The sequence below is a fragment of the Mobula hypostoma genome, chromosome 15, assembly GCF_963921235.1.
Source record: "Mobula hypostoma chromosome 15, sMobHyp1.1, whole genome shotgun sequence".
Lineage (NCBI taxonomy): Eukaryota > Metazoa > Chordata > Chondrichthyes > Myliobatiformes > Myliobatidae > Mobula > Mobula hypostoma.
This window is the reverse complement of record NC_086111.1, coordinates 30,720,501-30,864,679: the sequence shown is the minus strand read 5'-3', so window position 1 is coordinate 30,864,679 and position 144,179 is coordinate 30,720,501. Positions and strand designations below refer to the sequence as shown.

General features: G+C 40.6%; 1 long non-coding RNA gene across 1 annotated transcript; it reads right to left on the bottom strand.

Moving 5' to 3' along the window:
• Positions 1-60,840: 60,840 nt before the first annotated feature.
• On the bottom strand, positions 60,841-138,443 carry LOC134357073 (uncharacterized). The gene is made up of 6 exons (XR_010020490.1): positions 138,327-138,443; positions 137,934-138,206; positions 90,829-90,920; positions 80,751-80,847; positions 65,251-65,512; positions 60,841-64,892 (listed from the first exon to the last, which is right to left on the bottom strand). It is a non-coding gene; the product is annotated as an uncharacterized LOC134357073 (long non-coding RNA).
• Positions 138,444-144,179: the final 5,736 nt, after the last annotated feature.

Genomic DNA, 144,179 nt, shown 5'->3' with positions numbered 1-144,179 from the left:
TGCTTCCCACTAGTTGACAGCCTAGAGTGGGGTCCAGATAGTAATCATTGCTTTATAGCTGCTTTAATTTTAACAGGTAGCTTCTGTCCTCGGTCATTTCAGGACACTAACACTGTCTTGTTCTCTTTATTCATTATCTGCCACTGCCAAGATAAAGAATCAGAGATCTATACGGCATAGAAAAGAAGCCTTTCGGCCCAGCTCATTAACGCTGATGTAGCTGACTAAGCAAACTAGTCCCATCCGAAAGTCTGCAAAATTGAAGATGCAGTCTGTGGGCGACTGCAAATGCTCTCACTGCAGGAATGAAGTTCAAGTTTAATAATTTTGTGAGCATCGCGGTGTGATTGCTTGACATGTGTTAATTTTCAAAGTTCATACACAGTGACAGATAAGGAAGCTCGGAGTTACAATGTAGAGGATACGTGGTAACTAAGAGAACAAGTTTCTGCCTTGACTGAGATGCAGTTCCTTTCTTTCTTTCTTTTCTATCACGGGACAATTTACAATGAAGGATTAACCTATTAACTGACATGTTTTTGGATTGTGGGACGAAGCTGGAGCACCCAAAGGAAACCAATGTGGTTCGTGGGGAAAATGTACAAACTCCTTACGGATTGCACTGGAATTGAACTCCTAACCTGGAACACCAGAGCTGTAATTAGTGTCATGCTAACCACAATGCCACCATGGTGCTCTAAAGCTCTGTTAGCCCTGAATCAGTCACAAGCACACTAGTACACAGGAACACCAGACAGGTGCTCTGCTGAGCGTCAGTACAGCCACCAGGAATCAGACTGCCAGGAAGAAATAAAGGATCAATTATTTTCCAATTCAGCCTCGCAATCAAATGCTTGCATTCAATGTTCTGAGAACAGCTCTAGTGAGGTGGATTCCACTCTACGTGGCTACAGGAATAAACATAGGGACAACTGGGCTCACTCTGAAACTTTTGCTGCTTTTACACTCTTGGCCTATTTGCCCAAAGCAGAGCTTGCTGTTGGGGCTTGCAATCAGCTGCCCAGTGATTTATTCCCTAAACCTGACTTCATTAAAGTAGTAGAAGGGGACATGTATACAACAATTATGTCAGCTCAGCAATCTTGTCTACTAAATGAATCCTTCTTATAGACACTTTAGAATCCTGGATGCCTCATAGAGTTATAAGGTCAGCCTTGCCCCTTTTTATTTTCTAGAAAGGCTAATATTTTAAGAACAAACGACTTTACCTTCTTTTAGTGGTCATTAATAACTCCTTCCTGCAAAAGGTCTCATGAAAGCTCATGTTATTGTGGCCATCTGCCCTCCACAATAGGCCTTAGCAGACGGCACAGCATCTAGTGTTATACTCAATTACCTTCACCCTGCTAGGAGCTTCCATGGTTTAAGCTGCCTGCAGATGGCCCGAAGCTGTTGTGCCTTTTACTGAGCATCAAAGCACATCTGCACCACCTACTGGACACACATGAAAAAGAGAGGTCCGTGTTCTTATCGCATTTTTCACTAGCTCAGATCTTCTAGGACACTCTAAAGACATTGGAAACGTAGTGATGCAGGAACTGCATTTGACAATATGCGTGGAGCAAGGTCACATAAACAGCTATGTGATAATAGCCAGAGAATCTAGTTTTAATGATTGAGGGTTGAATATCAGGGACATTACTTCTATTGGTAAAATCTGTCTTGCTGCTATATGCAGCACAATACACAGCTAAATGAACTCATGTATTAATATTTGATCTCACCTTGTCAAAGTTATGTTCTATTCAATCCTTCCCTACCTTCTCTGCTGCCAAAAACAAGCTTGTTCCCTCTCAATAATTTCAATAGTTCTAGTTAATATCAGAGAAATGTATGCAATAAACATCCTGAAATTCTTATTCTTCACAGATTTCCATGAAAGCAGAAGGGTACCCCAAAGAAAGAGTGACAGTAAAAATGTAAGAACCCCAAAGCCCCCTACCCTACCCATTCCTCCCACGCATAAGCAACAAAGCAATGACTCCCCTACCTCCACATACTTCCACAAAAAAAGCATCAGCACCTAGCAAACAATAGCAGAGCCCCCAGTAAAGACCATCATTTCCAGTACAACAAAAACTAATTGTTCACCTGACAATTCGACATTCCACAGGCTCTCTCTCTCCCTTTCACAGTAACAAAACAACTCGCAGATTTGCAATGATAAAGTCTGTCACATCGCTTTTTTCCCCCGAGTTCTCCGACTTGAGACGTGGCAACAAACTCTCCCCCACCAATAAGAGAGAGATAGAGAAACAGAAAGATAGCGAGAGAGTATAGTATAGTGCCTCTAACAGCTGATCCGCTGTTCCCGATGTTCTGTTTTCACCTGTGCTGCTTCAGTCGGTGGCACTGGCATAGAATAAACTCATCCACAGAGTTGCAAAGGCTCAGAACCCCAAAGACATGCTCATCTTCTAGGCCGTGTCCTTCAGATACTGGAAAGTGGTCGGTCGTGATCCCCCAGGAGTGGGTCCCAGCTCTCTTTCCCAGTTCTGATGAATGGTCTCTCATTTGACACATTCACTGTTTCTTTTTTTCATAGATGTAACCTAACTGCTGAGTGTTTCCAGCAATATTACACTGGGACTTGTATAGAACCAATAGGAGGTACTGGTGGCGGTGCAAGTGGTGACAGGAAGTCCAACATTGTTGAACTCAACAATAAAGACTGAAGTATATGAAAAGCTTGATATGAAGATGAGGTGATGTCCCTTGGATTGGTTTGATGTTTGGAAAAAAGTTCAAAGTTCAAAGTTCAAAGTAAAATTTATTACCAGAGTACGTACTTGTCACCACACACAGCCCTGAGATTCTTCTTCCTGTGGGAATACTTAGCAAATCTATAGAAACGTAACTGTAAACAGGATCAATGAACAACAAACTGTGCAAATGCAGATATAAATAAATAGCAATAAATAACAAGAGCATGAAATACCAAGGTAAAGATTCCTTAAAGTGTGACGATCGGTTGTGGGAACATCAGAAATAGAATGAGTGTAGTTATCCCCTTTTGTTCCAGAGACTGATGGTTGAGGTTAGTAACTGTTCTTGAGTCCTAAGGCTCTTGTACGTTCTACCTGATGGCAGCAGCGAGAAATAAGATGGTCTGGGTGTTGAGGATCTTTGATAATGGATACTGCTTTTCCATGCCAATGTTTCCTGCAGATATGCTCAATGGTCGGGAGCGTTTTACCCATGATGTATGGGGCCAAATCCATTACCTTTTATAGGATATTCTGCTCAAGGGCATTGGTGTTCCCATAACATGCTGTAATGCATCACACATCTATAGAAGATTGCCAAGATTTTTGATGACATGCCAAATCTCACCGACTCCTGAGGAAGCAGAGCCTCAACGTTCAATTGAGTTCAAGTTGATGCTCAACTGAGGAACTCAATGTTCATCTGTAATACAAGGTTGAAATGGCAAGCAACTGGAAGCCCAGATAACAGGTATAAAATGTGAAGAGCTCAGTGTGCATTCATCCAGGAAATGGACATGACAAAGGTATAGCTAAATTCACACTAACATCTTGGAGATGCAAGCACTAGGATTGCTGTCTTGGGGACTAATCTTTGATGTTGTTATGCTCACAAAGTCATTAGTGTCAGCCAATGTCATAGAAACCTTTGTCACCATCCCTGCACACCACTAGCAGGACAGCCGTACAAGATAAGCAGCAGTCCTCAACTTTTACTTTAAACTCAGGAGCTCTCTCCACCATGGGTAGTCAAGCTATCTCCTCATCCCACCATTGCTACCAAACAGCTAGTCAACTTTCTCTTAAAGAGAAGTAAAGGAGAGCGTGTCAGGAGTTGCACCAGGCAGACATGTAACAGAAGTACAAACCTAGCAAATTATAGATCAGGACTGCAAGACTGCTAAACCTTGGGCACTATGAAAGATCCCAAAAGCAATGGGGATCTGAGGGGTAAGGTTATTTATCTAAGAAGACTGGTTGATGTTTGGAATGCATGAACAGAAGAGGTGGTAGCATCTGACACAACTACTAAGCTGAAGATGTACTTAGTCAGACACTAGAAGGGTATGGATCTAATGCAGGCAAATGGGATTAGTGCAGTGGGTCAAAAGATCAGATGGTCATGGTGGGCAGAAGGACTTTTGCTGATGGACTCTAATATGGATATGGATCTAATGCAATGAATTACATTAAATTTCTGCAGTCCTGGTGTATTGCTGGTTGTGGAGAACTGAATGAGTTATAGGATTGCAGGCTCTATCAATATCCAAATCCTCAATGCTGTGAAGCCCAGGACAATGACCAAAGCAAAGATGACGTATTTACAATAGGTTTAGGCAGAAATGCCAAGTGAATGAACAATCATTGCTATTTCTTCTCAGTCTTCAGTCAGCCCCCATGATGTCAAAAACAGATTGGAGATGCTGGATGCAGCAAAGCCCTTCTACCCCTAACAATGATGGACAGTGGTGCTGTAGACATGCACTCCAGAGCCAGTCGCACCTCCAACAAAATTGCCCGAGCCACCTCCAGCAAAACTACCTGAGTACATGAAAATTTGCCGATTAATATAATCCAGCCAGTTATCACCATCTTAAATTGTTCTCAAGCATGGATAAAGCAATGGCATGTGTCATAGACTATGCTATCAAGCAACATTTAATTTAAAGTACCTTCATAAGTGCCTTTGTTAATAATACCTTTCAGCAAAGTTCATGTTATTGTGACCGTCTGCCCTTCATAATTGGTCCATAGGTTAATGTAGAATGCAGTGACTCAAGTTATATTTAATCACCACAGATTTAATCATTCTATGGTTGTCAAGGTGGTCTGAAACAATGGTAGTTTCTCCTAACATATCAGCGCCATCTCCTGGTGACATAAAATATTACCAATTAAGTTCATGCACTGATGGAAATTATGGGACTTGACATTCAATAAAGTACTTCTGGAATGTGAAAACATAGCAGCCAATTTGTGAAAACAATCAGTTAATTTATTTTAGATATTGACCAGGACACTTTGGTCAAAACTATAAGGGTAAGTCTGGAAAGAATTTATGTTTTAGGTTGAAGACCCCTCATCAAACAAGTCTTTCAACTGAAACATTAGCTCTCTTTCTCCTTCTGCAGATATAGCTTCTTAGACTGAGTGTTTCCAGAATTTTCTGTTTTGATTTCAGATTTCCAGCACCTATTTATTTTCCTTAATGGTGCCATGAGATCTTATATGTCTGCCTTCGATAACAGAAAATGGTTTAATGTCCTATCCAAAGGCAGGATTTTACAACTTGACCCAACTGTAAGAACAATCCTGGCAACTTGAGCAGTTGTATTTGAGTTCATAAGAACTTGGTGAGGGCCACTTATTAAAACAAAGCCTATAGAGTCATGGTTTCTCAACAAGTGTGGATATGAGTGTGTGTTATTGGAAAATTTGGGTGGGCAATCTTAAATGATGAGACCTCCCATTCCTTATTTCTTCACAGTCTACTGTGCTCCCTCCAAAGTAGTTGTTCCACCACTGAGCTATCCAACAGGAATTACATTAGGTGTACATAAATCCTATTGCAAGTTCCTTTTGACTGCAGAAATGTAGTTGAAAGCACAAAGAAAACTTAAGGTTAAACAATGATAGGAAAATATAATGCTGAAAGGCATTACTCTATTGCTGGCATCAGTGAGAAGAGATTCACATGAGGACTGTGTTTCCAGTTTTAATAAAAACCCCGGACTAAATTTCGCATGCAGTGTTAAGAGCCTGCAAATGAAAGCAATTCTGCCCTAATCCAGGTTATAACAATTTCTCGACTACACAGTACTGTTTTTCTCAGCATTGTGAGAACAGATGCCCCTACTTTATGATTATCACTTAGTCTATTGTTGCAAGTTGCACTTTCAAACTATCAGTGTTGAAAGGTCTGTGATGCCCACATTTCCATTCATTAATTGCAAGATATCTTCCATCCTAAAATCCTCAGTCCCTCCTCTGTGAATAAGATTAGGAAAGCTTTCTATATTAAAATTATTCCAAAGAGGCAAGCTGGTGATATTACAGAAAAGCAATATAATCTAAATCGAATTCTAAATGAGCAATTATTGTAATAGTTTTATGCTTCACATTCTGACTGAATCAATGGCAGCTAATTCCACAGAATTCATTCTCATTAAAATCAAATAAAGATATACTTATGGCAAGACTGCAGTGCAGTCTACTTGCTTTTAAGCCACAAAACCTCATAAGTCAATAGATCAGCATGATAATGTGTCTGAAGGTCAATGTCAGCCTTGCTTTATGCATTTTCCTGTGATCCAATTGAAAAACAGCCAGAATGTTCCAGATACTGCTGTGATACAAATATAGAAGGTGAAGGAAAACCATAACAGGAAAATATCTGCCCAAAACAGTGCAAATGTAGTCCATTTTGTCAAAACCAGGGCTTATAAAATGGAAGTAGCAATGTTTGATTTTATGCTGGATTTATATGTTTTATATTAATAATCCACAATATCTTTCAATGACTTTCTCAGCTGGATGATAAAATCAAAACCTTAAGCAATAAAATCATCCGCAGCTTGTGTAAACCACCATCAGCACCACACTCACGGCAGTCAACTTGACAAGATATTTCTTGTATTAGTAAACTGATATAAACAGAAAAGTTAGCAACAATATGAATGATGGTAGGTCTAAATGAGGGCAAATGATTTAGGAACCTGCTAATAACCTTGACCTGCCTCAGTTCTTCAGCACAGTCAGGCCAGGCCAGGCAAGGACATAAAGAAGACAGACAGGCAGACGGTGCATGGAGCACTTTGAAGAAGTCATCAATCAAAGCTCTCACTTTGAAAAGAGCGTCTTTGACTTCATCCCACAGCAAGTTATTCAACTCAATCCCAGTGCATCACAAGTTCGGCAAGAGAATGAAAAGTCTATCTGACAGCTGGAAACCAGCTCGGGCTTTGGAGCGGAGAAATTTGCTGCTAAAAGTATTAAAGCATGATGAAAACCTGTCTCAAACTCATGACCGTAGCTCTCTCATTCAAGAAGGAAAGAGCGTATAAGGATATCAGAGACTCACTAAATATGACCATCTCCAAGAACGTCCTTCCGCTGTCCGTACCAGGAAAAGTCATCACATAGATCAGTGTCAGCAAGTCACTTTGAGAGCATGTGCCCACAGTATAATAATTTTCTAAAAAATTCTCACACATGCCATGGTAATCTTTAACAGAGATTATGATTGATTAATGAATTAGTAACAATAATTATGGACTTTTTTAAGGAAAAAGGATGAGCTCAGTTGCTTATTTACTGTATTTGTCATTTTGCTATTAATAAAATGTTAACAGAGATGGATTGAAATAAACGAAGCATTTATAGAACCTGTTTAAAACTATTAATATTAATCAAAGATAAGTATTCATGAAGATGCTACACTACCCACTGTTTTTTGAATTGAATTGAATTGATTTTATTTCTTACATCCTTCATACACATGAGGAGTAAAAATCTTTAAAGTACGTCTCTATCTAAATGTGAAATGTGCTATTTATAGTAATTTTTAATAAATAGGACAGTCAATATAACATAGAAATACAATTGTATCAGCATGAATTAATCAGTCTGATGGCCTGGTGGAAGAAGCTGTCCCAGAGCTTATTGGTCCTGGCTTTTATGCTGCGGTACCGTTTCCCGGATGGTAGCACCTGGAACAGTTTATGGTTGGGGTTACTTGAGTCCCCAATGATCCTTTAGGTCTTTTTAACACACCTGTCTCTTTAAATATCCTGAATAGTGGGAAATTCACACCTACAGATGTGCTGGGCTGCCCGCACCACTCTCTGCAGAGTAGTTATTAGCACTGAATATCCACAAATGACAGAAGGAAAGAAATATAAGCAGAGCAAAGCCAATACCAAATGGCTTAATTATCTATTATGCAAATACTGATGTATATAGAAGCCAATACCAAATGGCTTAATTATCTACTATGCAAATATTGATGTATACACAAGGTCTGCAAGGATTTCAAATTATATCTTGAAATGTCATGTGTTCTCATAACCTTCTAGCTGGCACCAAGCCAGTGTGGGACGTTTCCCATGAAAACGTCACTGCTGTCACGTTGTAAAAAAGTTTTGCCATCTTGGGCACAGGCACCATAGGTTCACTGCCCCTGACATAGATCCTCCTCCTCTGCACCTATCACCGGGCAAAGAGCTCTTCTCAATTTCTGCCTGTCAAAATATACAATGGTCTTGACATTCACCACATGGAAAGTCCAGGAAAAAGATAAGGAGTAGCAACAACCACTCTACGTGGCCTTTTATTGCGTTCACAAAGTTCTTTGATTCTGTTAACCAAGAGTTGTAATTATGATTTCTTTCTCAAATTTGGTTGTACTGTGAAATTAATTTCCTTTTCCCATCTGCTACACAATGAAATGCAAACTGTAGTTCCAACCCGAGTGTCTACTACAGACTGAATCTGGTTAAACACAAGGGTCAGATAAGATTGTTATCAAACCAAATTCTTCTTAATCTTCCTCTCTGAAGTATCACCCCTTAATTCCAAGGAGATTCCTAGACTAGGTATGGCATTGGTTTGCAGAAAAGTAGACAGGGCAGGAAATCATGCAACCTCAACATCTCCCTAGACCTGGCAGTGATGCTTCACTTCCAGGCGAGATCTATGCCTTTTATGCTCGCTTTGAAAGGGAGAATAAAACTGCAGCACCCTGCAGCTCTGTGATCTCGGTCTTGGAGGCCAACATCAGGCTGTCTTTCAGAGGGTGAACCTTCACAAGGCAGCAAGTTCCGATGGACTACCTGGTAAGGCTCTGAAAACTTGTGCCAACCAACTGGCTGGAGTGTTCAAAGACATTTTCAATCTCTTACTGTTGGAGTCAGAAGTTCCTACCTGCTTCAAAAGGGCAACAATTATACCAGTACCCAAGAAGAGCCAGGATAAGCTGCCTTAATGACTATCATCCAGGAGCACTCATATCTAATGTGATGAAATGCTTTAAGAGGTTGGTCATAGCTAGAATCAAATCCTGCCTCAGCAGGGACCTGGACCCACTACAATTTGCCTATTGTCACAATAAACCTACAGTGGACGCAATCTCATTGGCTCTCCACGTGGCCTTGGATCACCTGGACAAAACGAATACCTAAGTCAGGAAGCTGTATATTGACAAAGCTCAACATTTAACACCATCATTCCTGTAGTTCTGATTCAAAAGCTACAGAACCTAGGACTCTGTACCTCCCTCTGCACCTGGATCCTCAACTTCCTAAGTGAAAGACCACAATCTGTGTGGATTGGTAATAACATCTCCACCTCTCTGGTACACCTCAGGGATGTGTGTTTAGCCCACTGCTCTACTCTCTCTATACCCATGACTGTGTGGCTAGGCACAACTCAAAAGCCATCTATAAATTTACTAATGATACAACCATTGTTGGCAGAGTCTCAGATGGTGACGAGAGGGTGTACAGGAGCGATATTCCAGCTGGTTGAGTGGTGTCACAGCAACAAACTTGCACTAAACATCAATAAGGCTAAGGTGCTGATTGTGATCTTCAGAACAAGGTAAGACAAGGGAACACACACAGTTCATTATGGAGGGAGCAGAATTGGAAAGAGTGATCAGCTTCAAGTTCCTGGGTGTTTATATCTCTGAAGATCTAAACTGGTTCCAACATATCGATGCAGCTATAAAGAAGGCAAGACAGTGGTTATATTTCATTAGGAGTTTGAGCAGATTTTGAATGTCACCTAAAATACTCTAACATTTCTATAGCTGTACCACAGAGAGCATTCTGACTGACTGCATCACCGTCTGGTATGGGGGTGGGGGGTTGAGGGCTAGTGCACAGGATCAAGGAGTTGTAAAATTAGTCAACTCCATCAGACTTTATACTTTATACTTTATTGTCGCCAAACAATCGGTACTAGAATGTACAATCATCACAGCGATATTTGATTCTGCGCTTCACACTCCCTGGATTACAAATATTAAATATTTAAAATATTAAAAATAGTTAAAATTAGTAAATATTAAAAATTTAAATTATAAATCATAAATAGAAAATAGAAAAATGGGAAGTAAGGTAGTGCAAAAAAACCGAGAGGCAGGTCTGGATATTTGGAGGCATGGGTACTAGCCCCTGTAGTATCGAAGACATCTTCAAGGAGCAGTACCTCAAAAAGGCACATCCATCCAAGACATGCCCTCTTTTCACTGTTACCATCAAGAAGGAGCTACAGAAGCCTGAAGGCGCACACTCAGTAACTCAGGAACAAGTTCTTTCCCTCCGCCATCCAACTTCTGAATGGACATTGAAACCATGAACACTACCTCACTACATTTTTATATTTATGTTTTTACACTACTTATTCAATTTAACAATTTGATATACATATACGTATATACATATGTAGTTCACAGTATTTTTCCCTGAATTGTCATGTATTGCATTGTACCGCTGCCACTAAGTTAACAAATTTCACAATATATACCCGTCATATTAAACTTGATTCTGATTCTGACCAAATCATCCCAACTTCAGTTGTTGATCAGTCTTGGATGATGCTTGTTCATGTGTAACTTGGAGGGCAGCTTCAAGTCATTGTTCATTACTTCACTGAAGCTTAGGTCATAGATATCGAGAAGACATCTCCTATCAACCCACCTGCTGCTCTCAAACACACAACTGTCATAAATGTCCATGGAAAGACTATACAAAATGTGGATTACTATTAAAATCTTATGAACGCTATCTCAAAATAGGCAAACAAAATTCACCAACACTTCCAGTGCAAATCCCAAGCTCAGGGTCCAGTGGGCACCTAAGACCTCTGTCCACCTGTATGCTTGGAAGCCTTAAATTTCTGTGGTAGACGTATCAGAGAACTGGAGAAATAATGTTAATGATGTCTCTGCAAATCCTTTCAAACATAAAGTGGAAAAATATGAACTTTTTCCCTTTGGAAGGAAGAATAGATAGAAGTATTATCATTTAAATAGAGCGAGACTACAGAATGTTGTAGAGCAAAGAACTTTTGGGGTTCACGGCATATGAAAGAACACTGCTGGCATGTAGGTACAGTTGTCAATTAGTGAGGCAGTTGATAAGCTGGGTTTTATTGCAAGGTGCATGGAGTTTAGATTAAGAAATAGTTCATGCTTATTTACAGGACATTGGTGAGATCTTCCTCGGCTTGCAGATTCAAGGAATGACATACTAGCATTGGGGGCAGTACAGAGTGCAAAATTAAACAAATTGAGTTTATAGTCAGTAGAGTTTATAAGAATACGAGGTGGCTTTATTGAAACATATAAGTTTTTGAATCTGGTTGGCAGAGTGGATGTTGAGAGGATATTTTCCCATTTTAAATAACAAGTCATTCAATTCAGATGGAGACGAAGAGGAATTTCTGGCCAGCTTGTTACTCCACAGGTCTGGGGTCTCAATCTCATAGTGGCTTTAAATCTGAAATGAAAAATTCTGGGCCAGTGTGTTACTGACATCATGAGTCGGTACACACTTCACTTGCTGACCTACAGTGGAATGGACACATGCCCTGTCCCTATGAGCACACCCTCGAAGTGGTCAGCACTGCAAAACCATGAATTTGACTGTATCCTTTTATGTCTTTGAAAGTAATTTCTTTTTGAAATCACCCACTCCAATTGGAAAATGACTTCAGATCCTTTGGCCATCTCTCTGTTTCTCCAGCATGCAACACCTGCAAAATTTGTGTCTAATTTCTTCAAATGAAGCTTCCATTTAGCTGCCCTTTCACACCTGGCTTTACATTCCTCCTCAGGTCTGCCTTCAAATTCTATCTGCAATGGTGATAACATACCTAATGCAACTTGCTTAACACATCAGCCATCATGAAGAGGGTGGCCTGTATTTACTGTACACACTCTCTCTCTCTCATGATCCCTGTGATCCCAGACAAATGTACAGTAGATATGGTTTCCTGGACTATTTTTTGGAGCTACGATCTACAATCCTGGCCCACCAGTGATGGACAATTTTTGGTCCCTCTTAAGGCCACTTGATCTGCTTGGAAGAGGTCAGTAGACCCTGGAATTTGAGTACCTGCTGATTCTATTCATGAAGTGGGCCACAAGAACAAATCGGGCCTCTAGACTGAGGCAACACGCTGATGACCACTGACCTATGATACTGAGAGAAAAATTTAAAAAGTATTTTAAATTGATATAAATAATTAAAAGGGAAATTATTTTAAAATAATTTATAACAAAAATAATTACTGTTAAACACTTAAAAACATAAAATGAATTATAGAAAAATGAGCAATCCTTTACCTGATGAAGATCAATGACTCGGTTCACATTAATGGGGTTGTAGCTGGCCTGGATAATCTCTAAGGAGTCTGATATAAAATACTCATAGCCCCTCAGCCCCACAGTGATGAACCCAGTCAAGGAGATGGAGGTGAGATGTGTAACTCGACAAACTAATCAAACAAAAAAAAATGGAGTCCAGAATGCATGTCTACTTACCTTCTCTTCAGTGAGGTCTCACATATGACTTGATGGCTATATAATACAACCACGATAGAGACATCCACAGCATAGTAAATTTTAAATTTTCCCATTCAGACCAAAAGATTTAATTGCTGTGGGGGATTTTTTACTCTTGTGTGATAATGTTCTTTTCTTGATTGGGGGTGGGGTTCATTCTGCTTGGTAGGTGAGGCTTGTGGTTGTGAAATAATCTGAAGTTCTGGGGCCGCCTCCATGGGGGCTGTAGGACACAACTCTGGGACTGCAGGAAGTAGTTCCAACAGCTCTGGACAACTTTCATCTCCAACAATTGTCTCTGCTCTCCTCGACTGCTCGCCTGTTGTCTCCAGATCACATCAGACATAATCTTCACATCGAACCTCCCCTTGTTTGAGGAGCCCTCAATTTGCCTCAGCTGCTTGTCCTGCATACTCCTTCTGAGATTGGGTTTGAGGAGATCAAAGCATGAGTGCAAGGGATGATTCATGAACAGCATAGCTGGTGAGTTGTTGGTTGTGGAGTGTGCTGAACTGCGATATGCAAGGAGGAAATTGGCAAGCTTCTACTTCAGTGTCAGTGTAGTTTGTTTTGCTAACTTTGTTCACAGTGCATTCTTTAGTCTCTGGACAAACATTTCTATCAAGCCCCTAGCTGGGTGGTATAGTGCAGATGTAATATGTCTTGTTCCATTCATTATCAGAAATGACTGAAACTGTTCCACAACAAGCTGTGGACCATTGTCACAGATCAACAGTTGTTGTGAAGAAACTTCTCAACACATCAACAATGAACAAGACTGTCATGGAGGTCATTGCAAACACTTCTGGCCACGTATTAGCTGTATCCGCTACTACCAAGAAATTTGGGCCCATGCATTGCTCGGCAAAATCCCCATGAATCCTCTGCCAAGGCTGTGCAAGCCATTTCAATGGATGAAAAGGTGCTGCTCTTGGCATCTTCTGGACATGTTGGCATCCCGAACAGTTCATGGCAAGCTGCTTGACCTTCTGATCTATCCCAGGTCACCAGGCAAAACTTTGAGCCAATACTTTCATTTTGATCATGCTTAGATGACCGGCAATAGTTCCTCCAACAATTTCAATCTCAGCTTGAATGGTACATCAACTCTCAATCCCCATATGAGGCATATAATCCCCCTGACATCCCAGTGCTGGTAAAAAAGGGGAACTGGTATTTCTGTTGCATATTCCAGCCATTTCGGATGACTATGTAAACATGAGAAAGTGTGGGCTCTTTTCTAGTTTCCTTTAGTTCATCTCTGCTGTAATATGGAGATTTTTGTTTTGCATTAGGGAGAATACATCAAGAGGAGTGTCCTCCTTTGTAAGATTGCACAAACTAAATGATCTCTCAGTGCATCATTAAGCCCTTCAATGAATTGACAATAATCAGACAATTTCTTCAATTCAGCCACATAAGCTGAAATGGATTCCCATTCCTTTTGATTCTGCTTATGAAACCTAAAGTGTCCGGCAATCAACAATGATTTTAGTTCTAAATGTTCCTGCATCACAATATCAGCAAATCTCATTTCAGCTGGGTTGTTTGGAGCAGTTAAACTTCTAAGCAAACTGTATGCCTTTCCTCCTATTGCATCCAGGAACATTGGGACTTGTACTTGCTTTTCATTGACTATTTAATTTGCTTCAAAATACTACTCAATTCATTCAGTTTATGTCATTTACATCTGTTGTGCAATCAAATGCATCTATCTTTCTGATGGGGCAGCCTTTTCTGTTTTTATATATTTATTATTATTATCACCTGGTACTCACTATTTATGAACCAGTGCTTTTTTAACTCGACTGCATCTCTCCTCTTCAAACGTGAAGAAAAATGTATTGTACTTCAACAGGTCGGTAGTCATTTTAATTTTTCATTTTAAAACTTAATCATTACTACTGTTATGCTTTGTAACTCCAGAAACTAATTAAAAGAAAAACAGAGGAGCCCAAAATGCATGTTTCTCTTTAGTGAGGTGCTCACATATAATGTTGTGGCGTAATGACATATGCCATGTATTTCTTACATATAACCCATAATGAATTATGTAAACAACAAAGAATGCTTAATCAATGAATATATTTACAATCCTACTGAAATATTAAATACATACAAGGTGTACCTCTCCCATTGTGGTCACCATCAGCTCTATGACCTGTGTTACTGTGAGCAGAGGCAGAGATGAAGAGAGAGTGTACATTGAAGATTAGGTGGGTGTTGATTGCTTACAGAATCCCAGCCAACATCAGAGATCAAACCAGGCCCAAGGCTGAGAATTTCAGTCATATTCCCTTCTTTACTTCTAACATACTAGAAAGGGTAAATTTGTTCTTCAATTTTGGAAATGGACCAGGTGATAAACTGGTATAACTATCAAATGAGACAGCTCAAAACAACCATCAGTACTTCTCTGAAGACCTAACACCTCCTGGAGAGCTAAATGCCAGAAGAGAGGTGAGAGTGATAGCTCTCGACTTCAAGGCAGTATTTGACCGATTATGGCATCAAGGTGCCCTAGCTAAAGTGGAGACAATGCGAATTAAGGGGAAAACCCTCCACTGGTTGGAATCATACCTGATATGAAGGAAGATGGCTGTGGTGGTTGGAGGTCAATCATCTCATCCTCAGGACATCACTGCAGGAGTTCCTCAGGGAAGTGTCCAGGACCAACCATCTTCAGCTGCTTCATCAATGACCTTCCTTTCCTCATAAGGTCAGAAGTGGGGATGTTCGCAGATAACTGCACAATGTTCTGCACTATTTCTGACTCCTCAGACAGTGAAGCAGTTCATACCCAAATGCATCAGGATCTGGACAATATCCAGGCTCGGGCTGACAAGTGGCAAGTAACATCCGAGCCTCACAAGTGCCAGGTAATGACCATCTCCATCAAGAGAGGCCCTGACCATCGTCCCTTGACATTCAATGGCATCACCATCACTGAACCCCTACTATCAACATCCTGGCGGTTACTATTGACAGGAAGCTGAACTGGTCTAGCCATATCAGAACCATGGCCACCAGAGCAGGTCAAAGGCTAGGGATCCTGCAGCTTATAGCTCACCTCCTGACTCCCCAAAGCCTGTCCACCATCTACAAGGCTCAGGTCAGGAGTGTAATGGAATACTTGCCACTCGTTCGGATGAGTGCAGCTCCATCAACACTTAAGAAGCTTGACAGCATCCAGTATAAGGTGGTCCACACGATTGGTACCCCTTCCACAAGTATACAATCCCTCCACCATCGACAAACATTTGCAGCAGTGTGTGCTATCTACAAGATGCAGAGCAAGAACACACCAAAGTTCCTAATGAAACGCTCAGCTATATTGGCTCATATTTATCTAGGGGAAACCCTGTCTGCTGCCCAACTGAGGCTCCCGGTTGCATTGGTTGCTGTGCAGTGCCACCTAGTACGACCTCAAACATCAAATATCAGACAGCACACAATGTACACTTTACAGATTACACTTTATAAATCTTACTGGGGCTATGAGATTAATAGAGATACAATATAAAAGAAAAAGAAAACGGCGCCAGACTTATCAACGTTCAATTTCTTCGTGCACACAGTTGAAGCTCAAATATCCAGGGTCTTCTCTCTTCACCCTGCGATCCACTCTGACCCCCTCTACTCGCCGCTCAGGACCACGCAAGGTGATTGACCAGAGTGCTTCCAGCACGTCCATCTTCTCCCGGTCTCTCATGAAAAGCTCGCCAAACACACCGGTTCCCAGCCATATGAGACAGAATATCACCCCAAAAAAAGAATAACATGGACATCCATTGGTTCATTGCCTCCTTATCATTAGTGATAAACCAAACAAGCTGCTAGCTGCTAGGAAAAGAATCACTGTCTCAGCAGTTAACATCACAGAGGAACCATTTTAATTATAACATAACAAAGAAGCCATTTTGATTAGCATACACAGTAACATAAAAGAAAAAAACCCCTTACACTAAGGCAGCACCTTCCAGACCCTTGACCACTACCATCTAGAAGGACAAGAATAGCAGATACCTGGGAACACCACCACTTGGAAATCCCCCTCCAAGTCACTCACCATCCTGACTTGGAAACTTATCGCCGTTCCTTCATTGTCGCTGGGTCAAAATCATGAAATTCCCTTCTTAGCAGCACTGTGGGTGTACCTACACCTCAGGGACTGCAGCGGTTTAAGAAGGCAGCTCATCCCCACCTTCTCAAGGGCAATAGGGATGGGCAATAAATGCTGGCTTAGCTGGCGATGCCCACATCCCGTAAATTAATAAATAAAATGAGCCCATTATGATATGACCTCTAAATACCTTTTCCATAATAGTGAATTTGTTTAAAAATGTTTTTCTGCACTGCCACTGCCGTCTGGAATCAACCTAGTTATCACCCACCATCTGTATCTTCACCACATACTTACATCACTAGTTCCTATCCTTCAGCTGATCATAAACACCAAGTAACATGGTGCTACAGGAAGCTACCTACCCCACTGTGCTAAAGACAACCATCTCTTTGCAAGAGTTTTTTTTTTCTCTTCCACAGGACCTGCATCTGAATGACACAACACCCTAAGATCAATGGGCAAGAGAGTTCCGATGCTGAAACCTGGAGCAACAAACAACCTGCTGGAGGAATTCAAAGGGTTGAGCAGCCATCTGTCGGTGGGGAAGACATTATCTACATTTTAGGTCAAGACACAGTATCAGGACGAACACATGTTTATGGCCCTAAGTTTGAACCCCCTTTACCAGTGAACAGGCTGCACGTGCTCAGTTGGAATCGGCAGCTTGTGCAGAACCAGGGCTACTGTCTGGTGGGCCTTGGGCTTACCGCCAGGGTACGGGGTTCAGGTCTTGCTAGCAGGATATCAAAAAACTAATTCCTAATGCAGTTTCTCTCCACTTGCCTTTCCAAATCCTTAATTTTTAAAATGATTCAACACCACGGCACCATTCATCAAGCTGCTTACTCACAGCTCCAGCTGCTCCAGTTCAAATCCGACCTTGAATGCTGTCCATGTACAGTTTGGTATCGGCAGTGGTTTAATATTGTCACGCGTATTTTAGTCAAAAGCTTTTGCTTTGCCTGCAATCCAGACAGATCATGTCTGAGGAGATTTGGTATGTCACCGCCGACACTCGCAAACTTCTACAGATGTACCGTGGACAGCATTCTAACTGGCTGCATCACTACCTGGTATGGGGAGGGGGCGCACACTGCACAGGATCGAATAAGGCTACAGACAGCTGTAAACTCATTCAGCTCCATCATGGGCACTAGCCTCCCCAACATCCAGGACATATTCAAGGAGCGATGCTTCAGAAAGATGGCTTCTGTCATGAAGGACCCCCATCACCCAGAACATGCCCTCTTCTCATCACTACCATCGGGGGTGGGGGTGGGGGTGGGTATAAAATCTCACTGAACAATTCAGGAACAACTTCTTCCCCTCTGCTATCAGATTTCTGATTGGACCTTTGAAACCATGATTATTTAATATAACTTCTGAAAAAAGTATATATATATTTTCTGCAATTCACAGGTTTTATTATTATGTATTGCAATGTACTGCTGCCACATAACAAGAAATTTCTCCATATATGCCAGTGATATTAAACCTGATTCTGATTCCTTTTACAATCTCATTGACGTAGCTAAAGAGAAACAGAATGCAGAATATATTGTTGCAGTTCCAAAGAAAATTCAGTGCAAGTAGAAAAATAAAGTCCAAGGGCCATGAAAAGACAGATTGGAAGATCAAGATTTCAAGAGTTTAGCATCTGAGAACATGCATTCAGGAGTCTGATAGCAGAGGGATGGAAGTTGCCCTCGAGTCTGGTAGCACATACTCTCAAGCTGTTATTCCTCTTCCCAGTGGGACAGAGAAGGGAGGTATATTTGAGCAACACACAATCAAAGTTGCTGGTGAACGCAGCAGGCCAGGCAGCACCTCTAGGAAGAGGTACAGTCGACGTTTCGGGCTGAGACCCTTCGTCAGGACTAACTGAAGGAAGAGCTAGTAAGAGATTTGAAAGTGGGAGGGGGAGGGGGAGATCCAAAATGATAGGAGAAGACAGGAGGGGGAGGGATGGAGCCAAGAGCTGGACAGGTGATTGGCAAAAGGGATATGAGAGGATCATGGGACAGGAGGTCCAGGGAGAAAGAAAAGGGGGAGGGGGGAAAATCCCAGAGGATGGGCAAGGGGTATAGTGAGAGGGACAGAGGGAGAAAAAGGAGAGAGAGAGAGAAAGAATGTGTGTATATAAATAAATAATGGATGGGGTACGGGCGGAGGTGTTGCATTAGCGGAAGTTAGAGAAGTCGATGTTCATGCCATCAGGTTGGAGGCTACCCAGACGGAATATAAGGTGTTGTTCCTCCAACCTGAGTGTGGCTTCATCTTTACAGTAGAGAGGGCCGTGGATAGACATATCAGAATGGGAATAGGACGTGGAATTAAAATGTGTGGCCACTGGGAGATCCTGCTTACAGTAGAGGAGGCCGTGGATAGACATACCAGAATGGGAATGGGACGTATGTTCTACCTATGAAAATATGGGTTTCCTTCCACTTATAAGGGAATGGAAATGCCCTGTGAGATAACATACGAGGATTTGATGGTCAGAACGGCCTCACTTTATGGCGGAAGAAAACATGGAACTTTTGAATTGCGTGAATACTTTCTCGTTATCTGATACCACTGTTGGCCATCGTCATCGTTCTGTTAAAATGGGATGCTTAAGCCAGGCACATGGTTTTAAGTGCACTGCAACGTGTGCCACAGTACTTCTGTTAATAATACAAGCTCACTGAAATGAAATTTTCTGAACAAGCTGTACATTCAGTCAGGAACTGAATTTGTCCTTTAATCTATAAATTACCATCTCAATGCCTTATTGAGGCATTTTAAGACCACTGTGAAGCAAAACCCTTGTTCCAGAGGTACGGAAGTCTGAGAAAGGATCTTCCCAACACAAAAAAAAAACAGAAGCTTGTAATGAATCTGCATTTCTACCATTATGCTAAACCATGAATATATTTTGTGGCTTATAAATATTCATAAGCCCAACCAGATGCTTATTGATTAAATGCAATTGATTTCATCTGTTTGGTGTTAGAAGAAGGAAAAGCAAGTAATAAAACCGAGATCAGTAAGAGCAGAAATTTGAAAGAATTAATATTCATAAATCTCAATCAGACCAAAAAATCTATGAATCTAGATTACATGATATTTTTTAAAATTTAAAAAAAATTTGTGTGCAGAGTAACAAGAATATACTACCTAAAGACTGAGTTTATGTGAAATATAATCCCTGCAAAGTCATAATCCATGTATATTCTCTGTCTTTTTAAGAATACTGTCCCCATCAACCTACATTTTTCTCAGTGCTTTTCATAACTGCGTGAAATCAGGAGTGAATCTCACTACCAGTTCGCTTATTTTGACTTCCATGGATTGGAAAATTTAAAACATGGATAACTAGGTCAGGTACAGCTGGGGTTAAAAAAGGGCAGGATAGGACCGCAAAAACTTATCTCATCCTCCCTCATCACTCGACCACTCAGTGTCAACTCTTGCCATTAGAACTGAAGCAGATGATCTTGCACAGGTGCTTTTGTTCATTTTAATTTATAGTGGACAGGGCACTTTTTGGGAGTAGAATAGAAGTGGGCCATTCAGTCCCCTGACACGGATCTGGGATTTAATGCACTTGCATCCTTTCTGAACATTACATGATTTTTGTGGCCACCATAGCACTAAACAACAAAACTTCTTCTGGCTATTGACTCGGCATAAGAGATTCTGTAGATGCTGAAAATCCAGCGAAGCGCATGGAAAATGCTGGAGGAACTCAGCAGGTCAGGTACCATCTATGGAGAGGAATAAAGAGTCAGCATTTTGGGCTGAGACCCTTCATTGGGACACTCAGTCCTGATGAAAGATCTTGGCCTGGAACTTTGACTCTTCATTCCTCACCATAAATGCTGCCTCACCTGCTGAGTTCCTCCAGCATTTCGTGTGGGCCATTGACTGAAGCTGTATTCCGGTGCCATGTAAAGCTGGATGCTTCTTTCATGCCGTTTTCTATAAGGGAATGTTGATAGTGTGCAGGACCTCAGCAATGAGCTCACTAGGAGCTTAGCAGCGCCATCCTCACGCCACCTGAGACAGACGCAAAATAAATGATTGCCTGCTTATAAAACACACAGTCAGATGCACAACATTTCAGCATGAAAAGAATCACAGAAAATCACTCTCTTCAGAAACAGTTGACAAGGAGTTAACCCGAAAGCTCGGTTGCTGCTGAGCAATGAGAGGAAATTGTGTTATTACATTTAAATGTAGTGTTGACGTGCAAAAGGGATTATGCCATTTTGGTGCATCACAACACATGCTGATTGTAATAAATCATATCCAGTGGCATATTTTGCTTCGGGACAACCAATGCTTTCCAATCTGGCAGCAGCAGGAAGGAGCTGACAGACAGTTATTGCTGACAGGCCGCTGCTGGGCTGAGATTATTCCCGATGATGGCTGCATCAGTTGATAAGTGGGGTTTGAGGATACTGATGCATTTGTTTTTTTTAATGCTAGATCAAGTTGACGTTTGGCTGGCATGCTAGAACAGCAGTGGCCTGCCAAGACCAAAGAACCTGCTGATGTGTGGAATCTGTCTCGCGCTGTGTAATGCTTGTGTTTACTAAAGCAATCATGAAGCTTCATTAAAACCAAGTTTTCAAACAAAATACCTTCTGCAGCCCATTACTGTAAATGGCTTCTTCTGATAATAAAAACAGATGCAATAATGATTGACCCAAAACTGCTACAGCTTTGCTTTTATATTAGTTTCAGGTCTTTATTTTAATTTTGTGATAATGTGCAAAATGACTACCTAAGACATGATTTCAGTATTGAAGTGCTTTCCAGAATTGGCTAACTGGGGATTAAGAACATTCTTCAAATGAGTTTGTGGAATAACATGATATCAAATATCTAAAGCAGAAATTATTCTAAACTCACTCTAACACTCTTTTTTAAACATTAGGTCTTACCTGTCACCTGCCATCTTGTATTCCTCTCCTTCCCCCCCCACTTATTTGGGTTCTGTTCCCTTCCTTTTCAATCCTGATGAATGAGCATGGCCCAAAAATTCGATTGACTTTCTGATTTCCTCCTGTATGTTGTGCACGTTGCTCAAGATTTCCAGCATCTGCAGAATCTTTCTTGCTTATGAACTGCTAATATTCTCCAGCAAGTACTGGTTTACCATCTTCTGTTGTTATCTTTATCCATATTTTCTACGTCCCACTGGCCTGCTCAATTAAAGTTCCAGCTCCTGAGTTTGAACTGTTTAAGTAACTGGTGAAGAATTGTGGTTCCAGCATTACTTCTTCTGAAACACCACTAGAGACTGCTTGCTAGCCCAGAACCTGTTACTTCCTCTTGATTCTCCAGTCTGTATTCAGGATGCTACCTAATCCGTTGCAAGATCTCCGACTTTATATCCTGGCATCAGTCATGAGGTTCTGAGGGCCTATGTAAAATCTCTGTGTTGAGTAGAGGGCAGGCAGCAAGCAAAGAGAACTTGGAAAATTTGAGCCTGGAAGTTGAAAAACACACAAGTGAAGTGGGTCAGGTCAGAAATTGTCCAAGAGATGGGTCAGACAGAGAATTTGCAGGGTGCACTTTGTAGGCTAAACGTAAGCGGTAATACAGAATAGGAATAGGAATGTGTTTACGTGCCAGGCTTGGGATTGTGATCAAATGCCCTGGATGGTTACAGCCATACAGAGTGTGAACAGTGACATTGACCGTTAGGGGTGGGATGGACTTGAATACAATAGACCTTGGAGTGAGGTGGCAAGCAAGTGTTCTATATCTTGAAGCAAGATGGGAGATTGAATAAGAACAATAACTAATGTTTGAGTTACTTGAGGAATCTTTAAACAGTGGTTCACTGAAGGGAACAGCTGTCTATTTTATAGACAGCCCCACAAAATTTCTTAAAACTTCAAGCATTCCATTGAAGTTCAATATTGTGCATCAAATAATGTACACATATATCTTTCAATGCTTGTAAAAAGTAGGTCATATAGTCAATGGAATTGCCAATAGATGTGTGAACAGTTTCACATCATCAAGAATTTCCCGTATCAGAAAGCTTTCTGTTCTGTCTATCCACCAGAGGTTATTGTGTCAGGGACAGCAAACCCCAGAAGAGCAACAGATTTTTTTAAAAAGGAAAGACTGTTGACATTATTATCTAGTTTACGTACACTGGGAGAAGTACTGTGGTAACAGTGTTTGAATTCTGAGGTATGTATTCAACTCTTCTTGCTCAGCACCAGCTCGCAGAGCACATCTAATGCTAGACTTGGGTGCTTAATGTCGATTTAATGCAATAGCAGGACCCTCAGCCCCATCCAGTGACAGGACTGCATTACACACAACAGTGGCACAAGTCCCACGCAGAGCTGGGTTCAATGCTCACCCAATGCCAGGGCACCAGGGGATACTTGGGCTTGGGCATGAGGAAGGAGCCTGAGACTGGGTACCTGAGACCCAATTGAGTACCAGCAACTAGAGCAGGCATGGGCTTTAACCCCCTGTAAAGTTTCTGGTAACATTTTTGGTCCTATTTTTCAATGGCTTCAGTTTAGAGAACTACCTTGCACAACGTGGATTCAGCAGAATGTGAGAGAATTCCTACCAGGGCATGTTACCAAACTGCAAATCTGTCTCATCAAAATGTACAAACAAAGTAACAGCTGGCTAAAGGCCCCCACCATTGTTTGTTGTAATTGACATGGATGATTCAGGCTGTGTGGCTCCTCTGCATCGATGGTTTGCATTGAGCTTTGTTTGAGCAAATTAAACTGGCTGCAGGAAGATAGTCTTCTCCTCCATGTTTAAATATGTGATAAGCATTATCTAGTGAGCACCAGGCACTAAGGTGTGGACTGGAACAGGGCACGAGGCAGCGGACCTGGTCTTTTTAATTACCTTGACATTGAAAATTTACAGATTCAAGTGTGAAATCTCATTCTTTCAGATTTTAATTGTCACTAATTTTAAAGATGTAACATTGAAAATAAAAGTTGATGTATTTCTTTTACTCTCTCCTATTTTCTTCCTTGTTTTTAAATTTCTATTTCTGGTTTGATTGACTGCTTCCAGACTCTAATTTACACTTTTCACTCTGTCTGAGGCAGAGTGGGAGCCTAATTTCACATTCATTCAATGCAGGGGTTCGCAACCTCTTTTATGCCATGGACCCCGATCATTAACCAAGGGGTCCGCGGACCCTAGGTTGGACACCTCTGCTTTAGTGTGATAAAATTGGACAGGTTATAAATTTTAGGCCAGGTCCTAGATGTTCTCTTTCTCTCAAAGAAACATTAGCAGCTTTTATTCCTTGTGGGTAGAGGTTTCCATGCCTAAATGCTGCAAATAGTGAAGGAGTAACTGGGGATGATTTACCAGGATGATTCCTGGAATGCAGGAGCTAACATATGAGGAGCGTTTGTTGGCTCTTCAACTGTATTCATCAGAGTGTAGAAGAATGAGAGGGGATCTCATAGAAACATTTCGAATGTTGAAAGGGTTGGACGGAGTAGATGTGGAAAGGCTGTTTCCCTTGGTGGGTGAGCCCACGACAAGAGGCCACAGTCTTGGAATTAGAGGGTACCCATTTAAAACAGATGAGGAGAAATTTTTTTTAGCCAGAGGGTCGTGGATTTATGGAATTCGTTGCCACATACGGCTGTGGAGGCCCGATCATTGAGGGTGTTTAAGGAGGAGATTGATAGGTATCTAATTAGTCAGAGTATCAAGGGATATGGGGAAAAAGCCGGACATTGGAACTAGTTGGAAGAATAGTTTAGCTCATGGTGGAGTGGCGGAGCAGACTCGATGGGTCGAATGGCCTACTTCTGCTCCTTTGTCTTGTGATCTTGTGATCTTGTGAACCGTGTTCAACTTAAGGGCAAATATGACTAATGGCGGGTGCAAACACGAGGAATTCTGTAGATGCTGGAAATTCAAGCAACACACATCAAATTTAGTCATAGTAGTCACAGTCATAGTCATACTTTATTGATCCCGGGGGAAATTGGTTTTCGTTACAGTTGCACCATAAATAATAAATAATAGTAGAACCATAAATAGTTAAATAGTAATATGTAAATTATGAAATAAGTCTAGGACCAGTCTATCGGCTCAGGGTGTCTGACCCTCCAAGGGAGGAGTTGTAAAGTTTGATGGCCACAGGCAGGAATGACTTCCTACGACGCTCTGTGTTGCATCTCGGAGGAATGAGTCTCTGGCTGAATGTACTCCTATGCCCACCCAGTACATTATGTACTGGATGGGAGACATTGACCAAGATGGCATGCAACTTAGACTGCATCCTCTTTTCAGACACCACCGTCAGAGAGTCCAGTTCCATCCCCACAACATCACTGGCCTTACGAATGAGTTTGTTGATTCTGTTGGTGTCTGCTACCCTCAGCCTGCTGCCCCAGCACACAACAGCAAACATGATAGCACTGGCCACCACAGACTTGCAGAACATCCTCAGCATCGTCCGGCAGATGTTAAAGGACCTCAGTCTCCTCAGGAAATAGAGACGGCTCTGACCCTTCTTGTAGACAGCCTCAGTGTTCTTTGACCAGTCCAGTTTATTGTCGATTCGTATCCCCAGGTATTTGTAATCCTCCACCATGTCCACACTGACCCCCTGCATGGAAACTGGGGTCACCGGTATCTTAGCTCTCCACAGATCTACCACCAGCTCCTTAGTCTTTTTCACATTAAGCTGCAGATAATTCTGCTCACACCATGTGACAAAGTTTCCTACCGTAGCCCTGTACTCAGCCTCATCTCCCTTGCTGATGCATCCAACTATGGCAGAGTCATCCGAAAACTTCTGAAGATAACAAGACTCTGCGCAGTAGTTGAAGTCCGAGGTGTAAATGGTGAAGAGAAAGGGAGACAAGACAGTCCCCTGTGGAGCCCCAGTGCTGCTGATCACTCTGTCGGACACACAGTGTTGCAAGCACACGTACTGTGGTCTGCCAGTCAGGTAATCAAGAATCCATGACACCAGGAAAGCATCCACCTGCATCGCTGTCAGCTTCTCCCCCAGCAGAGCAGGGCGGATGGTGTTGAATGCACTGGAGAAGTCAAAAAACATGACCCTCACCGTGCTCGCTGGCTTGTCCAGGTGGGCGTAGACACGGTTCAGCAGGTAGACAATGGCATCCTCAACTCCTAGTCGGGGCTGGTAGGCGAACTGGAGGGGATCTAAGTGTGGCCTGACCATAGGCCAGAGCAGCTCCAGATCAGGTCTCTCCAGGGTCTTCATGATGTGGGAGGTCAATGCCACCAGTCTGTAGTCATTGAGGCCGCTGGGGCGCGGCGTCTTCGGCACAGGGACGAGGCAGGACGTCTTCCACAGTACAGGAACCCTCCGGAGACTCAGGCTCATATTGAATACATGGCAAAGTACTCCGCATAGCTGAGGGGCACAGGCTTTGAGCACCCTGGTACTGACACCATCTGGTCCTGCAGCCTTGCTTGGGTTGAGACATTTCAGCTGTCTTCTCGCCTGTTCACGGTGGGCTTCACGGCTGAACAGGTGAGAAGACAGCTGAAACGCCTCAACCCAAGCAAGGCTGCAGGACCGGATGGTGTCAGTACCAGGGTGTTCAAAGCCTGTGCCCCTCAGCTATGTGGAGTACTTCACCATGTATTCAACCTGAGCCTGAGGCTCCGGAGGGTTCCTGTACTGTGGAAGACGTCCTGCCTCGTCCCTGTGCCGAAGACACCGCGCCCCAATGGCCTCAATGACTACAGACTGGTGGCATTGACCTCCCACATCATGAAGACCCTGGAGAGACTTGTTCTGGAGCTGCTCCGGCCTATGGTTAGGCCACACTTAGATTCCCTCCAGTTCGCCTACCAGCCCCGACTAAGAGTTGAGGATGCCATCGTCTACCTGCTGAACCGTGTCTACGCCCACCTGGACAAGCCAGCGAGCACTGTGAGGGTCATGTTTTTTTGACTTCTCCAGTGCATTCAACACCATCCGCCCTGCTCTGCTGGGGAAGAAGCTGACAGCGATGCAGGTGGATGCTTCCCTGGTGTCATGGATTCTTGATTACCTGACTGGCAGACCACAGTACGTGTGCTTGCAACACTGTGTGTCCGACAGAGTGATCAGCAGCACTGGGGCTCCACAGGGGACTGTCTTGTCTCCCTTTCTCTTCACCATTTACACCTCGGACTTCAGCTACTGCACAGAGTCTTGTCATCTTCAGAAGTTTTCTGATGACTCTGCCATAGTTGGATGCATCAGCAAGGGAGATGAGGCTGAGTACAGGGCTACTGTAGGAAACTTTGTCACATGGTGTGAGCAGAATTATCTGCAGCTTAATGTGAAAAAGACTAAGGAGCTGGTGGTAGACCTGAGGAGAGCTAAGGTACCGGTGACCCCTGTTTTCATCCAGGGAGTCAGTGTGGACATGGTGGGGGATTACAAATACCTGGGGATATGAATTGACAATAAACTGGACTGGTCAAAGAACACTGAGGCTGTCTACAAGAAGGGTCAGAGCCGTCTCTATTTCCTGAGGAGACTGAGGTCCTTTAACATCTGTCAGACGATACAGAGGATGTTCTACGAGTCTGTGGTGGCCACTGCTATCATGTTTGCTGTTGTGTGCTGGGGCAGCAGGCGGAGGGTAGCAGACACCAACAGAATCAACAAACTCATTCGTAAGGCCAGTGATGTTGTGGGGATGGAACTGGACTCTCTGACGGTGGTGTCTGAAAAGAGGATGCTGTCTAAATTGCATGCCATCTTGGTCAATGTCTCCCATCCACTACATAATGTACTGGCTGGGCACAGGAGTACATTCAGCCAGAGACTCATTCCACCGAGATGCAACACAGAGCGTCATAGGAAGTCATTCCTGCCTGTGGCCATCAAACTTTACAACTCATCCCTTGGAGGGTCAGACACCCTGAGCCAATAGGCTGGTCCTGGACTTATTTCATAATTTACTGGCATAATTTCCATCGTACTATTTAGCTATTTATGGTTCTATCACTATTTATTATTTGTGGTGCAACTGTAACGAAAACCAATTTCCCCCTGGGATCAATAAAGTAAGACTATGACTATTTCAAAATTAAGCACTCGAAGCACGGTTTAGTGTCTAATGGCCATATAAGTTCATGTGACTGACGCAAATTAGAAACTGTTCACCAACAGTTTCCTGTTCTAATTAAGCAGCATAGTGTGCCAACAAACAAAGGAAATCCTGACTATTTTCTTAATTAGTTTTTGTTCTTTAACAGTTGGTCTCAGTTGTTCAGGTGGAGATTTAAGTGCTGGGCCAGATTGAAAAGGTCAGGGTGGTGAGGAGAAAGCCAAGTCAGATCACTGCTCGAAGAAGCAGAACCTGTTGTTCGGATGGAGAGTTAATCGCCGGATCAGACTGAAAAGGTCAAGGTGTCGGAGCCCGATGCGAGGTATGGGCCGATCAAGATCGCTACTCCGCAACATTTTCTCGGCTCCACAGTGAACTATGGGTCTCAGACTCTCTTTGCGAACTTCAGTTCAGAAACGTTATTTGCTTGAGATTACCCTTTGCATGATGGTTTTTCATTGCACACTGGGTGTTCGACGGTCTTCCTTTCATTGGTTATTTTATTCTTTTATTTTCTTATGGGCGTGAAGTGTTTTTTTTATTCTCCACACAATGTTCATTAGACAGTCTTTTTTATATATATGGGTTTTGTTTTTGGGTTCTTTGTTTCCTGGAATCTCAAGGTTGTATAAAGTATACATACTTTGATAATAAATTTACTTTGAACATGAAATAAGCAGCTGCCCTGTTTAACCAATGGACCAATTAACCGTAATCCTCTGTATATAGAACATGACAATAGTTCCATCAGGCCAATTTAGCTGTGGGTTGAATGAAGATGGAAACTTTCTAGAACGTGAAGGAAGTCTGAGAAAAACACTATATGTTCAACAACAGGAAAATATCATGTGAAATGTCAAAGGTAGAAAAGTCAGACTGTTATGTTAGATGAGCCAGTGGGCACAGGCTCAAAATAGAACAGAGATGGGACGGAATTTCTTTAGCCAAAGGGTACTGAATCTTTGGTATTTTGCCAGTCGGGGAGTGTGTGTGTGTGTGTGTGGGGGGGGGGGGGGGCTGTAATTCATTGGTTATATTTAACGTGGAGTTTGATAGGGTCTTGATTAGGAAGGGCATCAAAAGTTATGGAGAGAAGGCAGGAGAATGGGGTCAAGAGGGTTAAAAAATCAGCCATGGTAGAATGACTGACCAGACTAAATGGAATGAATTGCCTAATTTGCTACCATGTCTTATGATTTTATGATCTTGTATGATCAGTAACGAAAGCAAGATAACAGCAGATGGCGCTGGAGACTAAGTAAACCTTAAGTCTCTCCTTGCATCTCACAGGTCATCACCAAAAAGTGATTGAATCGAATGAATTAATCTGATACACAGTTACTTTAACATAAACAGATGTAATGTGCACACCTCACAAGTGTCATGAAATAAACAATCAATTAAATTTGGAGTGATGAAGGCCAGGGAATGGAGATAGAGCACAGAACAAAGAACAGTACAGCACAAGAACAGCCCCTTCAGCCCACAATGTTGTGCCGACATATTTAAATTAGTAATCAAATGGCCATCTAAATTAGCCCTTTCTGCTTACACAATGTTCATATTCTTCCACTCCCCTCACATTCTTGTTCCTATCAAAACATCTGTTCTTTTTTTCCTTGAGCTCATCACCCCTTCTGAAGCATGGGCTGCCAGCAGCTCCCCAGAGTCCTCTGTCCTGAGCTGATAGAAGGTTGATCGACCCCGTGGCTTCAACTTTCACCACATGACTGCATACATCTTCTATGCAAACATCCTTCCTCTCCCAGGAATGAGGTCTTTGGAGCTTCCATTGGCATTTTTGTAGCTCTGAATTTTTATGGGATGGGGCTGCTAGCCCCATGCCCAAACCCTTGCTCCTTTTCCATGGCGGAGTTTAAATTAATGTATTTGCCTCTAACACCACCCCAGGCAGCGAATTCTAGACACCCACCGCTCTCTGGTGTAAAAACCTTGCCCCTCGCATCTCCTTTGAAATTAACCTCGCTCACCTTAAATGCCTACCTTCTGGTATTAGACGTCTCAGACCTAGGAATAAGATACTGTCTGCTCTGTCTATGCTTCTCATAAAACTATAAACCTCTATCAAATCTTCTCAGCCTCCACCACTCCAGAGAAAGCAACTCAAATTTGTCCAACCCCTTGTCATAGCATGGCCTCTAATCTAGGCATTTTGGTAAACCTCTTCTGGGGTGACCAGAACTGTATGCAATAATCCAGATGCGGCCTTTCTAGAACATTATAAATCTGCAAAATAACTTCCTGACTTTTAAACTCAGTCCCTCGTCTAATAAATCCAAGCATGTCATATACCTTCTTAACCACTCTAGCAACCTGTGTAGCCACTTTCAGAGGGCTAAGAACTGGACTCTAAGATCACTTTGGTCATCAACACTTAAGTGTTGTCCTTCACAGAGTACAGTCTCTTCACATTTGACCTACAAAGGTGCAGCACTTCACATTTGCCATCTGCCATCTCTCTGCCCATATCTGGAACTGATATATATTCTGCTCTTTTTGGATTGGCAACATCTCTACCACAATCTCCCTCAGCATTGATGCACCAGAAGGTCATGTACATAGCCCAATGCTCTGTCTGTTTTCTAGTTATGACTGTGAGGCTACGCACTGTTCCCTTGCCATATTTAAATTTGTTGACAACACCACTGCCATTCCTTGAATCAAAGGTGGTGACAAATCAGCATATGGGAGAGATATTGAGAATCTGGCTGAGAGGTGCCATAACCACGACCTCTCACTCGATGTCAGCAAGATAAAGGAGCTGATTATTGACTTCAGGAGGGGGAAACTGGAGCCAGTCCTCATCAAGGGATCAGAGGTGGAGGGGGTCAGCAACTTTAAATTTATTGTTGAAATCATCTCAGAGGATCTGTTCTGGGCCCAGCATGTAAGTGCAATTACGAACAAAGATGGAGGCACTTCCGCTTCCTTAGAAGTTTGCAAAAATTTGGTATGACATCTAAAACTTTGACGAACCTCTATAGATGTGTGATGGAGAGTATATTGACTGGTTGTATCCAAGGTTTCAAAGGAACATTTAATGACAGTGAAATGTAAACAATATACATCCTGAAATTCTATTTCTTCGCAACCATCCACGAAAACAGAGGAGTGCCCCAAAGAATGAATGACAGTTAAATGTTAGAACACCAAAGCCCCCCAGCTCCCCCCTCCCAAGCGTAAGCAGCAGCAAGCAATGATCCCCCCTCGCCAACCAGCAAAAAAAGAAATGGTGCCTCCCACCAAGAACTCAGCGTGCAGCAAAGCATCAGTAAAGACACAGACTTGCAGTACCCAAAAGACTACTCATTCACCCGGTATTCGACATACCACAGACTCTCTCTCTCACTATTAAGGGAAAAAGAGGTGTCACCATTTCATAGTGAGAGGGGAGACATAACAAAACAACTCACTGATTTACGATGTTAAAAATCTGTTGCGTATCTTTTTCCGAGCTCTGTGCCCAAAGAACTCGGGTCTCTGGGCACACAGCCAGCAGCCAGCTTACTGCCTTTAATCTTCCGAGTACTCCCACGACATATCGACTTCCTGCAGAGGAACCGACCTCGAGTCCGCCCACGTCCAGAGACAGGAAATTCTGAAACTCTGAAGGCAAGCTACTCTTCTAGGCTACATCCTTGGTATATCGAATAACAGCCAGTCCTGAGACCCCGAGAGTCGGTCCCATTCCCAGAAAAAACAGTCAGTGTGTAACTCCAGGTCAGGGTCTTCAAAAGAACCCTAAAAGAGAAAAATACAGGTGTTTCTGAAGATGCAAGCAAAGGAGTTGCTGTTAGATGCCATTGTCTCCTAAGCTCCAATGTCTTTGAATGGAAAACAATGCAAAAATTAGTGGATCCAGTTGGGTGCATCATGGGAAAAGCCTGCCTCACCATTGAACACATAAACATGGAGGGCTGTCACAGGAAAGCAGCGTCCATGATCAATGACCCCCACAAACCAGGCCATGATCTCTTCTCGCTGTTGCCATCAGGGAGGAGGTACAGGAGCTTTCGGATCCATACCACCAGATTCAGGAACAGTTAATACCCATCAACCATCAGGCTATTCAACCAGAAGAAATATCTTCACTCAACTTCATTCACTCCCATCAATGACTGTTCCCACAACCTATGTACCTACTTTCAGGGACTCTTCATCATATGTTTTTGGTATTAATTGTTTATTTATTCTTGGTGTTATACATAGAAACGTAAAAACCTACGGCACAATACAGGCCCTTCAGCCCACAATACTGTGCTGAACATGTACTTACTTTAGAAATTACCCAGGGTTACCCATAGCCCTCTATTTCTCTAAGCTCCATGTACCTATCCAGGAATCTCTTAGAAGACCCTATCGCGTCCAACTCCACCACCATCTCTTGCAGCCTATTCCACGCACAACCACTCTGCATAAAAAACTTACCCCTGACATCTCCTTTGTACCTACTTACAAGCATCTTATAACTGTGCCATCTTCTGTTAGCCATTTCAGCCCTGAGAAAAAGCCTCTGACTATCCACATGATCAACACCTCTCATCATCTTATACACCTCTATCAGGTCACCTCTCATCCTCCGCCGCTCCAAGGAGAAAAGGCTGAGTTCACTCAAACTATTTTTACAAGGCATGCTCCCCAGTGCAGGCAACATCCTTGTAAATCTCCTCTGCACCTTTGCTATAGTTTCCATATCCTTCTTGTGGTGAGGTGACCAGAAATGAGCACAGTACTCCAAGCGGGGTCTGACCAGGGTCCTATATAGCTGTAACATTATCTCTCGGCTCTTAAACTCAATCCCATGGTTGATAAGTGCAAATGCACCTTATACCTTCTAACCACAGAGTCAACCTGTGCAGCAGTTTTGAGTGTCCTATGGACTCGGACTCCAAGATCCCTCTGATCCTCCATACTACCAACAGTCTTACCATTAATACTATGTTCTGCCATCATATTTGACCTACCAAAATGAACCACCTCACACATATCTGGGTTGAACTCCATCTGCCACTTCTCAGCCCAGTTTTGAATCCTATCGATGTTCCGCTGTAACCTCTGACGGCCCTCCACACCATCCACAACATCCCCTACCTTTATGTCTCAACAAATTTACTAACTCATCCCTCCACTTCCTCATCCAGGTCATTTATAAAAATCACGAAGAGAAAGGGTCCCAGAACAGATTCCTGAGGCAAACCACTGGTCACCGACCACCATGCGGAATATGACCCGTCTACACCCACTCTTTGCCTTCTGTGGGCAAGCCAATTCTTGATCCACAAAGCAAGGTCCCCATGGATCCCATGCCTCCTTACTTTCTCAGTAATCCTTGCATGGGGTACCCTATCCAATCCCTAGCTGATATCCATATACACTACATCTACTGCTCTACCTTCAACAGCATGTTTAGTCACATCCTCAAAAAGTTCAATCAGGCTCATAAGGCACGACCTGCCTTTGACAAAGCCATGCTGACTATTCCTAATCATATTATGCCTCTCCAAGTGTTCATAAAACCTGCCTCTCAAGATCTTCTCCATCAACTTACCAACCACTGAAGTAAGACTCACTGGTCTATAATTTCCTGGGCTATCTCTACTTCCTTTCTTGAATAAGAGAACAACATCTGCAACCATCCAACCCTCCAGAACCTCTCCTGTCCCCATTGATGATGTAAAGATCATTGCCAGAGATTCAGCAACCTCTTCCGCCTCCCACAGTAGCCTGGGGTACATCTTGTCTGGTCTTGGAGACTTATCCAACTTGATGCTTTCCAAAAGCTCCAGCACATCCTCTTTCTTAATGTCTATATGTTCAAGCTTTTCAATCCACTGTAAGTCATCCCTACAATCACCAAGATCATTTTCCGTAGTGAATACTGAAGCAAAGTATTCATTAAGTGCCTCTGCTTTTCCCTCCAGTTCCATACACACTTTTCCACTGTCACACTTGATTGGTCCTCTTCTCTCACGTCTTATCCTCTTGCCCTTCACATACTTGTAGAATGCCTTGGAGTTTTCATTAATCCTGCTTGCCAAGGCCTTCTCATAGCCCCTTCTGGCTCTCCTAATTTCATTCTTAAACTCCTTCCTGCTAGCCTTATAATCTCTAGCATTACCTAGTTTTTTTGAACCTTTACATAAGCTTTTCTTTTCTTTTTGACAGAGAGCCCTGTTGGCAGCTGATGGAGTTACATCATTTTAGATTGCTCCTACCCCATTTACTTTATTGTCTCCTACCAGTTTTTTTTTTGAAGCCTTATTATATCTTATTACTGCTTTACTATGGCTGGGAAAAGAACAAAACCCTCTGCAAAAGAAAGAGAATCAGAAGATGAATCCCCAGTCACTTTGGGATCAATCAGTGACTTACTTAAACGGCAAAAATCTGAATTCTCCGAGGAGTTTCAACGGCTTCATGGCAAATTGGATACAATCCAAAAAACTTTAAATGAGCATGAGAACCGAATTCAAGAAAATACTGCAAAGCTGGTAATACTTGAAGAGGATCTTGAAGATACATTTAAACTCTGCAAAGATTTATCCTTATCCAATGAAAAAATGATGAAAAGGATTATTAGTTTAGAAAATAGAAACAGGAGAAATAACTTGTGAATTCTGGGTCTTGAAGAATCAATTGAAGGCGCTGACCCTACAAAGTTCTTTGCAAACTTTCTGAAACAGCTATTCCCCATTCTATTCACTTCTGAACCGAAACTTGATCGAGCTTATCACTCGCCGACTTCGAAACCATTGTCGTCGGCTGCGAGACCCAGGTCGGTTATTCTAAATTTTCATGAATTTCATATTAAGGACTTTTTAATTCGCCATACCCGTCGACAAGGAATGATCGATTTCCATGGTTACAAGGTCAGATTTGTTGAAGATTATTTGCCTGAAGTTATGATTGATCGTATGAAATATAAAGAAGTTATGTTGGAATTTTATAATAAAAGATTTAAACCATCCCTTCGGTTTCCTGCCCGTATGAGTATTGTTTTGAAGAATGGATTGCGAAAAAGAATAAAGTCGGTTGAAGACGCAAGGAGTTTCTGAAGGATGAAGCCTAAAATTGTTATATTTCTTATTTGATCAATTTTCTTCTCTGTTAATATGAATTTGAAATAAGGTTTCAATAAGCCTATGTTTTGGCTGTTCATATATTGTCTATTGTTTTTTTTTGATACTTTTTATTACATCTCTTTTTGACGGTTTATTTTAATATAATTTTCTTTGAATTTGTTTAAACTGATCCTTCTATATTTTTGAATACTGAGTTATTTTTCTTTTTATGTTGTGGCTTGGTAGGGACATATTTGACCTTGTAGGATCGGAGTTTCTGTCAACAGGATTTTTTTGGGGGGCGAGCTTAGTTGTTAGCTCGCTGACTGTCTATTGGTCAGCTTTCTTGCTTTGGGTGGGGAAGGGGAGTAGGACCTATTTCTCTCTGGAAGCTGTGTTGGGTTGGTTATATAATTGTTTGTTTGATTACCTTACCTGACGATTTGCTTTCTAGTTTTAATAACTTATGGCCAGATCTTTTAATTACGTGACAATTTGTATTTAAAATGGTTCAAAATATTAACTTATTTAGTTTGAATGTGAAAGGGCTGAATCACCCCACTAAATGGAAATAAGTGTTTGCTTATATTAAAAAATTAAAAGCACCCATTATTTTCTTACAAGAAACACACATACGCAGCTGTGATAGCTTATGTTTTTTTACTCGGTGGAAAAATATGCAATTCCACTCTTCGTTTAATGCAAAATCACATGGAGTTTCGATTTTTGTAGATAATACAGTTTCTTTCGTTCAGCATAAAGTTGTTTCTGATCCTAATGGTTGATTTGTTATTGTATCAGGGATTTTAGACAGTAAATTGGTTGTTTCAGCTGATGTATATGCCCCCAATATAAATGATCCAGGATTTTTTGAATGTCTATTTTCGTTTTTGCCAGATGTGTGTAATTACTCTTTTGTGATGCGATGAGATTTTAACTGCTGGTTAGATCCAGTATTAGATTGCTCATCTGTCAAACCAACCACACTTAATACATCAGCTTTGTTTATCCAATCCTTTCTAACTAAATGCTGTATAATTGATGCTTGGCATTTTCTTCATCCGATGGACAGGGAGTATTCTTTTTTCTCTCATATCCATCATTCTTATACCAGGATTGATTATTTTTTACTGACAATCAAATGATTCCATTGGTTTGATTGATCGAATATAAAGAGATTGCGATTTCTGATCACCCTCCTGTACTTCTATCTTAATTCTCCCTGGTCCTATCCCTATGAGTAGATTTTGGCGATTTAATTCAACACTGTTTTCTGACAAGGACTTTTTAAAATTTATGGAAAATCTAATTACTCTTTTTTTTGAACAAAATACTTTGGAAGAGAAGTCTAGTCTTATTATATGGGATACTTCTAAAGAATACATCCGGGATCAAATTATTTCTTATACTGCAAGCATCATTAAAAAAGCTAACAAAGAGAGAAATGAACTAGCTAATCAGTTAAAACAACTGGACCATAAATATGCTTCGGTACTCGATCCTGAAACGTATAAGAGATGTATTGAAACCAAAATTAGATACGATCTTCTTTTAACGTATCCAATTGAGAGCCAGTTTATAAAAGATAGAAGTCAATTTTATATTCACAGAGATAAAATTGGTAAGCTATTGGCTAATCAATTGAATCCATTTATAGCCAAGCGGCAAATTAAAGAAATATGTAAAATTAATGGAGACATGACAACTGACCACTTTGAAATTAATGACACTTTTCGGGAATTTTATTCCAAATTGTATAGTTCTGACTCTGTTAAGGATAATATTGCAATGAATAATTTTTTAGATCAATTAAATATTCCTAATCTTTACAACTTTACATCTTTAACTATACAATTTGGAATAAAATCGTAGGCAATTGGATCAACCCATTTCCCAGGAGGAAATTGCGCAGGCTATTCAAGAATTGCATTCTGGGAAATCCCCAGGACTCGATGGATTCTCTGGAGAGTTTTATAAGGCTTTTTCCTCCTTGCTTATACCACACTTATGTTCTACCCTTACAGATTCCTTTAAGGTAGGAAGATTACCGCAGTCTTTTTTACGAAGCTTCCATTTTGCTTATTCCCAAAAAGAATAAGAATCCTACTGAATGTTCTTCGTATAGACCTATCTCTTTACTCAATCTTGATACTAAAATATTTTCTAAAGTGTTGGCTCGCACATTTGAAAATATTATATCTTCTATAGTTTCCGATGATCAGACGGGATTTATTAAAAATCGATATTCCCATTTTAATATACGGTGTTTGTTAAAAGTTATGCATTCTCCATCTAAAGAAATACTGGAATGTGTGATATCTTTGGATGCGGAGAAGGCCCTTGACAGAGTTGAATGGAATTATTTATTTACGTCCTTAGAAAGATTTAATTTTGGACCCAATTTTATTCATTGGATTAAATTACTTTACTTATCTCCCTCCATTCGGGTTCTTACTAATCTTCGGAATTCTAAACCCTTTAAACTCCAGTGTGGAACTAGACAAGGTTGTCCATTGAGCCCTCTGCTTTTTGATTTGGTATTAGAACCCTTAGCAATTGCTTTTCGAGAGTCTAAAGAGATTATTGGTATTCTAGGGAGAGGTATTATCCATAAAGTGTCGCTCTATGCTGATGACTTATTGCTTTTTATATCTAATGTTACAACCTTATTACCATTTGTGTTCGGTTTACTAATTTTAGTCAGTTCTCAGGATATAAATGAAATTTACATAAAAGTGAACTGTTTCCTTTAAGCAATTTTATACCAACTGATATTAATCTTCCTTTTAAATTTTTAAGAAAACAATTTACGTGTTTAGGAGTAACAATTACTAAGAATTATAAAGATTTATTTAAGGAAAATGTTTTAACCTTATCGAATTATGTTAAAAAAAACACTTTCTAATTGGTTGCCTCTCTCTTTATCACTGATTGGCCGAATTAATTCTATTAAAATGAATATCTTACCTAAATTTATATACCTTTTTCAAGCTGTACCTGTTTTTATTCCTAAATCTTTTTTTGTCTCTTTGGATTCAATTCTTTCTTCTTATACATGGAAGAATGAAAAACCTCGTATAAATAAAATTCACCTTCAAAAAAACAAACAGAATGGAGGCTTTGCCTTTTTCGGTTATATTATCGGGCAGTTAATATACGAAATATTACGTTCTGGATATATTACATTAACCATGGGAATTACCCTATATGGGTTTCTTTGGAAGTCAACTCTGTTATGAAATTTTCCAATTTTTTTTTACTTGGATCCTCGCTTCCTTTATGTTGCTGTTGGGACTGAAAAAGGCCTCTTTAGACAAAATTAAAGGAGACTGGGAAAAGGATTTACAGATTTTCATATCTGAAGGGAGCTGGAAGAATATTTTAAAATTGATTAATTCATCATTATGTGCTCGTCATTCTTTATTTCAATTCAAAGTGGTACATAGAGTTCATATGTCTAAAGATAAGCTCTCTCGTTTCTACACAGGTATTTCCCCTTACTGTGATAGATGTACTAATGGAATGGCCACACTAATTCATATGTTTTGGACATGTCTGAGCCTTGAAACATTTTGGAAAGATGTATTTCAAACTTTTTCTGTATTCTTCAATGTTAGTTTTAAGCCCAATCCTTTGACTGCCATGTTTGGTGTTGTTGAGGATAGTGCAACAAAATTGAAGCCATCTAATTTGCGGGTATTGGCCTTTACGCCTCTTATAGCCAGGAGGGCGATCTTGCTCAAGTGGAAGGAGGCCGCCCCGCCCACTCATGATCAAAGGCTATCAGAGCCTTGATCTAGAGAAGATTCTAGATTTCTGATTCTAAACATGATTTTCTAATGTGATGGGGACCCTTTCTGAGTTATTTTCATAATCTTTGAACTGTTATTAAAGTATGGATCTGAGACATTATTATTATATTGTATAGTAAGGTATTTCTTTTTTTTTAATTCTTTTTTTTTTACCAACCAGCTCATTTTAGTAGTGGGGTTAGATTTTTTTTTGATGAAGTACAATTATTTTAACTTATTTCATTCCATAATTCATTCTTTTTTTTTCTACATGATTGATTTGGAATATGGGATACTGTGATCATAAATGTAATGCAATTCATATTACTTATTTGTACCCTTATGAATTTTCTATTTGTATTTATGCAATTTATATAATATTAAAAAATATTGAAAGAGAACTTTTTGACTAGATTTTCAAAAGCTTTTGTACACCATGGTTCCTGTACCCTACCATCCTTTCCCGTCTCATTGGAACTTACTGTTTAGAACGCCACTCAAATACCCCCTGAACATTTGGCACATTTCTGTCGTACACTTCCCTGAGAACATCTGTTCCCAAAGGAGATAGAATTGTGATCACCATCGCCAAAATGTTCTTCCACTGAGAGACCTGACACCTGACCAGGTTCATTTCCCAATACCTGATCAAGTACAGCCTCTCCTCTTGTAGGCTTATCTACATATTGTGTCAGAAAACCTTCCTGAACACACCTAACAAACTCTACCCCATCTAAACCCCTTGCTCTAGGGAGATGCCAATCAATATTTGGGAAATTAAAATTTCCCACCACGACAACCCTGTTATTACTACATCATTCCAGAATCTGTCTCCTTATCTGCTCCCCGACGTCACTGTTACTGGGTGGTCTATAAAAATCACCCAGCAGAGTTATTGACCCCATCCTGTTTCTAACTTCCACCCACACAGACTCAGTAGACAATCCCTCCATGACTCCCTCCTTTTCTGCAGCCGTGACACTATCTCTGATCGGCAATGCCACGCCCCCACCTCTTTTGCCTCCCTCCCTGTCCTTTCTGAAACATATAATGCCTGGCACTCTAAGTAACCATTCCTGCCCCTGAGCCATCCAATGGCCACAACCTCATAGCTCCAAATACTGATCCACGCTCTAAGCTCAACCGCTTTGTTCATGATACTTCTTGCATTAAAATAGACACATTTCAAACCATCAGTCTGAGTGTATCCCTTCTCTATCACCTGCCTATCCTCCCTCTTGCACTGTCTCCAAGCTTTCTCTGTTTGTGAGCCAACCGCCCCTTCCTCTGACTCTTCAGATCAGTTCCCACCCCCAGCAATTCTCCCCAATAACCTTAGCAAACCTCCTTGCCAGGACATTGGTCCCTTTCGGATTCAAGTGCAATCCATCCTTTTTGCTCAGGTCGCGCCTGCCCCAAAAGAGGTCCCAGTGATCCAGAAATCTGAATCCCTGCCCCCTGCCCTAATTCCTCAGCCACGCATTGCTCCTCCACTTCACTCTCTTCCTATACTCGCTGTCCTGTGGCACAGGCAGTAATCAATTGCTAGGAGCATTTGGATTATTCTAGAGGTGTTTAGTATTGTGACTTTCTGAAGAATTACATAAGCTTTGCTGTGTAGGCCTAATTATTTAATGCTATTGTGCAGTGACTTTGGGATGATACCAGTTGTAGATATTACTATTGGGACAATGCATACCCTGTTCATATTCCATAGTTTTTCAATGTCTTCTTTTAATTCAGTATATTTCTAGTATTTTTCTGTTATTGATTTCTGTATGTTATGCGTGTTTGGAATGGCTATATCTATTCAGTAAGTTGTTCTTACTTGTTTATCCTGTAATATTCTATCTGGATAGTTATTATGAATTATCTTATACACAATAATGGGTCTGTTGTCATATAATTTGTTGGACCCTGACTCTAAAACTGGATCAGGCTCGTATTTATAGTAAGGTATGTTTTTTTTTGTGTTTCTATTTTAAAACAAGATTTTGGTGAATGAACAGTTAGTCCTGACGAAGGGTCTCGGCCTGAAACGTCGACTGCGCCTCTTCCTATAGATGTTGCTTGGCCTGCTGCGTTCAACCAGCACCTTTGATGTGTGTTGCTTGAATTTCCAGCATCTGCAGAATTCCTGTTGTTTGCGTTTTTTTTGGTGAATGATGTTTGCCACTTTATTGTGCCTGTGTAAGTAATCAGATTGAGTTAAACTGTTGCAGGATCCTGTAATTTTTTATTCTTTCTTTCTACTTCTCCTTATATTCATATCTGTGCACTTGTAAGGCTACTGTGACACTGTAATTTCCTTTGACATCAAAAAAGCATCTATCTAATGTGTTGTATTGTTTATGGTTTCACTTGACACATTCTGCATTTATTGTCTTGAATTTGTTGGTCTTTTATAATGCATTTTTGATCATGTTTTGTGTTAACCACCTGGTCCTATACACCCCTCAGTTTCTAATAAAAAGATGTCTTCAGTACTGAGCCAGGCTTTTGATGCTTCCTTGATAATATCTAGTCCGTCCAGATCATGGGGATGTCTTCCACGCTCTTCCATTGGTTGACTTTTTTCCTCTGTTGTGATAATTTATTCTTTCTTCTGGATTGTGTTTTCATTTAAGTTGAGTGGTGTGTACTTCTCAGAACCACATATGTTCACATGAAGCACGGAATCATGTTTTCATTGATGAAAATATATCCTTAGAGGTTTTATCTGACAGTTGTGTAATTTTTTAATGTCTGTATTCCTCTTCCTCCTTCTGTGCAATGTCGTGTTAATCTAAGTGCATTTGAGTGTACATAGCATTTTCTAAAACTTGTCACTTCAATTCTTACTTCTCTATAAATTTTCCAGATCAGCATTGGACCAAGATATAATGCCAAAAGAATATGATGTTAATGTGGGTATAGTGAAAGTGTTCATTGTTTTTGTTATATGTTTACTATTGAGCTCTGTTTGGCAGATTTTCTTACGGTTTCAAGTAAGTTCTGTTGAAAGTTTACCCTTTATCACACTATGATCTCTTTTCTTGGCTTGCTGATATCCCAGATACATATATGTTTCATATTCATGCATCAATTGTATTGTACCCTGCTGCTCTGGTCTATATTCTACTAGTTCTATTGCACCGTACTTCATGTTTAATTTTCTGCACTCATCTGGTCCAAAGTTTAAGTTTATATCTTTAAAAAATTGTTCTACTCTTTGAATTAATTGCTTTAGCAATTTCATCATTTTTTTTGTACGTCTACAGTTCATTGTCTCTTGCACATTGGTTGTTTGTCTGCGCTATTGGGTGCAGTCTTTTTGTTTCTTGGATTTACTGTGGATGCCTGCAAGAAAACAAATCTCCGAGTTGTATATGGTGACATCCTGTATGTGCACTTTGGTATTAAATTTGCTTTGAACTTTGAACTCTGCTTGAAGTGTCTGTTTGAACCTTTCATCTGGATGGCAGCACCACTGACAGTGCAGCACGGTGCCTGAAATGCACTTGCTCCCAATGAGTGGCCTTAATAGAGCTAGACGTGGACATTTTAGTGGAGGCATTTGGCTTTAACTATTCATTTCCTGGAGTCAGCTTGCCCTCTCCTTTTCAGCTGCTCAACTCTACGTTGAATCAATGCTCATTATGTCAGAGAAACAGAAGTTAGTGTGTCATCAAAAGCATTCCTTCCTCTCCTGTCCAGTGGAAAAATCTCACACTCTGTGAGCTGGGAATGAAACTGAGTGGCTACCTGCCCCTGTGTCAGCTGAGTATCCTGGTGTCTGATTGTAATGAAAGTATTTAAAAAATCAGTTCTATGCTCTTTCTGATTCAGCAAGGGGCGTATGTGTATGTGTTCACAAACAAAGGAGTCACTGTACATGTGGTAAACAAATGGTTAATAAAGTAGCAGTACAGAAAAGAAATTAATAATTATCATCCACTGAATGCTTATCTGCAGAATACCAAAGAGAACTGTAGATGTGAAAGCTTTCATATAGCCTCTCTCTGTCTCATCCTCTTGACATACTTATCCCTATCTTCTCCAACTCCTAGCATTGTCACTGGCCAAGACCAAGCTTAAGAGAAGATTCCCTCACCCCACATACAAAGAAAATGCCTTTTTTATACCCTTCAAGATCCCTTAATCCCTCTGACATAATTCTTTTCCCAGTACTTTCCCACGACAGGGTGCCATTTAGTACCTGCATCTGCACAATAAATTCACCTCCTCTAGATAAACGTGTTCATTGTCATCTGTTCTGAAGGCTGTTGACTGGTACTCCTTTAACTTTCTCAGAACAATCGCACTCTAATCTAACACCATTTTGTCTTAGTCCCCCATTTTGTTTTAGCATATACCAAGAAATAATCACATTTAACTCTTTCCTTACAGTGACTGTAAGGGAACTATTGGCTTAACACACAATGCATTCTTAACTGTTTTGCATTACACAATGCTTTCTGTGTGCTCTGTGAGTGAACTGGTTTTAAACCTGATTGTTATTGCAAAAAAGCTCACTGTGCAAATCCAGCCCATTTCTACCAGTTGTGGGTTGATGTTCTTACCACTGGGTCCTTCTTGGTTTAAATACTGAAGCGTTTGTTCTGTAATGCCCTCATTCACTGCTGGGGGTGGGGTGGTGTGGAGAGGCGGAAGTGGACAGAGTCTACTTGTGTGCTAGGTGCAGAAGGGTGTTAATAAGTCTAACAGTCTGGGGAAAGAAGCTGTTACCCAGTTGACAGTTCTCATTCTTATTCTGTGATATCTTCTGAATGACAGCAGGAGGCCAAAGAGATTTCAGGAAGGATGGAAGGGATCCATCTTCATTTACATATTTCCACCTCCATAATATTACCCAATACTGCCCCTGTCTCCACAGCTGCAACTCTCATCCATGTCTTTGTTGCCTCTTGGCCTCCACCCTAGACAGGCTCCTTTTTATTTTGTAAATTTGAGATTACCGAAAGCCCTGAAGTCAATGTCCTATTCGCAGAATTATGCCCCATCAATCCACCCCTCCAGTGTTTGCTGAACTCCAGGTGCACCAGTGAAATGTTTTGATTTCATGATGCTCATCTTGACTTTCAAATTTCCCATAGTTTCATCTATCCCAGTTCTAATTGGTAATTGGCTTATTATTGTCACATGTATCGAGATATAGCGATTCCTATTGGTGCATGCCATCCAAACAGATATTGCCATACATAAATACATCAGGTAGCACAAAAGGAAACAGAATACTTATTGCAGAGAAAGCACTGCGCACATAGACAAATGAAGTGCAAGGATCTTTTTGATAGAGTGATCAAGAGTGCGTCTTTTGGTGTATAGGGGCCTGTACAAAGAGTCTGAATAGCAGTGGCATAGACCTTCTTCTGAACATAGTGGTATACATTCACAAGGTTTCAATCTTCTGCACATTGCGAGATGGGACGAGAGAGCATGACAGGGATGGGAGGGATTCTTGATTATGTTGACTGCTTTCCTAAAGCATCAGGAAGAGTAGATGGAGTCAATGTAGGTGAGGCTGTTTTTCATGAGTGTGTAGGCTGCATTCACAACTCTAATTAATTGACTGTGATCTTGGACACAGTAGTGCCCGTGCCAAGTTATGGTGGATCCAGATAGGATGCTTTCTATGGTACGTTTGTAAAAATTGGTGAGGGTCTTTGAGGGCATTTCAAATTTCTGTGTAACTCCCTGAGATACATCCTCTGCCCTAAGTATGGCCTCTTGATCATCTTTGAAGTTAACCTATTCACTACTGCCAGCTCCGCCTTCAGCAGACCAGGTTTGGTTGTCCTTTCCTTGCTCTCTCTATGAATCTACTTGTTTTGAAATCCTTGACCTAGCCTTTGCATGAATCCCTGTTCATCCTTTTATGTGTTTTCATGGAAAATTAATGGTTAACGGTGCTCATTGGAAATTTTGACTCAGTTTTACTAAGGCACTATAAAATTGGAGTAAGACATTTCTTCTCCTGTACTCATGTCCTGTTGTAATAAAGACCAATACTCACAGTACATGTGTGTTAGCTTTCATTGGCTTGTAAACGTGGACACCAAACTCCTTCTCAACATTAATATTTCTGAACCTGCTAACATTTAAAAAAACTCAGCTATTCTGCTCCTGTTCCCCCATTTTACTTTCTCTTGCATGTTATTGCCCATTGATGTAGCTTGATTATATCCACTTGAAGCCTCTTTATATCTTCCTCAGTATTCAGACTTGCACTGGCTTCAGCAAATTAGACATCTGACATTTATTTCTCTCTGCTGAACATCTATGCTCTGTCCGCCAGAGAAAGCAGGATCTCCCAGTGGCCACACATTTTAATTCCACATCCCATTCCCATTCTGACATGTCTATCCACGGCCTCCTCTACTGTAAAGATGAAGCCACACTCAGGTTGGAGGAACAACACCTTATATTCCGTCTGGGTAGCCTCCAACCTGATGGCATGAACATTGACTTCTCTAACTTCCGCTAGGCCCCACCTCCCCCTCGTACCCCAGCTGTTACTCATTTTTATGCACACATTCTTTCTCTCACTCTCCTTTTTCTCCCTCTGTCCCTCTGAATATACCCCTTGCCCATCCTCTGGGTCACCCCCCCCTTGTCTTTCTTCCCGGACCTCCTGTCCCATGATCCTCTCGTATCCCCTTTTGCCTATCACCTGTCCAGCTCTCGGCTCTAGCCCTCCCCCTCCTGTCTTCTCCTATCATTTTGCATCTCCCCCTCCCCCTCCAGCTTTTTAATCCCTTACTCACTCTTCCTTCAGTTAGTCCTGACGAAGGGTCTCGGCCTGAAACGTCGACTGCGCCTCTTCCTATAGATGCTGCTTGGCCTGCTGCGTTCACCAGCAACTTTGATGTGTGTTGCTTGAATTTCCAGCATCTGCAGAATTCCTGTTGTTTGCGTTTAAATTCACTACTGCGAAGCCTCTTCCGGTGATGCCTACACCGAAGAAGTTTAGATCCTCTCTTCGACGGGAGTTCAGTGAAACCATCTCTCACTGCTCCCCATCTGTAATTTCTTCGGCTCTTCAACTTTTCGACGAGACTTTGACTCAAACTCGCTATCACAGCCATGTATCCTTTCTTGGAACGTGCCTCCGTCGCCAACTTACTCCAGTTGGCTTTAGGATTCGTTTCCAAGCCTCTCAATTTGGACCTTCTGAGGATCCCAGGTACTCACATTTTATTGACTCTGCCTCTCGCCGCTTCTCCCGTCAACTCTGAAGGCGACGCTCTCCGCCATGAGGAGGTACTTGGTGTCCCTATCCCAGACCCTTCCACACCTTCGGGACACTTTCTTCGCCGTCTGTAATGGTCCTACCCGCTATTTCATCCTCCGTCGGATCCACGCCTGCAATCGCCGTTGTTTTGACTTTGTCATGTTAGGCAAAGATCGCAAGATCTTACATCTACGGACTGCAGAGCCTGCCGGCCCCGACGCTAGCAGGCATGAACTTTCAATTGCGGCCTCTGCCATTGATTTCGGCGGCTCCAACACCTCAGGACATATTCAAAACCCGGACTCCAGCAACGACCATGGTGACATTCAAAGCGATCGCGCAACCACCAACTGCGACTCCAGCCTTGAACTCCAGGCCGGGTCGTTATGTGCTGCTGTTGTGACTCCCGTCTCCCCTTCCCCCACCACCACCTCGCAGCCCCGTCTTCCTCAGATCCCACCGTCAGCTCCTGGGCCCTCAGAGGCTCCATCTTCCTCTCACCCCAACCCTCCCCTCTCCATTGACACCACCAGCCTTCCCACTCCCCCCTCTGATCCCAGCTCTCATCCGTGCGGGGTCTTTACCATCCCCTCCGACCTTCAACTGTCGGAGGCAGAACGCTCTGTTCTCAGTAAGGGCCTCACGTTTGTCCCCCTTCGCCCACACCTCAGCGAGTTCCGTGTTCGCCACGATGCGGAACTTTTCTTCCGCCGTCTCCGTCTCCGAGCCTACTTCTTCGGCAAGGACTCTTCCACCCCCACCGATGACCCCTTCTCCCGTCTTCAACCCTCCTCTTCTTCATGGACACCCCGCTCTGGTCTTCTGCCTGCTCTGGATCTCTTTATTGCCAACTGCCGACGGGACATCAACCGTCTCGACTTCACCGCACCTTGTCCCCATTCCAACCTCACTCCTTCGGAACGCTCTGCTCTCCACTCCCTCCACACTAATCCTAACCTTATTATTAAACCCGCCGATAAGGGGGGTGCTGTTGTAGTCTGGCGTACTGACCTCTACCTTGCCGAGGCACAGCGACAACTCGCGGATACCTCCTCTTATTTACCCCTCGATCGTGACCCCACTAAGGACCACCAGGCCATTGTCTCCCACACTATCAACGACTTTATCCGCTCAGGGGATCTCCCATCCACTGCTACCAACCTTATAGTTCCCACACCCCGCACTTCCCGTTTCTACCTCCTACCCAAGATCCACAAACCTGCCTGTCCTGGCCGACCTATTGTCTCAGCTTGCTCCTGCCCCACCGAACTCGTTTCTGCATACCTCGACACTGTTTTATCACCCCTTGTTCGATCCCTTCCGACCTATGTTCGTGACACTTCTCACGCTCTTAAACTTTTCGATGATTTTAAGTTCCCTGGCCCCCACCGCTTTATTTTCACCATGGATGTCCAGTCCCTATATACTTCCATCCCCCATCAGGAAGGTCTCAAAGCTCTACGCTTCTTTTTGGATTCCAGACCTAATCAGTTCCCCTCTACCACCACTCTGCTCCGTCTAGCAGAATTAGTCCTTACTCTTAATAATTTCTCCTTTTGCTCCTCCCATTTCCTCCAAACTAAAGGTGTAGCTATGGGCACCCGTATGGGTCCTAGCTATGCCTGCCTTTTTGTTGGGTTTGTGGAACAATCTATGTTCCGTGCCTATTCTGGTATCTGTCCCCCACTTTTCCTTCGCTACATCGACGACTGCATTGGCGCTGCTTCCTGCACGCATGCAGAACTCGTTGACTTTATTAACTTTGCCTCCAACTTTCACCCTGCCCTCAAGTTTACCTGGTCCATTTCCGACACCTCCCTCCCCTTTCTAGATCTTTCTGTCTCTGTCTCTGGAGACAGCTTATCCACTGATGTCTACTATAAGCCTACTGACTCTCACAGCTATCGGGACTATTCCTCTTCTCACCCTGTCTCTTGCAAAAATGCCATCCCCTTCTCGCAATTCCTCCGTCTCCGCCGCATCTGCTCTCAGGATGAGGCTTTTCATTCTAGGACGAGGGAGATGTCTTCATTTTTTAAAGAAAGGGGCTTCCCTTCCTCCACTATCAACTCTGCTCTTAAACGCATCTCCCCCATTTCACGTACATCTGCTCTCACTCCATCCTCCCACCACCCCACTAGGAATAGGGTTCCCCTGGTCCTCACCTACCACCCCACCAGCCTCCGGGTCCAACATATTATTCTCCGTAACTTCCGCCACCTCCAACGGGATCCCACCACTAAGCACATCTTTCCCTCCCCCCTCTCTCTGCATTCCACAGGGATCGCTCCCTACACAACTCCCTTGTCCATTCGTACCCCCCATCCCTCCCCACTGATCTCCCTCCTGGCACTTATCCGTGTAAGCGGAACAAGTGCTACACATGCCCTTACACTTCCTCCCTTACCACCATTCAGGGCCCCAAACAGTCCTTCCAGGTGAGGCATCACTTCACCTGTGAGTCGACTGGGGTGATATACTGCGTCCGGTGCTCCCGATGTGGCCTTTTATATATTGGTGAGACCCGACGCAGACTGGGAGACCGCTTTGCTGAACATCTACGCTCTGTCCGCCAGAGAAAGCAGGATCTCCCAGTGGCCACACATTTTAATTCCACATCCCATTCCCATTCTGACATGTCTATCCACGGCCTCCTCTACTTTAAAGATGAAGCCACACTCAGGTTGGAGGAACAACACCTTATATTCCGTCTGGGTAGCCTCCAACCTGATGGCATGAACATTGACTTCTCTAACTTCCGCTAGGCCCCACCTCCCCCTCGTACCCCATCTGTTACTCATTTTTATGCACACATTCTTTCTCTCACTCTCCTTTTTCTCCCTCTGTCCCTCTGAATATACCTCTTGCCCATCCTCTGGGTCACCCCCCCCCCCGTCTTTCTTCCCGGACCTCCTGTCCCATGATCCTCTCGTATCCCCTTTTGCCTATCACCTGTCCAGCTCTTGGCTCCATCCCTCCCCCTCCTGTCTTCTCCTATCATTTTGCATCTCCCCCTCCCCCACCAGCTTTCAAATCCCTTACTCACTCTTCCTTCAGTTAGTCCTGACGAAGGGTCTCGGCCTGAAACGTCGACTGCGCCTCTTCCTATAGATGCTGCTTGGCCTGCTGCGTTCACCAGCAACTTTGATGTGTGTTGCTTTTATTTCTCTCTAATTGTTCACATATATTGTGAAAAGCTAAGGCCCAAGCACTGATCCCTGTAGTATCTGTCTGTTTACAACCAACCAATCTAAGAAAACACTGATTATTCCCACCCTTTGCAACCTTTCTGTTAATCAATTCTCTGTCCTTGCCAGTATAGTACCTCTATGCTCTCTAATCTGTTGACCAACATCCTGTGTGAGCCATTCGAAAGTTTTCTGAATATTTAAATTCACCACATCCATTAGCACCCTCTTACTTGTTTCACTAGTCATATGCCCATAACTCCAATGGATAATGTTATTTTCCTTTAGTAAAGCTACATGATTGCTCAGTCTTATCGTCTTGATTTAGATATTCTGCTATTAAATTCTTTCTGGATCTCAACATTTTCAATATTACCAATAATAGGTGAACAGATCAGTAGTGTCCTGTATTTTCTCTTCCTCCTTTCTTATACGTATACTGGAGTCCCATTTGCAATTCTCATTTCATTTCCTACAAGTGTTGATGCCTTTGAAGATTATTTTAACTGGATATGATATAATACTGCTGGAGTCCATGTGAATAACATGTTCATATGATTTATTTATATTATTTATATATATATGATTTATTATTAATCATGAATTGAATCATTGCTGGGTTGAACAGAATTCATCATCCATAATTTCTCTGTTGTATAGGTACTTCCACACTGCTGCTGGACATTGAATTGCACGATTTAACCCTACTGACAATGTGGCAATATATTTCAAAGTCAAATTGGGAAATGTCCTGGAAGGTAAAGTAAGTTATTGCTTATTGTCTTCCCATGTTCTTAATAATCTTGTCCTTCTGAATAATAGGAAGATGTTGTCCAGAAAAGCTTGGAGTGTAACTGCAAGTGCTTCTTGTAAATTATAATCATTCTCTGTTTGATGCATTAATATTGAAGGAAATTAATGTTTAATAGGAAGAGTGGATGGCAATTAAGATATTTGCTTTTTTCCTGGACACTGTGGATGTTTTTAAGTTTTGCTGGAGCTGCTCTGATCCAGGCATATGGAGGATGTTCATTACACTGCTTGTGTGCTTGTAAATCATAGACTTTGCAAAATTATGAGATGTGCCAGTCACTGCCATGTATCTAAGCCCTGGCTGTCTATCCTGTCCACACCATTTATGAATGAGCTACTTACAGTACATTTCTATTCAACTACAGAACAGAAACAGGCCTGTCAACCCATCTAGTCTGTGCAGAATGATTAATCTGCCTTGTCCCATTGACCTGCACTTGGACCATAGCCCTCCCATCCAGGTCATCATCATCATTATGTGTTGTATCATGTGTGGTAATTGATTATGATCTTCTAATCTGAGTTCCAGTCAGCTTTTCAAAATTTTGCCTGTCCATCCCTTACCGTAACTCATGAATGTCATGCACTGTTGATCACAACTTTTTCTTTCATCAGTTTTCCCATCACTTCAGAGATGTTCGAGCTTCTCTTTCCTCAATACATGTCACAGAAATTCCAGCTGCCATTTCCTGATTGATGGTATCAGCTATCTTCTTATTCTGGCTTTTGCAATGCTTCCTCATTTGTTACTCTTGTCCTTCCATATTTTCATCATTCTTCTCAAAAGCCACATTTCTGCAGCATTAAGTCTTCCTACTGTCTAACATTCACATCCCTATGTTCATGTGGAATGAAAACAGAACTGCAACACTCTGAATTTTGTACCCATAGAAATTATGTTATTCTACCTTGCTCAAATGCTTGAATGTGCCTTTAGTAATCCCAATCCTTCTTCTAATTCCACCATCAGCCCTATCATTGGATGTTATCGTGCTCCCTAAGTAATTGAACTTCATTTTTGTTTAATTGTTTTGTTGCCCACCTTCAGTTCACATTTCTGTGTTTTGTTTTTTGTAACAATAATATGTCCAGTCTTCTTGCAGTTGATGGTCAATCCACTCTTTGCACTTTCTTCGATGACTTCGTCTAATATTTCTTGGAGCTTCTCTTTAGAAGTAGCTATCAGCACATCATCCATCTACCAATCCAAATTTCTCTTCAATATTGAAATTGACCGTGTCTGCCATTTGTGCTGGCAGCTTGTTCCACTCTCTTACCAGTTGGTTCCCTCGCATGTTGTCTTTAAACATTTCACCCTTAACCCATGATCTCTAGTTGTTGTCTCACCCAACTTCAGTGGAAAAAGCCCATTTGTATTTACCCTATCTATCCTCTCTCATAGTTTTGTATATCTCTAACAAACCTCCCCTCAATTTCCTATGTTCCAGGGAATAAAGTCATAATCTATTCAACTACTACTATGTCGACTCGGGCCTAGGGCACCAGCATCGGGCACGATGACGGACTCTCCCGTTCTCCGTCTCCCTCATCAGTGTGTTCAGTTCATTTACATTCGCTGCGCTGCTGTCTTCTAGGAGCATGTTGACCATAGTCTTGGGAGGGCACCCAGGGTTCATCCTCCCATGCTTGGGCTCCCATATGATGACTAGGCTGGTAGGTAGCTCGGGGTGGTGCAGACAGTGCCCTGCTAGTTGCAGTCTTCTTGCCTCGATTTTAGTGGTGAGCATCGGTAGGTCGTTATAGAGCTCAAATCTATTTAACCTTTCCCTATAACTCAGGTCCTCAAAGCTCAGCAACGCCCTTGTAAATTTTCTCTGCACTCTTTCAATCTTATTTACATCTTTCCTGTAGGTAGGTGACCAGAACTGCTCATAATACTCCAAATAATGGCTCACCCATGTCTTATACAATTTCAATATAACAACCCAACTCCTGTATTCAATACATTCAATTATGAAAGGCAATGTGCTAAAAACTTTTTCTACACCCTATTTACCTGTGATGCTACTTTCAAGCATTATGAATCTGTATTCCCAGATCCTTCTGTTCTACTGCATTCCTCGGTCTCCTACCACTCACCAACGAGGCCTACCCTAGTTGGTCCTCCCAAATTGTAACACCTCACACTTAGTTGCATTGAATTCCATCTGCCATTTTCAGTCTATTTTTTCAGTTTGTCCAGATTCCGCAGCAAACTTTGGCAGTCTTCCTCACTGTCCACTACACCCGCAATCTCGGTGTCATCCACAGGTTTTCTGATCCAATTTACCACATTATTATCCAGATCGTTGATGAAGGATCCAGCACCAGTCCCTGTGGCACACCACTAGTCACAGGACTCCAGTCAGAGAGGCAGCTATCTACAACCACTCTCTGGCTTCTTCCACAAAGCCAATGCCTAATCCAAGTTACTATCTCATCTTGAATGCCGAGCAACCGAACCTTTTGGACCCATGTTTTATGCAGGACCTTATCAAAGGCCTTGCTAAAGTCCACGTAGACAACTTCCACTGCCTTGCCTTCATCAAATTTCCTGGCATCATCATCAAAGACTATGATTGGTTAAACATGACTTACCACCCACTAAGTCATATTGACTATCCCTAATCAGTCCCTGTATATCCGAATACTCATATATTCAGTCCCTTAGGACACCTTCCAATAACTTTCCCACCACTGATGTCAGACTCATCGGTCTATAATTTTCTGGCTGAATCTTAGAGCACTTCTTAAACAAAAGAACAAAATTATCTTCCAATCCTCTGGCATCTCACCCATGGCTAAGGATGTTTTAAATATTTCTGCAAGGGCCCCTACAGTTTTTGCATGAGCCAGTCATGGGGCCCAAGAGAACATATTGTCAGGCCCTGGAGACTTATCCACTCTAATTTGCCTCAAAACAGCAAACAGTCCTCCTCTATATCTGTGTAGGGCCCATGAAATGACTGCTGTATTGCCCAACACCTATAAACTCTCTGTCCATCACCCGAGTAAATACAGATGCAAAAAAAAAATCTGTTTAAGATCTTCTCTATCTCTTCCAGTTCCATGCATAGAATACCACTCTGGTCTTCCAGAGGAACAATTTTGTCCCTTGCTATTCTTTTGTTCTTGATATATCTGTAGAAGCCTTAGGATTTATGTTCTCTTAGCCCTCCTGATTTCCTTAAGTATTCTCTTGCATTTCTTATACTCAAATACCTTATTTGTTTCTGCCTGTAAATACCTGCTACACGCCACCTTATTTTTCTTAACCAAGGCTTCAATATTTCTCGAAGGCCAAGGTTCCCCAAACCTACTATCCTTGCCTTTAATTCTGATAGGAACATACAAACTCTGAAAACAAAATTTCACTTTTGAAGGCCTCACACTTTACTAAGTACACATTTGCCAGAAAATTACCTGTCCCAATCTACGCTTGCCGGATCATTTCTGATATCATCAAAATTGACTTTTCTCCAAATTAGAATCTCAGCCCGAGGACTAGATGTATCCTTTTCTAAAACTACTCTGAAACTAATGGCACTATGTTCCCCAGCATGAAATTCTGTTACCAGTCCTGTCTTATTCCCTAACAGGAGATTTAGTCTCATACTCTCTCTAGTTAGGAGTTCAAGAAACTTTCCTGAACACATTTGGCAAACTCTTTCCCATCCAGCCCTTTACCCATATGGGAGCCCCAGTCAATATCTGGAAAGTAAAAAAAGAAATCACCTACTATCACAACCTTATGATTATTGAGAAATCTACAATCTCTTTATAAATTTGCTCCTAAATTCTGCAGACTGGTGGGTGTTTTATAACATGTGGGAAATGATCATTGCCTGCCACTTTTGTGACATGAATACTACTAACTGCATCAAGCCAAACTTGAATCCAGTCCAGGACTTGATATATGGACTTTATCATTTTCTGAAGACTATACGATTCCCAGCAAATGTCCCTACTTCATCACTCAATGACAAAGGATAGAGGATTGATGAAGCGACCAAAAGCAGTTCACAGCCCAGAGGTATCACTGCAGCAACAGTCCCAATCACCTTACTTCTAACTTCTAACACCTTACTCCAACCAGTGGACATTTTTTTTCTCTTTACTTTCATTCAGTACAGTTATTCCAAAGCTCCTTGATGCCTCAAAATGTCAAAAGTCACAGTGAAATTAAAATCTAATCTCATGTCTTCTATTTATCCATTTTGTCCTTGTTAGGACCAAAGTTGGCGATGAAGTTTTGGATCTTGGTAGTCTCATCATTAGTATGATTTGGTTATGTAATAGCACTGTTAATTACACAACTGAATATAGGCTGATGGTATGTAATTGGCTAGATGGGCATTTTTTTTTAATACCCAGAATATATTGGGCAACTTTTCCTACTTTTAGGCAAATCTCAGTACTGATGTAGGAATAGCTTGGCTAGATCCTCATTAAAGACTATAACAAGTTCTCCTTCTACGCCTTGTGGTGACAAATTATGGTCTTTGCAATGAGGACAACCTTTATCAAGCTGTGTGACACTACCACTGGGTGCTAATTGTGATGGATTCCAAACATATCCATCCATTCCAAACTGCACCGATGCTGTTCTGAGCCAATGGCACCAACACAACTACTTTATAACCCAGTACAATATGTAGAGTAATAGATGAATATATCTTCCAAGTTACTATAACCATCAAGCTGGTTCAATGAGGAAGACAAAGTAATGTTAAGCGTACCATTAGGTGGTGTAATAAGTTAGCGAAGCCACAGCTGAAGCTTTAATGAGACTGCATAGTACACAATGGGAAAAGAAGCCAAGAAAAATAGTCAATTTAATATCCAATGGGTCTGATTGAAGTTCTGCAGTACCTCTATATTTATTTCCAAAATTGGCAGAAATAAAAGGAGGCAATTCCAAATAAAAAAATACAACCTCAATCCTAATAACTGTGGATACCATTCCCAACAATGGTTGACAAGTATCAGGTAAATGTCCATCTCTGTCTCTGCTTGAGATCATCTGTATCGGGGAATCCAATTCAATCACTCGATGTGATTTCAAAAAGTAAATGGACAGAGTCATATAAATCAAGATACAATACCCAGCCTTTTTTTGTTGTTGTGAGAATCAATGATTTAGATTTAAATACAGGGAGTATTATAAAGAAGTTTGCAAAGGATACAAAAGTTGGCCATCTTGATTGACAGGAAGGAAGAAAGCTTTTGCCCCCAGGAGAGTGTAGTCAGTTGGGATGAGAAGTTGCAAAAGGAATTTAATCCACAGAAATATGAGTTAATATATTGGGTTGGTAGACTAACTACAATGGCTGCACAGCGGTTAAATTACTAGGACAGTAACACAGAGTGATTGCCCGGTAAACAAAATTGAGGGGCAAGTTCAAACTCAAACAAAGAAATAATTAATTTAAATTTCATGTATAATTTGGTTAAAAAGGAACCAGACTTAGTAATAATGATCATAAGTAGTATTGGATTCTCACAGGAGCCTATTTGGTCCACTGGTCAAAGTCTGGCCTACATGTGGCTCCAGATACACCCAGGTAGTTTGCACTGAAATGCCCTCAGGTCAAGGGCATCTCATGATGGGAATAAATGGCAGCCTTGACAGTAAAGGTCAGATAATAAAAACTGAGTATTAAAAAATTGTAGAATAACCAGAAGATCTCAGAATGTACGTATACTGATTCTTCGAAGTACCTGGGCAGGTAGATGAAGTGGCTTTATATAAAAAAAAGCATGTAGTATGTTTTTCATATCTCGCCAAGCAGTAAGCTATAACAATACAGGGATTATGCCAGAAGTATGTGCAACACTGATTCAATAAAATTAGGGCATTTTGTTTGGAATGGAGGCTCTTGTCAATTTGTAATTGATTATGTAAGAACACAAAAGGTCTGGAAAGAGTGAAGAGGAAGAACTGCTTCCCTTTGCTGACCAGTCAAAAAAAAATACAGACGTATAGATTTAAACTGATAGATAGCAGGATTAGCAGGGAGGGGAATCAAAAATAAAAATCTTCATCAAGTGGTTGAGGTCTGGAATTTATCATCTAAAAGAGTGATAGAAGCAATAATGCTCATCACATTTTAACAGGAGATGGATGTGCCATGAAGAGCCATGATCTGCAGCCCTATGGACAACAAGCTGGAAGGAGGAATTAGGCCAAATAACATTTCCTTGCATGGAAAGGAAATGCTTTTCCCTTGTCATAGATTCACAATATACATTGTCATTGCCATTGTATTCATTAAGTACACACTCTAAATCTAATACTCCAGGACTTAACCATCTCCACCAGGAGGACTGATCCTAGCCACTGTTGGACTTCACCGAGAGTACATTTCTACCCTGGTTTCCTGTTGTCCCTTCAAGTGATGTTCAAAGAGAACAAATTTATGAGGTGACTGGGATCATCAGCAGGCGATTCCTTTACCCATATTTACCTACATTCCTTTACCTGATGACATCAGACTTCATTGAGCTCAGAAACAGTTTGTCATCAAAACAGTGATCTATCCTGGCTGTACAGATGTATAAATGCTATGGATATGAATATATATAGCTTTTATTTAAATATTCCATGGAGGCAGCCACCATGGAAGGGAATAAGCAGTCAACAGTTCTGGCTAAGAAGGGTCTCAGCCTGAAACGATTGTTTATTCCCCTCCAAAGACACCATAAAGGGGACCCGCTGAGTTCCTCCAGCATTCTGTGTGTGTTGGTCACACACACTGACTGAGAAAGGCAAATGAACTCCTTTCCTTAAAGGACAGAGGCATTTTCTTAAAAATTTGATAACTGCATGGTCAAACAGCCATGAACTAAATGGGACTTATTAAATTCCAGATTTACTTAATTGACTTAATTTAAAATATCCAGCTGTTAGGATGGAACTTGAACTCATATCATTCCATTAACAAAACAAGTTTCTAGATTACTAGGCTGGTAGTTTAAACTATTTAATTGAGGCCCTTTAATATTGTCATTTTTAAATCTATATTGCAATTGCTTGCTTGTATTATTATTAGGCTTTATACTGGGCTGCTCAAACAGAAAGGGTTCAATCATCTGTGCTGTTCTGATGATCATCTCATCATCCAAGTTTAAAGCCCATTACAAAAAAAAGCATAGAGCAGAAAGATTGTGAATGTAACCATGAAATGCTTGTCTCTGTAACCTCATTCCTCTTTGGCTGTTATTCTGAGGAAAATTGATTTCCAATTACAAATCTACTCCTCAAACACCCAAGTAACAAACCATATCAACATCTATAACTGATTTAGCATGCGTGTGTGTATTTATACATATATAATTTGTGCTATGATTGTGGCAAGAATATTCATATAAATACGCACTGAGACAATGCATTGAATGGAGATGATGCACTGACTCATCATCAATAACCCATTGTTTATATGCCTGGTCCATCCAGCTCCTCTGCTGTTGTGTTAGAAATCAAACATTTGAATGAACATGCCTTTGGTTTGGCAATAGGGTGTTTTAGGGCCATTTTCAATGCTTGGATCATTCATTCTAGAGAAGCTGAGTCATATGAAAAAAAAATCAAGAAAGTCAGTTCATATTTTTGAAGCTTTACCCAGTTGGAACACATTTTTGGAATGTGGGTGCCCAAGATTTCCTTTAGATGCAAGACGTGTGAAAAAAAGATGAAAATTTTAAAAAAATTGCAGGGGCTTGAAATCTGAATTAAAACTGTTCTGCCAATTGTTGGACTTGAAACCTTAACTGTTTCTTTTTCCAGAGACTTCAGCATGAGCCCACAAATCCTCAAAACCTTCTACACGGGCATCATTGACAGCATCCTGACTGGCTGTATCACCACCTGATATGGGAACTGCACCAACCTTGATCACTGGGCACTGCAGACAGTGGTACAGTCAGCTCAGAGCATCTGTGGCTGTGAACATCCCTCCAGTGAGGGCATTTACAGCAGCAGGTGGGTAAGGAGGACCCGAAGATCACTGGGGACACCAGTCACCCCAACCATAAACTGTTTCAGCTACTTCTGTTTGGCAAACGGTACTGCAGCATTAAAGCCAGGACCAACAGACTACAGGGCAGCTTCTTTCTACAGGCCATTAGACATATAAATTTGCATGTCTGTACATTGCGATGGAGTCATAGTGCAAAGATTTTTATTCATTCATGTTGTGGGACAGATGTAAGATATACAAATGTAAGTAAAGTCAAATATCTGACCTGCTGTGTGTTTCCAACATTTTCTATTTTTATATATGAAATCGGTACCGAGGCGCCAGATAGCCCAGTTCAGATTGCAGCTCCACGACTCTGATCTGCACTGAAGGAATTATGTAGAACTCTGGGATTCTAAGAACCTGGACTTTCACATCAGTGCTCTGGACACTGCATCTAGCAATGGCATTGTCCAATGGTTAGCATTGTGTAACATTCGTTGGTGCTCCCCCAAGCCCCCAACCGAACCACTGATCCAAGTCTCTTTGCTCAAACTACCTGGCACTAATTGGCCCTTTAATCAGTGTGCTCATCAGCCTGGAGACTATTCATGGCATGGGAATGGCTCAGGCCAAGGAAGCGTGTAGAGTTCCATGCAGTGTGCCCCTGCATTTCCTCTAAACCCCAACTCCCCCACCTATTAACCCCTCACCTTCATTTCAGCTGTGATGGCCACAGGAAGAGAGTTCCTTAATTGGTGACCTGTGTCCAAGTGATGAGCAGGACAAATGTGTAGCAGCTGTGATTGTGACAGGCAGCTTATGACCTAAACCACACATGCTCTACCTTTTGAATTAATCTGTATGCATATCATTGATTTTTGCATAATTTCACAAATGTTTTCAAGAGATCTGATTGGCCATTAGCACTATGCATGGTTAATGCACTAAACAGTAAAGCTCAACTTTTAGGCAATCGATTCCATTGATTTCTGAAAATCATATAGTCATTATGAAAATTAAATCCATGAAATGTTGCGTACAGGATTCTTAATGATCAGAACACTGGTGATAAATCCCCTACTTTTCAAAATCATGTCTTGAAAACTTAAAACTCCCATTCAACAGAGAAGACTGGTCTCAGACTCAATGCCTCATCCAAAAGATTAACTCAGAGAGTGCGGTACATCATCATTATAACATTGGAGTGTCAGCTTTGTTAGCTGTGCCCAGCTATTTAACCAAACCATGGCTTCACCCTGTCTATAGCAAATGGCAGTCTTGTACCCCGACCAACGTGAAATCAGTTCTATTTCCCTTATTACTATCTGGACAGATGAGCCATTATCAACTTATTATCTTCAATTTCCAAAATATTTAGTTCTATACAGAGAACAACAATCACCAAAGGAATTTTCAGAAGTGCTTGGACTGGTTGACTTGAGACCTATATTGGGAAGAGAACACATATTTATGCACTCAAGTTGTTTTAAAATATGTTTCAGTGTGTTTGCAGAAACTGAATTAATCTCACAGTGCCCACTTTATACATAATAAAAATAGAATCTTCATATTATTTACATTTTGAAATGCAAAGTATTTGCATAAGCAAAGTCAGATAATTTTTTGGGAATCTTCCCCCTGGAAAACCTATGTACTCCTGGTCTGTCCATTGTCCACAGGAACAGTGTTAACATTTGGTCTGCAGAGTTTACATTTGCTTCAGGAAGTCTTCTCTGAACAGTACTGTAAAACCTGTTTCAGATGTACTTGCTGCAGCTTGTCCACGCTCAGAGTAAGCCATGGTTATGGACCTACCTGTAATTCGAAATGCCCCTAGAATGGACTCCTTTGTTAGCAGGAATAATGATACAGCATCACAGGACTTGAGGAAATCAACAACTCCACGTCACCCTGTAAGGCCTCTGCTGTCAAAGTACATAGGCTACAACTCCTTTTCCCCATTATCTTCCTACTTTATGCTACTGGCAACATGAAACTTCTTGCTTTCTTGCAAGAATTCTTGGTGCAAAAATGTTGGAACTTCAGAACACTTTTTTTGTACTAACATCAACCGAATGTAGCAAAATGGTAACAGACTAAAATTTCTGGATCAAGAAAATGGCCGGCAGCTTGCACATATTGCTGTCATTAGTTTGCTTCAGAGGAATGAGTCACAATCCTTATTTAATACTTCTTTTGCCTCCTCTATTCTTTTCACCTTTCACCTCCTTTCCCTGCCCTCCTGACAGCAGTTGTTCACATGAACATAGACTGTCAGAATTATACCATGTTACTTTATCTCAGCTGCTCAGCAGCATAAATTTAGATCTTCCTGGGGAGTAGGAGCACAAATCCTCATTGGATTTTTCTCCCCTTAGTGCAGAACAAAAACCAGAGATCTCCCTGGTTTGTTAGCTGACTGGGATCATTGATTATGACAAAAAAAATTGTATAGTGTGAGATGTCTGGATACAAGTTTGAGGCTGAAATGATATCAGCTGCTTTGTCATCATCACAGTGCTGGGATGTTAGGCACAAGCTGCTGAGTTGTCAACATCCACAACTCCACAGTTCACATTAGCAGCACGCTTCTTTCTCTGGCAGAACATCATCAAGTATCTCCTAAGTGACACTCCACGCAGGAAGTTGCTGCTTCGTCTGTTGGCTTGCTCACAGTGTATTTCATGGCTTTCATCCCTATATGAAACATGAGTCAAATCACATAGGAATAAAAAGCCATAGAAGACAGTGGAGACATATCTTTTTGCATTCATGATGGTGAGGGATCACTGCCTTGCTGTATCTATTACAGAACATTATAAAGATAGCTTACGATTAGCTTTACACTTTTCACAGCAATGAATCAGGGTGTTTCCTGATTGTTGAATTCTGGTGAATCCAGTATTTTGGCAGGCGAGCCACTTTCTGAGGATCAAAGCATTAAACTTACAAATATCTGATAGAATTATAGCAGCACAATATAGCTATTTATTCAGATGCAAGAAGATATAACTAATGCATTTATATATTTTGGTAAGTTTGTTTCATTTCATACTGGTTCAATAAATGCCCCATGTCACTTTCATTTAAAAGATCTTGTCATGAAATAGCCCCATTTTAACATCATCTATCAGTGATGCCTTTATAATCATTCAAAGAGCGCAACTGAATGAGCAACCTTTTTTTTTTGAAGAATTAGCAAGGATGATTGAAGGTTGGTCACAGTCTTCACTATGGCTTGTGGGATTCACTTGATAAATGGCATGATAGGGTGGGAAAATGAGACTGATAGTGCATTTTTTTTCTTTGATAAGGTTTTGTCAAGACTATACTAAGGGTTTTAAACAGTTAAACACTTGTTAGATATAGTAAGTTAATGAATAGAAAATAAACAAACTGCAAAGAAACTAATTAGTTTTACCACCCATGTTTTTGTATTTTCTTATAAAATAAAAGCTCAGTCAGTCCATCAAGTCTCAAATTCCCATTTCTCCACTTATTTCCCTGTACCCTCACACATGCCCATTAATGTCTCCCAGCTTCTCTTTCCAGACATGTACATTAGGAGTAATTTATAGTGTCCAATCAATCTAATAACTATCAAATCTTTGGGATGTAGGAGGAACCTGGAGCACTCAAGGTGAAACTACAGGGAGAACATGCAAGCACCACATAGACCAAAAGTCAGCAACACAAGTCATGCCAGCATAGTGGCAGTGTGTGTTATGAAAGGCAACATGGAAACTCAATGGGAAGTCAATACTTTAGGCAATTTGCTTGCTTTGTACAAGGGGGCGTTCAATATGAATGATGGGTAGTAATTGGAGTCGGAGCAAAGATGTGCTAAATGGAATGTTGGAAATGTTTGTTAATCTGTGATAAATCTGCAGAACTATCAGTTACTGCAAAACAGTGAAAGACCTGGGTTCAATATCAAAATAATATAAACCATTGCTTTCCTCCACAGGGAATTAGTCAGAACCCAAATAGAATGAGCAAAGACCTGACTGCTTTTGGAAGGAGAGAAACGAACATCCAAGGATTCCAGGTGCCAGGATTTTGAGTTCAAAAAATCAATTGTGTTTGCTTCGTAAGGCAAATTTTAAAGCACACCAGAGTTTCAATTTAACTTAGAATGAATACGAACCATGCATGTGTTGCGGAAGGGATGTACTAAAAATGAGAGGGCAGCACATTCAACTTTGGCATAGAGGGGCTAGAATAAATTGGACACTTAGAATGGAAGATCAAATTGGTGCTCCTGAGTATTGAACAGGCAATCTCTTATCACCTTCTTCAGCTCGAGAGTGAATGTTTCACGAAGTCAGTAACAACATATAAAACAGCTAGAATATCTACACACAAACTGTCATTGAATGTTAGCTGTTACCATGGAAGTACATTGGTTATGTGAGTTCATGAAGCAATTAAAGGTGGCTCCTTGAGAGAACTGGTGAGGAGAGCAATTGCCGGGGTCAATCTATTTCAAACAATTAAGCCTGCCACATCTAATGGCCTCACCTTGCTCTTGTACAAACCACTTTAAGTAGGAATCAAATGAAAATAATTACCCCCATTTAGAAAGCCTGCAAATGAACCACAGATTGTAATTTGGAGCTGGGAGGGGAGGGGAGTAGGCTGATCTTTGTAGTTCTCGGAAACAAAGAAATGTGCTTAAATATTATCCTCTCCTGAAACTATCATATTGCTGCTTAGCTTTTGGATATTTAATTTCCTTATAGGAACTTGAATTCATAGGAAAACATTTATGACAGTAGGAGATCACCTGGTCAGTTGTTATAGTATTCTTCTGAAGATGCTCCATTATGAATAAACAATACATTGGCTGCTGCAGTCTGCTACACCAGACAGAACTTTCAAAAGATTCATGGTTTAAAGTGATGGTTCCTTAAACAATCTTGTAGGAGACACAGAGGCACAATGCTCCTTGTGCTGTCAGTGTGGAGTTTGCATATTCCCTCTTTTTGGTGTAATTTTTCCATAAGACTACAAGACATCGGAGCAGAATTAGGCCATTTGGCCCATCATGTCTGACCTGTCATTCCATCATGGCTGATTTATTTTCCCTGTCAATCTCATTCTCCTAGTAACCGTACTAATCAAGAACCTATCAACCACCATTTTAAATGCACTTAATGTCTTGGCCTCCAGAGCCACCTGTGGCAATAAATTCCACAGTTTCCCCACCTTCTGGCTAAATACATTTCTCATCATCCTTCTATTCTGAGGCTGTGCCCTCTGGTCCTAGACTCTCTCTCTCTATTGGAAACATCTACTCATTTCTAGGCCTTTCAATATTCAGTAGGTTTCAATAAGATCTCCCCTCATTCTTCTAAGCTCTTATGAGTACAGGCTCAGAGCCATCAAACGTTTCTTATACATTAATTCTTTCATTCCTAGCATCATTCATGTAACCTTCTACAGCCCCTCTCCAATGCCAGCCCATCCATTCTTATATAACTAACCCAAAATTGCTCACAAAACTCCAAATATGGTCAGAGTAATGCCTTACAAAACTTCAGTACTAAGATGCATCTTGCTTTTATATTCTACTCTTTTTGCCTTCCTTACTACTGCCTCAATCTGCAAGCTCATCATTAGGGAATCCTATATCCCTGTGCAGCTCTGATTTCCGAATTTGTTTCGCATTTAGAAAATAGTCTACAGCTTTATTCCTTCTACCAAAGTGCATAGCCATACGCTTCCCTACACTGCATTCTATATGCCACTTCTTTGCTCATTCTCCTAAAATGGGATCAGGATAGGATTGGTGCAAATAGGTTCAGCATGTTCAGTGTGGGCTTGGTCGTCAAAAGAGTCTGTTTCTGAATTAGAAGAAACACGTACATTCAAAGTCCTTTGAATTGGAGGACCTCGGATCATAACACTTTTTAATTGGAGGACTTCTTCGTCTGCCTCCGTCATTCTTATGGCACTGTCTCCCAACTCCCACCCCGCTACCTTTCTCGGTATAGCTTGTATGTCATCTTACACACGTCCTCAGTCCCCCAGTCATCTTGACTTCTTTCTAACCACTCACTTTCACCTCTTTATTCTCTCCATTCTTAGAAGTCATACATGGGCAACTCCTTCCCTCCTCAGGTGCGTCTCCACCCTTTGAGTTCCTCCTGCATATTATTTCTCAGATGGTCATTACTATTTCCTACTCTCTATAAGAATTCGAGACATGGAGACACTTTGGAATAATTCAGGGGAAATCACTGCCCAAGCTATTATGCACATGCATCATGGAACAGTGCGGTACTCCACTCTTACAACACTGCTTGGGATAATGGTGGAGCTTTCTCAACAGATGTCTTTCATGTAATATTTTCAATGGTCTTGAGTAGATTACTTTTCAATAGTCTTGAGTAGATAACCCAAACTGAAATAGGAACTGAGATTGATACTGGCAAATGACAAATTCTGACAATATTATGCACAGCTACAATTGTCCTGGACTTGGAGTAAGCCTCAAGAAAAGAATTTGTTTCTTTTACTGGTTACCGTAATCATTGATGAAATAACCTGCCACATTTGGCATTCGCCCAGGCAGTGAAGGATGGCCAATCAATGTAACCTTTCAATATTTTATTTGTAAAATTTAAAGGGTTGCAAAAATATCTGGCCCAGTAACACATCAAGGTCCCAAGTGAAGTTTATGGCAGTGGATTCATCAAGGGAATGTTATGGAGTATTAGAATTAGTAGTGGATTCTACCAGCAAGGCCAGGTCTTAAACCTGACAGCTGGCACTGTGTTTCTACAACATTTCATTTTGCCATTAATTAACTCTGCAAATACAATTCTCTCTGGTACATCTGGGCTGTAGTCAAACTAATGACTTTGCAGGCACCTTGCAAAAATGCCTGCTGTGCTCACAGAGAAGCAATAGCTCTCTGGTCTGTTTTTCTTCCGGCTTTGATGAGCGTTGCAGTAGTTGTATACCAGCTCATCCTTGCCATTGCTAGCGAGCAGCAGATCTTAATTTTATGGTGGATGCAACAGCGGCTGAGAAGAGAAAACAGAAATTAAATGATGAGCAAATAAAACAGACGAGGATGGAGGAGTTCCATGGTAGAGGGTGCATAATTCTGAAGAGTCATTTTTACAGATCATTGCTTACACTTATGCTGCTGTGATCTTTTTCAATAAAAGCCCAAGGCTATTTAAGTTAATGAAAATCTCACCCTTTATAATTTATCCTCTTTTTAATTAGTATTAAATGTCAAAAAAATTTTAGACACTCTTTTACTGTTTGTTCTAACACCAAAATGCCCAGCAGTTCGTGCATTTACAATCAAATGGATGGTCCCTGCTTAAACTCAAGACACTGCATGTATACAGGAATATGATAACAAATTCCTACCTTTTTCTTACTTTGTGCTCAGCATTTATTTCCAGTCATTATTTGCCCTTGAGAAAGCAATGGTGAGCCACCTTCTTGAATCACTACGATCCTTCTCATGAATGGACTCTCTCAGAGTTGTTGGGAAGGCGGTTCATGGAGACAAGATGACGAACGATTTAGAGGGAAATGTATTAACGAAAGCCAAGTTATTTATACATCTACAGTGAGTACGGTATTCAAACCTTGCTTCAGTGCCGTGTGCCTAGGCACCAAATAAAAACTGCAAAAGCAAATTCAGCGTATATAATGCTCCTTTATTGAGACATCCTCCCACCCAGTCCTCAGCTTGTACCCACAGCAGAGGAAAAAAAGTTAATTCCCATCCACCAACCTTGCTCCCACATTTCTTCTACACTTTTTGCTGCATCCACTGACCCAGTCTAAACCAGAACACCCTACTGAAAGATAATTACCACTGACAGTAGGATTCTGATGGACGTGAAGAGTGTTGAGCACTAAATAGAACCTCCTCAGCTTCCCTTCCTCGGCTAAGTATCCAGTACTCATTATAATTCAGAAGAATTTTTCATCAGTAAACTTTTCTGGTCCTAAATTGTGTTTGAATTTTCTAGTGTTTTGGCACTTTGCCTTTCCTGGTCCCAGTTAATGTTGAACTCCAGGCTCAGCAAAGCTATCAGATTTCAAACTGCAAATTCAGACGAGGACCTAGCTGGTTCCAGGCACCTATTCAAAAGAGTAGTTGTAAGATCTGTTGTATTGCATTTCCTAATCAAACCATTTACAGTTTTGTGCTCAGCTTTCCTCTAAGATGGGATAGCATGCAAATGTTACAGGTTTGCTGGATCATCAAGAGCATGAAAACTGAAGGAAGAGTCATACAATTTCTCCTCAGCCTTTGTTACTTACAGAAAAAAAACATTTAATCAAGCCTAGAGTAATGACCACGAGGAAGCCCATTTCATTACTTCCTGAGCAACACACAGAAAATGCTGGAGGATATCAGCAAGTCAGGTAACATCTATGGAGGGGAATTAACAGCAATGTTTTGAGCTGAGGTCCTTCATCAGGACTGGGAAGTGCTATAAGAAGCCAGAATATGGAAGTGTGGGGGAGGAGAATGAGTACAAACTGGCAGGTGAGGGAGGGGGATGAGGTAAGAAGCAGAGAGGGGATGTGGAAGAGGTAAAGGGCTGAGGAAGAAAGAATCTAATAAGAGAGGACAGTGGACCATAGCAGAAAGGGAATGAGAGGAACCAGAGGAAGGTGACAGGTAGGTGAGGAGTAGAGAAGGGGTGAAAGCACAGATCAGAAAGCAGAATGGAAAGAGAGATGAGGGAAGCAGGGATGTTCATTCCATCAGGTTGGAGGCCACCCAGACAGAATATGAGGTGTTGCTCCTACAATTTAAGTTTGGCTTCATTGTGCCAGTAGAGGAGGCCATGGACAAACATGTCAGAAATCATATTGAAAAGTGTAGCCACCAGGAGATCCTGCCTTTTGCACTGGACAGAGCAAAGGTGATTGATAAAGTGATTCCCCTTTGTAAGGTTTATATGGCAGGACAAAACTGAGTCCCAAGGGTTCTAATGAGTCTAGATTTCCCCCTGAGCTTAAGTTGTGCTTGATATATGGATATTAGTGGGAGAGGTAAGTCAATAATTTTAAGAACTGTTAGAAAGATAGTCAAAACGACTATCGGTAGTCCAACACCTAGAGGATGGCAGAAAAATTATACAAATATTCAGATCATGAACACCTGTACAGAAAGAAAGTGAGCTAAAATTTTAGATCAAATGCAAGTCCTCAGGACTCTTGCTTTAAGTTAAAGAGAGTGAAGGAAATGTCTATGATAGGAGGAGAACAAGGTTATTCAAATGAATTCTGGTACCATATGATTAATTGACGGACAAGAGGAAAGCAAAAGAGAAAACAAGAAAATATAACATCTTAGAACTGTGAGATGCAGAAAACAGAAGTTTCTGGAAATTTGAAATGACAGAGGAAGCTGGAAATGTCCTGTAGATCAGGCAGCATCTGAGAACTGAGGAAAATTAAGCTAATTTCACAGGTGGATGACCCTACTTCAGAACCAGAAAACACAATAAGCCGGTTTAGTGGAATAACTGAATTCAAAAGTTTTACGAGGATGTTACTGGAAATGGAAAGCTTATAAGAAGAGACTTGATAGCCCGGGTCTGTTTAATGTAGGCTTCCCTTCCACAGATGCTGCTGAACTTCAAATCTTTACATTATTTTCTGTTTTCTAATTTAGATTTACAGCGCCTGCATTGATTTGATCTTTGAAACTAAGATGGATCTGAGAGAAATCAGGTTGTCTTGCATCATAGTAGAATTACAATTATTGCCGTTTCATTAGTATTTAGATTATATTAGATTATGAGGACACTCAGTCCACATATATTGTCATTTAGAAATGCATGCATTAAAAAATGATACAATGTTCCTCCAGTATGATATCACAGAAACACAAGACAAACCAAGATTAAAACTGACAAAAACCACATAATTATAACATATAGTTACAACAGTGCAAAGCAATACCGTAATTTGATACGAGCAGACCATGGGCATGGTTAAAAAAAAGTCTCCAAGTCCCGATAGCCCATCATCTCACGCAGACAGTAGAAGGAAGAAAACTCTCCCTGCCATGAACCTTCAGCGCCACAAACTTGTCGATGCAGCATCCTGAAAGCACCCGACCACAGTCTGACTCTGAGTCCGTCCGAAAACTTTGAGCGTCCAACCAGCCCTCTGACACCGAGCGCCAAGCAACAGGCAAAGCCGAGGATTCGGGGCCTTGCCCTCTGGAGATTTTGGATCACACAGTAGCAGTGGCAGCAAAGCAGGCATTTCAGAAGTTTCACCAGATGTTCCTCTGTGCTCTCACGTCTGCCTCCATCAAATCAGAATTGTGCACGGTATCCTACTTGACAGATAACAGATGTCATCACCGGAGAGGCCGCGCGCTGCATCGCACCGCCATCTTCTCCTCCCGTCAAGCTGGCATTTGAATAATACGCTTGATCTTGAACCACAGAGATCAGTTACTTAAGTTTAAATAGAATTATTTGCAAGCAGGATGAAATCAAAAAGAAATATCCCAGTGAGTGGGTCCCCTGCTGGTTTTAACTGATAATCTTGAGATTGATGTACAGAGTTATCTTGAGTTCAAGTCCATTGCTCCCCAAAAGTGGCAATGCAAGTAGACAGGACGATAAATAGTCATAGTCATACTTCATTGATCCCGCGGGAAATTAGTTTTCATTACAGTTGCCGATAAATAATAAATAGTAATAGAACCATAAATAGTTAAATAGTAATATGTAAATTACGCCAGTAAATTATGAAATAAGTCCAGGACCAGCCTATTGGCTCAGGATGTCTGACACTCCAAGGGAGGAGTTGTAAAGTTTGATGGCCACAGGCAGGAATGACTTTCTATGACGCTCTGTGCTACATCTCGGTGGAATGAGTCTCTGGCTGAATGTACTCCTGTGCCCACCCAGTACATTATGTAGTGGATGGGAGACATTGACCAAGATGGCATGCAACTTAGACAGCATCCTCTCTTCAGACTTAAAGAAGGCAAATGTCATAACTACCTTTGTTGTTCAGAACTTTGGGTATAAAAGTCAGAAAGCCAGATTGCAACTGTATAAAACTTTGGTTAGGCCACATTTGTAGTACTGTATGCAGTTCTAATCACCACATTACAGAAAGGATGTGGAGTATTTGAATGGGTGCAGAGGAGGTTCATTAGGATGATGCCTAGATTGGAGAGTATTAGCTATAAAGAAAGGTTGGACAAACGTGAATTGTTTCATCTGGTGAAGCAGAGATTGCGGGGAAATACATAAAATTACAAGAGGCATAAAAAGGGTAGAGTCTCAGAGTCTTTTCCCAGGGTGCAAATGTCAAATAGTAGTACTGTATTGCTTTAAGAAGAGAATGGTTGGGTGGGGGTTGAAGGAGATTTACAAGGCAAGTTTCTCCCCCCCTATACAGAGAGTGGGAGGTACCTAGTATATTCTGACAGTGGAGGTGGTGGAAGTAGACAGGTCAGTAGTGTTTAAGCATTTAGAAGACCTAGTGAAATTTAAGGAAAGAAGGTTATCTACCCTGTGCAGACAGATATGTGGTTTCAATTGACATCATGGTTAGCACAAACGTTGTGTGCTGAAGGGCCTGTTCCTGTGTTGTACTGCTCCAGTTCTGTTCTGTTCCATTAATTACTTCAGAGGGGGCAAGATGGCACTTTAGATGTTCATATTTAATTTTTGTTTTTTTTAAGATTTTTTTAAAAATGTGCTTCCAGGGAGGTAAAAAAGCTAACCGTACAAAGCAAGCAACCTTTTGATTCTCGAGCCCTCAGTTCACATTCCTGCTTTCTGTAGTCTGTTGACAACTCTCTAAGACTCCCGAGGCCATTCTCGGTTAAGGCGATTCGAATACAGACATCTTTACTGCCGCAACATCATTAAAAATGTATCATACCAATTCTCTCTCGAATACGCTTCAACGCCTTGCTAAATAGTTTTCCAGTCTTTAATGTCTGAGGATGACAACAGCCTTTGCAATGTTCAAAGCCCTTTTGGCAGGCAACGCTCCCTTGAGCCTTCCAGAATATGCAGTAAACTGCCTTCTCCCTTGAATCACAGTCTGTTTTTGACAGGGATTGAGCGGCTTTTAATGAAAACCTTACACTTTCAACCAAGAGTTCACAAGAACCCCATTTGTTCAAGTTTGTATCTCAGTTTTTGTTTATTCTAATTTTTTCTTACTCTTTGTTGTGATTTTGTGATTATTAAAGAAAGCATCTGAGTGATGGAGATTCACAGGAGATAAAGCTCATCCATTCCCCCAGAATAAGAGCTCTAGGTCCAACACTATCAGCTGATTCCATTCTTGTTAGATCCACTGCTAATTCTCTTCTTCCAAAACAGAAGAGAATCAGCAACACCCACAAAACAGTAGAAGCAAGTCAGAAGATATTGGTGATTAACATTTTAATCCTATCTCAATTTGAGTACTGTAACCAATTATGATTGCTCAGAAATTAAACTTCTTCCACAGGAGCAGAGTAATGAAAGCAATGAGTATTAGCCTTTTGAGGTTCAAAAGAATGCACGAAAATACTTAGGAAAGGAATCTCCACATTCACACAATCAGGAAGTTGCAACAGAATGTATTTGAATTTGGTGAGTAATTCAATTTATGTCCGATCAAAGAATCTATTAGCAACCAATGAAATCATGTTGGACTATATATTTTTTTGCTTTTCCTCTATTAAAAACAATAATCTAAGTAACTCTGGTAGTCAAGTCCATTTAAAAAAAATCTAGCTGAAAATGCGCAACAAAAAAATAAACCATTTCAAAAAAAGTGAAGTTATTGAAAATAATTTAAAACACACAACTGAAGTACTTACTGGGACAATTAAATGATGCCTCATACACCAGGATGCTGTTCATCATCTTCAGCTTAGCGCTTAATCCAACCAACCCTCAGGAGCTGGTAGATAAACTGTCCCTGTTGGGTCTCAACATCTCTCTCTGTAACTGGATCTTGGACTTCTTGACGGAAAGACCACAGTCAGTCCAGGTTGGCAGCAACATCTCTAGCTCTATCATGCTGAGCACTGGTGACCTCCCAGGGCTGTGTGCTTAGCCCTCTGCTGACACATGATTAACCTGCTAGATCCAGTTCAAACTGAATCATCAGGTCTGCTGATGACACAACAGTGTTTGGCCTCATCAACAACAAAGACAAAATGGTGTACTGTACAGATAAAAGGAGGTAGAGCAGCTGATGAAATAGTCTGAGCACAAGAACTTGAGTCTCAATGTGGACAAGACCAAAGAGATGAGTGTGAACTCCAGGAAGGTGCAGGTTGACAACTCCTCACTGCACAGAAGTAGCTTCTCCATGGAGAGAGTAAGAAGCACTGGGTTCTGGGAGTGCACATAATGGATAATCTCACATGGTCCCTCAACAACACCTCTTTAGCCATGAAATCACAGCAGCAGCTCCACTTCCTGAGGAGACTGAGGCAAGTGAGGCCCAAGCCACTTCCCACTCTAACCAATTTTTACTAGAGCACCACCGAAGCTGTCCTGACCAGCTCCATCACATTCTGGTACAAGATTTACAAGGGATCTTATCTCATGACCCTACAAAGGATTGTAAGGACTGCTGAGGGGATCATCAGGGTCTCTCTTCCACCCATCTGAGATACTTATCAGGAGTGCTGAATATGCAGGGCCCTTAATATTTTCAATGACCTTTCCCATCTGTCCAACAATCCTTTGACCCCCTACCATCAGGTACCATAGCAGTAGGTCAAAGGCTGTTATCATGGGGAAGAGCTTCTTCCCCCAGTCGTAAGACCATTGAACTCCCTGCCACCACCAAGGTCTCATCATGTATGAAATGCCAGTCCAAGTGCAAGAGTATACCGTTTACATTTTGACTTGTGCCATACATGCACCTTATTTGTTCAATCATTTGTGGTAATATTACCTTTCGGAGTCATATGTTATATGTACTGTGTTGTGTACCTTTATCTGGAGGAACATTGTTTAATTTGGCAGTATGCAGCTAAATGACAATAAATTTGAATTTGGACTGATGTACAATAACACTGGACAACAAAGATTTTGCTTCCTGAATACCTTTAGGTGTATCTTATGAATTTTGGGCTACTGATCATGAAAATCACAATGAAATTTCCCTATCATGCACCATTTTTAAAATAAACTTGTGTTTATTATTTCAGTTCATAATTAAAGTCAATTAAAATGTTGCCTACAATGTAAGCTGGAAAGTTTTCTATCTTGTCCAGGCATGCAGCTGCTGCATGGCAGGACAGGTTTTAGTAATAATTATTGGGTTCAGGGCAGTAAGGATGGAATTTGCCATCACCAGGCATAAAAATTTCTATGAAGGATTTTGATATTTGAGACAGATGCTTCCCAGAATAACTGATGCCAAGATTAAGGAAAGCATTTTTGTTGGTCCACAAATCAAACAGGTCATCAATGACAGGCAAGTTGAAGAATTTCTAATGGGACTGGAGAAAATCACATGGAAGGCATTCAAGGAAGTTGTTGAAATTTTTCTCGGTATCTACAGAGCACCCAATTACATGCAGTTGGCTGAAAGCATGCTTCAAGCATATAAAACCATGAAGTGCAACATGTCACTAAAGATTCATTTTCTACATTCCCATTTAGACTTCTTCCCTACAAATCTTGGTGATGTTAGTGATGAGCATGGTGAAAGGTTTCACCAGGACATTGCAGTCATGGAGAAAAGATACCAGGGCAACTAGAATCCATCAATGCTGGTGAATTATTGTCGGACACTTAAGTGAGAAGCCTCAGACACTGAGAACAAATGAAAATCATTAACAAAATATTTTTAACTTAGTTGAACTATTGCAAAGCATCAGCACCATTATGCAGTTAAATACATTATATTCAATAAGAGTTAATTTGTTGTTTTTCCAAATTCCTACGCGATACAAGTAGTCTGAAATTATATTTGTGTTCATCTTCAAGCAGTCTATCATAAACAAAAAAAAAATTCTGAGGAAGCAACACTTTTGAAAAAATTTGTTGTCCAGTGTAATCAATCACAGTAAGCTATGTTTTAATGTTAAAGAAAAGCAAAGTTTGTTATTAGATCATGCATGCTGAAATGTTGCTATCAGTAGAATCACACATCCTTGGGCATGATCAGTTTGATAAGACCGTAAGACACAGGAGTAGAGGTAAGCCATTTGGCCATTGAGTCTACTCCACCATTCCATTATGGCTGCTTTATTCCTATCTAAACTACATTCTCCTGCCTTCTCCCCATAATCTTTAGTGTGTTGATTAATCAAGAACCTATCAACCTCGGCCTTAAATATACCCAATGACCTGGCCTGAACAACTGTCGGCAATAATTTCACAGATTCACCACAGTCTGGTTAAAGAAATCTCTTCTTATCTTTTTTTCTAAACTGACATCCCTCAATTTTAAGGCTGTGCCCTCTGGTCCTAGACTCACCCACTGTCGGAAGCATATTCTCCACATCCAGTCTATCTAGGCCTTTCAGTATTCGATAGGTTTCAATGAGATCCCCTCCCCTTTCTTCTAAGCTCCAGCAAATACAGGCTCATTATATGTTAATCCTTTCATTCCTGGGATCATTCTCATGAACTTCCTCTGAACCCTCTCCAATGCCAGCACATCATTTCTTAAATAGGGCCCCCGAACTGCTCATTATACTCCAGGTGCCGTCTGACCAATGCCTTATAAAGTCTCAGCATTATATTCTTGCTTTTATATTCTAGTCCTCTTGAAATGGATGTTAACACTGCACTCGCCTTCCTTACCATTGATTTGAAGAAGAAGAAAGCCCTTAACTGCAAGTGGAGTCATCGGGACGCCATCATGACGATGTTTTATTTAGCAGGCTTTCTTATTTTTACGAGGCCAAGTTGCTAGCTCGCCACTCAACCCAGCATGGATGGCAAATGTGCAAGGGAGCTGGCTGGATTCGGACTTGAGAGCCTTCGCTCCAAAGTCCGGCATTGATGCCACTACGCCACCAGCCGGCTACCATTGATTTGACCTGCAAATTAATCTTTAGGGAATCCTTCATGAGGACTCCAACGTCCCTTTGCACCTCTGATTTTTGAATTTTCTCCCCATTTAGAAAATAGTTCACCCCTTTATTCCTTCTGCTAAAGTGCATAACCATGCACTTCCCAACAGTATATTCCATCTGCCAGTTCTTTGCCCATCTCCCCAATCTGTTGAACTCCTTCTGCAGACACCCTGCTTCCTCAGCACCACTTGCCCCTCCACCTATCTTCGAATCAGTGACATGTTTGGCCACAAAGCCATCAATGCCCACATCTAAATCAATGACATATAATGTGAAAAGAAACGGTCCCAAAACCAACCCCAGCAGCGTAACATTAGTCACCGACGGCCAACCAGAAAAGGCCCTCCCATTATTCCCACTCTTTTCTGCCTTCCCATTAGCCAAGTTTCTACTCATGCTAGTACCTTTCCTAAAATACTACTAGCTCTCATCTTCTTAAGCAGCCACATGTGCGGCACCTTGCCAAAAGCCTCCTGAAAATCTGAATAAACAACATCCACTGACTCTTCTTTATTTATCCTGCCTGTTATTTCCTTAGAGAATTCCAATAGATTTGTCAGGCAACATTTCCCCTTGAGAAAGTCATGCTGGCTTTGGCCTATTTTATCATGCATCTCCAAGTACACAGACAAACTCTTCCTTAATAAAAGGTTCCAATATCTTTCCAACCATTGAAGTCAGACTCACTGGCCCATAATTTCTTTTCTTCAGCCTCTCTCCCTTCTTAAAGAGTGGAGTGACATTTGTAAAATTCCAGGTGTCCAGTACCATTCCAGAATCTAGTGATTTTTGAAAGATCATTACTAATGCGTCCATAATCTCTTCATCTACTTCTTTCAGAAACCTGGGGTGCAGTCCATCTGGTCCACGTGACTCATCTACCTTCAGACTTTTCATCTTCCCAAACACCTTTCTCCTTCATAACAGCAATTGATAGGAGGGGACCCACAGAGTATGGAACACAAAAATGCAAATAAAATCAAATTTTAATTTTCTTTTTTTTTAAAAAAAGAACACTGCTGCTATATAATTCTGAAATAAGAAAGGAAATGCTAGGGGATCCTTGGAGGCCAGACAGCATCTGTGGAAAGAGATGACCTTCTATAAAATCTGAAATGTTATCACTGTTTCCCTATCACAGAGGATGCCTGATTTGCTACGTATTTCCAGTGTTTTCTATATCCATTTCAGATTGCCATAACCTACACTATTTTTTTTTTGCTTTTTCACATAGCAATCAGGGAAGTTTGATATTATCATCTCTTTGTGCAAATGATGCAAGAAGCATGTGTAGTAAGTTAGCTGAAGCGTCTACGTCCTGCAACCATCACTACTAATAGAACCTTAGCAGCATTCCATTGGAATCATTTGGATACATTACCAAGGTGCATCAAAGGGACAAATATTCTGTTTCCGTAAGTAAAACTGGACATGGTATGATACACTTCCATAGCTACCTTTTACTTTTAATATATTTGTACTTCAATCTACTAGCTGTGGTTGCATGGAAAAATAGTGGAACCAGAAAACTAATCAGCAGAACACACAAAACACGGATAATCAATACATGAGAGCCTGATACTAATGTAACACAAGCAAAGGACTGCTGTGCCACAGCTGAAATGAAAGAAATTGTGTTTTTTTTAAGAAAAATGGTTAACAAGTTGATTTTTTTTTAAAATCAAGAATGAGGTTTTAGGAGATCAGTAATTATCAGCTGCAATTTTTAATCATAATTATATCAACTTCGAATGAATTTATAATTTGCACCATTTGTCTTCAAGCAGAAACAAATAATTTAATAAATGTTTTACTCATAAATGAATAGCTTGGATCACCATATGATTTAGTTTACTTTAGCAAAATGCAATTGATGATTTAATTAAAATCTTCAGCTGCTGCTAGTACTGGTCTTTTTGCATTGAGATCAAAAATGACAAGTATTGGCACTCCACATTACTTTTCCCTCTAGAGATGGGAATCATTTCTGTCAGTTTGTGGAATCTCTGTAGCAAAGGGAACAACAGCTGTCAATCTTTGATTCTCTTTGGAAAAAGGAATGGTCCTGCCAATCAATGGGCATCTCTTTGGAATAGAGAATATCAGCTGTGAGTCTATGAGAATATTCCTGGAAAATGGAACAATGACTGTCTACAGAAATCTATACAGAACAAGGAATGTTTGTTATCTGTCTGTGAATTTCTCTGAAGCTGGGATTCTTTGTTTCCTGAAGAAGGGTCTCGGCATGAAATGTCGACTGCTTACTCACTTCCATAGATGCTGCCTGGCCTGCTGAGTTCCTCCAGCAATTTTTTTTGTGTTGTTTTGGATCTCCAGCATCTGCAGATTTTCTTTTATCTGGGAATCTCTATAGCCAATTATAGAGAAAGATTTCTCCTTACGTGGATGAACTAAATAATGGTTGAAGTTTGTTTTAAGGATTGAGCAGCTCCAAGGACTGGAGCCACTAATTAACTCAATAACAGTCCTAATTATGAAAGAAAAGATCCTCTCATTTAAACATTATTTGACCAGAGCATCTATGAGCCAACCATACAAACATTTTATTGGTGATATCTTTGTATATTGGGAGTACTTCATTCTCCTTCACTTTGGGATGATTATCTAAAGCATCTTTTTTTTATGCCATAGAGCCTTACCAAGTGGTCTATAAACCCCAGGTTGGGAACCCTTGATCTAAAGAGGAAGCGAATGATAGAAGGACCGATGTTATACTGCAGCGATTAAATCTGAACCAGTTACTTCAAGCAGTTTAGTACGTTATATAAAAGCCTTCAAGGGAGATTTTGTTCTATATACGAGGGGTGATTGATAAGTTTGTGGCCTAAGGTAGAAGGAGTCAATTTTAGAAAACCTAGCACATTTATTTTTCCTACATTTACATACTTAGTCCAGCGGTCCTGGACCATACAGATCCCTTCTTTGTGGAAGTCGGCATCTTGGACCTCCAGAAAGAGGTCCACAGTAGGGGTGATTGATAAGCTCATGGCCTAAAGTAGAAAGAAATGTGGAGAAACTTCAAACTTTCTGTATTTTCACTCAAGGAGTTGAACTGTACGTGCATGTAATGAGAGTGTCTTGGACCTCCAGGTGGTCCACAACAGGGGTGATTGATAAGTTCGTGGCCTGAGGTAGAAGGAGATAAGTTATACAGCTGTCATTACATGCACATGCAGTTCAACTCTGAGTGAAAATGCAAAAAGTGTGAAGTTAATAATTCATCTCCTTCTACCTTAGCCACGAACTTATCAATCAGCCCTGCTGTGGGCACTTTCTGGAGGTCCGAGATCAGTATGCTCCAAGAGTGAGCTTTCTTAAATGTGGTCAGTGGGTCACAGTCTTGTCTCTGTAAAGGAAGGGGGCTGGCGGTTCTGGTAAATAACAGATGGTGCAATCCTCGGCATATTACAATCAAGGAACGTGTCTGTAGCCCGGATATTGAACTTTTTGCTGTTGGACTCCAGCCATATTATTTGCCAAGGGAAATCTCGCATGCAATTGTGGTTGTTGTGTACATCCCTCCCTCTGCCAACCCGACGTCGGCGTGTAACATCATTTACACCGTCACAGCCAGATTACAAACCCAGCACCCGAGTGCCCTCATTAACATCTCGAGTAATTTCAACCAGGTTACCATGGCTAGAACACTGCCCAACTTCACGCAGTATGTGAGCTGTACAAACAGAGGGGAGAGGACTCTGGATTTGATGTACGCTAATGTTAAGGATGCATACAGCTCCTCTCCCCTCCCCCAACTGGGAAGGTCAGATCACAACCTGGTGCATCTAAAACCCTGCTACGTGCCTCTGGTGAAAAGTAAACCTGCAACCTCGAGGACAGTGAGAAAATGGTCGGAGGAGGCTTATGAGGCGCTCCAGGGTTGTTTTGAGGTGACAGACTGGCAGGCACTCTGTGAGCCACATGGAGAGGATATTGATGGGCTCACAGAGTGCATCACTGATTACATCAACTTCTGTCTGGACTGCAATGTTCCGACAAGAACTGTCCTTTGTTATTCAAATAACAAGCCATGGGTGACAAAGGACATTAAAGGACATCCTGAATGCTAAAAAGAGAGCGCTTAGAGATGGAAATAGGGAGGAGCTGAGGGCAATACAGAGGGGCCTGAAAGCCAGGATCAGGGAGGTTAAAGACAGGTACAGGAGGAAGTTTTAGTGGAAACTCCAGCAGAACAACATGAGAGAGGTCTGGAGGGGGATAACGACCATCACTGGGTTCCGGCAAATTAGCAACAGAGGAGCAGAAGGCAGTCTGGATAGGGCCAATGAACTTAACCTGTTCTTTAACAGATTTGACATTGTGGCCCCTGCCCATCCCACACATGAGCCATCTGTTGTCAGCCCCCAACCATCACATATTCCACTCTCCCCTCCTACCCCTCCTCACAGTCCCCCACCCTGCTCTCATAACTGTACCCCTTCCCCACAGGAAACCACCACGGTGGGCTTCACAACTGAACAGGTGAGAAGACAGCTGAGACGTCTCAACCTAAGCAAGGCTGCAGGACCAGATGGTGTCAGTACCAGGGTGCTCAAAGCCTGTGCCCCTCAGCTATATGGAGTACTTCGCCATGTATTCAACCTGAGCCTCTGGAGGGTTCCTGTACTGTGGAAGACGTCCTGCCTCGTCCCTGTGCCGAAGACGCCGCGCCCCAGCGGCATCAATGACTACAGACCGGTGGCTTTGACCCCCCACATCATGAAGACCCTGGAGAGACTTGTTCTGGAGCTGCTCTGGCTATGGTCAGGCCACACTTAGATCCCCTCCAGTTTGCCTACCAGCCCCGACTAGGAGTTGAGGATGCCACCGTCTACCTGCTGAACCGTGTCTATGCCCACCTGGACAAGCCAGCGAGAACGGTGAGGGTCATGTTTTTTGACTTCTCCAGTGCATTCAACACCATCCACCCTGCTCTGCTGGGGGAGAAGCTGACAGCGATGCAGGTGGATGCTTCCCTGGTATCATGGATTCTTGATTTTCTGACTGGGAGACCACAGTACGTGTGCTTGCAACACTGTGTGTCCGACAGAGTGATCAGTAGCACTGGGGCTCCACAGGGGACTGTCTTGTCTCCCTTTCTCTTCACCATTTACATCTCGGACTTCAACTACTGCACAGAGTCTTGTCATCTTCAGAAGTTTTTGGATGATTCTGCCATAGTTGGATGCATCAGCAAGGGAGATGAGGCTGAGTACAGGGCTACGGTAGGAAATTTTGTCACATGGTGTGAGCAGAATTATCTGCAGTTTAATGTGAAAAAGACTAAGGAGCTGGTGGTAGACCTGAGGAGAGCTGAGGTACCGGTGACCCCTGTTTCCATCCAGGCGATCAGTGTGGACATGGTGGAGGATTACAAATACCTGGGGATACGAATCGACAATAAACTGGACTAGTCAAAGAACACTGAGGCTGTCTACAAGAAGGGTCAGAGCCGTCTCTATTTCCTGAGGAGACTGAGGTCCTTTAACATCTGCCGGACGATGATGAGGATGTTCTACAAGTCTGTGGTGGCCAGTGCTATCATGTTTGCTGTTGTGTGCTGGGGCAGCAGGCTGAGGGTAGCAGACACCAACAGAATCAACAAACTCATTCGTAAGGCCAGTGATGTTGTGGGGATGGAACTGGACTCTCTCACAGTGGTGTCTGAAAAGAGGATACTGTCTAAATTGCATGCCATCTTGGTCAATGTCTCCCATCCACTACATAATGGACTGGTTGGGCACAGGAGTACATTCAGCCAGAGACTCATTTCACCGAGATGCAGCACAGAGCATCATAGGAAGTCATTCCTGCCTGTGGCCATCAAACTTTACAACTCCTCCTTTGAAGGGTCAGACACCCTGAGCCAATAGGCTGGTCCTGGACTTATTTCATAATTTACTGGCATAATTTACATATTACTATTTAACTATTTATGGTTCTATTGCTATTTATTATTTATGGGCAACTGTAACGAAAACCAATTTCCCCCAGGATCAATAAAGTATGACTATGATGACTATGACTATGAACAGACCCACTCCAGAAGCACACACACAAAAGTCCAAAAAGCATCGACATTCCAGCAGAATGTTGTGGCGGTGCTGGAGATGCCCGTGTTTTGATATGATGTTAGATCAAGGCTCCTCTGCCTTTCTGAGATGCAAAAAAAAAAATCTAATGGCAAAATTCTGAAGAAGAGAAGTGCTAGTCTTGGTCTCTTGACCAGTACTTATCCTTCATTTAACATTATATAAAAAAAATACCCGTTTACGAGCACATTGGTGCTGATGACGTCTTGCTTCACCTAAACCAGCTGCCGCATTTTAATGCATGTAGGGTGTTTTAATGCAAGTAGGATGTAAAACTGACCATATAAATGCAAGTCTCTTTAACCATGCAACTTTTGATGAGATCCGTTATCTATTATTTGATTGCATCACGAGTGATTCTCTGGGTGTTCTATGATCAGCACATGTGGACATCTACAGTATTAGTTGATATCTTAGAAAGTGTGTGTCAACAATCTCTCTGACCCTGCCACGCAGTCACGTTCATGTTCATTAGGAGTCACGGACAGAGAGCACTGCTTATTTTCTCTTCTGCAATAAAACTGAGATCAGCTAACTCAGCACAGAGAAGGGATAAAAATCTGACATCGTCTTGTTGTGTATGGTTTACCTGCTCATTCATTCATATAGCTAGGCTATAACAAAGGTTCTGTTTTGTTTAAGCAGGTACCACACATACTTATTGACTCTCAAATCAAGAAAAAATGCAAATAGCTTAAACAGCTCACCTACTCTGGAAGCGTGAAAGTAGTTCTCCTAGGTAATCAGTTCTGTTTCTCTTCCTCTCAGACGGTAGAGCTCTTGTTTCTGGGTGTTGGCCTTTAACTGTAGAAAGGGGATAATTTATCCACATCCAGTTGACGGCAATCTCAGTAATGCCAGAAGTTGCAAAGGCTAAAATATTCTCTTTGCTAAATCCATCTGCTGCTCTTTAAAATGAACATTAAAAAATGAATAAATAAGTGTCCAGAGTTCAATTCAACATTCTTGCTCTTTCAACTGCAAAATGAAGGACAGATGAAAGAAGCACCATGTGTTTTATCTCTGCACCGAGGGACACCTATATAATGTACATGTAATGAAGAGCAGTGATGCCTGCCATGCGCTGCATACTCAGCGGGTCAAAACACAGCAGAATTAATGAAATAAAATAGTTGATGATTCACAATACATGACAGACTTTGTTACTATTTTCCAGTGATAAAGATAGAGGTTGTGCTTTAGTGCAAATACTTTCTAATTATTCTCTACCTAATTGATATGTAAAACACTCAGAAACATCTCCTTTGAAGATGTCACAGTTACTATTAAACCTGCCAATGGAAAAATCCACAACTTTGAGAGATGAGTATGAAGAAGAACATGTTCAAAAAGACTCTTAAATATCTGACTGAGAATTGGGGAAAAGTCTAAGACAGAATACAAAATATCACATGGTTTTGTCACCGAACTTTTTCCTGTAGAAGTTTAAGTGGGTGTGGTGGAGCCACAGTGGAACAAATCAAACATGCTGTGAAACATGAGAGTTTGTTCCATGGGACAAATTTTTGATTTATTTCATACATTTTTGGAATAGACTTTCCTCTTTGATTTCTATAGAAAGCAATTATGAAAGAATAATTTGAAATTTCATAGGTTTATTAATATTTCTTTACACATGTACTTAAAATATTTGCATAGTATAATGGTGTGGGTGGGCTGCAGACTGGTCACTGCTGTTGCTTCACTTTGTTATCTATTTCAGTCAGACTGCCCAGGAAAAGGTTAGTGCTTCACCATGGAAAGTTCATCAAAAGGTGCATTACTCTGGTACTCACAGGCATTCAGAGTGTAGATCTTTTCTCTATTCTAATGAATGGCTAGATGCTACCCCATCCTGGAGGACTATTTCAATAGCCTGAAATACAGTTGAATTCTTCAAGAAAGTATGGAACGCAAGAAAATCTGCATATGTGAATCTGCCTGGAGATTAAGTTCATCAATGATGGGTATAGCTGTGACTACTTTAAGGAAAAATACATTTCTTCCCTCATCATTTCTGGCAAATGTCAAAGAATGACATTAGTACTAGATGACCTACCACTCTTCTCAATAGCTGTTGAAAAATCTCCCTTTAGAACATGTCGACCAACTTTTGATTGATTCTCTTTTCTGTTCTAAAGAGAATTTTTCAAAAAATGTTTCCTAATCTCTTTCCTTGCTCAAGCCTTATTAATGTTGCAACAAATTCCTTCATCCAGTCCTATTGATAAATTTAGTTATCTAATTTGTTTGTGGATTGACATCTTGTGTTATTGTATAAAATGGTGTCTTAGACAGAAATACATGGAGGGCTACATAGAAAGAGTACAGGTAAAGCTACTTATTGTGGAAAAAGCTGCCAAATAGTTGTTCTTGCTCTTGTTCATTTTATTTCTGCAATATGGAATTAAAATTAAATATTGACTGTTGCTGACAATACCAAATTGGAGGGCAAGGCTATGGGTGACAATAGTGAGAGACTGCATACAACTAATAGGCTTATGGTATAGGCGAACAGAACAAAAAAAAAAAATTCCCAGGTAAAATATATTAAACAACACGTTAAAAAGGAAGAAACAAACAATTCATGAAGCAAGATTTTATCTAGAATATACACCTTGCAGGTAAATAGGCTTAAAGGTGGCATTGCAGTAAATGAGGCCTTGGAAAGAAATTCTTATTTTCTCCTGCAGGAACAAAATATAAGCATGGGAAAATAAGGATAAACTTTCAGAAGAGCTTAATTAAGTCATAACTGAAGTACTGGGTATAATACAGCCACCTCATTTTGAAAAAAAATACTATGAATGCAATTTAAAATTTGCCATAGAGATACACTGTGAAAACACAATGGTGAAGAAAGAGAAATTAGACTCTTTCTACCAGAAGGTACAAGGTGAATTTATAACTGTTTAATTCCACTAGCCAAGATGGCTACTAATGGAATGAAAAATAAGATAATCATGGACATATTTAAGGAATTTTAAACTATGTTATTAGAACATGGGAACTCTCTGGCACAATTCAACTTCTTTTTAAACAAAATTATGTATACAATTGAGGACTATTACTGGAAAGAGAACATGATCAGGAGAAATGGAATTTGATGAGGCAACCATTATGGAGATAACACCACTAGAAATCCAATTAATAGAATGGCACATTTTATATCTGCAAACTTCCTTGGTCTTCTCTTGAAAGTACACAAGATTCCTTGGAGATTTTCAATAAGCTGGCTCTTGAACCCTGGAACGATCTCTGATATTGATTTCACATTTTATTTACAGAAATTTGTATATTTCTTTTGCGGTAGGATGAGGGAAAAAAAGAACATTGTGGTAAAACTGACTGGTGCAGGGATTCAGCTCAAAATATCGCCAATTCTTCTCTGCCCCCCCCCCCCCAACCTACAGATGTTCCAGATTTCAGCATCTGCAGTCTCTGGCATCTCTAAAATTGACGTACACTAAAACATGCCTGATTTTAATGTCCTTCACACGAATCCCAAAACTTATTTACTTCTTCGTAACTGATGTATTCTTTTATAGTTTGATCAATAATCACTCTCAAACCCTTTGCCATTCCAAATTCAGTCATATTATAAATGCACGTAAGTTTTGTTCTTCAGATTCCTACTTTGAATTAATACTGTTTAAGAGTCCTTTTGTTTTCTTTACTAGGGTTATTAATTTCAGTGTAGATCTGTTACGGTCTCACCTCCCTCCATTCGAATAGTGCAACTTCGGATTTTACAAGAATCCACTTATTACATTGCTCTATGTCAAATTGCATGAAAATGCACCTGTCATATTTCAATCAATCCTTATAAATGAGCCAAGCCTTTCTCAGACATCCCACCTCTCCCGGAAGGTCCGGGAGTCTCACGCAAATTAATAGTGGCTCCTTGATGCCCGCAAATTATATACAATGTTCCGGAAATTGATTTTTTTTGGGAGCGAGCGTGAGAGAACACGAGAGAGCGAGCGCAAGAGCAAGAAATCAAGCGCGAGAGAGCGAGCGCGAGTGAGAGCAACCACGAGAGAGCGCGCACGCGAGAGTGAGAGCGAGAAAGCAAGCGCGTGAGTGAGAGCGAGAGAGCAAGCGCAAGAGAGCGAGAAAGCAAGCGCAAGAGAGCGAGAAAGCGAGAGAGCGAGAAAGCAAGCGCGAGAGAGAGAGAGTGAGCGAGAGAGCAAGCGCGTGAGAGAGTGAGAGCGAGAAAACAAGCGCGAGAGAGAGCGAGAGAGTTCCAAAAAAAAAGTCAGAGTGGCAGAGTATTCCAAAAAAAAACGTATGTCACCCCAGACTACACTAAAGTGTACCACTGCCTAATAGGGGTCAAAAATAATGACAGTGTCTCTCGCTGCACTGTTTGCAACAGTGACTTTTCTATTGCCCATGGTGGGTTAAAACTGTAAAAGACATGTTGAGATGAGTTTAACAGGTGTCATTCATTCATTAGCATAGCTAACGTTATTCAAACTAGCTGGCTAGCTGCTAAGGAGCTACTCTATTGCAGTCATCCCACCTCTCCCGGAAGTCTCCCGCAAATTGATGGTGCTACCTCCCTGAAATGAGTTTTTGCAGGGTAGGATGTCTGATTTCTGAAACCAGCCAAGCTCCATTTTTTTTTTGCACATTCACACCATTTTGCGAGCATCCATTCTTCTGTGCAGGAGAAAAACATTAAAAAAACATACTCATGAAATACCTCTGGTTATTTCTTCAGAAAATGTTAGAAACATCCATCAAGTCAGGTAAATTCAGCAAAAACAGACCCTTCATCAGAACTGAGAAAACAAATTAGATCTAATTTGTAGAGAAGGTGGGTGTGCAGATGTTATTCCGCTGTTTTGGAAACATTGGGATTATATGTTACAAGAGTTGTTAAAGAAGAACAAAGGGCCATTTAAAAGCCATGAGATGCAGGTCAGAGTTATTACTATAGCAGAGAACCTAAAAGGGTGCATTGAAAATAATTAGCAGAGCAGGTAGTGTCTGTGAAGTGAGAAAATATGAGTCAATATGACAGAGGAATCACCTTACAGTTTTGACACAAGCCAAGTTGTTGAATTTGATATTATATCCTCAAGGCTTTGGTGTGTGCATCAGAAGATTAAGTACTGTTCCTCAAGATAATTTGGCCTTCACTGTACACAGACAGATAGGGCAGAGTGGGAATGGAGTGGTGATTTAAAGTGGCAGAATCCTCATTGAAAGGAACTACTGTGCAAAGTAGTCACCCAAACTGCATTTATTCTCTCCAGCGTTGAGGAGACTACATTGAGAAAGCCAAAAGCAATATTCTAAAATTGGAAATATGGAAGTGAATCAGTCCTTCACATGAACTAAAGGCAAGATGATCAAGCTAGCTGTGGAAGTTTGTGGACTTATAGGGAGATCAAGAAAGAGAAGGGAAAATCAGAGATGGGCAATGTGAAATCAAGAACAGAATTGTCGTAGAAGATAGTGAGTTTGGTAGGAAACTGAGAAGCAGGACCTCCAGGATTGTAATCTCTGGATTTCTGCTAGTGCCATGTACCAGTGAGGATAAGAATAGGATGACTTGGCAGATGAACGTGTGGCTAAGGAATTGGTGCAAGAGGCAGAGTTTCAGATTTTTGGATCAACGGGATCTCTGGGAAAGGTATGACCTGTACAAAAAGGACAGGTTATACTTGAAACTGAGGAAGATCAATATCCTCATGGTCAGGTATACTAGAGCTGTGGAGGTGGGCTTAAACTAATTTGGCAGGGAGATAGAAACCAGTGTGATAGGGCAAAACTGCAGTCATTCAGACGAGTTGAAGTGCAACATGGGGAAAAATGAATAAGGTAATGAATACAAAACTGAAGGTGTTATATTTGAATGCATGGAATAAGGTCGATAAACTTGTAGCATTGTTAGAGATTGGCAGGTATTACGTTCTGGGCATCACTGAGTCATAGCTGAAAGAAGATCAAGGTTGGGAGGAGACACATTGTATTGAAATGTCAGGCAGTTAGGCAGAGGGCATGGGGTGATTCTACTGGTAAAAATTGAAATCATATCCCTACAAAGAGGTGACATAGGATCGGAAGATATAGAATCTTTGTGGGTAGAGTTAAGAAACTGCAAGGGAAAAAAGACACTGATGTGAGTTATATACAGGCCTCTGAACAATAACCAGGAAATTACAATGGGAGATAGGAAAGGCTTGTAAAATTGACAATGTTCTGTTAGTCATGGACAATTTTCAATATGCATGTATTGTAGGTTGGGAAAATCAGGCTGGTGCTGGATTCCCAAAAGAGGGAATTTGTAGAATGTTTTTTAGTGCAGCTTGTGGTTAGCCCAATAGAGAAAAGGCAATTCTGGATTGGGTTTGGGATATGATTAGGGAGCTTAAGGTAAAGGAACCTTCAGGAACCAGTGATCATGATAGAATGAACCCTGTAGTTTAAGAGGGAGAAGATGAAGCCTGATATATCAGTAATACAGTGTAGTAAAGGGAATTACAGAGGGATGAGAGAAGAGCTGGTCAAAGTTGATTGGAAGGGGACTCAAACCAGGATGTCAACAGAACAGCAATGGCTGGAGTTTCTGGGAATAATTTGGAAGGAACAAGATTGATAGATCCCAAAGATGAAGAGGAAAACTGATGGCAGGAAGATACAACTGTGGTTGATAAGGTAAGTCGAAGACAACATAAAAGCAAAACAGAGCATATAACATAACAAAAATTAAGTGGGAAGTTAGAAGATTGGAAGCTTTTAAAAACCAACACAGAATACAACTAAAAAAGCCATAAAGAGAGAAAAGAAGAAATATGAAGGCTAGAATATACAAGAATACCAGATACTTTTTCCAGATATATAAAGAGTAAAAGAGAGACAAGAGTAGATATCAAACCACTGGAGAATGACACTGTATAGGTAGTAACGGGGAACAATGAAATGGTGGACAAACTTAATAAGTATTCTGCATCAGTTTTCATGTGGAAAACACTAGCAGTATGCCATAAATTCAAGAGCATCGGGGGGGGGGGGGGGGCAGGAAATGAGTGTATTTTCTATGACTAAGGTGAAAGTGCCTGTGAAGCTAAAAGGATTGAAGATAGATGAAGTTATCTGGAACAGGTAGACAACACTCCAGGTTTCTGAAAGAGGTAGCTGAAGAGATCGTGACAGCATTGGTAATGATTTTTTCAGAATCATTAGATCCCGGAATGGTTCTAAAAGACTGGAAAATTACAAATGTCACCCTACTCTAAGAAGGGAGGGAGAGCAGAACAAAGGAAATTATAGGCCTGTTAGCTTGACTTCTGTGGTTGGGAAAAAGTTGGAGTCCATTAATAAGGATGATGTTTTAGTGTACTTGGAGGTGTACTATAAAAGAGGCCAAAAGCAGCCTGGTTTATTTGATGGAAAATCTTGCCTGGCAAATCTGTTGGAGTTCTTTAAGAAAATAATAGGCGGGATAAATAAAGAAGAGTCAGTGGATACTGTTTACTTGTATTTTCAGAAGGCCTTTGACAAGGTACCACACATAAGACTGCTTAACAAGATAAGCGCCCATGGCATTACAGGAAAATACTAATATGGATAGAAGATTTGCTGACTGGCAGGAGGCAAAGACACAGAATAAAGTCAGAATTGATGGCTTTGTGTCCAAGTCTGCAAATGCTACAAAAATAGTTGAAGGGGCAGCAAGAATTCTGCAAAAGGGCTAAGATAGATAAGGAGAATGTGCAAATAAGTGATAAATGGTACATACTGTAGGGTAGTGTATGTCCATGTACTTTGATAGAAGGAATTAAGGCATAGTTTATTTTCTAAATGGTGGGGGGGGGGAGAAAAAATAATCAGGGATGCAAAGGGTCTTGGGAGTCCTTGTATAAGATTCCCTGAAGGTTAACATGCAGTTGAGTCAGTGGTACAGAAGCCAAATATAATGTTAGCATTCATTTGGTGAGGAGATTGTTACATTGTTTTCATGTATTTCAGAAAGGATATACAGCCTTTGTACGGGATGTAGTAGAGGTTTACCAGGATGTTGTCTGACTTAAAGGCTATGAGTTATAAGGAGAGATTGGACAAATTTAGGTATATGGATCATGTGCAGGAAGTACAGAATTATTTAATTTGGCATCGTATTTAATACAGATATCATGGACTAAAGAGCCTGGTCCTGTGCCGAATTGTTCTTCTCTGTATATAACTTGTTAAACAGCGAGGGAAAGTACAGCTAACTTATGTTGATCTTGTTAGTCCACCACTGAGATGGTCCTGATTGGGTCAGTTGGTGGTGATGAAAGGTGTAAACTACTTCAGTTACAGTACTTAATGGAAAGTCCAATAAATTCTCTTCATACTTCATCTCCACCAAGAGATGAATCCACCGCAGAGATCTGACAATGCACAATATTGAAATTAAAAACAAAACTTCCTAGTGTTATTCCAGTGTGAAATTTGGGTAAGTATTTCTACAGAAAATGTGAAATTTCATGCATTCACAAAATGGAAGCGGATATCAGAGCGTGGGCATGAAATTTCAATTACTGAAAATTGATTGGACTGCTGCCGTGTCTGTATTTTGCAAATAAAGAATGACCTTACAGATTCATCATTAATATCTGAACATAGCAACTGCTGCAAAACTCTATTTATCTTTGCTCTTCCTTCTCTGCAAAAAAAACAGCAAAATTTAACACAAATCTTCATTAGATGCCTGGGGTTTCTGATGTTTTGAGGTTTATGCAAATAAGGAAGGTGATTCGCAAAGATGAAATGCTAAATCTGGGACAGGTCATTTTATATCTGTTGCTGGGATTTCAGTGAAGCATAATGTTGGATATTTGAATTTGTTTAAGCCTACATTGCCTGGAACTACAAAGAATATTTAGTCACGGATTTGTGTGTGTGCTGAATTTGAGCAGTCTGGAAAAAGAATTTGAGATGCAAAAGTGGTTACAAGTTGCTGTTACTGATGGGAGCATTTGAAGGGGATTTATTGAGTGCATGTTCCTATTAAGTATGGGGCACAGGTGTAACCTTTTCTGGATGTTTTATTGCAATGCATGTGCCACGTTTCACATCAGTACTACATTGTAGATGGAAGGAACAATGAAAGGTTTGGTGTAAAACCCTGGTTGAATTTCCTCTTCCCAAATCCAGGAAGATTGAGTTTAGCTCACTCAGTGAAAACCAGTAATCTTTGGTATATTTACTTCAATTCTGTGTTCTGTATTTGAACCCGACAACTAAAAGAGCTCTGAAATTACAATTAAATAGCTACTGCATGTGGCTAATAGCCATGATATGTTTAACCACCAGCTTTTCATCACTCATGGCATCAACAATGAATGCTGGCAGCATCCATGGAAAGAGAAATTGGGTGCATCTTTCAGGTCAATGACCCTTTGCCAGGGTTTTGTTCAGCTACTCTAATAAAGGGTCTCCTTTGCAGAGAGTTTCCAGCATTTTTTGTTCATAATGCTGATTTCAACTACCCATAGTTTTTTAAAAATATTTTTCCATAAACATTCCTTGGTAAATTCAAAAAAATTCTCCATCCCAGAGGGAAGCTGTATTGGTGAGGTATTGGAAGGGGAGGTCTCTTTAGAAATAGAACTACAGCACATCAATGCATGGGGAAAGGCTGAATTTGCACTCATTTCTTCAGATCCTCTCACTGGAACTCATATTGCTCCATCATTGCTGCTGGCAGCTATAGACAGCTGTTTCAGCAGAGATCCAATCAAGCTACAGAGACCTGTTATCGTGTATAAGTTAGTAGCACTTCCAAGTGATTTGCAGTGACAGTTTTTATTTCAGCACAAGTGGGACACTCAACCTACAATATACCAATATTAATGCAGCATATTAACACACTAAGTTATCATGCACTCTAGTTATTATCATGACTAATTTAAATACCTTAACGTCTATTGCAATTATGCAAGTCTGCGAGGATAATTCTATCTAGTCAACATTAAATAATCTTCTATCCATCCTGTCACATTCGAAACAATAATAGAATGGGAAGGAGTGGGAGATGGCACCAATTCCCGTAATGTTACACTGTCCTTTACTTTGGGTTGTGTGGGGTGCCACAGCAGCTCAGCACAAGGCTATTTCATCTCAGACGTCAGAGTTCAATTCCGGTATCCTTTAAGAAGTTTGCACGTCCTTCCAACAAGCACAGGGGTTTCTCCTGTGTGCTCTATTTTCCTCCCACAGTCCGAAGATGTACCGGTTAGCAGGTTAATTGGTCAGTGTAAATTGCCCTCTCATTAAGCCAGGTTAAATAGGAGAGTTATCAGTGCAGCTTGTCGGGCCGGAAGGGTTTGTTCCACACTATATCTATAAATAAATAAACCAGGCAGTAATGGCAATTTTTAAAATGCACATAACTTGTAATTGTACCAGTGTAAAACTAATGTTGGGATTAACATATCCATTTTGGGATATACGTATGCTTAAAACATTAATCCATTGGTGTGATATTTATCGTTGCATTATTATTTTTTAGTTTTGTTTGCTGGTATCAGTTCCTTTGAAAGTGGGCCGCAGTTTCCCTATCAAGCCAGCCACAGTGGGTTTCCCAATGGGGATTCTTTGATCCCTTTGCTTCTCCAAATAAGCTACATCAGTGGATCAAGTCCAAACTTGGACAGCTGCCGTTTGCCATATGGTGTACGCTGACAAATGCAAACATCTATTAGCATTTAATAGCAAGTTAGAGGTTCTTTTACAACTAAAGCTGTGAGCTTTATTTCACATACTTAGCGGAGACCCGTGACCCACCTTGTTTGTTTGACTGCCTTGGCAATAGCTGTAAAGATCTTCAGTAACTTCAATGTCACAGGTGGGGCGAGGGGTCTTTCCAAAGGCCAACACTGAGGACAAATATAACGAAAGCTGATCAATAAAACAACAAGTAACAAGATAGTCATTAAAGCATTCAGTATTAGACTCTGCATTCTCCTAACTACAAATAAATTAATCCATTATCTCCCCTCCACCAGCATAACTTTAGCAATATTCTGCCACTGATGCTTCCTGAACTGGTGAGTGTTTCCAGTGTGCTGTTGTTTTGTTTCTTTTTCTTAGATTTCCAGCATCTCTGATTTTCATTTGTATTGATTTGCATTTTTTGTATACCCATCCCTTACACATTATTCCTTACATCTCCTATTCATACTGCCTCAGCCATGTCACTTCCAACCTTACCCAAAACAACTTTGGCACAGCCATAATTCAACATGTAGCCAACTATTCTCTCTCTAACGTCCCTTATTAATCCGCAAACAAGTTGGCCCTGTAAGCACTGGGGTTACCTGGCCTCACACGATCAGAGAGATTCCTTTTGCCCCACTGATCTCTCCCTGACCCTCTCTCTCTCGCTGACTGTGAATTAACTTCATTTATTCATTCTCCCAGATGAAATCAGGGGCCTTCAACCTCAAGTGTTAAATTTGTTTCTTTTTCCACAGACGCTGCCTGACCTGCTGAGTGTTTCTAGCATTTTCTGATTTTATGATCTAATATCACACTGAACAAATACTCAATGTTCCTCATTATGAAAGCAAATAGTCAAAATATGGTTCAACATTGATTTCCAATATTTTTGCAAAGGTTGCTCAATTTGCTGTGAGAACATCATTAGAGTCACTTCAAGGGATGACAGTATAGGCCAGCACTTGTAATATTGATTGCAGAATCCTTTTGCATGTCAAACAGCATTGGTTATGTTTTGATTTAGTGTAACACTACAAATTCATGTTGTGTCTGTCGGGAGGTCACAACCACTTGCACCGTGGCTAGAAATTGCACAGCGTCATTTTGAAGTACACATTCTGCACTGCACCACACTGCTCCTCAGGATGTTTTAAAATTGTAAACTGTGTTATTAAAATGTAAAAATTAAACTAATGCAAGCAGTCTGCTGGAGGAACTCAGCAGGACAAGCAGCATGTGCAGAAGGAAAGGCAATTCAAGCACCTGCAGTTTTTGTATCTCTAGAAACTAAACTAATTGAATTAGTTTAATGTTTCAGGGATTTCTGGATATAGCAAACTAATTTCAGTATTTTGCAAAAACACATTAATGGGAAAAATTTATAGTTATTGGACTTAAAAGCATGCCCCTTGGCAGTCTAACTCTCCCATAATGCTTTCTGAAAATTTGAAATTAACCAAACTTGGGTTGTTCCACATGACTACTTTGGAGAGACGTTTCTTCTGATGAACTTCGAACAGGCCTTATAGACCACAATATCTGTGTCAAACATGATACTGAATCAAACTAATTCCCTTATATTTGTATGCATTTCATTTCTATTCATTCTCTCACATACGTATGTTGAATAGCTTCTTAAATGCCATTACTATAACTGCTTTCATCACCCTGGCAGCCTGTTCCAAGTACCTACCACTTTCTGTGTAAAAATTAGCTCCATACACATCCCTTAAACTTTCCCTCTCTCACCTTAAAGGCATGTCCACTTACTTGAATTTTTACCCTGGGGGGTAAAAAGAAGATTCTGACTGAATACACCCATGTCACCAATTATCCTACTACTCATCTGTCTTTGTAATATATGAGGCATATTACATATTTCAAATGTTATATGTGGTTTGTATTTGCGTATATTGTGGATGTCGTAATGATATTGATACATTAACTTGCAGGCCAAAGATGAAGAAGTTAGAGAAGGAAGGTGTTAACACTGATTTTTATGCATATTTACATTTATGGGACTGTGTAAAACTGCAAGGATGCACTATGTTGCTCATTGACTAGGGCTCATCAGGGAACACAATCCAAAGATCTACTATAAATATTTGCAGGGGCAGGATACTACAGCTATCTATCAGTCCAACCCAAAACCATGTGCTGAAGGCACATTTTAAGCTTCTGAGGATTGGGTTTAATTCTGGTATCGGGTCCTGTCCATGCCCATTCTCTCCATCACCAAGTGGGTTTCATTAGAGTTCTCTGATTTCCTCCCACAATCTAATGGCGTGTTTGCCAAGTTAATTGGCCACTGTAAATTGCTACTTAGTGGAGTTCAAATGAGAGCAATAATCGTAAGGGTTTGATGGAGAGTCAGCTGCAGAGATATAGCATATAAAGAAGAGTAATGGCATTGGTCCCTAATTGGATGCCGTGGGTTCAGCCTATTTCTGTGTCATTATAAGATCAGAAAATGTACTACACAATAAGAATAAAATCTGAATGGGCACGGGGCCTTAAATGATGAAAACCTGCTACCAAATTTCCCACCATTTGGTGGTACCATCTGAAAGGCCATTTGGTGGTATCATCTGAGAGGCCATTTGGCAATCAGATAAATAATGAATGTCGATTTCAGACTGAGAATGATTCTTATTGTTGGCTGACACGGAAAGAGTTTTGTTGATGTTACACTGTTCTTGACCTCAGTACCAGGTTGGGAGAACTGAGGGCCTTCCTTCCCTTGCTCTAGTAGTTTGCATATCTCTCACTGGGGGAATGAAACTCGTTCAGGTCAGCAAATGTGGCGGAGTTCCACATAGGACGTCTTTTATGAAGTAAAACAACCCCCTTCAGAGTCAATTAAAGGATTAAATCAGAACTTTCAGAAATGCAATTATATGGTAACAAATTGTGTCAATATCATCTCCTCTGATTGATTGCCACCACCGATCAACATTATAACTCCCCTGAGAGTGCTGGTGAAATGAAAACTAACACTGATGATAGTGGCAGGCAATGAAAATGGGTCAGCGGCATGACCCATTCTATTAATTTTTAAACTAGAACACAGGGAATTAACATAATAATTCAACTGCACTTAGGAAGGATGAGAGAAATTCATGCTTGATGGATCTTTAGAGATAAAACTGAAACATCAAATTCTGTCAATCACAAATAAAGGTTCTTGCTTTTGAAATTCAGAAGCATTAGAAACCTTCTGAAAGAGAAAGGCATACTAATACTTTCAGAGGAATCACATTTGCTGGCCAGCCCTGATGTTTATATTTTGATCTCTGTTTTGGATAAATATTTGAATGAACTTAAAAGATCATTTATGAAAGGAAGCTAGTCTAACCAGGTGCACATTGTATTTGCATTCTTGATTAACCAATGGTATGTACCAGAAGTCTTCCTTTCAAGTCTCAAAAAGTAAACAATTTATTTTGATATCACAAAAACAGAAAATAATCAACGGGCTTAGTCTTTTAGTTCAGGAATTACTTCTTCTTTTGCTTTCCTTAAAATTAAACAAAACATTTACTGTTTACCTAGTGAGAGAGATGAGGGGTGAATAAAAGAGAAAGAAAGAGTGGCAGAGCAAGATTTGAAAGAATGAGAAAGAGAGCAAGTGGGAGAGGCGGAGAGAAATAACATGCCGTACAGAACCCATAAGGATTGTCCTGCCAGCAAGATTCTTATCTATTGAGATGGAGCTTATTCATTAGGGTATGAAGTGCATCTTTTACTGAGTTGTGGTCCAGTTTGTCTAGTTTAACCATCAGAGTGTCAGATAGCTGCAAAAATGCAGACGATTGCTTTATTGCTGTATTTTAATATTTGTAAGGTCCTAGGGCTTTTATTTTCAGAATCAGAAAATAGTTTCTGTGTGGCACTGAAAATATATTAGTGAATTTGTCTTCTACACTTCTTTTAAACTTAAGAGAAACAGTTCAAAAAAATAATGCAAAGATGCCCAATGGTGAATGAAGCAAATTTAGAAAACATACATTTTTGTAATCATATGAAAAATGACAGACAACTTGGCCATTGCTCCTAAAATAAGCAACGTGAAGTTGATCAAGCATTCTATATTAATGATATTAATTAAAGAACATATATTTCTGGGAAAATGGGAGGAATACTCTTCTTCATGTTAATGCACGAGTATACTAATATTCACCAAGGAATTAGAAGACTAATTAGTTGCAGTCTGGATTCAACACCAGAACTTGAATCCAGGACCTTCCATCTAAATGCTGCAGTTATTCGTGGTCAATTAACTACTTCAATTAAATATCCTAAAAGACTCTTCAAGGCTTTATTTGCTACTTTGCTTAACAAATCTAGACAATCAAAAAGCCAAAATATCATTTTGGGTGTGGCTTCTTACCAGAACAGAATCAAGTCCTTATCACAGCACAATAATCTTACCTTCTCCAAATATCTCTACATTCACTGAGAATTCCACCTTGAAACTATATAATTCATTCACAGATTGACTTTGTCAAACTCCTCGGGGCTACTTCAAAATTCTAAAAGGAAAAACCTTCAGGCCTTCACATTATCTATAAAAATGCTTCAGATATGGGGCCAAATTATTATTAATTACAAAACAACTACTCTATTTTAGATTCATCAGCAATCCGCTATTTAAAGAAAAAGCAAATTGATCCCCATGCTGACTGATTTGAAGAATTTCACTGTCCTAATTTTCACTTCTATTACAATGATATCTAACACTCTGAGGGACAAAACCCTGTCTAGAGTCATACAAATAACTGTTCAGCAAGATATGATTGGGGCAGAATTCTTTAATGGTTGCAAGCTCTTAAAATGATACTTTCTGCTTTTCCTACCCATCCCCTTTCACATAGTCCTTTTAGCATTTCTTCATAAAATAATTGTAACTTTAAATATTTATCATATGTTGCTACATGGGAATTTTCTGCATGCAAATTGGTTGCTATGCTTCCTGCAGCGGGGACATTTCAAGAATTATTTAAATGATGGCAGTGTGCTTTCAGAAGATCTTTAAATTTTTTTTAAAGTGATATAATTGCCTCTATTGCTGCTCCACCTTCTGGTAAACCCTCTAGTGCAGGAGTTAATGCCATGGACCAATACCATTAATCAAGGGGTTTGTGGACCCCAGGTCGGGAATCCCTGCACTAGTGGAACATTTCCACACTTGATTTCCTTGTACTTATTTTGAAACTGTGCTCCCCTGTTGTTGAACAGTGACCATTGGGAATAACCATGCACTTTATGTCCCCTTAAACATCTTGAAATAATGAAAGCCCAAAATAAAATGATATTTTTAAAATCTTTGCTCTAATTTTCTGATCCTGTGACAAAATATATTTCTTTGGTTTTCTAGATTTTTCAACTTTTCCATATCCTCTCCTCAGCCTACAAAATCTGCAATCTATAATGAGATGCAAGATAACCTCCCCTCCCCATAATAACAATAATAATAATAATAATGCAAAGTGTCTTTGGACAAATGAGTGTTGAGTTTTTGTATGGAATGGGTAGAAATAAGGAAGAACGGGGGGGTCGATGTTTTGGACTGAGATCTTTCATCAGGACTAGAAATAAAGGGGGAGCGACTGGTGGAAGAGGTAAAGGACTGAAGGAGAAGGAGTGTGACAGGAGAGGACAGTGGAACAAAGTGAAATAGGTGCAGAACCAAGGGAGGGGATGGACGGGTCATTAGGGTGGGGGAATGCGGCAATGAAAAGAGGTGGAAAAACAAAAAGGGCCGTGGTTATCAGAATTTCAAATCCAAAGGTCTATGAGCAGCTGAGGGAGAAAATACTCAAATCTAATTCCAGATTTGCCCCATGTGGGGGAAAAATAGGATAAATCTCTAAGCATCTTACTTACCAAACCCATTCATAAGTTTACATGGTTTAACATGATCCTGTATCATTCCTCTAACTCCAATGACTACAAACCCAGCCTGTTCAATTATTACTCATTAGACAATTGTTCCTCGCATATCTTCAATAAAAGATTGGTCACCTGCATAAGCATTAAATTATTAGTGGGCTGCTTCTCTGATACACTAACATTTCAGTAGGAATGTTGAAGAGTAAGTGGCAACTTCTCCTCAACTAGGGTAATTAAGTCAATGATAGCACCACTGGAAGAGACCAACAATTGCCAGAATAGATTAGGAATTGTACCAATAGATCCTACTGATTTCTATGGCTCAGTACCTCAATGCACACTGTGTTTACCCACTGACAAGAGACTTAAATGCTTTATAAAATTAATTTACTTGCAAATTATTCTAACTATTTCTGTTTAATTGTAATTATTCTGGTTTCAGAAGAAAACAGTGGATCCCTGACAGAAAACCTGCCACTATTCTATGAAAATTGATGCATTTTTTGCCACAGAGGGAGCTCTGCTCCTTATAAATATTCAATGTAATTATAAATTCATTATCACGCTCCTTTGTGGCAATAAGAATATTGGTTTTCACAGAATATCATGTTTGAAGGTAATGAATAATGCAAAAGCCCTTCAGAGTATCAGCGTTCAAACAGCAAAGAAACACATTGTCAACAAAATAAAACGTTAATCCACGTTAAATACGAAAAACAATTTCACTTCCCTTTATTTCTGCACTTTCTGCACACAGGTTTTTCCATGCCAGCCTATCTAAATAACAAATTATTTTCTGCTTTTTATCCTTTGTGAAACAGCATCCAATTTTTTTTTTTGCAATTAAGTCACAGATGGATGAACAATTTGGATGCAGTCTTCCAAAAGTGGATTTAGCAAATCACTGGATGTTGCTCCTGAGTTTTCCTTCACTAGCATTGGGAAAGATTTAACATTTGATCCAGAGATTGTGCATGTGCCAGAATGGAAATGATGAAGTTAGACCAGAAGTCTACAAGTTCAGTTTCCAGTCTTTGTTTGATTTGAGCTAAAATGTAACCAGAGGGTCTCTGCATTTAGGACAGAGAAATCAGACTAATGCTTCCACTCTTTTCACTGTCAGCTGTGGCACAGCATCAAAAGGTTTTAAGATAAAGTCAGAGTCTAGGAACAAGTGCAACATCTGGGCACAAGGTAATTTTTCTTGATGCCAGCACCATCTTTTGAATGAAGCTTTATGCAAGGTCTTTATTTGCTCCTTGGGAACACAGAAGATTCCATAGTAGAATTTTGAAAGAGAGAGGAAGAGAATCACTCCAGAGTTTCACTCAATATTTAGGATCTTTACCATCAACTGCTGTGTCCTTCATTTTGAATGTACTCTAGTGGTTGTAGAACCACCTGGGATATCCTGACCAGTTCAGCAGTCTAATATATGTATGCAAGATCTGTCTGACACCCTGCAAGGAAGAGTAAATTCTTGATCGCCATGGCCTCCTCCCTCTTCTGTTCGGCTACATTTGAAGGTGCCGATAGCATTATATAGAAGTAAAGAATGTTTGTTCAGACTGGGAAGACTCATGGCTCTGTAGATTCAGGAGAGGAAGATCAAATGAGGTTGATGGCAGAGAAAACAGCTCAGCATTAATGCTAATGCAGCAATAATCTGCAATAAAATGAGGTCCACATTTTACTATGGGCCCCAAAACCAAAATAAGCTTTTAAATAGTCCCTTAAGCATCATTCTATTTTTCATATGAATGCTTATTCCCATCAGAAAATTGAAGTAATAATGATTTTTACGTAAAAAGGTTTATATTGCAACATTAATTAAATTCACATTAGCTTCACTAATGCAAAAAAAAGATTGATGTGCTTATATTATTAGTAGTTCTCAAATGGGAAATAAATAGCATTCTTCCTGCTATTAATGAAATGTCCTTTTATTTAATTTGTTCTTCAGATATTACAGCTGCTCCCATTTTGAGCATTACACTGATTGTTGAAAGAGTATTAGCGCAAGGGCAATCAGACAATATACTAGAAATGTGGCAACACAGCTCATCTTTAGAAAGTTTGTTTTAGAGTAGTGAGGATGAGCTGAAATTGTATTCTAGTATCTACATCAGTTACAGATCATCAGCTATCTCCTGACTGCAAGAGTTCCATTTGAGATAACCAAGTTTTATTGGCAGCCTGCTGCAGTTATCAGGCAGTAAACTCTTTCCCATCTCAGTTGGTGTCTACAGCTTTCTTTTCCCCGTGTCCTGGCATTTAACCTGATATACACAAGCTGCAAGAATCAAGGGGCTGTGCAACTATAGGCCAAAGCATCAAGGTCTATTCTATCCTCAAAGATAAAAGGAAGTCCGCATTTGATATGCATCTGTGGCAGTTTAGTCCAAGCCTCCACTCTAATTATTATACACGTTTATAAATCAGAAACTTAACGCAGATGTTGTAGAATGGCAGTTATAGTTGTACAGCATGGAGACAGGCACTTCAGCCTGAGTTGCCTATGCTGATCTAGGTGTCTGTCTATTTTCCTGCATTTGGACCTTTTCACTCAATTTATTTCCTATACATTTCCTTGCCCAAATGTTCCTCTAAATGCTATGATTATATTTGCCTCTACCATATCCACTGGGAGCTTGATTCAAAGAACATTTTATTTTCAAAGAATGTATAAATTATACAACCTGGAGATTTGTTTACTTACAGGCAGCTGCAAAACAAGAAACCTGAAAGATCCCTATTTTAAAAAAGGCCAACCCCCAACCCTCTCTGTGCAGAAAGAGAGAGAAAAAAAACACAAATCATGCAAACAATAGAGGTGAGCAACAACAATAGCATTCCAATCCAAACTGAGTCCTTAGATCCAAATCCCCGTGGCATGTACCCACAACATCCTGTGTGAAAACCTTGCCCCTCACTGACTGACAGCCTGCTGCAGTGATGTGCCTAGGGCATGAAGTAGAATCTCGAGTCAGTAACTCTCTGGAAAGGTGTGCTCAAACTCCTTGCCATCAAATGTCACTCACAGAATGCTGCATTTCCATCTGCCAGAATATTTCAGGAAAGTCACCAGGCAAAGTTCTGTTGGGCAATCTACGTACCCAAGGTGGGTCTCGCGAGAGGGGTAGCTCTGCACACTCCTCAAAACAAATCAAAAATTAGATGCACCAGGTGAAAGACTAGTCAACACAAGCAGTCAGAATATTGATCAATATAAGAGATATAGAAAATTATATTTTGGTAAGTCTGGATTTTATACAGGGATGTTAGCAATTCCTCACATCCAGCCAGATCTCCCTGTTTAGAACATTTCTTTAAACACCCTGCACCAGGCTGTTTCTGGAGCAGGATAACTTCTTTGTTAATTCCAATAAAGAAATTCAGAAGCGTCTAACTATTTTGACAGCTGGTTAAACCCAGGTGCAATTGCTTCATCAGTTGTTGGGTTTCATTCCAGCTGCTTCGTGGGCAGATCATAAGATGCCATTTACATCACCAAAGGCCCGAAGGTAAACAACATATGACAGGTCTGTTCCTATTTGAAAATAAGATTCAAAGAAAATTAATAAAGGGTTTAAAAATTCAGAACAAAGACAGAAATGGTGGAGGAACCAAAATGAAGAAACACAATTTCTTTTAAGAAGATAGTCAGTAACCAGAAGAAACAGAATTAAGGAAGCTGCTAGGGGGGATGAGGCTATTTTTTTTTTTGTAATATACCAAGCTATGATCTGGAAAACAATATGAAATAAAGCATAACAAAAGTAGCCATAGTAACTTTCGAAAGGCAATGAAACATAAAATGGAAAATGTTCTGGAAATTGGGGAAAGAAAATGGAAGTGAAGCTGATTGATTGGTTCTTTCAATGATCTAGAGCTGGTCGAATGAATCAAATCTGGCTTTATTTAATGTTTCTGAATCTAACAGCCCTAGAATAATAAGCATGATTGCAAGGAGGTGCAAGGCTTGAAATTCAATCCAGTGTTTTATCCACACCTAAGATGCTTTCACCTTCAATATCTCTCCATATCACGCAGTTATAGAACAATACAGCACAGACACAGGCCTATCAGCCAACCAGTCCACGCCAACCATGGTGCCCACTTAGCTAGTCATAATTTCCTGCATTCACCTCATATCCTAAGCTCCGACCCTCGATACACATCTTAAATGATATTGTATCTGCCTCAACCACTTCCTTTGGCAGCTTGTTCCATACACTCACCACCTCTACATGAAAATGTTGCCCATTAGATCCTTTTTAAATCTTTCCCTTTTCATTCAAAACCTATTCCATCTAATGCTGGGCACCCCTACCCAGGGGAAAAGACCTTCTGTATTCACCCCATCTCTGAAGACTGCCATTGGTCAGTGAACATAGCCATAGTCAAAGCCACAAATAATACTTTCATTGTCCGATTGGATGATGGGTGCCTAACAGTTCAATAAGTGTTATTCCAACACCCATACTTTACATAGTAATAAAGAAATGTGTTCACAGTAATGGCCTTAACCACAATATTTTCACTGTTTATACAATGACTCTGTGATCTTTGTCATAGAGGATTAGAATTTAATTCTAGGAAACTCCAGAACAATCCTTGAAGTTTGGTAAAGCTCTCATTCAGAAGTACTAAGAATATGACTGCAAATATGTTTCCTGTATATGGCTGCACATGTTTAAACATGGGCTTAAGGCTCAGTTAGTTCACACCAGGAAATTAAGTTTTGAAGTTTGGCCTTAACAATTCAGGCACCATGAATGTATCATTACCCAAAATCTTTGGTCAGTCTGAACAAAGATATTTTTTAAAAATGGAATTGTATGCTTCAGTAAAACTGAGCTATCGTGAGAGCTGTAAGGAGGTATTTGATATTAGGTATAATAAAAGGTATATGGATTAACCTTTCCAGCTTATTCTCACTTCAAATCTACCAACAGAACTTCAGTCACAAGATCATGGCTGACCAATGCGATAAAGAGAGGGTGCTACACTAACATCAATGCTTTTCTTCTACTTCATTAAAAACAGTGGACTTACCTACTGTCAAATACAACTGTAAAATATTATAACGCAAACACGAGGAAATCTGCAGATGCTAGAATTTCAAGCAACACACATAAAAGTTGTTGGTGAATGCAACAGGCCAGGCAGCATCTCTAGGAAGAGGTACAGTCGACATTTCGGGCCGAGACCCTCCGTCAGGAATAACTGAAAGAAGAGCTAGTAAAAGATTTGAAAGTGGGAGGGGGAGGGGGAGATCCGAAATGATAGGAGAAGACAGGAGGGGGAAGGATGGAGCCAAGAGCTGGACAGTTGATTGGCAAAAGGGATATGAGAGGATCATGGGACAGGAGGCCTAGGGAGAAAGAAAAGGAGGAGGGGGGAAAAAAACCAGAGGATGGGCAAGGGGTATAGTGAGGGGGACAGAGGGAGGTGGGGCATTAGCGGAAGTTTGAGAAGTCAATGTTCATGCTATCAGGTTGGAGGCTACCCAGATGGAATATGAGGTGTTGTTCCTCCAGCCCGAGTGTGGCTTCGCCTTACAGTAGAGGAGGCCGTGGATAGACATATCAGAATGGGAATGGGACGTGGAATTAAAATGTGTGGCCACTGGGAGATCCTGCTTTCTCTGGCGGATAGAGCGTAGGTGTTCAGCGAAACGAGCTCTCTGGAGGACACTTCCTCCTCGTACCCCATCCGTTATTAATTTTTATACACACATTCTTTCTCTCTCTCTCCTTTTTCTCCCTCTGACTATTCCCCTTGCCCATCCTCTGGGCTTCCCCCCCCCCTTCCCTTTTCTTTCTCCCTGGGCCTCCTGTCCCATGATCTTCTCATATCCCTTTTGCAATCACCTGTCCAGCTCTTGGCTCCATCCCTCCTCCTCCTGTCTTCTCCTATCATTTCGGATCTCCCCCTCCCCCTCCCACTTTCAAATCTCTTACTAACTCTTCCTTCAGTTAGTCCTGACGAAGGGTCTCGGCCCAAAACGTCGACTGCACCTCTTCCTAGAGATGCTGCCTGGCCTGCTGCGTTCACCAGCAACTTTTATGTGTGTTGCTGTAAAATATGATTAAGTTTTTCCATTAACGAGCAAAGTCTCCCTACTATGCCTGACCTATTCTACAACTCACATGACTAAAACAGCCTCGATGGTAGTTGAAATGTTGCTGTTTGTTTTGCTTCCAATATTGCACCAAGAGTTCAAAGATCATAAAATTGTGAAGTGCCTCAATTTTATTCATTTTGTAATTGTTTTCGTTTTCATCTAAAAAAAAAGATTATGTATTGCCCGTATATCAATAATCAAATCTAGTATTTTCCAGCAAACTGCACTGAACAAGTCACAAATAAACTGGATGGTAAGTTTACCAAGAGGTACTTTTAATATACTTGAAAACATGAGAAAACCTGCAGATGCTGGAAACCCAGAGCAACGCAGCAAAATGCTGGAGAAACTCAGCAGGTCAGGTGGCATCTGTGGGGAAGAGTAAATACCATGGAAGAAAGGGAAGGGGTAAGGAGCACCAGAGGAAGTTGATGAGCAGGTAAGAAGAGAAGGGTGTGAGGGAAACAGGAATGGGGAAGTGTGAGGTGGGGGGGTGGGGGTCGACAATCACCAGAAGTTCGAGAGGTCGATGTTCATGTCATCACATTGGAGGTGACCCACTTGGAATATAAGGTGTTGCTCCTTCAACCTGAGAGTGGCCTCATCGTGGCAGTAGAGGAGGCCATGGACTGACATTTCGTAATAGGAATGGGAAGTAGAGTTGAAATGGGTGGCCACTTGGAAATCTCTCTTTTTTCTGGTGGATGGAACAAAGGCGCTTACCAAAGTGGTCTTCCGGTCTACGTCAGGTCTCAGTGATAAACGGGAAGCCACACCAGGCGCACCAATACAGTAAATGACCCCGACAGGTTCACAGGTGAAGTGTTGCCTCACTGTTTGTGGCTTTGAATGGTAGTGAGGAAGGTAGTGTTGGGCAGGTGAGACACTTGCTCTGTTTAGTACAAGTACCAGGAGGGAGATCAGTGGGGAGGGATGGGTGGACAATTGAGATGCACAGGGAGTGATCCCTGCAGAAAGTAGGAAGTGTTGGGGGGGGTGGGGGAAGAGAAGAGAGAAAGAAGTGCATGGAGGTTGGATGCCACTGGAGATAGCGGAAGTTACGGAAAATTATTTGCTGGATGTGGAGGTTTGTGTGGTGGTAGCCGAAGACAAGACGGACTCTAACCCTGGTGTGGCGGTGGGAGGATGAGGTGTGGGCAGATGTGCGCAAAATGGAAGAGATGGGGATGAGGACAGTGTTGATGATGAAGGGAGGGAAACAGGGCAGTGTTGATGGTCAAGGAAGATAAGCCCCTTTCTTTGAAGAAGGAGAACATATCAGCTGCTCTGGAATGAAAAGCCTCATCCTGAGAACAAATACGACAGAGATGGAGAAACACCGAGAAGGGAATGGCGTTTTTACAAGTGACGGGTTGGAAAGAGTATAGTTCAGATAGCTGAGAGAGTCAGTATGTTTATAAAAGATATCAGTAGGTATCCTTTCCATAACTGATGAAGGGCCTTGGCTTGCTGAGTTCCACCAGCATTTTGTGAGTATTAAGTACTTTTGAAAACATTCTTGTCTAACGTGTGAGCTAGCAATCCCAAGTAAACCAGTAGAGGGCAGTAAATGCCCACTGAGACATTTGAGCATTGATGCTTCTGATCTAAAAAAAAGATGTTTTACTCTGAGTTCAATATTAAGTTCTGCAACATCGTATCAAAATAATCTGCCTTATTTTGTGAACAGGCGATGCAGAAAATGCTGCTGTCAGGTAAACTGCCTGTTGGGCCAACATTGCTCTTGTCAAACCCATTTGCCATGTATTGTCAACCTCTGTCAATAATTCCTCCTGTTTTTCACTAAAACTTCCCACTTTTTGACTCCACGACTACTTGAGACCTGCCAACATTTAAAATGTTTGGTTCTGATGAAAGACTATTAACATGTATTATGAACACAAGAGATTCTGCATATGTTGGAAATTCACAGCAATGCAATTATGAACTCCTTTTAAAGTTCTCTCTTCACAGATTCTCTTTGGATTGCTGAGAATTTCCAGCATTATCTATTTTTATTTTAGATATCCTTTATTTTATTCCAGATTTCCAGAACTAATAGTCCCTTGTTTTTGAAGGACATTCCTTAGTTTGTTTGGTTGCCTGGTTTCTCATTGCCTAGCAGTTTCAAATTTTAGTACAAGGTAATCATTTACACTGTGTAGCATTAAAATTAGTTCGAAGTTTCCCATAAAATATCGTTAATAATGTTATATTATGTTCCCAGTGTATAAATCACACTGTCTTATATTCTGCAGGGGAATGCATGCCATTTACTGTACATATATCCTATCATTGCAATTGAAAACTAAGTATTATAAAAATGCTATATTGTACCTACACTACACTGCATGCTCGGTACTGCCAAGACACTATATACAAACTATAAGATGTATTAAATATTAAACTGCCTGTGTGGTATGTATACATTATAAATTTTGCAGGTATATTATACTGCAGATTGCAATGGTTACATAGCCCACAAGATTGTCTAGGCACTGCACACATATGCTATATTGTCGACGCACATACTGCAAATATACTGTAGCCCTTGCTGTGGCTGCACAGGTAGATTATACCATCTATAGTATAGTGCATGGCATACCGCACATGCTAATTCAATTGTATATTATGTATTGCATCTATGCATGACATCTCAGATTGTACTTTCAGCATACACACACCTCCTTACTTCCTGCAGTGTTTTATTCTGCATATTCCAGAGGTCTGCCCCAGCTGACGACAGGGCTCTATTCATATGAACTGTTGGTACCTGAATGGTTCACAAATTGGAAATGCACCAGCAGATGCCCGCAGCACCATAGCAGTCAGAAAATCCATCCCACCAGTCCCTCAAATGCTTGGTGGTGTGTACTAGCTCTACGTACAGTAAATCAGGCTTCCTAACCTGAGGAAGACCTGTATCTAGTTTTCCCACTGTATATTGTACACAGTACATCTATGGCAAAGTGAGTGATATCTAACACATGCACAATAGTGCAGACCATATTTGTAACTGTACATTGAGCAACCCACTGAGAAATACAATACAGTATACCATATACAGTAAAACTCCGTTATTCTGTATGCCAAGGACTTTGACAGTACCAGACTAGCATATTTTCCAGTTTTTTTAATGTTATTCCTATCAATATTCCAACACACTTTTAATTCACAGATGTTACACAATAGAATGATAATTTTTCCAGAGTTTGTAAAACAAAGCCGGATAGTTTACAGTGAAGGTAGGAATCAGGGTCCCAGCTTTCATAAAGGGAGCACAGTAACTGCAGACATTACCCGGTGAGGCAGATGCCACAGTGATCTCTGAATAGTTGAACAGCAGATCATTAGAGTTTAACACTTACATGCTAGATTGTACACTGGGCAGTGTGTGGTATATAATGAACAATATACAAAGGTTATAAACTTATTTACACAATATATTACATATTAGCGGATGAGCATTATATCCACTGTGTATTGTACATGTGCCCCACACTGTGCTATTTGCATTGTAAAGGTACTACTCAATAAGATCAACAAACACAAAATGCTGGGAGGAACTCAGCAGGTCAGGCAGCATCTATGGAAAAAAGTAGTCAGCGTTTTGTACTGAACATTTCTACATGTAATTTTTCATGAAGTTAGTGCTGTTCCTAAATCAATCATGAAGTTGAATGATAAACATGTGGAGATGCAAGCTGTATTGATTTCTGGATACTGTTAATAAATGCATCATCTCTAGCCAGAGTCAGCATTTGTTATAATTATACAGCACAGTCTGAGGCAGCTTATTTTTAATTCTTTCTTACTTGTCTTCTAATATTTGTATATCTGTGCACTTGTAATGCTACTGTGACACTGTAATTTCCTTCAGGATCAATGAAGTGTCTGTCTATCTATCACGGTCAGTGATAAAACATTATCCTAGAAGGCTATGCGTTCAAACTCCTTTTCAAAGTTCGGACCGACTCTTCCCAGTGCATCCCTGCTTGGCTGTAGAAGACACCATCAATCAGGGGAGATATCAAATTGATCCTTGCATGTGGACTCAAAAGGCTCCTCCTCACTATTTCAAAGGAGTCCTCCCATTTGAACACAAAGCTCAATCCTTAAACATCAAAATGATCAGGTAACTTGATCAATGTTGCATTGCTTTTAAAGAGAAGCTTGTTAAAACTACGAACTGCTACATTCCCTACTTTGACAGAATGATTACACTTCAAATGTAATTTGCTGGCTGCAGAGTACTTGAAGACACCACAACATCATCAAAACTGTTACACAATGCAAATTCTTGCTTTATGTGAGGAGCAACCTAGTCTTATCTAGCAATCATATCGGTCTTGATTACTGTCTTGTCATGTCAGACAGGCTTGAAAGTTCCTAAGGTCCTGAGAGTGATGCCGTCTGGAGTTTAACCATTTGGCACTTAGCTCCTGGTAGGCAAGAGGGAGATTCCTGACAAAGAACAATACAAAGAGACCTCAACGATGGAGTTAGCAGAAATTGAAGACATAAAACATTGACAGTGAAGGCGAAGGACGGATGTAGCAGTGAAGGGTCTCCAGTCTTCTTGCACTCTATACCAATGGACACTGATCCTGATCTCTCAAAGACCCTTACACTCCTGACATTAAACAAAGTCACACACGGGTGTTCTCTATTAAGGGTATCCACCCTAATATTCTAGTTATGTGGATCCTGGATTGGCCTCGACAGCCACCCGAGGACCCATCAATAGACAAACCCCTTTGAAGAATATCATACTCAACATGTTTGGTCACATTATTAAATTATCAGTCTTGTCCAGCAAGCACTTCCCAGGGAAAGGAGGCTGGAGACTAATCAGACATAGGAATGTTGGCAAGAAGACAGAAGATGCTGCAGAAACAAAGAAACAGAACTTAATGGGTGAAGGAGCATCTGTAGAGGCCCAAGGTAAATGTTAATACTTTGGGTTGAGAACCTGTACTGGGACTGAGGGAAGTGTTGGCCGATTTCCCCTTCCCGGTTTTCCCTAGGCAGATTGAGATACAGGATACAAGAAAGAGTTACCGTGTGAGTAACGTTTGATAGCTCTGGGCCTGTACTCACTGGAGTTTAGAAAAATGAAGGGGGATCTCATCGAAACCTATTGGACATTGAAAGGCCAAGATAGAATGTTCATGGACTTTAGCAATAGGGTGGTAATTCATGGAATTCATTGCCACAGATAGCTGTGGAGGCCATGTCACTGGGTATATTTAAAGTGGATGTTGATATGTTCTTGAATAGTAAGGGTGTCAAAGGCTATGGGAAGAAAGCAGGAGAATGCTGTTGAAAAGGATAATACACCAATCAGTCTGAGTCAGTTGTGAAGAAAGCGAATGCAATGTTGGCATTCATTTCTAGAGGCATAGAATATAAGAGCAGGGATGTGATGTTGAGGCTCTATAAGGCACTCGTGAGACCACACGGAGTATTGTGTGCAGTTTTGGGCTCCTTATTTTAGCAAGGATATACTGACATTGGAGAGGGTTCAGAGAAAATTCACAAGAATGATTCCAGGAATGAGAGGGTTACCGTATGAGGAACGTCTGGCAGCTCTTGGGCTGTATTCCCTGGAGTTCAGGAGAATGAGGGGGGATCTCATGGAAACGTTCCATATGTTAAAAGGCCTGAACAGATTAGATATGCCAAAGTTATTTCCCATGGTAGGGGATTCTAGGACAAGAGGGCACGACTTCAGGATTGAAGGATGTCCTTTTAGAATTGAGATGCAGAGAAATTACTTTAGTCAGAGGGTGGTAAATCTGTGAAAGCAGTTGCCACAAGCAGCTGTGGAGGCCAAGTCATTGGGTGAATTTAAGGCAGAGATAGATAGGTTCTTGATTAGCCAGGGCATTAAAGGGTATGGGGCGAAAGCAGGCGAGTGGGGATGACTGGATGAAGTGGATCAGCCCATGATTGAATGGCGGAGCAGACTCGATAGGCCGAATGACCCACACCTGCTCCTAAATCTTATGTTCTACAGTCAATAATGAAATAGTGGAGCAGACTCGATGGCCGAATGGATTAAACCTTCTATGTCTTATGATGAATCTGAGTAAGAGTTTCCTCTCTTGCTTCTTCAGCTAATTCATATTGAAGCGACATGGAACAGCTGGTAAAATGGCTGCCTCAGCTCCAGCAACCTCGGTTCTGGTCTTCTCTGAACAGTGTTTCCATGTTGTTCTTGTGACCACATGGATTTCTTCACACATGCCAAAGACACAGAGGACAGTAGGTAATTAACCATTGTAAATTGCTCCTAACATTAGTAGGATGGGAATGCAGGGATAGTAGATTACAGGGAAAGTTAGTAGAAGAATTAGACTAATGGGACTGCTCCATGGGTTAGCACAGACTCGTTGGGCTGAATGTCATAAGGCAATGAGGAAAATATGGAACTGCAATTCATGCAGGTCCATACAAATATGAATAGCTTGGATATTTAACCAGATTCCGATTAGCTCAACATCATGAAGAGCGGAGTCACTGTGATAAACTGTCAACTAATCACTCTCAGTGTTTGAAGTAAAACCTGATACAGTGTTGGAATTCACATGCAGAAAAACTGAAAAAAATAAACAAAGCAAAAGTAAGCAGGCACAAAAATATTTGTTTCCAGATCATATTGTTTGAAAATGAATTATTTAAATTACATGTAACATATTCTTCCTCTGTTCCTTTATCCTGTACAAGATAGAAACTTCAGATGTGCTGATTGCCTTTGGGGTCCCGGTCTATTGAAATTCGAAAGTTGTTATGACCCGATATGTTGACCAGAATGTTTTGCGCTTGCCTTGGCATCAACTTCAAATTAAGCAATTTCAGTATTTAGTTCTCACAATAAAAATCCAAATTGACTAATCCTTCACAGTATCAGTTTCCAACCTGACCATCGCTGCCAGTTATTTGAATGGTCAGATCTGTCAGTCTCACTCCCTATTAGAATTTAAGTCTGTATTGAAAAACATTTCAATTATCTGCTCTTGAAATTAGGTCAGTATCCTATATGAAACTAGTTTGAGCTATCACAAAACAATTCAGAAAGATGTGGGCCTAATCGACAGAACCATTTCTCTTTCAGCACTTATGAGCAATGTTTTTTAGAAAGACCACAGAATGGCCAGTGTGAGAAGTCGGTAAACAGCATATAGCACATTTTCCATAGCTGAGGCAGCAGCACAGCACTATTGTAAAATATTATGGTGGATTACAAGGAGGCTTGCCATTCTTGATTTAGGATCACCCTTACCTGAGTGACCCTAAGTGACACCCATGTTACCTCCCAGCTCCAGCGATCAGGGTTTGATCCTGACCTCCAGCACTATATGTATGGAAGCTACATGTTTTCCCTGTCACTGCATTATTTTCCCAGGGAGCTCTGGTTTCATCCCACACCACAAAGACTTACAGGTTGCTGGGTTAATTATGCACTGTAAATTGCTCTTAATGAGTGAGTGGTAGAATCCAGGAATATGGGGAAAATAATTGAAATTAATATGTGTTATACAAATAGGTGATGGATGGCCGGCACGGCTTTGATGGGAAGAAAGGCCTGTTTTTGTATAAGAGTTAATAGTGAAGAGTCTTGCTTGATCTGGCTAATGATAACCAATTGGTTAAAATGCTAATATACTCTTAAAAATAGACATACTTAGCTTATGCTGAAAAGGGTCTCATTTGCTTTTTTGAGGTAAATAAGGCAAAAATGCAATTGGTTTGAGAAATGGTCTGCAACTTATAAATGAACTTGTTATCCTTGACCAGCTGAGTGTATGCCCCTCGTCTTCTACTGCTGTAGCCCAGCCACTTCAAGATTCGGCATGTTGTGTGATCAGTGATTATTTGAGTTACTGCCGCCTTCCTGTCAGCTTGTACCATTTTGACAATTCTCCTCTGACCTCTCTCATTAACAAGACATTTACACCCACAGAACTGCCACCTAATGGATGTTTATTGCTTTTTGCACCATTCTCTGTAAACGCTAGAGACTGTTTTGTGTGAAAATGCCAAGAGATCAGCAGTTTCTAAGAAACTCAAAGCACACCTTCTGGTACCAACAATCATTCCACAGTCAAGGCAACTTAGATCACATTTCTTCCCCACTCTGATGTTTGGGTTGAACACAAATTAACTTCTTGACCATGTCCGTATGCATTTGTGCAGTGAGTTGCTGCCACATGATTGGCTGATTAGATACTTGCATTAAAAAGCAGGCCACTCAGTGTACAGGTGTAGGTGTACCTTTAAGAACTGAGTATACCTCATTGTATAACCTGGAAGTACCATTATACTAGGAACTACTGCTTAGATTGGGAAGGACCATTCTCAAACTCATTTATTACATGTACATGGAAACATACAGCAGAATATATTGCTTGTGTTAACAACCAACACACTCAAGGATGTGCTGCTAGGGGCAGCCTGCAAGTGTTGCCACTCATTCCAGCATCAACATAGTACACGCAAAATACATGCTCAAAAAATGTTCTCTTATTAGCCCTAGTCCAACTAACACTCCTTACAGCAACACAAAAAGAAACTTAGACACCACACAGGTTTCCAAATTTGGATGCTGCTGTATGTGAAAGTATCAGGAAATGGAGCCACAACATGGTAAAGCTGTGGACAGAGGTAGTTTGAGTATGCATCGTTGGAATGGTAGGAAATTAACTTGAGATGCCTTAGGAACCTTCACAATCTAAGCCACTAGTCCCCAACCACCAAGGCATGTACTACCGGGCCGCGAGGAAACGATATGATTTGGCGATATGAGTCAGCTGCACCTTTCCTCATTCCCTGTCACGGCCACTGTTGAGCTTGAACACACGCGAGGTCATTATGCACGCGTCATCCATGTCGGCGCAGGAAGGAGATCAACTCCTCGAGCTTGCAAATGCCGGCGGGCTGAAAAGTGTGTTTGACATAGCATCTCTGCCGGCCTTCTGGATCAAAGTCAAGGCTAGATATCCTGAGATAGCTACGAAAGCACTGAAAACGTTGCTTCCATTTCCAACATATCTCTGCAATGAATGCAATGAAATCTCAATTGCGGAATAGACTGGACATAAGGAATCCCCTTTGAGTGTCGCTGCCTCCCATCACCCTTCGATAGGACGGTCTCATTGCAGGGAAACAAGCCCAGGACTCCCACTGATTCAGCGATATTGGTGTGTTGCAATGATTTTATATGTTCATACGGGGAAAATATGTGCTGTGTGTTTAATATTCAAACGTTACTTAAAATGTTATGATGCTATTGACTAATAAGTGACTTATATAACCATATACCAATTACAGCATGGAAACAGGCCATCTCTGCCCTTCCAGTCTGTGCCGAACGCTACTCTCACCTAGTCCCACCGACCTGTCCATATACCTATCCAATTTTTCTTTAAATGATAATATCGAACCTGCCTCTACCACTTCTATTGGAAGTTCATTCAACACTTACTTCAAGCTCCCCTGTCCTCCCTTGATAATTGACTTATCACTATATTCATGCGAGGAAAATATGCGCTGTGTGTTTAATATTAAATTTGTTGGACAAACCCTTTTAGAAAGGAAACTGAGTGCATGAGCCACTTATCACCTATATTCCGGTCGTGATTAACAACCCACCTGAACAGAATCGCCAAAAACGATTTGTAGGGCAAAAAAAAAATCAGCACGTACACGCATGCGCACTGGTGCCCGCGCAAGGCTTCATGGTCATTGTAGTCTTTCTCGGGGTAAACAATGTATTTGACTGCTACTCTTGTCCGTTGGCAACCCTACCCCCCCCCACCCCCCGGTCGGCCGGTCCGCAAGAATATTGTCAATAATAAACCGGTCCGCGTTGCAAAAAAGGTTGGGGACCCCTGATCTAAGCAGCCTATCATTCATCCTGCATATGGAGCATGTGGAGGTGTTCTCCAAAGGAAATGATATCATAAGACATAGAAGCAGAATTAGGACATTTGGCCCATCAAGTCTGCTCCATCATTTCATCATGGCTGAGCCATTTCCCCCTCTTAGCCCCAATCTGCTGCCTTCTCCCTGTATCCCTTCTTGACCTGACCAATGAAGATTCTATCAACCTCTGCCTTAAATATGTAAACAAACTTGGCCTCCAGAGCTGTATTTGGCAACGAATTCCACCAATTCACCACTTTCTGACTAAAGAAATTCATCTTAATTTCCATTCTAAAAGTGTAACTCTATATTCTGAGGCTGTGATCTCTGGTTGTAGACACCCCCACCATAGAAAGCATCCTCTCCATATCCACTCTATCAAGGCCTTTCAACATTGGATAGGTTTCAATGAGGTCATACCTCATTCTTCTAAATTCTAGTGAATAAAGGCCCAGAGCCATCAAACCCTCTTCATATGACAAGCTGTTGAAACCTGGAATCAATTTTGTGAATCTCCTTTGAACCTTCTTCAGTTTCAGAACATCCTTTCTAAGATAAGTTGCTCAAAACTGCTCACAATACTGAAGTGAAACCTCACTACAGCTTTATAAAGTCTCAAAATAACACCTTGCTTTAATTTTCTAGTCCTTTTAAAATAAATGCTAACATCACATTTGCCTTCCTCACTATAGACTGAACCTGCAAATTAACCTTTAGGGAATCCTGCCCAAGCACTTTGCACCTGAGTTGTTTGTATTTTCTCTCCATTTAGAAAATAGTCAACCCTTTCTCTTCTTCTACCAAAGTGCATGAACATACACTCCCCGACTCTGCATTCTAACTGCTATTTCTTTGCCCAGTCTCCTAATCTAAGTCCTTCTGTAGCCTTTCTACTTCCTCAAAACTACCTGTCCCTTGACCCATTTCGTATCATCTGCAAATTTTGCAACAAAGCCATCAATTCCATCATTCAAATCATTAACATACCACACAAAAATAAGACAAAAAAAAAATTGGTCTCAACACAGATCTCAATCATCAGCAGCCAACCAGAAAAGGCTTTCTTTGTTCCCACTCTTTGCCTCCTGCCAGTCAGCCACTGCTTTATCCATGCTAAGATCCTCTCTGTAATACCACGGGCTCATAGCTTGCTAAGTAGCCTCATGTGTGGTGCCTTGTCAAAGGCCTGAAAATCGAAGTACACAACATCCACCAATTCTCCATTGTCTATCCTGCTTGTTATTTCTTCAAAGAATTCCAACAGATTTGTCAGGCTAGATTTTCCCTTGAGGAAACCACACTGACTACGGCTTATTTTATCATGTGGCTCCAAGTAGCTCAAAACTACATCCTTAACAATGGACTCCAACATCTTCCCAACCACCGAGGTCAGACTAACTGGCCTATAATTTTTCCTTTCTTCAGCCTCTCTTCCTTCTTGAAGAGGAGTGACATTTGCAATTTTCCAGTCTTGCAGAACCATTCCAGAATCTAGTGATTCTTGAAATATCATTATTAATGCCTCCACAATGCCTTCAACCACCTCTTTTAGAGCCCTAGGGGGTACAATATCTGGCCCAGGTGACTTACCTACCTTCAGTTCTTTCAGTTTCCCTAGAACCTTCTCCCTAGTAATGGTAGCTTCACACAATTCATGAGCGCACACATGGAACTTCCACCATACTGCTAGTGTCTTCCACAGTAACACTGATACCCAAAGAACAGAGAACAAAGGAACACAATCATATAATATAGGGTATGATGATGATACTACATTTGGTAGTGGGGCTGAAGACGTGAAATGTTGGTTCGTGAGTGTATCATAATTTAACACTGAAGGATCATATGTAGACATAGTGAAGATAATAAAGAGACATTTCAGTTCAATGCATCCAAAGATGCGGAATGAATTCAAAACAAATGGATGGAAAGGGAAGAACAAAAGGAATATTTCTGACAGGGTGATGCTAAATGGCAGTTTGAACTATGTGTGGTTAATCATTAAGTTGTGAATCATACCCAGCTATACAAAAAGAAACATCTCAGCCACAACAATGGCAGGGAAAAAAATGGCTATTCTGATCCAGAAAGAATAAAAGAACCAGTTACCTAATGTTGAAGTGAAGTCCAGAAGTTTGCACATGCCAGACAAAAGATGAGGTGTTGTTCTGCAAGCTTGCATTGGGTATTCTTGTTACAGTGCAGGTGGCCACAGACAGAAAGATCAGTGTAACAGTGATGTTGACTTAAAGTGGGAACAATGGAAGCCCTGGGTCACACCTGAAGACTGAACAAAGTTGCTTCACAATGTGGACACCCAGTCCGAGTCTGTTTCTCAGATGCAGAGGAAGCCACATTGTGAACATCAAATGCAGTTCTCTAGATCTAACAAGCAACGTACTATCCAATCTGGAATGATAAGATTGTTCTTGTATTCTAAACTTTGGGAGCATATTCAAGGATCTTAGTTAAGAGCGCAAAAGAACAGGACTCAGTTTGATTCCAACTAGGATCCAAGGTGAGCCTTTTGAGAGAAGTGGCAATATAAATTTATGAGGTGCATTACAGAAAGATGCAACAACAATTTCAGCAAACATGCTTCAGGAAAGCTCATGAGTGACGTGGTTCATTGTGGCAAGGAGAAGAGTAGGTAATCTGGAATTAATATCAGGATATGTGAAGAATCAAGAGCTGTGCTGTGGTTGGCATTGTGGGGAATTGTGATTTTTTTAAAAAAATAGGTCTCCTGTAAAGCAGTAAACATAAATCAATTAAAACCATGAAACCCTCACAACTAGGCAATAGAAGTCACAGAGGTAGTTGAGGAGATGCATTGCCATTGAGAAATGACTTATGGAGCTATTCTTATTCCCAAAGTGTTATGGGCATTGAAGAATGTAAAGGCGTGCTTAAATTAGTTCAATTTGAATTTAAATCCAGAATTTAGAGATGAAAGTCCAGTGTTTGTTGCTGCTCTATCAATATGTAGCAATGATGGAAGATTGAAACTCAGGCTTACTTTGAGTATTCTTCACCCAGATCTTCTCAATGTGCTATATAATTACTGCCAGTTAGAATGACAGATCTTAAACAATTCATTTCAAGCTCATTCACACCTTCTTGTAAAGAGCAGCTTTGTCATTCCTAACAGCACAATGTTTGGTGAGGTTTTAATTTGATTTAATTGCTGATCTGAATTTTGAATTGAGCTGAGGTGCAAACTATGCTGGAATTTTTTGATCAGGATGTACAAGCACCACAGAAAGTCTGATCCAAGCAATGATCCTGACCCAGAGGCAAAAGAAAGACTTCTCAGCATTCAAAGATATCAGTGTTCGTCTGAAATTGGCCATTTCAATGAAACTGTAGGGAGTGCTCGCTCTTCATCTTCTGAAGGCGCTGACTCTTCTAGTGTCTATCCCTGAAGATCCCTTGCCTTTCCATATTTGTGCCTTGTCCTAGATGGTGTACACTGAGGTTTCCAAACTCCAGAATAAGTTTCATCATGTTCCCAACGCACTCACTTTCTCCCTGTGTATGTATATTCCAGGTATTAGTCACAAACTGTAGAAACCTTTGGTAGTGATGCAAAAAAATAAAAAGCATCGAGGAATCCTGAAAGTAATCCTACAAAGCTATACAGTTGGAATTCCAGGAAATATAAACAACAGAAAATACAAATATTTGTCGTCCAAGTTTCAAATCAAAACAGTAAAAGGCTTGCAAATAATACTAAACGTACGAGAATAAAAAGGACAGGAACAATTGGAAATTTCCACTCCATCATCAAATATCAACACCTTGACCTGAAACTAGTGAAAAACTTCTAAGAGCCAGACCATCCATCTGCCTTTCAGTGAGTTCTTATTGCAACATCTCTTGTACACTGCAACACTTCAACTGTCCTGTTCAATTCTTGTTTGAAACTTTGAGCCTTGGATCTTCGCAATAACCTCCCAACTTCCTTCCTCTCACCAGCTCTCCCATCCACCAACACAACCAAGCTATGAATTTGCCTAGTTGAACCTGAAAATTCTCTTTGTTGTTCTGTGCTATTCTCTGCAACCCACCCACCTGAAAGTTGCCTACTTACCATGTAAAATGTTCTTACTAGCATGGTGAGTAAATGCACTGCAGTGGTATTGAAACCATGTACATCTGAAGATCTTAACTTCATGCATGGATTGTGTTTTCCACACTAAGAAATACTTAATGACCTTACATCCAGGAGAATTCTTCAATTGTAACGTCCAAATCCTGCATTATTCAGCCTCCAAGCCGATACACTACATCTTCCCTCTGCCATCAATGAAATTTTCATTTATAATTTATTCCCAAGAACTTCAATATTTGAAACTTTCTCCACACCACCTGCTGGCACCTATCTTCTATCAGCTCCGACTCATTTCGATCCAATCTCAAAACAAGCTCAGAAACATATCTTGCTCAGTCCTTACAAAGAACCTCAAATTCCTCATCGCTACTGCTTTCAAGTATGGTCCTTGCTTTCAAATTTCCACATATTCTCGCAACACAGTCAGCTCGGGAGCAGCAACTTGCATTTAAATGGCACCTTTAGCATAGAAAAGACACTCCTCAACAATGTAAGAAAAAAATAGATAGGGTAGTAGCATTGCATTCAAGATATTTTAATATCCAAAATATTAAAATACCCTTAATATTTTGGTATAATGTGTGTCCCCACCACAACCCCAGAGTCTGTTACTGTGCAATATTATGGTTCCCTTCAAATTCAAAAACAATTAACGTCTGCATCCTCAACCACATCTTTGATCATAACTTCATTTTCTGTTCAGTGTAAAATATATTTAGCTTTTATGCAAGTATTTTATTCAATACGTTATCCACAGGGATGCAAGATAACAGCAGTAACGGGCTACCTAGCCTCTCAAGCCTACCCCACCATTCTAAATGATCATAGCTGATCTGTCCCTGTCCTCAGCTCCTCTTCTGTAAATATTCCACATAACTCTCAATTCTTCAATCTTTCAAAATATTAACCTACCTCCTCTTTATGCCCATAAACCTCCAGGATAGATAGAGACTCACCATCCTCTGTGAGGAGAAATTCCCATGTACTTGCTTCCAATGATTAGTTCCTCATTTTGTATGATTTGCCATAAGATGCAACTTGCAGTTAAGATCTTTAACAAAAAAAAATCATATATATATATACATACATACACTCACACACTACATAGTTCCAATGTTTAAGAACTCTTGCCTCAGAATCAAAGAGTAGCCATTTCAAAACTTAATCCAGGACCAGTGTTCACAATTCAGGACAACGAACCAGAACACAATGGAGGGAGTGAGGCACTGTTGGAGATGAAGTAATTTAGCTGAAATAGAGTTAGACCGTTAATCACATTTGCATTTTGTGGGATCTTGCTATGCATGCATTTTCTTTTTTTTAAACATAAATGGCAACATTAATCATACTTCAAGAGAAATTAAATTTTGAATCTCGGTAATGCTGCAAGTGCTTTCATTTCGTATGATCAAAGAGCAACTTCACCACATCAGAACTCTGCCAAATAAATTTTGCTTGCAAAGCGTGCAAGCCTAGGCTATTCATTCAAATCAGCTGCTGGTTACCATTGTTCACCCCAATAAAATGAGTCAGGAAAATATGCAACATGTAATCTAGGAAAACTATCGAAAAGAGAGACATTAAAATTTAGAACAATGGGGAATAACTGACATTGTATCTCATGCAATTTATTTTGCATTGTAAGAGGGAGGAAGGGAAACCACGTCCTTCATGAATAGTCTAACTGTTTGAATCAATCAATTCACAATTTTTGTGCTTGCTGCAAATAAACAAATAAAAATAAACTAGCCTGGGGCACTGGAATGAAAAGACTATTAACCCCTTCCTTTCCAAAGAGCATCAGTTGAAAACAGGCAGTCTCACAATCTGGAGTTCGATGCCAACATCTTTTACAATATCAGAATTTTCTGATCTGATTACTGTCAGTGTGCATATGCTAAAGGAGACAAACAATTATGTCCTAATATAGTTTAGATAATATTCCTGATATGTGAAATCCACAGCATTTGAGTTACTAAACAGTCACCTTTCAGCGACCATGCTTTTTTTTTCCAGTTTCCACAGATAAAGCGAATTGGCTCAGTCAATATATAAATCAGACAGGAAACCTTTAACTTACCTTAAAAAGTTTAATCTTCTGCAGTGCGGTAATTTTTAGGATGTTTCATCCTAAAGCTTCAGGGGATAAAGGCAGGCTGAGAAAATGGATGAGGACATAGAATATAATGTAGAAAAATGGAAAGGCTTCCATTTTGGTACAAAAAAACCCCAGAAAAGCAGAGTATATTTGTAAGTAGCTTGAAGAAAATGTGTAGTTTTATATATACACACACAGCAAGCAATTGGAAAGACCAGTATATTGGTCTTTCTTGCTAGAGGATTTGAATACAGTACAAGATTTTTCATTGCAATTATAAAAGGCTCTAGTGAGATCACACTTGGAATATCATTTACAAATCCGATCTCACAACCTACAATGAAATTTAGTGGCAATAGATTTATCAGTTTGCAATTGAATGTCCTGCCCAAGGCAGTGAAGACTCAGTCACCAACAATAGCTTTTTGAATGTTAGGGATATCAAAGCATATGACATTTGTGCAGCACTGGAGTGAAAGGTGCTAATGATTAGCGGTGCAGACATGATGGGCTGAACGAATTATTCTTGCTCCTATATCTCACGTGCTTAGGTGTTCTGGGATAACACACAAACCAGCCAAACTATTTATTTGCTTCATATCTCCCTTCTGCCTTTGTTTCCTGACAACATTCCTGGTTGTTGAGCAAGAGTATTCACCAGCACTATTTGTCAATGGTCATTCCATGTATACAATCCTAGATAGAGAATCAACCAGCAAACCATTTGTGATAAATTGGGGTTATGTGTACAGTGCCACATTGGATGCTCTTTTCTCACAAACAACCTTTAGGAATTAAGCAACATTCATCGCTACCAGCCCTATAGGACAGCGTTAATGTCTCAAATTTGCAGTGTAAATATCCTTTATCTATTCTTGCTGGCCGGTTCTATTGTGTTGGATATATTGTCTACCTGTCAAATGTAGCGCATCCAGTTTGCGAAAGACATCTATTGTCCCCTTCTGAATGAAAGGGTTTTAACTGACTTGACAGTCAGAATCCAGCCTTAATGGTCTTGTCAGAGCACAGCTGGTGAGAGAAGGCAGAGAAACCTTGATAGGATTCTAAAGTACATGTAACTTTTGCATTCCCATCACATTCTAATGTTCTAAAAAGGAAGTAGAACTAACCTTGTGGTGCAGCATGGATGTACAGCAACATCTAATTTACAGAAAAGGCAATTATCTTCTTCCTCTGTTTAGAATGTGCTCAGCTTTTAATCAACACAAGGGTGCCCAACTATGGAAGGAACTAAGTTACACTGAGCTCCTTTGTGATCAGAAATGTTTTGGATAACCAGTCTTTGCAGAAGAACTTATGAACTTTTACAGAGAAAAAACTTGGGACATGCACTAATTCAGAGATCGAACATAGAACAGTACAGCACAGTAAAAGACCCTTCAGCTGTAATGTCCTTGACAACCATGTGGCCAATTTAAACTACACATGGTCTCCATCAATCCATTCCCCAACTGTTTCTATGTCTATCTAAATGCCTCTTAAACATTGCCATTAGATCTGCTTCCCTTGGCAGTGTTTGCCGGGCTGCTACCATGCTATGCAAAAAATCCTTGCCTCAAATCTCTTGTAAACTTTTCCCCTCTCACCCTAGGAAAAGAGTCATCCAGTTCTCTTGGGTGGTCCTTTCTTGCATATATATATTCTCAATTTGTGAGAACTGAGCAGCAGGGAGATGATAATATAGAGCCTTCTTCATTAACTGCTACAGCTTGAATGAAGGCAGCTCTCCCACAATAACCTCTAGAAAACTGAACAAGTGGTGCCAAAGGAAAGGTTAACTATGCCCAAATCAAGAAAACAGTAAAGGTTGATTTATACTTCTGCGTCAAATTGACACCGTAACCTACACAAGTGGCCTACGCACGTTGTGAGCATTTATACTTGTGTGTTGGTGTGTCTGCGTCGCGCATGTGCACACCCCTGTCCGTGCAAAGCTTCGTGGTCATGGTAGTCTTTCTCGGGGTAAACAAGTTTAAAGCGAGCGTCTTTTTTCGTAAAAGCGAAATGTGTCCTCCATAATTTCGGAGGTCTGTAAAGCTTTATGGAAAGCACTGCAGCCAGAGTTCCTTCCCTGCCCTTCAGTCACCCAGTGGGAAGCTATTGCAGCATTGGAGGAAATGCGATGCTACCAAGCGGACCAATCACAGTTGTTGCGGTTTGCGTTGCCGCGACACGTAGTTACATTTTGGGAGAGGTGCGCGTCAGGCTACGGTGTAGGGATACGTGTAGGCTCTGCGTAGTGTTCATGGCTACGCTGTACGTAAGGCGTCGATTTGACGCAGAAGTATAAATCAGCCTTAAGGAACACCTCACTGTTTCACACCTTAGTGACAGCCTGAAGATTATCCCTTGTAAAGTTAGTGTAGTGTCCATCTCATTGAACAGACTCCCTTCAATGAGTACACGGATGGACAGCCGAGTGGGAGCAACAGAGGCACAAATGGTTGTCATTGTCACTGTACAGGATCTTCTATAAACAAGGCATTTGTGCTCTTGTTAAGGCCGATGTCCTCCTCAGTAAAGTGCACACAGTCAGGCCAGCACTGATCAGCAATCCAAAGCTGGCAGTTCTACGACGTAATACTTTGTGCTTGCACAATGTGCACATTGTACTGCTGAATTTGGAAGAGCTGACTGGAAGCAGTTGAAAGACATCAGCCTGCATTGTGACGGCAAAGGGTTAGGATTAATGGTGGCTCCTTTACCCAAATTCCTAGCACAGCCAGGTTTGACAGAGACCAAAAGCAGGGTGTAGCAGGAGCCATTGAGCTTCATGCTGAAATGCTCAAGAGGATCAAAGAGAAAAGGAAAGCAATAACTATCCTTGGTAAAGATAACTACAGCCATTGAGATACAGCATAGGATCAGGCCATTCAGCCTACAAAGCCTCTGTCTACCATTTTAATAATCTTATATTAGTCCCGTATCTTTTTATTCTCCACATATTTCATCAATCCTCCCAGATTCTACTGCCACCTGTACTCTTGACACAGTAATAACCCACATATCTCTGAGCTGAAGGAAGAAACTGGAGCAACTGGTGGAAGCCCAGTTATGTGGAAAATACACAAAATACATGCAGACAGCACCAGAGGTTAAGATTGAACCTGGGTTGTGAGATACTAACTCTACCAGCTACAGCACTCACCCAGAAAAATTCGTTGTCGTCATGGCTATCCCTCGAAGTCGAGGATGATGGTCTTCATTCTGAAGAAGTGGCCCACAGAGTGAAGATGCCTGTGCATGTATTTGTTTAATGTGTGCTTGATGTTGCACTCCAAGAAGCACATGATACTTCATAAAACAATCAACTGATTCCAATGGGATGGAAACCACGACCATTGGAGCTGATGGATTTGTTGCAGCCTTCATCCGCCTTCACAGCCATTGAGTTTGAAGTAAATTCATCCCCCTGTTCCATTGTTGAGGTCTTGGTTCGATTGTTGTGTCAGGGACCTCACTCTCGACCTCACCGCCATGGGTGACCCTACCAGGAGCATAGCTCCACACGGCATTGCTCTCGGGATCACAGGACCACACAAGCATCTCCACCACGACAAGTTGACGATCCACGGAGAAGCCAGAAAAATTAATTAACTAACAAATACTCATGCCTCTTACATTCATAGAATGCTAAGTGTTCAGAATAATCTCCTGAATTACTAACTTGAATATCTCTAAAATTGCAAACTGAACATTAAGGAGTGAGCTTCATTGGGCTAAATGGCCTGTCTCCTTCTGTGTTTTTATCTCCATTTGCTTCTTAAACAGAAGCTTCATCCTTGTTCAGCTGAAAGATAATTTGTCTCCAGTAGCTGCTGCCAGTGCCCAGAAGCAATGACTGCAAAGAGCAGCCACTGAAAAGCAAGAATAATTTAAAATGTGTCTGCAGTAACCATGAAGACAGGACCCTGGGATTCTCATTAACATGTTTATGCGGTGAAGTAAAGTTTCGGGACTCAAATGAAAAGTGTCACACTGAACTGTGCGTCATCAATTCAACAGCCTAGTAATTAATAAACAGTGGAATCTCTGAGATCTAGAAGTAATTTAAATGCCTTTATGCCTATTTGCCCAAGGTTGCTCAGTTTGACCTTTCGAATAGTCAATCTATACCGTGCCTCACAACAAATAGAACTTGTCTCCTGGCCTTACAGCAGTGAGGATAATATTGCACTCAGATTCCATTGTTGAATGTCAGAATGGAGAATACAAATCGAGTGATAGAAAATGTTTCTACTGAAAGTAAGTGATGATACAAGGAGAGACCAACCAGTTCTGATTTCACATGTCCATTTAACAAGACGGCCCTTTGATGTAGCTCCTTTGATCTTGCTGTACTCAACAAGAGTGGTCGGCTTCCTTTAACAAAAATAATACTGTTCTGTCAGATTTGTTCAAAATAGGGCTGCTTCCATTTTGAAAGCAGTTTTAATGTACCAGGCAGGAAAATAGACTCAGCCACCCGTTTCTGTAGATCCAATACTGAACTGCTTTCTCATGAACAATTTGGGCTAGTGTCAGTCCACAGCGAGACTTAGTCTCTGTGCCACAAATACTCTCACAGCTGTATAATGATTTACATTTATATGGTGATTTTAAAATGAAGAACGTGCCAGTGTGCTCCACAGAAGGTTACATAGGGTACTGATGCTGAACTTTGGAAGATGTTGCGAATGATCAAAAGCGTGGTTAAAAAAGTGGACGTTGAAGATTTTTTTAAAGAAATGATGATTGCAATTTAGAGGTATAGCGTTATGGAGCAATACATTACTGACACAAATCCTTCAACCCAATAAGTCCTTCATGCCAAACAAGATGTCACCCAGATAATCCCAATTCTTGTGTTCAACCCATATTTCTCTAAGCCCCACTCCTCCTTTTATATGTACAAGTGCTTCTTAAATGATATTATTGTACCTACCTCAAAACATCTTCTGGCAGCTCGTTCTATATACCCACCACCCTCTGCATGAGAAGTATGATCCATGGGTTTCTTTTACATTTTTCACTTCTTACCTTAAACATATGCCCCCTATTTCTTATTTAAGAGAAAACAGTTACTATACAGACTTATCTATGTCTCACATAATTTCTATAAGGTTGCTCCCCATTCTCTTCCAGTCCAAGGAACAAAAACCTAGCCTGGCCAATCTCTCCCTATGACTCAGATATTCTAGTTCTAGCAACACCACTGAAAATCTTTTCTGTACTCTTTCTGGCTTAACCACACCTTTCCTATAACAGGGTGTACAAAACTGTACACAACATCCTCATGAACAAATTAGACAACTGCGACATAATGAACGAGTATTTTGCATCAGCCTTCACTGAGGAAGACATTAGCAGTATACCGGACATTCAAGGGTGTCAGGGAAGAGAAGTGTGCGCAGTCACATTTATGACAGAGAAATTATTCAGGAAGCTGAATAGTCTAGGGTAGATAAATCTCCCGGACCAAATGGAATGCACACTCATGTTCTGAAGGAAGTAGCTGTGGAGATTGCAGAGGCATTAGCAATGATCTTTCAAAAGTCAATAGATTCTGGCGTGCTTCCGGAGGACTGGAAGATTGCAAATGTCAATCCGCTATTTAAGAAGGGGGCAAGGAAGCAAAAAGGAAATTATAGACCTGTTAGCTTGACATCGGTGGTTGGGAAGTTGTTGGAGTCAATTGTCAAGGATGAGGTTACAGAGTACCTGGAGGCATATGACAAGATAGGCAGAACTCAGCATGGTTTCCTTAAAGGAAAATCCTGCCTGACAAACCTATTGCAATTTTTTGAGGAAATTACAAGTAGGCTGAACAAGGGAGATGCAGTGGATGTTGTGTATTTGGATTTTCAGAAGACCTTTGACAAGGTGCTGCACATGAGGCTGCTAAACAAGATAAGAGCCCATGGAATTATGGGAAAGTTACATACGTGGATAGAGCATTGGCTGATTGGCAGGAAACAGAGAGTGGGAATTAAGGGATCCCATTCTGGTTGACTGCCGGTTACCCGTGGTGTTCCACGGGGTCCGTGTTGGGGCTGCTTCTTTTTACATTGTACATCAATGATTTGGATTATGGAATAGGTGGCTTTGTGGCTACATTTGCTGATGATACAAAGATAGGTGGAGGGACCGGTAGTGCTGAGGAAACAGAGAATCTGCAGAGAGACTTGGATAGATTGGAAGAATTGGCAAAGAAGTGGCAAATGAAATACAATGTTGGAAAGTGTATGATTATGCACGTTGGAAGAAGAAATAAATGGGCAGACTATTATTTAAATGGGGAGAAAATTCAAAGTTCTGAGATGCAACGGGACTTGGGAGTCCTCGTGCAGGATACCCTTAAAGTTAACCTCCAGGTTGAGTCGGTGGTGAAGAAGGCGAATGCAATGTTGGCATTCATTTCTAGAGGAATAGAGTATAGGAGCAGGGATGTGATGTTGAGGCTCTATAAGGCGCTAGTGAGACCTCACTTGGAGTACTGTGTGCAGTTTTGGGTTCCTTATTTAAGAAAGGATGTGCTGACGTTGGCGAGGGTTCAGAGAAGATTCACTGGAATGAATCCGGCAATGAGAGGGTTAACATATGAGGAACGCTTGTCCGCTCTTGGACTGTACTCCTTGGAGTTTAGAAGAATGAGGGGGGACCTCAGAGAAACAGTTTGAATGTTGAAAGGCATGGACAGTGGATGTGGCAAAGTTGTTTCCCATGGTGGGGGAGTCTAGTATGAGAGGACATGACTTAAGGATAGAAAGGCACCCATTCAGAACAGAGATGCTTGAAGAAATTCTTTTAGCCAGAGGGTGGTGAATCTGTGGAATTTGTTGCCATGGGCGGCAGTGGAGGTTAAGTCATTGGGTATATTTAAGGCAGAGATTGATAGGTATCTGAGTAGCCAGGGCATCAAAGGTTATAGTGAGAAGGAAGGGGAGTGGGACTAAATGGGAGAATGGATCAGCTCATGATAAAATGGCGGAGCAGACTCGATGGACCGAATGGCTGACTTCTGCTCCGTTGTCTTGTGGTCTAATGTCTCAGCTCCTATATTCATTGGCCTGACTGATGAAGGGCAGCATGCTAAAAGCCTTCTTTATCGTGCTGTCTGCCTGTTGAGGCGCTTTTGATCAAAGATACATTTGCATTCCTAAGTACCTCTGTTCCATCACACTCTCGTGCCTTTCCATTCATAGTACAAGTCTTGCCTTCCCAAAGCACATCACCTTGCACTAATCTATAGTGAAACCCATTTTCTCCACTTCCCTAACTAATCAAGATCCCCTTGTAATCTATGATAACCTTCTTCACAGTCAACACCTGCTAATTTTGTGTTATCTGCAAAATTATTGATCCAATTCTATTCATTTACATCCAATTTTTTTTTATATAAATTAAGAATAACAAGGGTTCCAACAACAACCCCTGTGGCACACCACCAGTCACCAGCCTCCATTCTGAGAATCTTCCTTCAAAAATCGCCCTTTGCACCCAACATCTGAACCAACTTTGAATCCACCTCATTAGCTCTCCCTGCATTCCATGGGACCCAACCTCGCATGTCGGACTTTATTGAAAGCCTTTCTAAAGTCTGAATTTAGAAAATTTATTTCATGTAGAAATACTCAGATAGATGAAGTTAATGGTCAATGTTAGAATAAATACATTATTGCTTTCTCTTACCTGCCCATCAATCCATAGATTTTTTATTGATTTTAGTCATCCATTTTACTTCACTACTTTTATCCCCTCTTACTTTATTTTGCTTCCATTTTCTATTCTGGTGTTTCTCTCTATGTTTTACAACCATATTGTCATGTGCTGTCACCAATAATGTTCTCCATCTCATCTCCAATCTCTATCTACTCTCCATTTTCTAGTCCTATCTCATTTCCATTCTTTTCACCCGTCCATCACTACTTCAGGATCCTGCTCCTCATCAGTGCAGGATGACTTTTGTAGCTGCATCCCTGTAATAACTCAGCTCTGTTTTGTTTCCATATCACTACTACATCCTGACAGCCTTCCCAAATGTTCTCTCACTACCTGTTAGTTCTCTTCCCCAGGGTCCTGGCAGTGCCCTTTTCATTATGTCATGATTTATAATGGAGCATCACCAGTAAATTACACCACACTACATAAATGATAAACCTTGCTTCTTTTTTAATTAAGATCGCATTGTCATTAATAGAATCCCATTACTTCAATGCCAGCAGTTATATTGTAACTTGCATTGGTTGTTAGACAGTTAAAGTTACAACCTAATTAGTTACTGAATGCATGAGTTATTTGAAACTCTGCCAGCCAGAGTTGAACTCTTTCAGGCATTCACAGAAATTGCCTATACCCAAGATTTTTGAAAAAAAAAATTACCATTGTTCTCACCTTTTTCAGGTGTGTGAAAGGGTTTCAAAATTAACATTTTACTTTCTTTTACCTTTAATTGAGGTTACTAATTCTTTTCGCCATAACATATCACCTTGGGCCTTGAACCTGGACAGGTAACATTTTTTTTAAATAACCAGCCTGCTGATTCCCCAAGGACTTAATATAAACTGCACAAAAGCTGGCAACACTTCAAGTATCAACTGAGCATGAACATGGTTGCAATAAAAAGGAGACAATCAGTGGCAGAAAGGAGCAACAGTGTAAGGGTAAAAATCAGTGAGGGTAAAGAAACAGAGGCACTAGAGCAAATCTCTTGAACTTTTATTTTCGCTAATACTATCAAGACTATTACTACCAACCAAATGAATTGTGCCACAGTTTGATCCACACTAATTATTTGGTTCTAAGTATAAATCACTAACCATGTTAAACAATTTAAACTTGATTGGGAGATTAACAATTTTAACAGCATCTCTGAAGGTAAAGAGAAAAACAAGGCCAATTAATGAACTACTGAAATGGAAGATCTCACTGCAAATAAATTCCTCTAGGTCAGGATATCAAGAAAGTAATGAAATTCTCAAAATTAAATTACGGCTTCTTCTGGCAGCAAAAGAAACAGGAAATAGATGAAAGAAGTACAAGTAGCAAAGGAGTATGGAGTCCTTTAATAAGAGCGTGGTTAATCTTTGATCTCATTGCTTTCCCAGAAACCTTAGACTTTTGTAAAATTCAAAAATCTATCAATCTCAAATATAAATGTATACAATTAAGAAGCAATACCACATTGCAGCCAAGAATTCCAAATATTCTAGTCGTCCATCTGAAAAATTTTCTCTTCATCTTGTCAAAAATAGTTACCCCCACTTTCAAAAAATCTTGCCTTAATTTATAGTCATGGAGTAATACAGTACAGAAACATGTCCTTTGTCCAAACAGGTTCAAACTGACTAATATTCCCATCTAAGCTAGTCCCATTTGCCAGTGTTCCTTTAATATTCATCTAAACCTTTCCTAGCCATGGACCTGTCCAAACACCTTTTAATTGTTGTTAATGAATCTGCCTCAACCACTTCCTCTGGCAGCTCATTCTATTTAGTGACCACCCTCTGGGTGAAAAAAAATTGCCCCTCAAGTTCCTATTAAATCTCTTTCCTCTCACCTTAAACATACGACATCTAGTTCTTGATTCCCTTAATTCTGGAGAAAAAAAGACTGAGCACATTCATCCCACTTATGCCTCTCATGATGTTATAGACCAGTATAAAATCATCCCTTATTCTTCCATGCTCCAGCAAAAGAAGTCCCAGCCCGCTCAACCTCTCTCCATAACTCAGTCACTTGAATATCTTGTAAATTTCTTCTGCACTCTTTCCAGTTCAATGCAGTCTTTTCCATAGCAGAGTGACAAAAATTGAAGATAATATTCCAAATACAGCCTGACCAACATTTTATACAACTGCGACATAATATTCCAGCTTCCTTAGGTATTGCCCTGACTGATGAAGGCCAGTCAACAAAAAGCCTTCTTCACAACCAGCCCAGCTTCATAACATTTACCTGCTCAAACTCCATTAGAATCTGTACACTTCAATGGATTATTTTTAATTCTTTTAAATCAGAGAACATTAAAAATTTGCTACTCAATCTATTCCTCAAAAATGTTTGCGTCCAGAGAATATGTGTACTGCCCCATGGAGGAAACATTTTCTTTCTATGTTATCTAGGCAACTACAGAAGGCAGCATCATAGATTAGCAGTTAGTATAACTCTTTACAGAGGCAGTGTAATTTCCAGCTCACTTCCCGTCGCGGTCTATAAGGAGTTTATAAGTTCTCCCCATAGGTTTCCTCCAGGTGTTCCAGTTTTCTTCTATGTTCCAAAGAAGACTGGGTTAGAGTTAATAAGTTGTGGACATGCTTCACTGGCGCTGAAAGCATGGCCACAGTTGGAGGCTGCCCCCAGCACATCCTCGGACTGCGTTGGTTGTTGGCGCAAAACAACACATTTCACTGTATGTTTTGATGTACATGTGACTAATAAATCTTTTTTTCTTTAGAAGTCAAAGCCCTAAGTAATTCAAGCGAGATTCTCTTATATTTTGTGAAACACCAAAAATCTTGCATTAAAATACACCAATCACTTATGTTCTTAATTGCTTGTTGTACTTGTAATTGACAACATATATCACAGACAAAAAAAAAACAGGTTCCTTGGAACATCAACATTTAATATCTTTTCCTCAATTTAAAAATACCCCAATTCTTTATTTTTCTATCCAAAGAGAATAATCCTACATTTTCCTATATTTCATTCCAGCTGCTAAGCTCTTGCTCATCTTTGGAGTCAGTCATTATCCTTTTGAGAATTTTTGCCTTCCTTCATAACCTCTCCAGCTATCATCAGCAAATTTTGATATGTTACATTAGTCTCTTCACGCAAATTATTATATGGATTTCAAACAGCTGAGACCACAGCACAGATCTTTTTCATACCCATAAGTAACATTTGTCAAACTACAAATAGTATGTATATTCCTCCTGTCTGCTTTTGGCCCTTTAACCAGTCTATGTTACAGTCTTCTCTGTGACAACATCAAAACTTCAGATATATTATCACCACTGTTTCTCCTTTACCTCTGTTTCTCCTTTACCTGACCTGCTATCATTATACTCTCAAAAAATTATTAAATTTGTCAAGCATGATTTCTCTTTAATAATGTCACATTGATTCTGCATAATCATATTATGATTTCCCAAGTGCTATATTACCGCTTGCTTAATAATTAATCCTCAGTATTTTTCTGAAGACTGATATTAGGTTAGCCAATCTGTAGTTCCCTTTTTCCTTTTCACTTCCTTTTCAGTATGCCTCTGTTACATTTGTTAATTTATAATCCATTAGAGTTATTGCACAATCTTGGCATATTATTACTTCAGTAGAATTAATGAATCTAATTTCATTTTTTGTTTTATTTTTCTCTGATTAGTCTGTGTATAATTTCAATCTCCATGAAGATAACTCCAGCTATATTTTGGTCATTGCAATGCTCATATCTTCCCTCCATTCAGTTATGATGGATGACTCAAGAACTATTTCCCATAGATAGCCTGCATGCCATACAAGGGCAGATGTTTGCAACATTTTTGCTTTGTGTTGAAGTTTAAAGAAAACATGTCTGGAAGGTGGTGGTCAATTTTCTTGAACTACTATCGTCCACAAAATACCTCAGACTAACAGTATTTGTTTATTATAACAGAAGAGGTGCCTTTTTGTTCCCTTCATTCAGCAGAGCAAATCCTATTGACCCTTTTCGATGTAACCCTGCAGTTTATTCTCTTTCACATGCTCATCAACTCAACAGTGATTCTTTAAAATAACGATTAGCTTCACTTGCCACATGTACAAAACCTGCAGTAAAATACGTTGGTTGCACCAAATCAACAAGGATTGTGATCGGCAGCCCACGAGTGTTGTGACACCTCCGGTGCCAACATAACCTGCCTCCAACTCATTAACCCTAACTGTACGTCTTTGGAATGTGGGAGGAAACCAGAGCACCCAGAGGAAACCCACGCAGACATAGAGAGAACGTACAAACTCCTTACGGGCAGTGGCTGCATTTGAGCCCTGATCAGTGACCACTGGCACTGTAAAGCGATGTGATAACCACTACACTAATGGGCATCTTATTTTCCTTCACTCCTTCGCTACACTAAATGCTGACATATAGTAGGTAATTAACCTGTCAGAGAGCCTTTGCAACCTGGTGGGGGAAGCTGGAGTACTTTGGGGAAACCTGCTTTGTCACAGGGACAACATGCAAACTCCCCACGGAGAGCACTGGAGATCAGGATTTAGCTTGAGTTCCTGGAGCTATGAGGCAGCAGGACTAACGACCACACCACCATCCAACTTTCATCACCATTGAGAAGGTCCAGGATTTCAAATCGGAGAAAATGAAGGACTGGTGACACATGATGAAGGCAAGATGGTGCATGAGCTAAGGGTCGAAGTTATGGTGGTGACAGCAGCCCAATGCAATTATAATCCTTGCCCTTCTCTGTGGTGATCATCAAGCCAAATAGAGGGCACTACCCCAATGGTGGCATGCTAAAGTGGTGTTAAATTAACTGAGTCCTATGTATGTCAACAATTAACTTACTGGTTAACCTTTACTTTTAAATGTATGTAAAGAAATATCAAATCTACATACACAAACAAGAAAATGTCTCCTGATCATGAAATATTTAGACTTTATAGTTTCGTCCAATATAGCAAAACATCTAAGTGTACAAAAAAATTATCTAAAAGTAGTAAGAAGTGACAAAGACTAATAACAAGATGGCAACCACACAGATGAACAGTGTTCCGTAACACTGAATTGACCACATGTTCCGGCTTTATCTGTAGAGAAACCCATTGGGAAGCTTTGGGACTCAAGATTCTGTATAGTAGATTACCTAACTTCAGAAGCTTGCTTGGAAATATTATGGAAATTAATGTCTTCATTTTAACTTAAAAATCGCAACCTTGGTTTCAAGCAGCACGGGCCATTTGTATAAAACTGCAGAAGCAGTCGTCGAACAGTGGTCAGAAAATGAGGGCCTTCTAATTTTCCTTTCCTTTCTCACACACTATCTATTCAAATGTTTCCTCCCTGATCACATAACACCAATCGGGAAATAAACTAAAAGGACTTTGTCCCTTTCTCGGCTGAACATCACAACAGAATTTACCTTTACCAAGTCATCTGGCAAAGCAGAGGCATATCCTTTTACTTTCAATACTTTGCAGACCTGCCAATCACTACAATCTAGCTGTTATAATCACAACAGCTCACAAAAATCTATTCTGTCCATGTTGAATGATTGCAGGTAGAACTCTGGTCCATGTATTTGCTAAAGCAGTGCAGTGCTGTGGTAACCCTGGCTGTGTCAGAGGTTCTGGCTTCTGAATCTGACACTACATCAGGTTTATGTCCAGGATGCAGATGGGTTTAATGGATACCATAGAATTCTTGATAAATGAGCAGTAAATATTTCCCCAGTTTCTTTCCAAATGATTACTCCTCCTCCAGCAGTATTATCTGGTGATTTTTTCTTTACTTTTGTGGGGCATTGTTGTGCTTCACGCCATTCCTAATCGCAACATCACATGCATTGTTTAATGATTGTATGTGCAGTGGGGCAACCAAAGCTTAAGACCCTTTACAATCAAATATTGGTTGGTAGGGTTTATTGCTGTTACTTTTCCCACCTTGTTTTTTGCATGTTTGATGTTTCCATAGCATTTGACTGTTTTTTTTTACAAGGCCGAGTTGCTAGCTACATACACTACCCACCATGGATGGAAAGCATGCAAGAAGCCAGCCAGATTTGAACTCAGGACCATTTGTCTTGAAGTCCAGTGCTGAGGCCACTACCCCACCAGCCAGCTAATGAGTAGGTTAGTTGGTCATTGTAAATTGTCCTGTGATTAGACTAGGGTTAAATCAGTGGCATGACTTGAAGGGCCAGAAGGGCCTATTCCAAACAGTATCTCAATAAATAGATATAGAAATAAATAAATTCTTTCTTTTTGACAATCAGATCATTTGAAGTAACCCTCCATCTTAAAATCACAGTGATAACAGATGTTGGAGCTAATCGATTAAAATGAGGGTCATTTATGTTTTGCTTAAACAATGCCTGGAAAAACGATTTTCTTTTGCATTGCTTGGAAATAAGTATGTTTCGATGTGCTTACTGTATAGTTTTGAAATAAGAAAAAATAGTTACAGTTTTATATACTGAAACTTGGATGCACAGATTTGTTCTTTGTCACATCAGCATCATTGAACTCTGCTTTCAGTTCCATTGAATTCGATGTACAGGTGCAGTCTTTTGCATTTGAGGGAAGTGACCAAGGATAGATGCTTAACCACTCACACCTGGTTTTATACAGTTAGCAATAAAGAGTAGAGAAAGCTTCTTTTTAACATTTTACTCGGTTGCAGACGAGGGAACAGTTCTATTGATTTTGGGATTCAAGATTGTAAGAGCTCTTTTTGATCATGATTAGTTTCTTCCTCAAAGCCAATCAATGTGCACTTGTTTGCACTTGTAATTCTTATATGCCAGTTTACCCATTGAATTATGACATTTAGAACAAACTGTTGACAGCACAATTGCCACACTTATAAATCTTCATATTAAATTGTAAATTAATACATCATGAATTGTTACTGCCCATGACCTGCAAAACATGAAAAAAACATTGAACAAACAAATGTGGTCCCAAGGTAAAATCTTTCCACAGACCAAGTCCAAAGACATAAAGATTAGAGAATCCTCCCTTAGATAGTTTGAAAGAGTCTTTTCTTTTGCTATATTGGAGAAGACTGCCCATGAGAGGGAGACAATTTTAAAAACAGATGCGTCAAAATAGATGTTTTGATAATCTTGGGACAGGCCAAAGTACTTTTCAACCAATTAGAGGCTTTTGAAAAGTAGCAACTACTGTATTGCAACATTAGTAACAGTATAATTGGCCTTTGCAAGAAATCACAAATATTATTGCACCCTTTTGGGAACAGGAGAAGTCCCTTGACTTCACTGAACTAGTGCCACAAGATATTTTACATACTGTATCACCAAAAAGATGGGTGTGACAGAAGAGGTCCCATCCAAGAGAACAAAATCTAAGTAAACATTATCATGAGCCAATATGCACACCATCCTATTAGAACTATCTGGTCTTTTACACTCCACTCCCCTCTTTCCCATTATAGCAAACTGGACGCTAAGAAGTAGGTGGGGTCAGTGTGCAAGAGAGAGAAGAGGGGCAAAGAAAAGAATACAGAAAGGAAGAGAACAATCAGAAAAGAGGGGGGAAGGGGAAGAACGTTAGTTTAGGTTAAGTCGTGAATGACAGCAACATAAAATTAGTTGAGGAAAGTTCTTATGTTTAAGGATGATAGCTTAGACAGGTTACACATCACAAAATACAAGTATACGTCTGGATAGATACAATATGGTAGAATCTAATAACATGTTCATAATGTGTGCATGTCTCATTGTCAAGTCTCTGTGTATAGCTGCAGTAGAAGGTCTGAAGGGTATAAAAAGCAGCATCATGTGGGTGTGGACACAATTTTTGTTTCCCAGATGCAATGCAGTGCACATTTCCCATACAAGCAGTGCCTCACTCTGAACTGACGATATTCACTAACATCAACTGTTACATTACGTACTTTCTATAATCAGCCAGTCACTTCAGTCAACCTCACACACATAGGCAGTCATGTGAAGACATATTCCCCACAGAAGATGCACATCTCCATAAAACACAATCCCTGTGCATCCTTCTACAAGACCATGCATTTTGCACTCAAACTTGAATTAGCACCACATTGACATGTTTGTTTGTTGCAGGATATTCCCTGTTACTCATTTACCATGTGCATACCAGCTTTCTTAACAAGCTTCCCGACAAGAGTACACAACTGATCCACATTCAGAAGCTTCTTTTAAAATGCAATACTCTGAAATATTTAGTCAATGTTTACTGACATCCACTCCATCCATTTACTAAACAGCCATGCCTGGAAAGAGACAGGGTCATTTTATCGACATGCAATATCTGGCTTCCTTCTATAAATGTACCGGTTTAAAAGAAATGCCGATGCAAACAACCAAAACAAACAAATTTAGGTTTGGCACAGAGTGCTTCTTCACAGAGAAAACATGAACATAAAAATAGAGTAAGCTTTCTCTATAAAATGAAAGACAGCTGGATACTAGAATGGGAAAGGTGGTGGGATGTATTTTAAGATGTACATGAAATAAGAGTGGTTAATTCACCTTCTATAATTTTAGCAACCCTGTTCAGTATTGCCACCATTTTTCATTTTGAAAATAACAAAAATAAAATATAGATGATTTGTCCGACCATATCCTTGGTCAAGATTTTCATATCAGCTTGAAACAAATGCAAAAAGGGAGGAAACATCAACACATTACTTTTTCCCCCAGTGTAATGGGGGGAAAAAAACAGAATCTCAGTAGAATCAAACACCAGCAACAAAAGTAGCTTGGACCATTTCAGTGAAAGAATGGAAATCGATGAAGGAAAGAATCAGGCCATTGGACTAGATGGGAAACTCACTTGCTATTTGAGTAGCACTTCAAGGTGGTAACAAGTGACTTTGGGGCCTTTTGGTAGAGGGAGGTTATAATAAAATTAGAAATGGAATTAATTTTAAATATAAATATTAATGTTAAATATAGAATGTCATACTTTAATTACAGTATCTATATCAAAGCAAGAGGATCTAATATGTACCCAGACATACAATGCCAAACACACATAAAGGTTAAGCTGGGAATTAATGGTAAAGTAAATTAGACAAAACATATATTAAAAATGCCTGTGTAATCCAGCAGATGAAAAGACAGGTTTGATTCCTAGTTGGGTAATTTTTGAAGTCACTTCAGCTGGTGTGATCACAATATCTTCCTCAACCTCACAGGAGCGGAAAGTGAGACATCAGTGCAGCTCTGACTTTTAGCTACTATCCAGCTCCTTGTAGGAAACAGGCATAGAATTTTACAAGACGTAAGGAAACCTGTTTATTGCGTCTTTAGCATCTCCCGCATTGCATTGCCTTGCTTGATTTAAAAAGATATATCAACTTTGCTCATTAAAGTTGTTGAAAGTTCCATTTCTATGCTATTTTCAGTAAGGATTGGCAAATGTATGATAGTGTTTGGTGGCATATCTTCCTCAGATTGCTTTCATTCAATAGTTAAAGAGAGGGGATGAAAGAATATACTGAGATGACATCAGGGTGGTAATGAAGAAAAACAGAGCTCAGGGTGGAAGCAAAAATTGGAAAAGCACAGAGAAAAAGAAGGGGTAAAGCGAGGAGAGAACACTGGTTAAAAAATGGTTTGATAGCATTCAAGGAACCAGAGCAACGTATGGGTTAATAGGACATTGAAGCGGCGCACCATCCATCCAAATGATGGACATGGACAGTCTCAGTCAACTCAAATCTCATTGTTAATATTCTCAGCACTGATTTGTCCATCATTATCAAAAGACTCTCCTTATCCACCAGAAGCAGATTATCAACCAAAATAATAGCCCATAAACATATGATACATAACTCTTCGTATCTGATTTTTGCCTGGATTATGCTTATTGGCAACATTTTAATAAAACCAATTATTTTATGAGGAAAAAAATCAAAACATGCATTTAAAATAATGTTAAAGGATTCTTCAGGTTACCTGGCATTTCACTTTAATTCACATTTCACCTACCATTACACTTCAAATATGATTTTAAGAATTCTGCACTCTTTGTTTTACTTGCACCTGCTGAAAGGTTTAAATTTTAGAGGACTACATTTTCCCCTTTGTATCAGACCCTTATAGGGTATTTTTTTTAGTGTATTGAAGCTGCTGGTCAAGACAAAAGGTGACACGTAGTTCTCTATTACTGATAACCTCACTGGGGAAGGTAGAAGCTGTGCTGGCAGGTCCTAGGATGCTTCATAAGATGAGATGCAAAGTGTTATACTCTAGAAAATCTCCGAATTCAGAAACTTTACAAACCACAAACACCAAACACAGCCTCTTTGCTTAAAGAGTATTTATTTATTTTATAGGTCAAGGAAGAAAGTAAAACAAAACTGTCATTTATGGATTAAAAAAAAATAGAAATGAGGACAGATCCTTTACTATAGAATCTGAGTCCTAGGACCTCCACATGGACCACATTCAATAAAAAAAAGGTTCGTTTCAAATGGAAAGCCGCGCAGATGCAGGAAGAAAAAGTTGTTACAAAGTATAAAAATGGGGACTTTTACACCAGCCTCTGCCTTTCGATCTTCCCGGTTGTTAACTCACATGCACACCAACATCTTTAGCTGAAAGTGCTACCTTAACCACACAAGATGCACAAATCAGCTAAGATTAGGAACCGGAGCGGCGGCAGCTGTGGTGTCTCGTTCAGCTGCTGGTAATCTGAAATTCTAAGTGTGATTTTTGATGATTTGTTTCAATCCCCCGGTGAAAAGAAAGCTTCTCGGACTGGATGAAGTTCGGCCAACAATATGCAAAATATAAATCACGAAAGATAAAGAACTGCAACTCAGCTCACTGGTGCTTGATGTCAGGGATGTAAAGTGTTTGAGAGTTTTTTTTAAATCAAAAATATTGTCCCTCAAAATAAAGAAAACGGTCAACAGAAAATGACAAACCTTGCCTTCAAGCAAGCACTTTGGGGAAATATATACTGTACAGCGTGGATTCAGGGAACAGTAAAAATAAAGCAGCAGAGGTTACAACAAAGAACACACATTCTGAAAAGCACTTAATCTTCAACTGACGGAGGCTGGAACTAGATTATTCCAGGGAACCACAGCTGTTAACTTTCTCTGCCTAACATCTTCACTTCAGCAACAGTCAATAGCATTGCCCCTCTCTCTATGTATCTCCCTCCGCCCCTCCACCCAGCCAAAGCACACTATTGCTTTTTGATGGGTTTTTTTTTGTTATTTCACTCGGACCCATTCAGAGTTTGCAAAAAGAACAAGAAGAAGAAAGTTAATGAGCTGACCCTACCTGAGAGTGCCATTGGTCATGAGTAAAGACTCCCGATTAGACTCCCACAGCAGAACTTGGATGTGGGCTACTGCGGCGCTGGTTCATGAGAAGCCTGCCCCCTCGGTATTTACTTGAGCGCTGCCTCTTGCCTCCTCCGCTGTTGGAGGCAGCCTGTCGGGGCGGAGCGAGGCCCCGGCGCAGATACATGCTCCCCATCAGCTTGCATCAGCACTCCGCCGCACTTCTCTCTAATCCCCTTTTCTCTTTCACCAGGAGCTTTAGTGAATGTGGCTGCACAGGGGAAAAAAAAACGAAACATTCCTTTCAGCCTCACAGGGAGAACAAAGCACCGCTGGCATGCGAGCCGACGAGCCAATGGGGAAGCAGCATTGGCATAAAAGGGAGCTTTACCTGGGCTATGACCCCTTTCTGCTGGATTTAGAGTATTTTAAACAGAGAAGAGAAAAACTGCAATCAGCACTGTCTGAATGGGACAGTTAATAGAGCAAACAAGGAGTTGCTTCTTTTCTTTCTCTTGACAGGAGCAGGACTGAAATGCCAGCTCTTATTTTTTAAACTGTTTTCATTGGACAGGATTGATATGGTAATACAGCAAGCCGGCCATACTTGCTCATTGCCATGGCAACCAGGATGGTGAGTTTCAGGGAACAAAAGGCAGTTTTCTTTCAATTTACAAAAAAAAATCTTTATTCATAAAAAAAGTCTACAATAAATACAAAATAGTACACGGTTTTTCATTACATTCGTAGTGTCATCCAGTCTATACCCTCACAGTGTTCTCAGGTCTAAATACATTTGTAATGTTGTCTTTAATACATTTTGTGTACAAAGCGCCAGTGTGGGCTCTTTGAACAATAAACCCTTCAAGTGTTTGCGGGTTGTCACGCAGGACCCAGCACCACAATGTCCAGTCTGCTCTCAACAAAGGTGAGTAGAAAGAACCCCGAAGCACTTCTCCCGCCACCCATTTGTTAAAGAGCGTTAACCAGCCCCCGTACATCAACAGCGGGCATTTTATTCTCCATTCCCCAACGATTTCCCTCCTTCTGTATTCTCAGCTGAACGGGGCAAACAGAAATCAGCACTTGCAGGGTCGTGGAACCAGAGCAAATTTCTGTCTGTGGTTTGATTGGGGTGCAGTAGCAGGGGCTGAGATTCAAGAAAGACAGTGTGGGGAAGAATAGAGGATGGGAGGAGGAGCAAAATCAAATGCAAAGCCACCCAATCATTTAACAGGATAAGTTTTACCAGACTCTTCAAGCTATTGAACGGTACTCAGACAATTAACGAACTAACTCTGATGAAGGCCAGTGTAACAAGCTAAATGTCATTCATTTTTAACCTGTACTAACATTGTTGTCAAATTGTATTTCCTTGGAAGCAGGTGCTAGATGCTACAGAGTTGACCGATGCCCAGGACAAAACGTCATTACCCAGTGCTCCGGCTCAACTCCCTTGCCACTGATTTGGCGATGGCGACGCTCAGAATTGGTTCAATTTTGATCAGAGAAGAGACCTCTTCATTTAACACAATACCAGATTGGTGGGGCGGGGCGGGGTGTCGTTCCCATTTCTTGCCTACGCCCAAGGCATGAGGGTAATTGGGCTACATCTTGGATGCTTTCTCAGCATCAATCTACCTCAGTCTAAGAATAATGGAAATCAGACGCAGATTAATACTGCATTTACTCCAGTAAATGTACAATAATACTGTACATCCTTTAGGTGAGTTTCCCTCAGGCATTTTGAGGTGCGATGGATATTTACTGTCCAAGACTAGGGTGCCTTTCAGTTTTGCCAAGCTAAGCTCTCCAACCCACAAGCTGAAGCACAGTACTTTACTAAAACTAAATGAACTGAGTTTAATCTACTTTGTTAGATGGAAGTACCTCCTCCTTGGTAGAAAGGAGGAGCCATAGTTCAAAAAGTAGGTATTGGCACTTAAGCTCTCTGCAAACAGGGAAGTGATCTAGTCTTTGAAGAAAAGGTGGTGATAGTACAGTATAAGTCTGTGTCTTATGACACAAGCACTGCATTTGCTTTTGACCTTACTGTGAATGCAACAATTCCATTCTGTGCCATAGGTTGGCAATATAACTCTTGTTTTGGTAAAGTTAATATCAGAAACAAGATCAAAAATTCATCTTTTTTAGTGTGCAAGTTGGCTTTTCACATTAAGCAATGTCAGTGCAATTGTCTATCTTCAATGCTCGTGCCAACTACTTCCATCTTAAGCACAAGTCAGTACTGAACAGAATAAAATTACTTCCCATCCACAAAACGACTTAATAACATTGCAGATTTTCCATCACAAGCTATTCTGTAGTGTTAACTTACAGCAGATTGAAAAGCTTGAGCATATAAACATTAAGAAAGAGGATATGTTGGAACTTTTGGAAAACGTCAAGTTGGGTAAGTCTCTGCAACCAGACAAGATGTATCCCAGACTACTGGGAGGTGAGGGAGGGGATTGCTGAGCCTCTGGCAATGATCTTTGCATCATCAATGGGGACGGAAGAGATTCCGGAGGATTGCGGGGTTGCAGATGTCATTCCCTTATTCAAGAAAGGGAGTAGAGATAACCCAGGAAATTATAGACCAAGGAGTCTTACTTCAGTGTTTGGTAAGTTGATGGAAAAGATCTTGAGAGGCAGGATTTATGAACATTTGGAGAGGCATAATATGATTAGGAATAGTCAACATGGCTTTGTCAAAGGCAGGTCGTGCCTTACAAGCATGATTGAATTTTTTTGAGGATATGACTAAACACGTTGATGAAGGAAGAGCAGTAGATGTAGTGTATATGGATTTCAGTAAGGCATTTGACAAGGTACCCCATACAAGTTTTATTGAGAAAGTAAGGAGGCATGGGATCCAAGGAGACGTTGCTTTGTGGATCCAGAACTGGCTTGCCCACAGAAGGCAAAGAATGGTTGTAGACAGGTCATAATCTGCATGGAGGTTGGTGACCAGTGGTGTGCCTCAGGGATCTGTTTTGGGACCTCTTCTCTTCGTGATTTTTATAAATGACCTGGATGAGGAAGTGAAGGGATGGGTTAGTAAATTTACTGATGTCACAAAGGTTGGGGGTGTTGTGGACAGTGTGGAGAGCTGTCAGAGGTTACAGCGAACATCAATAAGATACAAAACAGGGCTGAGAAGCGGCAGATGGAGGTCAATCCAGATAAGTTTGAGGTGGTTCATTTTCATAGGTCAAATATGATGGCAGAATATAGCATTAATGGGAAGACTCTTGGTAGTGTGGAGGATCAGAGGGATCTTGGGGTCTAAGTCCATAGGACACTCAAAGCTGCTGTGCGGGTTGACTCTGGTTAAGAAGGCATACGGTGCATTGGCCTTCATCAGCCATGGGATTGAGTTCAAGGGCCAAGAGCTAATGTTACAGGTATATTTGATAATGGTCAGACCTCACTTGGAGTACTGTGCTCAGTTCTGGTCACCTCACTACAGAAAGGATGTGGAAACTATAGAAAGTGTGCAGAGGAGATTTACAAGGATGTTTCCTGGATTGGGGAGCATACCTTATGAGAATAGGTTGAGTGAACTCGGCCTTTTCTCCTTGAAGCGGCAGAGGATGAGAGGTGACCTGATAGAAGTGTATAACACGAGGAATTCTGCAGGTGCTGGAAATTCAAGCAACACACATCAAAGTTGCTGGTGAACGCAGCAGGCCAGGCAGCATCTCTAGGAAGAGGTACAGTCGACGAGTTGTTTAAGATAACGAGAGGCATTGATCACGTGGATAGTCAGGCTTTTTCCCAGGGCTGAAATGGCTAACATGAGAGGGCACAGTTTTAAGGCGCTTGGAAGTAGGTACAGAGGCGATGTCAGGAGTAAGCATTTTGCACAGAGAGTGATAAGTGCATGGAATAGGCTGCCGGAGATGGTGGTGGAGGTGGATACGATAGGGTCTTTTAAGAGACTCCTGGATAGGTACATGGAGCTCAGAAAAATAGAGGACTATGGGTAACCTTAGGTAATTTCTAAAGTAAGTACATGTTCGGCACAGCACTGTGGGCCGAAGGGCCTGTATTGTGCTGTAGGTTTTCTATCTTTGATATTCTATGTTCTATCAGTTTAATTCAGATAGTATTTAAGACATCATAAGTTCAAACATGAAAAAATTCAAAATCCAAACACATCCATGAGAGATGCACTGAAGTTCAAAGTAAATGCATTATCAAAGTACATATGTCACCAGGTACAACCCTGAGATTCATTTTCTTGCAGGTATTCACAATAAATACAATAGAATCAACGAAAGACTGCATCCAACAAAATAGACGTACAGCAGTGTGCAAAAGACAACAAACTGTGCAGATACAGAAAGTGAATAATAATAATAAGGGAATGAGAGGATGCTAAGAACATCCAATAATAGATCATTCCAAATCAAGCCTGGCAGAAAAGCAGAAATATTTCATGTTGCTATATTGAATACCAAAAAGCATTTGATTCTGTCCCACAGTCATGGTTAATAGAAGTCCTTAAACAACATGCAGTACTACTGAAATTCTTTCAACATCTGATGAAGTATTGGCATACTCGAATCACCCTGTCTATTGACAACCAAACAAGAACAACCACCAATATCAAAATAAACCGAGGCTTTTTCCAGGGCAAATCTCTAAGCCCACTATGGTTCTGTCTTGCTTGAAACCAGCTCTCTAATTTACTGAGTTGAACAAAAATTAGATATCAAATCAGAAACAATGAAGTGGCTTATACTTTGACCCACTTTCTATACATGGATGAATTGAAATTATACACTTCTTCATCAGCAATTGATTCAAATAGTAGAACTATTTTCAAAAGATATAAACATGAACCTTGGACTAGGTAAGTGCAAAACATTAAACATAAAAAAAGGTGCAACAGAGCCAATAGAATACAAAGCAGAGCATCGGGATACAATACAGCTATACAGATGAATATGAAACATGTAAGTATCTGGGATATTACAAGCAAAGAAAATGGATTATAGTGTGATGAAGTGAAAACTTTTGACAATTTATTTCAAGGCTTAAGGAAATCTGCCAAACAAAGCTCAACATTAAAAATACAACAAAGGCAATAAACACTTCTGCTGTACCCATGTTAATATACTCATTTGGCATAATATCTTGGTCCAAAGCTGATCTGGAAAATTTACAAAAAAAAATATGAAATGAAATGATGAATTTCAGAAAGCACTTCGTACACTTGAATGTACTTAGATTAACATTACTTAGAACAGAAGGAGGAAGAGGAATGACAGACATTAAAAAATTACACAATTGTCAAATCAAACTTCTAAGGATATATTTTCATCAATAAAAACAGGATTCAGCACTCTACATGAGCATAAGCAATTCTCATAACAAGTACACACCACTAAACTTAAAGGAGAGGACAATTCAGAAAAATGAAGAAGTTATCACTACTGAAGAAGTTGTTAATTAATGGAAGAACATGACCATCCATGGAAGTCATTCCCATGATATGACCAGACTAAATGTCGACAAGAAAGCGACAAACATCTGGCTCAGAGTTGGAGACCTCTTCCCAGAAACAGAAGGGTTCCTTTTGGCAATACAAGACCAGGTGGTTAACACAAAAATATTATCAAAAATATATTATAATAGACCAACAAATTTAAGTTAATAAATGTAGAAATTGCCAAGAGAAACCAACACATTACAGGATCCTGCAGCAGTTTAAATCAATCTGATTGCTTACACAGGCACAATCAACTGAAAAACATCATTCACCAAAATCTTACTTTAAAATACAAACTCATAAAAGAAATCATACCCTACTATAAATACAAGCCTGATCCAGTTTTAGAGTCAGAGTCCCACAAATTGTGTTAAGCCTGATCCATTATTACAGATAGGACAATCCGTAATAACCATCCAGATGTACTAATACAGGATAAACAAGCAAGAACAACTTTCTTAATAGATATAGCCATACACACATAACTTACAGAAATCAATAAGTGAAAACATCAGATATATGCTGAATTAAAAGAGGAAATTGAAGGACAATGGAATATGAACAGGGTGTGCATTGTCTTGATATTATTATCTACAAATGGTATCATCCCAAAGGCTCCACACAATAGCGTTAAACAATTAGGGCTACAAAGCAATATTAAGCTACAATACTAAATACCACTAGAATAGTCTGGAAGTTCCTAGCACTTGTGAAATGAGTGTGCGTGGCTATGCCTGTAGCTCA